Source organism: Leuciscus leuciscus, assembly GCF_965113295.1.
Source record: "Leuciscus leuciscus genome assembly, chromosome: 15".
Classification (NCBI taxonomy): domain Eukaryota; kingdom Metazoa; phylum Chordata; class Actinopteri; order Cypriniformes; family Leuciscidae; genus Leuciscus; species Leuciscus leuciscus.
The window spans coordinates 12,781,587-12,890,943 of record NC_138739.1 but is presented as its reverse complement, the minus strand read 5'-3'; the positions used below and the strand labels follow the sequence as shown (position 1 = coordinate 12,890,943).

At 38.1% G+C, this 109,357-nt stretch overlaps 3 protein-coding genes and 2 long non-coding RNA genes across 10 annotated transcripts; 3 read left to right on the top strand and 2 right to left on the bottom strand.

Moving 5' to 3' along the window:
• The first annotated feature begins 2,307 nt into the window (after nt 1-2,307).
• On the top strand, nt 2,308-106,900 carry LOC309476138 (uncharacterized protein). 5 transcript variants are annotated; one of them, XM_082139354.1, is made up of 6 exons: nt 2,308-2,391; nt 71,952-72,275; nt 76,437-76,763; nt 78,770-78,907; nt 80,637-80,767; nt 81,408-82,500. In XM_082139354.1, exons 1-5 carry the CDS (start codon nt 2,343-2,345, stop codon nt 80,741-80,743), a joined length of 945 nt encoding a protein of 314 aa, XP_081995480.1. In that variant the 5' UTR covers nt 2,308-2,342; the 3' UTR covers nt 80,744-80,767; nt 81,408-82,500. The 5 variants fall into 5 exon arrangements, 4 of the variants coding, with proteins under 4 accessions (XP_081995480.1, XP_081995482.1, XP_081995481.1 ...); XR_014197934.1 differs by lacking the exons at nt 2,308-2,391; nt 81,408-82,500 and adding exons at nt 59,561-59,801; nt 106,625-106,900 and having other exon boundaries at nt 80,637-80,846; XM_082139353.1 differs by lacking the exon at nt 2,308-2,391 and adding an exon at nt 59,571-59,801.
• On the bottom strand, nt 48,741-50,238 carry LOC309476436. Its single transcript, XR_014198148.1, has 3 exons — nt 50,034-50,238; nt 48,821-49,373; nt 48,741-48,790 (listed from the first exon to the last, which is right to left on the bottom strand). It is a non-coding gene; the product is annotated as an uncharacterized lncRNA (long non-coding RNA).
• Nucleotides 50,388-58,566, bottom strand: LOC309474897 (CD48 antigen-like; the record flags this gene model as incomplete). Its single annotated transcript, XM_082137516.1, has 6 exons — nt 53,886-58,566; nt 52,991-53,308; nt 51,829-52,110; nt 51,617-51,721; nt 50,702-50,769; nt 50,388-50,432 (listed from the first exon to the last, which is right to left on the bottom strand). Exons 1-6 carry the CDS (start codon nt 53,920-53,922, stop codon nt 50,388-50,390), a joined length of 855 nt encoding a protein of 284 aa, XP_081993642.1. The 5' UTR covers nt 53,923-58,566.
• Nucleotides 86,650-101,932, top strand: LOC309476039 (uncharacterized protein). Of its 2 annotated transcripts, XR_014197913.1 has the most exons (9): nt 86,650-87,599; nt 88,490-88,801; nt 89,048-89,359; nt 95,564-95,890; nt 96,148-96,471; nt 98,226-98,312; nt 98,457-98,527; nt 99,097-99,127; nt 101,490-101,932. XR_014197913.1 is itself a non-coding variant. In XM_082139160.1 (8 exons), exons 1-7 carry the CDS (start codon nt 87,557-87,559, stop codon nt 98,480-98,482), a joined length of 1,431 nt encoding a protein of 476 aa, XP_081995286.1. In that variant the 5' UTR covers nt 86,652-87,556; the 3' UTR covers nt 98,483-98,527; nt 101,490-101,932. The 2 variants fall into 2 exon arrangements, 1 of the variants encoding a protein (XP_081995286.1); XM_082139160.1 differs by lacking the exon at nt 99,097-99,127 and having other exon boundaries at nt 86,652-87,599.
• Nucleotides 102,892-105,266, top strand: LOC309474993. Its single transcript, XR_014197462.1, has 2 exons — nt 102,892-103,601; nt 104,726-105,266. It is a non-coding gene; the product is annotated as an uncharacterized lncRNA (long non-coding RNA).
• Nucleotides 106,901-109,357: the final 2,457 nt, after the last annotated feature.

Sequence of the window (109,357 nt, the reverse complement as noted above, 5' to 3'; positions counted from 1 at the left end):
AATACAAAGGAGTAAGGAAAATATTCAGGAGGAATGCAGCGGATGAAAAGAGCTCTTGCCGTAGATACTCTTGTTATATCATGTCACACATTAAAATACCAAACATTACATTATTCTCCTGATGTCTGTAAAAAGAACATGAAGGAAATTTTACAGCTCATTGAGTCAAATTGACTGATAGGGATTATTGGTAGCGCAACCTTATGATTTGAAATGATTTGTTTGAGTTTTTTTTTTTTTTTTTTTTTTTCCAAACATGAAGTGCCTCTCATAATTCAAAACGCAGTCGATCTCTACTCACCATAGACAGAAACACTGAATGTTTTTGATGATTTTTTCACTCCAGTTATATCTAGTTGATAATCTCCAGTATGTTCAGTTGTGGTGTTTGTGATGGTCAGAGATCCAGTTTGATCGTCCAGCTTCAGTCTGTCTCTGAATCTCCCATCAGGAGCATCATCATATGTGGAGAATTTTTGTTTATCACCGTTGATTTCAGCTATCAGAGAGTTTGCAGCTCCAAATTTCCACATTATGTCTTCAAATTCTTGTATTTTAGTAACATCAGAGTTTAGAGCAATAGAATCTCCCTCCATCACTGACAGTGAATACCCAAACACACCTGATGAACATGAAATGGTTTTGTCACAGATTAATGCCTCTGTTAGTCAGCCTGAAATAATTTTTAGTTTTTGTAAAGTTTAAATGTGAATCAAATACAAAGAGCAAATAAAAGTTGTGAAGTTACGTTTCACGTTGCAAGTTTAATTCAGCTGGATATTTTCAATACATTTTTTAAATATTAGAAAAAATGTGTATATGAGCTATTTAGATCGTTAGACAGGCTCACTGCATCTGAATAATTTAATATGCACTCGGGATTCCTCTGTTTTTTGCCACATTAATTTGAAAAGTATTTTTTAAGATCGTTGCTGGGTAAATCATGGAAGGAGGATTTCCATTTGTATGTCAATTTTTGAAACTGAGATTCAATGGTAGATTTCCTTTCTTAGCCTCCATTAGTTTAGTTTATATTAACAACAGACCCCCCCCAACCCAACATATATTCCATTTCCAAACTCCCTGATAATTTCAGGACCCTGTACACTCAAATAAAGACCATAAACAGAGACCTGAATATAAGCTAAAATACGCAATATAAATGTTTATAACTTACCACCACACAAACAGAACAAGACCAGCATGTGAAACATTTTCTTCAATAGCTCAGTGAAAGATCTGACCTAATAATGCTTTACAAAAAAATAATTCAAAATGTTTTATAACAAACACAATGAAACGGGTTACTGGTGCGAATCCTCCCCTTTGACGACCCTCCTAGTTCACACATACACACATATGCGCGCCCACACACACACACTGATGGCATGTTGTGTTTAGATATATGCATATATGCTCTTCTGTCTCATTAAGACTTTAAATGTTCTTAATATCTAATACATTATTTTTTATCATTTAACATTGACAGTTTTTAAAGGTCATTGTCTGACTAACCAGGGGAGAGTGTTATATTGTGTACATCTACCAAAATATCATGGTAAAATAAAGATTATTAGTTTTAAAATAGTTGTATATTCATTCAATTGTTGGGTATGACAAAAAAAATAAATAATTTAAAACAGTCTAGCATCTCACATACCATTTTTACTGAAGTGATAGTAGCTACACTAGTAGTTTCTCTTCTGAGTCAATCTGAAACTGTGGTCTGTTTTCTCCAGAAGTGAATGTGGTGTGACCTGTTGGATGGACACACGTCATATGTGTGAGAGGGGGTACGTGTTTAGTTTGAAGGTGAAGGTCTTCTTCCTGTCCTTTTTATGAACCTGATCCATGAACAGTTTAAAGTCAAATAAAAACTTTGTTTGGCAGAGGAAATATTTCCAAAATCTTCATCCTGTTACCTGGAAACCTATCAAAGTTAGACATCTTAAATGGTATCTGAATTCAGAGATGTAGGCTTGAGGAGAGTAGGCTAATCTTCCAGAGGAGTTATGAGCGAGAGATGATGCTCAGGTGTTTCCTATTCGGAAACCTGTCGAAAAGACACGAATAGCTATTCTCACACTTCACATCTGTCACGGATTTGAAACAAACACTTTGAATACCGGTAGGTTAACTGTGCAAATCTTACCACAACAGAGTCTTTCACACGCACTTGAATGTCGCGTGTGTGCGTGTTTTCTTATCCTATAAGCCTATTTGAGGTTAAAATATCAAATATCATTTCGTACGTGTTTTTACGTTTACATCGTTTCACTTTGTCAAATACGACACCAAAGCAGAGGACCAGAATAATCTTTTCATGAGGAAACGTGTGGGAAATGAACTTTTTTTTTATTTTGATCTCAGCGAGTATTTTGCTCGACCATGGTAAGAATTTTTTTGTTTTGTTTAAGGCATAATCTCTTTACTTGTCTACGATTTAAAAATATATATATATACAAAAAAACCTGAATTTTTTTTATTCAATTATTTGAATCAATTTGAGTTTCATTTAACTCGACATAAATACATTTGTTTATATTTTGTATTTCTCTTTTCCCCCTACAAGGAAAAAAAGCTTGACCAACTCAAGGTTGGAGTTGATCAAATAGACATATTAATTGGTAGTTTTATGTCGATGAAGAATTATGTGTTTGAAGAATTATGTGTTTCTGAGGGTGCGAAGTTCTACAGTGCTGTTATGAATGAAGAAAAAATATATTAAATATGGCCAAATGTATTGAAAATGGGTTCCTTATAAATCCTTAGGTCTAGTGACTTAATATAAAAACTTAATCTGAAAAGTTTAAATTTTATATGTATATGTGTGTGCGTGTGTGTGTTGCGCCCTTAAAAAAAGGGAAAAGTAACGGGAGAAGGTTAAAGAAATACGCACACGCAGCTCTCGCCTTCACTCGTCTGTATTGAATGAGTTTTTGAACAATGTGTACAAGAAAACATATTTCAATATTCATGCACTCATCAGATTCAGGACCACAGTCACAAATACCTTCTTAATGCATTCCAAATTATCTTTTTAACTAAATGACCATATGAAATGTGAATTGTTTTAAACAACGTTATCAAATGACATTTTAATACTTCTTTTTTTAAACGAGTTCTCACATAGGCCCTAACACTAAAATTAATTAGCTGTTATACTTTTAACAGTAGGCTACTCATTGTCTCAGCATGACATGAACTCACCCTTATAGTGAAATTACACAATAAACCTTACAGCAAAACATGTGGACATAGCAGCAGTAGCTAGCTGAAACACCAACGACAAAGTAAACACTCGTATATGAGACTCGGACACGACGGAGCCATGAGGTTTCCGGCTGCTAGCATAACGCTACACATCTCCTCAGTTAGCAAGAAACTCTTTAAAGTTTAAACAATATACACATGCAAAACATCTCTTTTACTCATATAAAACCACAGTAACATAACGAAATGTACTATCAACATGTGTTAAAAACAACATTACTTTGTGAATGGTAATTAATTACCTTAAAAAAGGGGAAAGTAACGGAAGAAGGTTAAAGAAACACGCACACGCAGCTTTCTTGTTCTTCTTCTTCTTCTTCTTCTTCTTCTTCTTCTTCTTCTTCTTGCTTTTTTACGGCGGATCGCAGACAAATATGTGCATTACCGCCACCTATCTCGGAAATGAACCATTGACACTTCCTATACTATAACCTCTCAACCGACATAAATTCCCTTTATTTACCCGCACAGAGGCTTCATAGTTTCATCCGGCGCTGCGTGTTTAGCTCCTCCGTCCACTCTCAGCCCCCATGACAAAAAAATAAAATAAAATAAAGAAACTATTTTAAATACGCTTATTTAACCCAGTATTTCCCAAATATTCTACCATTAATTTTATTAAACTCCTATCTGACTTTAATACATTTTGAATTGTAAACTTAACTCCTATATTATTTAATTCCTCCTTCAACTCTTTCCTTTCAACATTATATCTTCTACAGTGCATTACTTCATGCTCAACTGTTTCACTAACTTCACATGCCTCACATCAACCTGTTGGATTCTTACCTATTAAATGCAATGTACTATTCAATCTTGTATGCCCCAATCTTAATCTTGTAATCATATTCTCTTCACACCTACTCCTACCTGATATTCTTCCTTTACCCACTATTGACTGTATTTAATGCATATGTCTACCTTTTATTTCATTATCCCAATATTGCTGCCATATTTTCAGAATATTCTTTTTAATAATTGACTTAATTTCTGACATACTAAATCAAATCTGTATATCTACTATTTCTCGTTCTATTGCCTTTTTTGCTAATGCATCAGCCTCCTCATTACCTCTCAACCCAATATGAGCTGGAACCCACAAAAACTGTACCTCTAAACTAGCTTGTTTGATTGAATATAATTCTTGAATTATCTCTATTACCATATCCTGTCTTGTTTCTGACTTCATCTCCTTCAAACTTATTAGAGCTGAACTACAATCTGAACATATTACTGCCTTGGATATTTTAACTTCCCTAATCCACCTTATTGCCATAATTATTGCAAACATCTCTCCAGTATACACCGATAAACAATCTGATATCCTTTTATTCTTATACACTTTAACCTTTGAAATAATGAATGCAGAACCCACATGACCAGTTTTGAATCTTTTGATGCATCTGTAAAAATGTGCATATATTCCCCATATCTTGACCCAATATACTCCCTTACATTATATACTTCTGTTTCATATGAACCTTCCTTTTGTTTTTTTTCTAATAAACTTAAATCTACTTCTGGTTGGGGCATAACCCATAATGGTACTGGGGCCGGTTGCACCAGCTGTGCGTAAGTTATACTGTAACTTAGCCTAGTTTTGACGTAAATGGACACTAAGTTACGAATTACGCACTTCTAAATATTTTTGAGTTGCACCATTAAACTTAGTTGAAGCGTAACTCTACGTATAAACTAAATACTTATGGCAGCCTCCGATCAGGAGTAACGGATGGAATAAAATATCAGACAGATTGAACTGCATCAATAAGCTCTTCTTTTACCTGACAGACTTCAATTCTTTAGACATGTATGATTATGCTGACATTTACACTCGCTTACATTTTAAGAGAGAGAACATTATGTGAAAAGATTACTTTGTTAGCTGCTCTTTAACACGAACCCGTCCTAAACAGCACTCGTTGACTCTGTGCGCATCGGTCCATGTTGTGCATGTCAAATATCAGTCATAATCAATAAACGTAATTTCTTATGTTTTTTGTATCAATATTTATTTATTGATCCTTATTCATTTCATTTCAAATACAGTTTCTGGATGTTATTTACATATAAAAACACTTATGCTATTCATGATCAAGTCGCCTATTGTATTTAATGGAAACTTATTTTTACCGTTAGTAACGTGAGGCAAAAGAATAAAGGATAAACTGAAATTCACAGCATTTCAACACAACATCTGCTCAGGTATTTGAAGGCTGCTATTGGATCATCGAGGCTAAACATCATATTATGCGACTACGCATTACTTTACGGAGAGCTTACGACCTATTAGCTACATTCTGCCTTACGAACAAATGGTGCAACGGAATAAAGTTCAGAGTTAGTTACAAACTAGCTAGTAGTTACTAAGCATCTAGTGTGGACTTTACGTTCCAATTTAAGAAAGAACTTACGAACGGCTGGTGCAACCCTACCCTGGAGATAAAGGAATTATTGGAGCATATCCAACCTCCTCCAATCTCATATCTCTGACTAATTTCCCCACACTCCATCCAAAACTATTACATTCTCTCTTCTCATGTTCCCAACTAGGACTCATTACTTTTCTTGTTGGATGATCCTCTCTCTGTCCTCTCAAATTTGCCCAATAAGATGCCATTAATTGCTGTCTTCTTATCTGCAAAGGCATTTCACCCATACCTGAAGAGCCGAAACTGGAGAAGTTAGATATGCTCCGCAGCAAATTCTTAATGTTTGAGATTGAATTCTTTCTATTTTAATCAAATGTGATTTATTTGCAGAACCATATACAATACAACCATAATCCATTATAGATCTTATCATATATATATATATATATATATATATATATTTTATTTTTATTTTTTTTTAAGCCAATCTATCTGCTCCCCATTCCTGACCTGAAATACATCTCATTACATTCACAACTCGCTTACTTCCCACCATTTTTTCAATATGCTCTCTCCAATTTAATCTATTATCAAACCAAACTCCTAAAAACCTTACTGTACTTACACGCTCTAATTCTTTTTTGTATAATCCATATTCCTCCTCATTTTAGTAAAAACTATTATTTTTGTCTTTTCCACTGAAAACTTAAAGCAGCACTCAGTAGCTTCGGGATTTCTTCGCTGTATTCTCGCTTTTTGCTCGCAGGTTTCTCTCTAGAGCTCCCCCCACAGCTTCGGAATAGATATTTGACAACACTGTTGTAAAAACTCGTTGGTGATTCTCAGACACCAGAGGCTATAGATCAACGACATCAAAGCAGATGGAACATTCTTTAAAACGTCTTCTTCATTCGGGTTCGGACAGCGTGAGGGAGCGCAATAATGACAGCATTTTAGCAGATTTCTTTTGGCCGTAAAGCAATTGTTTACATCGCGAGACCTGATATCACGCGAGACTTCCTGACGCTGCGGCCGGCGGCCCGCCGGCTCAAAGTTGCAAGTGCGTATTTTCCGCTCACGGGCACCAGGGGGGTGCGAAACGACCACCATTCAACCCGAAATAAGTAATATAACCATTCCAATGACTCCGAAGCTGTTCAGTTAAGGTAAAAAAAGTTACTTAGTTCACCTTTAAAACCATTTCCCCCTGACCACTTTTCTACTTCATTTAGCGCACATTGCATTTTCTTTATGTTATACTCTATATTCTTTCCTCTAAACCAGATAGCCCCATCATCAGCAAACAATGATTTCCCCATACTTCTATCAATCCTTGAAAAAACATCATTAATCATGATAATAAATAAAAGTGGACTTATTACACTGCCCTGGGGTGTACCATTATCAATTATTCCACTTGAAGATATAGTTCCAACCACCTTTACTCTAATACTTCTTCCAATTAAAAACTCTTTAATCCAATTATACATTCTTCCTTTTATACTCATCTTCTGTAACTTTATTAGTAACCCCTCTTTCCACAACATATCATAGGCCTTTTCTATATCAAAGAAAACAGCAATGACACTTTCCTTATTTATAAATGCCTTTCTTATTTCATCTTCTAAAAATACTATTGGATCCATAATCCCTCTACCACACCTAAACCCACTTTGATAAGAAGAAAACCAGTTCACTTTTTCCAAATGATAAGTCAATCTATCAGTTAACATTCTCTCCATTACCTTACATAAATGAGAAGTTAAAGCTATTGGACGATAATTTATAGGATTACTTGGATCTTTCCCAGGCTTTTTAATAGGTATGATTAATGCTTCCTTCCAACTTTGGGGAATTATACCTTCCATCCATATTCTATAATAAAATGTTAAAATCACTTCCATAGAAATTTCACTAAAATGCTTAATCATACAGTAACTAATTCCATCCACTCCTGGAGTAGATTGTTTCATTCTTCTTACTACATTCTTTAACTCACTCATAGAAAATGATACATCTAACAAATTATCTTCAGCCTCTTTTTTCTTCTTTATTTCAGGATATACCTTCATCACACCCTCTCTCATTTTCTTACTCTGTTCAGTCAAATTTTCTGAGCTATTAACTTTAATAAATGCCTTTAAAAACATTTCCACTTTATCTCCATCTTCCACAGCTTTTTCTCCCTCCATACTTAAAACTGGATATCCATTACTCTTTTGAATCCCTTTCATTTTCTTAATCATGCCCCATACCTCCTCTACTGGTGTATTCTTCCCTATTTCATCACAATAAGCCATCCAATACTCTTTCTTAGCTTTCCTTACAATCTTCCTTACCTCAGCTTGTGCTTTTTTATACTCTATTAAATCTTGAAAATAATGTTTTTTCTTAACTATCCTAAATGCTTTCCTTTTCCTCCTTATTGCACTTGCACATTCTTCATTCCACCACGGAACTATCTTATTCTTCCTACCTCCTTTCCTCTTTGGTATATATTTATTTGCTGCTACTTGAATGGCATAAACAATATCATCACTTATCATTTCTACAGATCTATCTGATTCTGTTATAATATTCTTTAATCCCTCTTCACTCAGACTCATGAATTCTTCCCAATTCGCTTTATCAAACCTCCATCTACCAATATTTCCTTGACTCACCTTACTTCCTCTCACATTTACACTAACATATATCATTATTGGATAATGATCACTCCCAATAGTATCTTGTGGCAATATTTCCCACTCAGCACTCCCTGCAATTGAATCAGACACCATTGTTAGATCTAGCACAGACTCTTTACCTGTAGCCACATCTACTCTTGTACTACCCCCATCATTCAGACATACCAAATTCCTCCGATCTATCAAATCTTCCATCAGCATTCCATTACAATCTGTCACTAAACCTCCCCATAACATACTCTGTGCATTAAAATACCCACACCAAATCACCCTATCTTCATTAAGACCCTCTATTTGTTCTAACTCACTCAACACTAATTTCTTATTATAAAAGTTTATAGAAAGATTATAAAAGTTTATTATTACATACTTTATTCCATTCACCCATACCTCCACAACATACTCTTGTGTTACACCTTTGCCTAATGATCTATATTGCATGCCTTCCTTAATCAGAGTAATACACCCTCCACCATTACCCTCCTCTCGACCTCTTCTCTCACTCACATATCCTTTAATAACAAAATCAAATCTAGGTTTAAGCCATGACTCTTGTATAGCCTACATATCAGATCCGGTTTAACTTCCATCTCATTAATAACACTTTTAAACTCCATTCCATTAGCCACAAGACTTCTCGCATTCCATTGTAAAATTAAAATCCTCCTCCTACCATGCTTCCTGGCTTGACTGTGTCTCACTAATCAGCCCATCCCTAACCATTACCCATGATATGTCCTTTACTCCCAAGAATCTCTCTGCTGCCTTGACTAGCCTATAATTTGAATCTTAGCTGTCTTCTTTTCAGTTTGTGCAGTACAATTAATTACTTCAGCTATGAACAACAAGAAATTTACTTTACTTACAATCATTGTCTCTTCTATAATCCTACCTTCCATCTCTGATGTTTCCTCACTTCTCCTCTCTTTTTGCACATCCCTCTCTTTCTTTCTTTCTCTTTATTCCTTGTATCAACCACTTTAACAGCTTCTGCATATGTTATATTCCTCTTAGCTCTCTCATTCTGTACTTCAATTACTCTCTTCCTCACCTCACATCCTCCAAACGCAACACTATGATCCCCTCCACAGTTACAGCATTTTGGTCCTGCTCCTTCACATTTGCCATAATCATGCTCCCCCCCCACATCTTGCACATCGTTTCTTAGCCTTACACACCATAGCCACATGCCCGTATTTTTGACAATTATAACATCTTAAAGGAGGAGGCACAAAAGGCCTCACTGAGTAACTAATAAATCCAAGCTTGACCTTATCCGGCAAAATTACTCCATCAAACCTAAGATCAACTGAAAGACTCTCCATTCTATTCCCTTCTCTGTTCATAAACAGTCGCCTAGCACCAACTATTTTCCCTCCGTTGATGTTACTTTTAAGTTCTTCCATAGATACTCCTAATGGCACGCCAGATATTACTCCACTTACCCACTGCCTCTGTCCTACAATCTTACTACTCACCACTTCCTGCTTACACATTACTTTAATTTTCAACATTTTCTTCCTTTGCTCTTCACTATTACAAACTATCATCAAATCTCCGTTATTTAACACTTTTGCAATCTTAATTTCTCCAACTACTTTCCTCAACTCTTTCGTTAATACAATTGGACTTACCTTTTGTATTCCACCATCCTCTTTAAATTTCAATATTACCTTCAACTCATCCAAATTTACATTCCTCACCTCCTGTTCATTTCCACTCTCACCTGAACTTATTACCTCTATCTGATGTTTTTTCTTTCTTTTCTTTGTACCTACATCTTCCCTTATGTCTATATTCCTCTCTTCTCCTGTCTTTCCTAATTCCATTTGATCATCTTCCACATCCGTATCATCAACACTAACTAGTGTCTCTGCTGGTCCATTTCCATTATAATTTTTCTTATATTTTGACATAATCGATTTCGCTGCATTTGCCGCCATCCATCAAACAATAATCCGCGTTCAGTCGAAACACACTGACCAAGCGAGAGAGCTGAAGGGAGGAGAGCGCTTTAGAGACACGTCAACACACCAAATCCGCACACCAAAAAAAAACTCCACGCAGCTCTCGCCTTCACTCGTCTGTATTGAACCAAGCGGCAACCTCCCCGTTTCTCTCTCTTGAAACCAACACGGAAGTGAGTTAAACTGCAATTCATTGACTGGCCGCTTGAGGCTGGCTGCAGAAGTGAGTCAAATCTGTATCTCCCCCATGTTAAAATCACCAACTTTACAGCAGAAAAAAACGTGTTTACAGCCTGGATCTCTATGTGGCTTTGGTCTATACAGCTAATTTTGCCCTTCATAACAACTGTGAGGGGGGTGAATTTTTTTATAACTCATCCGTTTAGTTGATTAATATTTAAAGTTCTGCATAATTAAGGGTGTGTCCACCTTTGAGTGACAGGTGGATTCCCGCTGATGTCAATAGGCTTGTTTGAGATGCGACTTGCCTAGCCTGAAATGTATGCGAGAGTAGGCGGCTGCAGTTAGAGGAGGAGTGAAAAAAGAGCAGGCAAGCCGGACAGTTCGCTCTTCACGCAGTGGATCGGACACCTGTGAGATCAAAGATGGATATCGCGGGATTCACGCTCGTGCACAGTGTTGCTAATAAACTGGATGGAATTTAAGTTCTGTTGCTTTTATATGAAAATAAATATAATGAACAAGACACCCATAAGTAGCCTACTTATTTAATTCCATTCCAAATACATGTTTAACAATCTTTAGACATATGTGTTTTTATTATTATTATTTTTTAATAAAAATTACATTGCATAACCCATAGAGATCGCACTGTCAGATAGTTTGGGAATATTCACACATAACGTATAAAACATGATATCAGAGTTTTAAAATCAAACATTTTAAAAGAGAACAATACATCACGGTTGTTTAAACCAATGATCATTAAGCTGTGTCGTCAGTAAGTCGTTTCCCATCATGCTTTTGATCAGCGCAGTCGGTGGAGAGCAACTGCGCTGGACTGCAGAATCCGACACGTGCGGCTTGCGCTCGCGAGAGATTTTTGACATACGTCAGCATGACATCAGAGCAAGGCGGACCGCACTCGGACACATTTCTAACCGGCATGCATCTCGCGCTGATCACCGGTGATCGATTCTGCGCAGATTTTGCTCATCTCAAACAAGCCAAATGCTAGCCGTTTGTCTGCTGTTGTTACTAGCCGTCACTTCACCTCAGCAAATGTTAGCTGCTGAACTTGCCATCTCTGCAGTGTTTGTGCTTTTTTCGGGATTATTTCATACAATTTAATACACCCATTACTTCGCCCACGGCTTAGGATTCCGTCGTTGTCGTCGAGTATCGTTCGAGAGAACAACCAGCGCTGTATTTCAGTTGTTTTCCTCTGTGAACATGCACTAATGGATGTCTGACAATTTCGTTGGTTTTTGGAGTTTTCAGATTTAAAAACGTCTATAGATATAAAGGCTCGTTTGTTCTGCTCTCACGGAACAGATAGATTATAATATGTTTATGTACCGTCAGATGAAATCCTGCAGGTGTCGGTGCTTTCTCCGTCCATGCAATAAATGCACATCCTTGAATGAGCGCGGATTTTCTAGCGCATTTACTTGAACTTCATAGGTAATATATCTATGGTTTAACCCATTTGAGAGGCGGCCAAAATCAGAATTTAAAATGGACTGAATAATCTCTCTACGAACTTGACGAGCGATGCCGCGCTGACGGACCATAGACTATAAAACAAGAGTGACTGACATGTAACTGTTATGCACATAATCACTGTCACACACACTCTCTCAGAATAATAGTTAAGTTACAGCATAATACATTTTCAACTAGCAGAATAGTACAGAATCACGATACACAGTCTCACTTGTAGCCATGTCTTTTAATAATATTTCGAAGGGCAAAAACAGGAACTTTTCATTGGCTTTACATCATCAACTGTCACTTTAGCGCGAGGCCCTGTGCAGTCGCAGACTTGGTACTTTCCATAGGGTACTTTCAGTAGCATATAGCATTACCTCCCAAGCCTGAGCTAACTCGATCACATCGAGCGGTGAGCCGCAAGCGTGGTTTCATAGCCAGGCTCCTCCAGCTTCACCCACGCCCCGCCTCTTTGCCCATTTTCTGTTATCCGAGAGTGACGCAAGGTGACGCGAGGCCAAGATGGCTACGGCCGACTCCGCCCACTTTAGGCTTCAAAAATGCTCTTCAGAAACCTACGGGTGACGTCACGCACACTACGTCCATATTTTTTAACAGTCTATGGTATTGAATGAGGAAGAGAAGCGCAGCGATCCCCCTACTGAAACCCTGAGGCATTACAAACACATTGACGAATAATCAACCCATAGAGACAGGAATCAGCATTATGCATTCCACGTCTTAATATTACCCGTTGTCTAATTTTAACAGTGACAAAACTTAATATGCATTCTGATATGAACATTAATATAACAACTATTGTAAATGAAATAATGAATTAATGGAATATATTTTCACATACCACTTGTTAGATATGTATGTATGTATATATATATAGGCTATATATAATGTATATGTATGTATGTAGGCTAGCCTATATATTCATCAAATATACCTTGAATGTGTATTGTCACTGTGGATAAAAGCATCTGTAAATGCGTAAAAATGTTATGTACATGGGATATTTAAAGTGTAAACTGAAAATAATTTATATGATTAATAGCCTATGCATCAGAGGTCTATGACAATATGCTATTTCTCTACACACAATCTTTGTGATCTGTAGAATAAAACATATTCACAGCAAAATTGTTTAGTTTTGTTTGGCTTAAAATGCCATTTATAAAACTGTTGAATTATTTTCCAGGTATTGGTGTTGGATCAGATGAAGTGTCAGTGATGGAGGGAGATTCAGTCACTTTGTTCACTGGTGTTGACACAAACCAACGAGAAAAGATCAAATGGTATTTTAATGACACTCGTATAGCTCAAATCAACGGAGATCTCAGTTGTATCTGTACAGATGTTCAGTGTAATGAAGATACTGAGAGATTCAGAAACAGACTGAAGCTGGATCATCAGACTGGATCTCTGACCATCATGGACATCAGATCCACAGACTCTGGAGAATATGAACTAAAAATCATCAGCATCAATAACAATGATAGGACCTTTAATGTTTCTGTCCATGGTGAGTTGTTTACTGAATGTTTAAAATTGTGTTATACAGGTCCTTCTCAATAAATTAGCATATTGTGATAAAGTTAATTATTTTCCATAATGTAATGATAAAAATTAAACTTTCATATATTTTAGATTCATTGCACACCAACTGAAATATTTCAGGTCTTTTATTGTTTTAATACTGAATATTTTGGCATACAGCTCATGAAAACCCAAAATTCCTGTCTCAAAAAATTAGCATATCATGAAAAGGTTCTCTAAACGAGCTATTAACCTAATCATCTGAATTCACTAATTAACTCTAAACACCGGCAAAAGATTCCTGAGGCTTTTAAAAACTCCCAGCCTGGTTCATTACTCAAAATCGCAATCATGGGTAAGACTGCTGACCAGAATGCCATCATTGACACCCTCAAGCAAGAGGGTAAGACACAGAAAGAAATTTCTGAACGAATAGGCTGTTCCCAGAGTGCTGTATCAAGGCACCTCAGTGGGAAGTCTGTGGGAAGGAAAAAGTGTGGGAAGGAAAAAGTGTGGGAAGGAAAAAGTGTGGCAAAAAACGCTGCACAACGAGAAGAGGTGACCGGACCATGAGGAAGATTGTGGAGAAGGACCGATTCCAGACCTTGGGGGACCTGCGGAAGCAGTGGACTGAGTCTGGAGTAGAAACATCCAGAGCCACCATGCACAGGCGTGTGCAGGAAATGGGCTACAGGTGCCGCATTCCCCAGGTCAAGCCACTTTTGAACCAGAAACAGCGGCAGAAGCGCCTGACCTGGGCTACAGAGAAGCAGCACTGGACTGTTGCTCAGTGGTTGCTAAAATTTTGCATGTCATTCGGAAATCAAGGTGCCAGAGTCTGGAGGAAGACTGGGGAGAAGGAAATGCCAAAATGCCTGAAGTCCAGTGTCAAGTACCCACAGTCAGTGATGGTCTGGGGTGCCATGTCAGCTGCTGGTGTTGGTCCACTGTGTTTTATCAAGGGCAGGGTCAATGCAGCTAGCTATCAGGAGATTTTGGAGCACTCCATGCTTCCATCTGCTGAAAAGCTTTATGGAGATGAAGATTTCATTCTTCAGCATGATCTGGCACCTGCTCACAGTGCCAAAACCACTGGTAAATGGTTTACTGACCATGGTATTACTGTGCTCAATTGGCCTGCCAACTCTTCTGACCTGAACCCCATAGAGAATCTGTGGGATATTGTGAAGAGAAAGTTGAGAGACGCAAGACCCAACACTCTGGATGAGCTTAAGGCCGCTATCCAAGCATCCTGGGCCTCCATAACACCTCAGCAGTGCCACAGGCTGATTGCCTCCATGCCACGCCACATTGAAGCAGTCATTTCTGCAAAAAGGATTCCTGACCAAGTATTGAGTGCATAACTGAACATAATTATTTGAAGGTTGACTTTTTTTGTATTAAAAACACTTTTCTTTTATTGGTCGGAAGAAATATGCTAATTTATTGAGACAGGAATTTTGGGTTTTCATGAGCTGTATGCCAAAATCATCAGTATTAAAACAATAAAAGACCTGAAATATTTCAGTTGGTGTGCAATGAATCTAAAATATATGAAAGTTACATTTTTATCATTACATTAGGGAAAATAATGAACTTTATCACAATATGCTAATTTATTGAGAAGGACCTGTATATGTTCAGATCATTGCATTTATTAGCTGAAATATATTTATTTTTACATTTACTTGCATCATTAATCAGTTCAGTTTGAATAGAAATTGATTAAGTTAATGAATCCCTTTCTTATCATCTACATCCACTATTTCATACTCATTGTTCCCTTTTGAGGGAACTCGGCACTGTCATTAAATGCTGAGGATATGGGGAAGCGGCTCTTGTATCTGGCCCAGGTTGGATGGGATGCTGACTTTTGGTTCAGAGGAACTAGATGTGGAGTAATTAACAGACATTGCATCTAAGTCTGATACACTTCCCTCCTATCAAAGCCGTGCATATGATGATCTATGGGAGCTTATGATTCGTATGTTTGAATTTGAAACTATGTTTGAATTGGTCTGGCCCGAAGCACAACATTTTCTATGGCCACTTAGAAGGAAAATATCTGCCAGGTGTGGCGGGAGGAGCAGCGACAGACACAGTGGATGATGTGTCTGACCTCGGAGAGGTGTGTGGAAAGTGTCAAAGTGGAAAAAGTGTCCAATATAAATAGGGGATCTGGTGTCCTCGTTGTGCTGGGGCACATGCAGGGAAGGTAGTGTTCAGAAGGGTTGGTCCAGGTAAAGTGTACGTGATCCCGGTGGCTCCAGCGGCTCATCTTCCAAAGGGAAAGATGGGAAAGAAAGGCCATTCTTCAGCCTGATGGCAGTGACACGTAGTGTTGTCAAAATTGCAGACTTCGGTACCAAGTCGATACTGAAATTTAAAAATTGTGACACTTTGAGCGCTGTTGAGCGTAATCGTAAACACCTCTGAATGGCCGTTGTTCTCACACGTTCATCAAATATGTATGTGAGTGGCTACAAGGATTAGCTCTTCAAAAACATGTTTTAAATATACATCAATTACGATTTTCACTGAGCGCAACACAGATACACACGGGAGTGTTTGAAGGCAGGCGTCTATCAGTGGACCGGTCCGCTGATAGACGCCTGCTTGTGCTTTCAAAAGCTCCCGCTCCCATTAAAAAAAAAAAAAAAAAAAACCTTTTAAACACTTCCATTTGCTCTCTAACGCTCCCGTGCATTTATCATTGTAGCCAATCACAGACAAATCTGATGAATGCGTGAACACAATGGCCAATCAGAGGTGTTTACGATTCCCCTCAACAGCGCTCAAAGCGTCACATTTTTTCCACTTAGTACCAAAGTCGGTACTTTTGACAACACTAGTGACACGTGCATCCCTGCACGGACATGTGTCCTGCTTGGTATTTAAAGGATTAGTTCACTTTAAAAAAAAAATGTTGCTGATAATTTATTCACCCCGATGTCATCCAAAATATCCATATCTTTCTTTCTTCAGTCGAAAAGAAATTAAGGTTTTTGAGGAAAACATTCCAGGATTTTTCTACACAGAATGGACTTCAATGGCAACCAACTGTACCAATGTTCAAAGAAGGTTCAAATATCCGTCTCAATGCAGTTTCAAAGTCTCGACACAATCCCAGTCGAGAAATAAGGGTCTTATCTCACGAAACGATCGGTCATTTTCAAAAAAAAATAATATATATATTCACTTTTTGCCCATCTTGTACCGTTTCTTACGTCATCACGTTGGAAAGGTCACGAAAAAAAATAACAACGGACATTTTTGAAGTTGGAGGAGAAAATGAGATGGGATTTTTCGCCCTTCCCTACCTTTTTGAACCAGAGTACACAGACAAATAACTTAGATGACGTGATGCGTGACCTTTCCAACGTGATGACGCAATGCGTGGCACATCTCAGAGATGGTACACGACGAGCATTTGCAGTTAAAAATTATATAAATATATATATTCTTTTTAGAAAATGACTGATCGTTTCGCTAGATAAGACCCTTATTTCTCGACTGGGATCGTGTAGAGACTTTGAAGCTGCATTGAGACGGACATTTGAACCTTCAAACCGTTGGTTGCCACTAGTGAAGTCCATTAAATGGAGAAAAATCCTGGAATGTTTTCCTCCAAAACCTTAATTTCTTTTTGACTGAAGAAAGAAAGACATGGATATCTTGAATGACATTGGGGTGAGTAAATTATCAGCAAAATTTTTTTTGAAAGTGGATTAGTTACTTTAACAGTGACGGTGACACGGCTCCATTCGATTCAAGTGTGCCTCATCGCATTCCGCCAGTCCTGGTTGTTACAACGCCCCTTCTCTCTCTTACACCTACTCCAGTGGGGAACCTGACTAAGAGTGGCGATTTAAGGGTGACGGGGTGGTGATGATAATAAGGGGGACGCAGCCATTCCATCACACAGGTCATAAGTCCTCAGCTCCGGTGAGCCTTTCCTTTTTTTCCGGACCTGCACAATGAGGTGGTGGGTTCGTGGAAGCACCCTTAAGGCCTATTTATACTTCTGCGTCGAACTGCCGCCGTAGCTACGTCGCAGGCTGTGTGTAGCGCACGTACCCTACGGCGTACCCTGACGTGCACCTCTCCAAAAATTTAACAATGCGTCAATTCTACACGGACGCAAGCGCTGTGATTGGTCTGCCAGAACCCCTCCCTCTGGGTTTCACATGCTCCCTAGGTGCGCGTCAACGCGGACAACGACGCAGAAGAATAAATTAAAACCAACACGTTGCCTACGGCGTATATGCTCCGGCGTAGGTCCGACGCAGAAGTATAATGAGGCCTTAACTTTGCTCGCATAGTTCCTTTAAATTCATGTTACGCGATTATTGTGTGGATGTGTGCGCAGGGTTATGGACAAATGCCTCGGGTTAAAGAGAATTTAGCAAGCAATCTCCCCGAGGATATTTTTGTTACATCCAAACCATGCTAGATAACATCTAGGCTGGTTCGCAAACGTATGAATGAATGAACCAGGCTGACCTACTCAAAGGCCTGGACCAGGGTGAGGGTCTATCTAGGGCCATATGAAATCTGTTTTATTTTTTCTCAAATTCCGTTTTTTTGGATTTATTTTCAGTCCTTTCGGATTTTTCGGATTTGCTTGTTTTCTTTTCACTTCTAAGCAGCATTGACCTTTAAAAATCCAGTTACACAAAATCACAATTCAGCTTTTTTATTTAAACTGTTAATATATTCAGCAAAGCAAAATTTTCCAAAATTCAGCCAAACCTTCAACAAATCTCTGGCCAAAAATAACAGTAACATGAAGGTAACAGTTAAAAGGTAGGATTGATGAATATTAAATTAAAGATTAAATGCAGCCATGCTGCAGGGAGACAGAAACACTGAAACAACGATATGTGCCTGACAGAAAGCCAACACAATGACATATTACAGCCTAAAAGTACAGTGTTAACCCATCATCATCAGTGACCCCTCCATGTAAGCAAAAAAAGATAAATTACTGACATTTACAAAAACAATGCACATTAGCTTATCTTTTATTATTAATAGTAAAATTAGGTCCGATTTTCCCATGGCGTCTGTCGTTGCTATGCAACCGTGCGCTCTCCACAACGACAAAGAAGTTTTAGTAGCTAATGGATTTCCACCGGCGAGAAACGCTTGCTGTAGCTCTGCTACAAGAGTAATTTACGGAGAAGAGAAAAACACCCGTAGTGTTTGTGGTGCACCCCCATCCTTTATGTTGACTGAGCTTTCAATGTTGTTACGGAAAGGGTGAAGTTGATCTGCTGGTTCTTAAGTTGAGGTGTTTTCATCTCGCTGCGCCTGGAAAAAATGAGCGCGTCGCTTCAATTATGAGCACGCTTGCTGCGCGCCTACTTTTGAAATGACGAACTTGAGCGCGCGAAAGACACGACATGTGAACGGCCCCTTGACGAGCTCGCTTCGACATTTTTTTTCCTTACGCGGGAACATAAGGACATATGGTTACTAGGCAACATGTTTAACAATGCCATTTGGCCACGGTTTAGGTAGAGACCTTTCTACGTTTGTTGTTTTAAACTGAAAAAATGAGAAGTAAAAAAAAAAAAAAAATCGTTTATTTAATATGTCAACAAAATATATGCAAATTCCGTTTTCATGTGTAAATTCCGTGATTCCGTCCGCGTTTTCCGCATCACGGAAATCATAGGGCCCTATCTATCATCTGAGGCATCGAACAGTCCATGGTAGTGACGGAGAGGCATTTGTGGCTTAACCCCTAAGCCATTAAAGAGACGTTTTTGAAATATGCTGTTTGGATGTTAGTCGGACTGACACAACAACAAACATCAGAATTAGGGGGCGTATGACCGTGGATGAGAGAGAACGATTAAGAGGGAGATTTGAACTGAAGAAAGACTGCAGCAGAAATAGAGATTCTCATCACAGTACAAATGAGAAAAGTTCAGAAGAAATCACTGGAAAATGAAGGGTTATGTCTGGGCAAGAGCTTTAAGACCCGCATTAATATTAGGAAAGCTGTACAGCGCTGGAGAGAGAGTGAAGCAGGAAGGCCTGAAAACAGACGCGGATGTTGCTTTGATTCGCTCCACATGTGAGTAACACTGGTTGATTGTCATTGTGTGTCTGGAGCTGCGGTGCTGTTGGCAACTAAAAAGCAACTCTTTTTTGTAATTACTAATGTGTAGCCTACTGTATGTAATTTTTTTTGCTTCCTTGTCATTCGTTCATCATCTGCACTTTTTTTTTTCGTAAGCATTATTCTGATGATAAACAAACATCCTTCTGCTATGATAAACAAACATCCTCTCTTGTATTGCGTACGGAACGGAGGCCAGCTAGTGAGAGTCGCACTGACGACTGCTTGAGAATGTGATGTTTAGTGTCATTGTTAAAGGGTTAGTTCACCCAAAAATGAAAATTATGCCATTAATGACTCACCCTCATGTCGTTCCAAGCCCGTAAGACCTCCGTTCATCTTCGGAACACAGTTTAAGATATTTTAGATTTAGTCCGAGAGCTTTCTGTCCCTCCATTGAAAATGTATGTACGGTATACTGTCCATGTCCAGAAAGCTAATAAAGACATCATCAAAGTAGTCCATGAGACTACAGTGGCTCAATCTTAAGTTTATCAAGCGACGAGAATACTTTTTGTGCGCAAAAAGTAAACAAAAATAATGACTTTATTCCACTATTCATTTCCTTCTCTCTGGGCCTCGAGTGAGTTCACGTGGTGTTTTAGCGCAGCGCGTCTGTGTTGTACGTCACACGTAGGCTCACTATTGGCAGACACTGGTCATGTGTGTGATGCGTGTGACTTACAACCTATTTTTTACAGTCTATGCTTACAACACAGACGAGCTGCGCTAAAACACTACGTCAGATGTTTATTTGTGTTTCAGCTGTTCCTCATGCAGTGATGGATAAAATGAAGAGAAAGTCAGTGAAGGAGGGAGAATCTGTCACTTTCGATCCTGGTGAAATAAGAAAACCAAATGATGTGATGACGTGGTATTTTAATGGCACCTTTATAGCTAAAATCACTGGAGATTGTACAGATGTTCAGTGTGATGAAGATACTGAGAGATTCAGAGACAGACTGAAGCTGGATCATCAGACTGGATCTCTGACCATCACAAACATCACAAACACAGACTCTGGAGAATATGAACTACATATTATCAGCAACAGATGCAGCATCATAAGGAGCTTTGATGTTGCTCTTATTGGTTAGTATAATTTAGTCATTAATGTCTCACTTCTAGACCCATCAGGCCAGTGTCATATTCACAGACTATGATTTGTAGCAACATATTTTTGTGTTGGGGGAAAAAAGGTGGGCCTATATTTATTTTCCCTTAACTAAAATACAGTAACGGTCAAAAGTTTGGAAACATTACTATTTTTAATGTTTTTGAAAGAAGTCTGTTATGCTCATCAAATTCCTTTTTTTTTTAAATTTTTTTTTTTTACTCAGTTATCATCAATGTTGTGCTGCTTAAAGCTGCCGTCGGCAAGTCTGGCAGATTGGGTCGATTAGCCAAAATTTTGAATGTTTACAACTCTCATGCCCCTCCCCACTACCAGCGAGCACCCTCCCATCGAGGTCGTGCTCGACAGTGCGTCACTGTGCGTGTGTACCTGATTTTCTGTGAACGCGTCCATCTCTTCAGCATCTATCAACACCATGGACTCGGAGGTAGGCTGGCCTGGCTAATCTATCCATAGATAGCAGTAACTGAGGAATTGGAAGTTTGTTAGTAGATTTTCTCTCCGCCATCACGCGTCATGCAATCTCCAGGCGAACTTCAGGCGTGGCGTGTGCATGTGATATTAACGTGCGCGAGTGAGGGGGGATCTGTGGCGTGTGCACGACCTGTGATTGACAGTCAGATCTCACACCCCCCTGCGCTGATTGGACCTGATGAAGCGGGAGCGCTGGATTTTTGCAAAACAAATAACACGCTCCAGGTGGAGTTAGAAGCTCGGGTTTTTTTCTAAAACCACCTTATTTATGTTGTTCTGTCGGATTATAGTGTCGATTACACTGAATATGATAAAAAAAATGTTGCCGACGGCAGCTTTAATATTTTTTGGGGGAATCTGTGATACTTTTTTTTTCTGGATATATTGATGAGAAAAAAGTGAAAAAAGACAAGCATTTATTAAAAATTGAAATATTTTCTAACAATGTAAATCATTACTCTTACCTTTTATCAATTTAACATCTGCTGAACCTTGCTGAATAAAAGTATTACTTTGTTCAAATTTTTTTATAAAAACATTACTGACCCCAAACTTTTAAATTGTAGCGTGTATTGTTACAAAAAAGATTTCTATTTTAAATAAATTATGTCATGTATCAATAAAAAATATATTTAGCAGCTAAACTGTTTACAACATCGATAATAACAAATGATCAGAGTATCAAATCAGAATGATATTCAAATTATTTCTGAAGGATCATGTGACACTGAAGGCTGGAGTAATGATGTTTAAAATTCAGCTATGCATCACAGAAATAAATTATATTTTAAAGTATATTAAAATTGAAAAACATTATTTTAAATTTCAGAATATTACTGTGTTTTCGGTATTTATGATCAAATAAATGCAGCCTTCATGAGCATAAGATATTTCTTTCAAAAACATTAAAGTTAATATTTCCAAACCTTTGATCGGTACTGTATATCTCCATGATGTCATGAATTCATGATTTTGATTCATGACTCATTTTTAAATATTGTTTTGAAGTCACTGTGGAAATGAAAAAAAAAAAAAAGTTCTGTAGTTAATATAATTTTTTTTTTTTAGTTATGCCCATTCCTTATCTAACTGATTACAATTATATTAATTTGTTTGTGATTTCTATAAAATGATTTGGAAAAATGCTAAATACTTTGAGTATTTACAAGTCATGTAAATACTCAAATGATTTGGTCAGAAAGTGTGAAAACCCTGAATCTCTGAACAATCACATGATGAATGAGGTTTTCCTTCATGGAGGCCATTTGTGATGGATTTTTTAACTAATCATAACCAACATTTATTTTTCTTGCAGAAACAACATATGCTTTTGAATTTTAAATGTTTCCAAACCCTTTGGTCGAAAACTCATGACTTTGAGTGTGTGAGTGTAAAAATAACAAATAGGGGAAATGAAACTGGACAGACGTCTAGGTTTGAAAACTTGTGATTAACAATTAAGTAAACAAGAAAACAGAGTTTGCTTCTACTTAGTAACAGAAGGGTTTGCATATGAAGAACCAATCAAATTGTAGGGAAATTAAGTCATGTATGCATTAGGTAATGCCATGTTTGCCATGCTCCTATTCTATAAATACTGTTGTATTCTTTTTGCTGGTGGGATTCTCTCTGAAATCTGTCTGAGATCCCCTGGCCGTGATTAAAGCATATTCGAAGACATTGTTTGGAGTCTGTCTAGTTAATGCTGCGCAGCAAGATATAGCGGAGCAAGTTAGTTAGGGAAGCTTCCTAGACACTTTGAGAGAGTTATAGGGAAAGGGACGAGACGTCATCTGAACTCGAAGCCAGTTGTTGACTGTAGACGCAGAGCTACAGTATAAAGATTATTGGGTGTCGATTGGAGACGCCCCAGGTATAGATATTAAGTGTCGAGATGCTTGGGTGTCGATTGGAGACGCCCCAGGTAATTAGGAGTCAGGTGCGTAAGAAGAAAAATCTACCATACTATGTATTTTCAGACGGAGCGCTGTGCAGCATATTACTTATTGCACTGTATCACTTTATTTTTGTTTAACTATTTTATTTTATTTGAATACATTTTAAATTGGTTTACATTTTTTATTGCTTATCTTTTACAAGTATTACCATAGTGTATAAAATGTGCTACATAAATAACTTGCCTTCCCTTGATGTTTAAAATAGTTGTTAACAGGTCAGAGTTATGACTGTATGCCTCTATTCATTGCAGATTCAAATGCAGAAACTCCAGCACTGAATCAACCTTCAGGTGGTTTAGACCTAATTGAAATCATTGTTCTTATATACGTGTCGCTACTGGTCGTGGTCGTGGCCTCAATGATTTTCTGTCTCTACAGGAAGTGTAAACGAAAAAGACCAAAGTGTAAGTAACAATTTCATTTTCATAATAATTTTTTAAAGTTGCATGTTTGCAGCATTTTGTGTAAGTGATGTAAACACATTCCATCCAAAGTTGTGAATTTAGCCTAACTTGTGCGCAGAATTGGAATATCGCATAAAGCATTTGCAATTAAGCACCATTTCCATCCAACGAGTCGAAAAGAATAAAACCGTAACTTCATGATAAACTAGCGGCAATTATCTCTAAGAAAATGGAAGTAGCTGGAAACCACTAAAAGTGGCTTTTGACGAAAAGTGGAAGTTGTGGAAAAGTGGAAGTTGATGAAACACAACAAACATGGTCATGTTATCTTGCATTCGAAGTCGGATCCCTTTGACTATGACTGAGGCATTTCAGAATGACCAAACCAAGATTTCAGGTGCTGTGCAAAGAGATCAGTCCATTGGTTAGTCCAGTTATGCCATGCAATTGTGTTATTTTTTTTATTTTTTTTATTTTTTATTTATGCACACCTTGTTTCCATCCAACGTTTTTTATGCGATATCCCAAAATGTGCATTAACTTATGTGGATGGAAATATACAGGCAGCCTATATAGTGATTTACAAATAAATGTTATAGGCCTACTACACAAGATGACACTTATGTTGTTTTGCTGTAGAATCATGGATTATAAATAAACTTCTTTATTACAGAAGCTCTCTGCTCTCTGAAATGCTTGATTCTGATCCAGACAGCAACATACACTCTAAAAAAAATGCTGGGTTGTTTATACCAACTTTGGGTCAAATATGGAAAATGTAATTTAAAAATGTAACCCAACGGCTTTATTTGTCCATATTTGACCCAAAGTTGGGTTGAAAAAACCCAGCATTTTTTAAAGTGTAGTGTCGGCCCAGATCCGGCCCACATCTGATACATGTGGAATCCATGTGTACCAGATGCTGGCCGGATCTGGGTCAATACTATGTTGCTCTCTGGGGATTGGCCAGTCACAACATTCCCAGGTCAGCTTTTCTGTTAATGACCTTCATCAGGTCGTCATCATCAAACCATCGCTGTGCAGACTGATCGGCATATGACATCAAAGTACGGCAAGAGCGATTCGAAAGCATACGGCTCTCTAATCGCTCTCACGGTGCTTTGATGTCATACACTTATCTGCACACAGCTGCTTCACGTCGAATACGCCTAATAGCAACGCTGTATAATGACTCTTATCTGGGTATTTGAGGCCGGGGCATCTTTCACGTGTCTCAAATCACACACACTCTCGTTTCATTCAAACACAGCTGATGCCATCAGCTGTATCAACTGTGTTTACTTAAAATGAAACCTTAAGATTTCAGTATCAAAGTCGGCACAAAACAGGTTGACAGGTTGCCCCGCCTTCGCGCCGGTAAACACGTAATCAGATAAGAGATGCTATTTTGATTAAAGATTATGAGGCACATTAAGTTGAGTTTTAAACAAATAATGATGTGCACGGATAAATAATTTATAATAGGCCTACATACTTTGCATAAAACATCGGAATTGTTGAAATGTTTTATTTCATGGAGACTGTAGGGCTAGAGTAATATTATTGATTTGATAGTCTTGTTGCTTGAAGGATTGTAAATGATTATAAGATAATACATGAAGCATCAGATAATGTGTTTGTTCATGTTCTCTTGTGGTGTGAGTGTGAATGTGATTCAGTGTAATAAGGGTTTAAAGATAAATCAGAGAGCAGGTGACATATGGAGCAAACGATCAGTGTTGATTTAGTGTTATTGTTCTAATTTCTCTTTTTTCTTGATACTGATTTGGCAGTTGATGGAGAATCTGACAAACTTAAGACTGATACTGAAATACAGAGAGATGAACTCCAGAACCACACACTCTGGAATTCATCAGAATCAACAGAAATGGAAAAAACCGAATTGAAGTTATTCAGTGTTACTGTCTCTGGTGAGTAACTCGAATCTTTCAGTGCAACAGATTCTTAGATCAACGCCGTGTCTGTCACGTACTGCTCGGAAACACTAAGATTGAGGATCCAAATGCAGCATTTATTTAAGGGTAATCCAAAGAAGTAGTGTCAATCATTTAAATGAAGGACTATGAGTTTATACAAGGAGCCGATTAATCATGTGACTGTAGATTTGTGTGTCAGAAGAGAACATCCTGATTTCTGTGAATCAGACAATGTCATAGTGTGTATGATTGTATATAGATGATTGTGTTGCATCTGTCTTCAGAATTTGTCACTGTTGATCTAAAGTCTACATCCAGACAGACGTCTTTGAATGTGTCACTTTCTTGCTTTAGTTTCTCTTAGCATAAAACACAGAATTAAAAGTAATAATTTGCATTACGAAAAACAGAAGAACTTTAAATCATCTGTTCATTTCCAATAAACTTTCATTTCATTTATCTGATAAAACAATTAAACACATTGGGCCCTATCTTGCACCCAGCACAATTGACTTTGTATACCGACGCATGTATCATTCCTATTTTGCACCCGCGCACAGCAGACTTTTCCCTCCACAGACGCACGTCGGTAAACTATGAAATGCATTTGCGCTCCCGGGGGCGGTTCAGCGCAAAGAGGAGGCGTGTTCCGGCGCAACCGTTCTCTGATGCTATTTTGCAGGTTTAGAAAACAGTTTCCCAGTTCAAAAAAACCTAGTCTAAAGTCAGTGCATGTTGCACGTTGCGCATGTTATTCATATTCTATTTTAAGGGCGCATACTTGGCACAACGCGCATACACTTTGCTTATCTCATCTACACACAGAAGCAGCAGTTCTCATTTTTAGAAAACCATACATTATTACAAGGAAAAATATTAACACACGAGGGAAATCATTGTTGTGTCCATGAAGATGTGAAAAAATTGTGAAAAACCCACCCAAATTAATTTCGGTTAAACAGGCGCATACAAATTGGTGTAAATGTGTAAGCTAGATGTATGCCTATACATCTAGCTTACACATTTACCCAAATTTGTATACGCCTGTTTAACCAAAGCTAATTTGGGTGGGTTTCTCCCATCCCCATACAATGTCACTTCTCAGTGTTTTACGGCCCTGACGAGAACGTCGGTCTCCTCGGCTGTGAACCGCTCCTGGCGCGCGCCTGGCAAATCCGCCGTTATAATAGCAATCCGCTATGGAACAAGCGCGTCTGCTCTTAAAGGGAATGTGAGATGACGCTCTGATTAGTTTATTTCACGTTACGCCCAAACCACACCTATGAGTAATGAAGCTACTTCAGACCCACCCATTTTAGATTTGCGTCGGGCGCAAGAGTTATTATCCCGCCGGTATAATAGCAACAGCACCCGAGATCTGCCCACAAAGTTACTTGTGTTGCGGGCTTGATACTTGCGTTTCAGATCGTTAAAATAGGGCCCATTGACTTCAGATGGTTTATTATGTTTACATTGTATTAACTCATCATATATCCTAATTTCTTTGAGTAGATTCTTCATTGTTATTTGTGCAACACATTTTATTGGTGGAGAGTCTTTACTCATCACTGTACATGCAAAAACACTGGTCTCTATTTTACTGTCTTGTGTGTTTTATTTTAGGTTACACTGCAAACAGAAGAAATAATTCAGAGGAGACACACACTCCTTTACATGATAGCCTTTCATCAGCTTCAGCATAAAGAGACATAAACATAGTAAAAAAAAAAAAGAATTGACCATCCAGCATTAAATTCAACATTTCTCAATTTATTGGAGAAGTTATCTGCAAGTTTACATTATTTTAATGTATTTATTTTGCTTTTTGGTTTATTTGTATTTTCTATATTGGCTTTTGTAATGTATAAAATTATTGCTCTTACAGTGAGTAACAGTTATTTTTTTTTTATATATAGAAACCTGTTGATGCCTTTAGTTTGATCTGCCTTTTTTTGTTAAATTTTCTTCTCTTTGTCACTGTATAGACTCTCTAAGTCTTGGTTCAAATGACTTGTACATGTGTATAGGCGTCAGCTTCCTCTGGTATTTTTGTGAGCGGAGAGATGTCTTCTCTAACAGACAGACATGGATAGAATCACAGGTCAATTTCACACTGATTCATGATCTTCAGTTCCAGTCCTGACTATACCACATATCCGCGATTCACTTTCTACTACTGTATATCATTCTCTTATGGCATCTGAAATCACATACTTTGCTACTGTATGGCAGCCATGAATGAAAATGAGAATGTGCCCTAATTCACAGTACTCGGATGACCTACTTCTTCCAGCAATATTCTGAAGTGAGCTGGATGAACACTTTACTATCCCATGATTCCACGGAAGAGGATTTAGGCTTGCTGGACTTCATACAGTGCTGCACAGACCGATCGGCGGCTGACTTGAAGCAGTGCATGCTGGTTAGAAATTGTGTCCAACTTTTTATAACAGTAAAAGCTCTTTTCATGTTTTTCAAAATAAAATTGAAATAACGTAGACCCCACTTTATTGATAGTATAGACTTATGTTGAACTTTATTCTTGTGCAAACAACTGCATCACTACTCTTCATATGCATGAACAAAAGAAGGAGAAGTGGCCAACTGCAGCATTGAAGTAATGAAACTCCAAAGCTCCTCTATGTGTCTCGAGACCGGTGTGTCTCACAGGTATCTCTCATTAGCATTTACTCCAGTGGCCTCGTTCCGCTCCCACGGCTCTTGGCCCACTTTTTTTACGTCACAATATTGGAAATATTTCCGTTTAAAACCATGAAGCCGAGCCAATGGATATCAGACAAGCAGTGTGAATGCTATGCGCAGGAGTTATGCTGGTGAAGAAGTCTTTAATCTCATGTTGTTCTTTAGTCAATTCACTACAGAAAGTGAAAGTAAAAACAACTGGATTGCTCATGACATCATAGAAAGGGTATTCCCTCACATTCTATTGAATTAATAGGAAATCGTATGATTTTAATGGGAAACCATTACCTAACATATCAGCCTTTTTATATGTGAAGTCTCGGTGTACATTCTTACAACTCAAACACCCTAAACATTTACATGGTTATTTGTTTAAAGTCTGGAATTTCCCAGCTTATTAAAAGTTACATTCATCTTTATACAGTGGGGTCAAAATCATCATAAAGTGCCTGTGAGACTACACAATTTCCAAAATAAAAAGCTGATATTATCCATTTAAAGGGATACTCCACTTTTTTTGGAAATAGGCTCATTTTACAACTCCCCCAGAGTTAAACAGTTGAGTTTTACCGTTTTCGAATCCATTCAGCCGATCTCCGGGTCTGGGGGTCCCACTTTTAGCATAGCTTAGCATAATGAATTGAACCGGACAAGACCGTTAGCATCTCTCTCCAAAAAATTAACAAAGAGTTTCGATATTTTTCCTATTTAAAACTTGACTCTTCTGTAGTTACATCGTGTACTAAGACCGACGGAAAATGAAAAGTTGCAATTTTCTAGGCTGATATGGCTAGGAACTATACTCTCATTCCTGCGTAATAATCAAGAAACTTTGCTGCAGTACTATGAGTCCAGCAGGTAATGATATGACGCAGCGCCTGAAAATAGTCCCCAGCTCAGTAGCCTATTATCAGGCAGCATGCGCTGCGTCATATCATTACGCCTGCTTCACCCATAGTACTGCAGCAAAGTTTCTTGATTATTACGCAGGAATGAGAGTATAGTTCCTTGCCATATCAGCCTAGAAAATCGCAACTTTTCATTTTCCGTCGGTCTTAGTACACGATGTAACTACAGAAGAGTCAAGTTTTAAAAAGGAAAAATATCGAAACTCTTTGTTCATTTTTTTGAGAGAGATGCTAACGGTCTTGTCCGGTTCAATTCATTATGCTAAGCTATGCTAAAAGTGGGACCCCCAGACCCGGAGATCGGCTGAATGGATTCAAAAAATGGTAAAACTCAACTGTTTAACTCTGGGGGAGTTGTAAAATGAGCCTATTTCCAAAAAAAGTGGAGTATCCCTTTAATTTCATTTTTGTTTAATTAAGGAGACCTTATGCTGTTAGAAATGCATGTTGGTCAAGCACCACTTTTTATAAATTAACTGCAAGCAGGCAATGTACGGACAAACTACAAAATATGTCCTCCCTGTCATGGACAAATTCAAAGTAGAGCAAATAGATTTTCATTACATAGTGGTTATAAAATATAGATTTTCAAAAATATATTTAGTCCATTTCTCAACAATACATTTTAGTTCATCGTAAAAGCCTTTTTAGTCTCCATTTTTGCCCATTTACCTCCATTGCAACTTGCAGAATTAATATTGTTGCACTTTCTTTTCTAAATAGCATTTAAAAACAAAGATATCTGGTCAAACTTTCAAACAATACTTACAGGCCCTCATGTCTTTATAAAGAAATCACACAAAAGGTTTTACTAACTAGTTAAAATAATTTGCTTATTTTCATAGAAAGATAAATATGACAGGGTGGGCAACATGCCCGGGTGGACACAGGCTTTCATAGGTGAAGGGAACAAGAACATCAGAGAAACAACAGGAACAACATGAAACTCATAATTAAATATTCAACTAAAACTGCTCACTTGATTTGCGGATTCATTCAGTAACGAAACTCCTCTGTGTGTGGCTTTTGTTTAAAACTATTTTTGTTGGCAAAGTAGAGAAAATACAGACAATATTGACAATATTGTGTTTAAAATGTAACACAATTTTTACTTGTTTAAAATAAATATCTGCTGTATACTGTTGTATAAAATCAATATCACATTTGCAATCAAGCAGATATTCGGGAAACCGTGTTTAACTGTATCATATAATATAAATGTAACAATATGATTTACACACTAAATTCAGCATAAACAATCTGCATATTTTTAAACGCTCAAGACAGTACGCCACCAGAGAATGTCTAATAGGAAGAGAATTGGCACTCTCTGCTTACTTCCGGTTTCTGGACTGGCTGCAGTAACACGTCTCTGTCCATGCGGGGGCGCTCGCAGGCGAGTGCAGAATGAATGGAGGTCTATGGCGCTATACCCATCAAAATCCACTTTTCTCAGGATATAATTTTTTGTCTTGTAATTTGAATGTTGTATTCGAAAGGAGATGCAAAGAAATTACACATTGCTGGGTGTTAGATTTTTTAGAGTCACTTATTTGCTTTAAAAAGTCTTTTAAAATGTCAATGACGTCATACACATCGTACGACCAGAGATACTGCTTTACAGCAATCTATCAGTCACTTTGGTGCTTTCGCGCTCTACATTTTCTTTTCTCTCAAGGCATTGACAACACAGCTGACACAGGTAAATACACCTGCTAGAAGAGTTTTTGTTTTGTTTGTTTCTGGTCCCGCTTCGGATGCCACGATGCCATCAAGCGGTATCTCTGGTCGTAATCAGTCCTTCACTGACCAATCAGCGTTCATTAGCTGAATGCTAGCGTGTTACGGGCAACAACAACTCAGCCTGTAAGAAATCGAAAGGACATAAGTACACGTTCATTCAATTTTCGACCTATAACCCATGTTGAACTTGCAAAACCTACAATAAAATTTTAGATTTCTCAACGGCAATCGGGTGAAAGAGACACATTTAGCCGTCTAGCCCCATAGACTCCCATTCAGTCTGCACTCGCCCGCGATCACCTCCAGTGGAATTCTAATGGAACTGCAACCAAGATCGATACAATGGGGCTAATAGGAAGTGCCAAGGCTCTCCGTAGACGGGCTCTGACACCACTACCTGAACTTCATAGCAATTTGAGCACATTGCTAACATGGCAATAGTTTTATCGCAATACCAGATTTCAGTAGTCCATACAAGAATAGACATAATAGAACTGATTGTGTTTACACAAATATCTTGCCAAGATGCAAGCGCTCTTCAATGGAAATGTGCATAAATATGCAAAAGAGCGTTTGTATTGAAAAATAAAGACTCAAGTATTGAATTGAGTCTGCACTTACAAACGGTGTTATTACTGGTATTGTTACAGTTATTGGAAGAGACTGGTATTGTTGTGTAGCTACACCAAGTTTTTTTTATTTATTTTTTTTTACTAATTTACAACCATTTTTTATTTGCCGTTAATACTTCTGGTGATGTTTGTCAGCACACAAATGTGTGATGACTTGATAAAACAATGACCAATTTTTTACTGTTTTCATAGTGTTTTTATACAGCCTTCATGTATGTATCTGTGAACAAACATCTGTGATATGTATAGGGGTGAACAGTATTTCTAAATATTCTCCTCAACCATGATTAATTGATGTTAAAATTTTGCAGATAATTTAAATGCCTTGAAGCATTTTTCTACATAGAAAGAGCGTTTTCCACCCAATGTACATTCAATCATATAAAGCGATCAAGTCTCTTCAGAAAAGTTGGACTAAACTGCCTGATTCATATAGATTCGTTTTTATTAACTTTTTGAAGCGACAAATTGGTCATTCTGTTGGCCGTCAGTGGAGGGACAGAAATCTCTCAAAAGTGTTGTGGTTTTGGAACAACATGAGGTTGAGTAAATGATATCGGTTTCATTTTTGGTTTAACTATCCCTTTATCATAACCTAAGGTTAGGTTTAGAAAGAAAATGTCTGCATAACCTGCTGTCTGGACATTTTATCTAGGTATGTCAGCAAAACAAGCACAGACACAACTAGTAATAAACAACTTTCAGTTTGCATTTATACAGAAGAACACAATTTTACTTGTGCATTTACACAGACAAAAGCTTTTATTTCCACAGAATCAGGGCTGTGTGACTACTGTAAAATGAGGGTCTTTATTTTGCTCTTAGTGTGTGTGTTAGAGATAAGTGGTAAGTGCATTTATTTGTTACAATGTCTTTTTCGAATGATAATGAAACAAAAAGTGTGTAGTGTGAACATGACCCTGTGTAAATTTATTCTGGTGTAATCATTTTTAGCTATTGCTGTTGGGTTTAGGATAAAATTGTTATTTTATGAGGTTGCTGTAACAAATCTGCGTGTAAAATTGTGTCCTGGTCATTTATTCTGAATCACTATTAATATTTAAGAGGAATAGTCAAAATAGTTTGAATTGTTCTGTTAAATCAGTCTTAAACTTTTAATTGCTGATAAATCAGATTCTATAAATGCATTCGAAATAAAAGGGCATTGATACTGTACAATTAAAAAGAAATGAATAAAAAACATGAATTAATATGGTGTAAAATAGCAATAAACTAATTGACACTGGGGTCTAGGGGTTTGATAAAACAAGCAATGATCTCTGAACGGATTTGTATGAAGAGGTGTTCGTGAGTGATGTGTAAGAGCATAAATGTGTAAATAAATGATGTTCTTCTGCTGTTTGATTTCATGTGTTACATTATGAATTTGGTCTTTATCTCATTTCCTAAAGGCAATTTGGTTGCAGCATTTAGACATAATATGTTAATATTATTAACAATACATAAAAAGTACATGACACTGCATACACCATAAAGAATCTTATCTAATTTCTTCCCAACATTGGAAAATAAAATATTCGATTTAAGAGCTGTACAGATGATAAAAATAAAATAAAATAAAACTGTCCAAACTGATTTGTTCTAATGCTGGATATTCTAAAATCAATGCAAGAGCAGAGTTGAAACTTGTGGTGCTTCCCTTCCCTTCAAACAAAGCAAAAAATATTTTCACAGCACTTTCCTTTTCTAAAAATTGTGTTCAGCTTATAATTAACTTCATATCTTCTTCAGGTGTTCCTGTTGTTGGTAAACATATAGTGATTGTGAGAGAGGGCGACTCAGTCACTCTAAACACTGGTGTTACAACAGACCAACAAGAAGAGATTAAATGGTATTTTAAAAACACTCTCATTGCTGAAATCACTGGAGATCTCAGTTTTATAGATGTTCAGTGTAATGAAGGTACTGAGAGATTCAGAGACAGACTGAAGCTGGATCATCAGACTGGATCTCTGACCATCATGAACATCAGATACACAGACTCTGGAGTTTATCATATACAGTTTAACAGCAGCAGTGAGAGTGAAAAGATCTTCAAGGTTACTGTCCAGGGTAAGTTGAGTGAAAGGCAGGTTATATTAAATCACATAATAATTTTGATTTTAACAGTGATGTTCAGACATTCCTGTAGTAAATTTACAGTTGATATAATTTTGTGATCACAAGAAGCTATTTTATATTAGGCTATTAAAAAAAAATTATATTCTAATATGGTTGTTTATATTCTCATTTTAGTAATGCATTAAATTGTATGTTATACATGTGCATGTGTAAACTGAGTAGCGTGTGGGTCAAAAATGGCTCCTTCCAGCATCCATTGGTTTGTGTTTCAGGTATTTCTGTTGCAAAACAAAAGAAGATCGCGGAGGGAGGATCTGTCACTTTAGACGCTGGTGTAATGAAACAAAATTATATGGTAGCTTGGTATTTCAATGACTCTCTCATCGCTCTAGTCACTGGAGATCTCTGTTATATCTGTACAGATGTTAAGTGTAAGGATAGTAATGATAGATTCAGAGACAGACTGAGGCTGAGTTATCGGTTTTCATGGTCTCTGATCATCAGAGACATGAGTTCTACAGACTCTGGACTTTATACAGTAAAGATCATGAAGAGCAGTTTTAGCATCATGAGGAACTTCACTGTGACTGTTACTGGTGAGTTTCATTTAATCATTCAGGGCACTTGCAGTTTTAGAAAACAGTTAAATTGACTCAATAAATGTTTTTCTTTTTTTTTATGCTGATGTTTATTGAGGTCACAGTACGGTGACGCTGTTTCAGCTGCTGTTAAAAAACCCCACCAGATGGCGCTATTTATATAAACAGTCTCATTCAACAGATGACCAAAGTCGAAAGTATATCTGTAAAATCAGTTGCATTCCAGTAATGACTGTCTGTCTTTAAAAATTGCAGTTCAAAGTCTGATACCCGCTGCTTTTGCTACTGCTGTTCTGCTGGTGGCTGTTTGTTCCTGTTGCATGGACCTTCTAAGTCAGAACGGTGAATATTACAAACAGACAATTTAACACAATGGAAATATATTTATAGAGGGAAAATATTTTTTTAAAGAAAACAAAAATACGTATTTCCTAATTCACCAAGGAAATAATATTTTTAATTGAGTATGTTGTCATTGTTGAAACAGATGACAGGATGCAGCGCAACTATCGAGTCAGATTCTAGCTGCACTGAATCTGTCTCAGATCTCTGACATCTGTAAGTGGAATTTGTGTTTCCTCTATGTGTGGTCTCATTCATAAATCAGAAAGTGCACTTCTATTTTATGGTTTAAGTTCAAAATGAATTGATAAATGTATTATTATTATTATTATTATTAATAATAGTAGTAGTAGTATTAATTCTATAATTATTATGATGATCAGGGTCAGGTTGTAACAAATGTGAGAACAGTTTTCCTTTTTATTGTTGTTTATTATGACCAATGCAAATTAACAAATAAATGAAGTATAACAATATAAGCAAAGCAATATAACAGTCAATATAACAAGGGGTACATTACAATGTTTTGTATTTTTAATCATTTGAAAAATATTGTTTGTATTTTTGTATGTAGTCTGCTACTTATGTATGCAAATGTTAATGTACACATATGGGTTTTTAAACTATTGAGGAATATGCACTTTCAAATTATTTTTAACACTGAAGACTGGAGTAATGATACTGAAAGTTCAGCTTTGATCATAGGAATAAATTACATTTTACAATATATTCACATAGAAACCAGCTATAAACCCTTATACGTTATTCTTTTTTTAATGTACACCCAGGATGTACAGGATCTCCAGAAAACCCCAGAAAATAAAAAGTCATTTTATTACATAATAATGTTTTTTTTTTTTAAATAGTTTTTTTAAATATTTTTTAAAACTTTTTTTTAAATGTGAAATGTGTTTACTCCACAAGGGATGAGTTGTGACATCGGCCCTTCATTTTGTGTGTGTGTCTCCCATTGATTTCTACGAAAAAATATTTTCACATTTATCTATATAAAATACCTTGATTCTTTATCGAATTAAAGCAGGAGATGGGATAAAAAATGATATGTTGTCAATGCCTTGATATTTTTGTATGGGACATTTAGATCAGTAGATAAAACCGGGTTCCTGCATTTTTTGACTAATGAATTTATAATACTTCTGTTGTTGTTCATGGTTACTTCTGAGGTGTTTTAAAATTTCTTTTTAGATCATTTGCATTTATAACGTACCAGTCAGGCACCACCAGCACAAACAAAACAGGAAAATCATGTGAAACATCTTCTGATCTAAAAAGACTATCTGCTAAAAATACTTGAGTTGTTAATGTGGTGTGAGAATCCTCCCACACAGTGTATATGGGTCATTGTGGATGATAAATCCAGTGGCATGCACAGACCTCCGCTGGAGCAGGGGCGAAAGTGCGATCCACCCCCTCGCTTAAAAAAGTGCATTCCTTTCCCCTTGATTCAATCTCTTTCCGGGGGTCACCGCAATATTACCAAAAGGGCACTTTACTATTAGAGATTAAAGGGCCAGGGTCTCGATGTAGTGCACACCAACGCTATCTCACGACCAATTCGTACGAATTCGTACGAATGATAAAAAGTTGGCTAATTCGTACTAATTCGTACGACCTCACTCGTACGAATTTGTACGATTTGTCTAAACCCACGTGATGGGTAGGTTTAGGGGCGGGGTCAGGGGTAGGTCATTCGTATGAATTCATACGAATTGGCCAATTCGTCAAATATGTACGATTTTGCAAAAATCGTACTAATTCGTACGAGTCAGGTCGTATTAATTCGTACGAATAAGCCACTTTGTAGAATTTGTACGTTTTCCCGTGAGATCGGGCTGTGCACACCACTGGATATATGGTTAAGAATAAACATTCTTCATTCCATCTTTTAATACTGATTCTTTTTCAAAAAGTAGTTGCTCTTCAGACTGAGCACGACTAAGCAATGCATAGGTACGACACGATGAAGTCGATCATGAACGATTTGTTCATTTTGTGTACCGGAAAGAGAAATGATTAGTTCACCTCCTGAGTCTTTGGGTGGCTGTTGAGGCAAGTGCAATTTTTAGGAATGGAGTGAGGCTGTTGAGGCAAGTGCAATTTTTACAACATTTTTTATGGTGGAAGAATGGAGTCAGGCTGTTGAGGCAAGTGTCATTTTTACTGTATTTTTTATGGTGGAAGAATGGAGTGAGTCTGTTGAGGCAAGTGCAATTTTTACAGTATTTTTTATGGTGAAGGAACGGAGTGTAGCTGTTGAGGCAAGTGCAATTTTTACTGTATTTTTATGGTGAAGGAACGGAGTGAGGCTGTTGAGGCAAGTGCAGTTTTTACTGTATTTTTTATGGTGAAGGTACAGAGTGAGGCTGAGGCAAGTGCAAGTTTTACTGTATTTTTATGGTGGAGGAACTGAGTGAGGCTGAGGCAAGTGTAATTTTTACTGTATTTGTATGGTGGAAGTACGGAGTGAATTTGAGGTAAGTGCAATTTTTCCTGTATTTTTATGGTGAAGGAACTGAGTGAGGCTGTTGAGGCAAGTGCAGTTTTTACTGTATTTGTTATGGTGAAGGTACAGAGTGAGGCTGAGGCAAGTGCAAGGTTTACTGTATTTTTATGGTGGAGGAACTGAGTGAGGCTGAGGCAAGTGTAATTTTTACTGTATTTGTATGGTGGAGGTACGGAGTGAGTTTGAGGTAAGTGCAATTTTTCCTGTATTTTTATGGTGGAGGAACTGAGTGAGGTTGTTGAGGCAAGTGCAATTTTTACAGTATTTTTTTATGGTGGAGGACCGAACGGCAGTGCGATCTGGGAACCGGACTGGGCGGGGCCAAGAGACGGGGGAACGGAGCAAGGCAGGTGGTGTGAGTCGTCCCTCGTGGATGACTGCCGCTTTACTTTCATTTTGATTGTTTCCCTAACCTTGAACGTACTCGGTTACCTAACGTAACCTCGGTTCTCTCTAGAAGAGGGAACGAGTATTGCGTAAGTTGCTTACGCTACGGGTAAAGTAATCTTTTCTCAAGATCTGAAGCCAAAAAATTATCCTTAATTTTGTATATTGTCAACACAGTGCAGCAGCCAGCAGACCATAGCAGGCTGTATAAGCGTGGTCATTGGCTGACCTGCGGCAACTGCTGCTGCCTATCGGTGAGCCCTGCGTGACGTCACGCCCAATGAGGGCGGTTTTCATTGACTGAAGCGAATAAGCTCGTGGCGCGAGCACGGCAGGTTACGCAATACTTGTTCCCTCTTCTAGAGAGAACCGAGGTTACGTTAGGTAACCGAGTATGTTCTCTTACGAGAGGTTCTCTTGTATTTTGTAAGTTGCTTACGCTACAGGAACTCCTTGTCAACGCCGTGCACGCCGAGCATCACGCCAGGGAAGCCCGGGGGACACAACATGCGGGAACAGGCGGCCAGCAACGCGGGCCAGCACATGTAATAAGCACTTCATAGGAATACAGAGCGGCTCCGCCGGTCTATGTATAAAAGTGTAGGGAAAAAGGCTGCCAGCAACGCGGGCCAGCACAAGTACATAAGCACATCACAGGGAAAGAATAGAATGGCTCCGCCGGTCTATGTATAGAGAGTGTCAACCCTTTGTGCAGCTGTGTGGAGAAGAGGCGGCCAGCAACGCGGGCCAGCACAAATACACAAGCACATCATAGGGAAATACAGAGCGGCTCTGCCGGTCTATGTATATAGTCTCACCCATTTGTGCAGCTCAACCAGAAGAGCTCGTAGTGACATGAGAGTGGCCTGCACATGAATATCTGGGCAGAACATACACATCTCTTAGACTGATAAAAGTTTAGCCTGCAGGGCGGGAACTTCCAGGTTATAAAACCTCACAAATGTAGAGGGGGAGGCCCAGCCTGCCGCCATACAAATGTCGTGAATAGAAATCCCGCTGGACCAAGCCCACGATGAAGCCATGCCTCTAGTGGAATGGGCTCTGATGCCCATCGGGCACTGCAGGTGTTTGGACGCATAAGCTGCTGCGATAGCGTCCACTATCCATCTGGACAGGCTATGTTTCGAGGCGGCGAGACCCTTGGTGCGCCCACCAAACGAAACAAAGAGCTGCTCAGAACGCCTGAAGGCGGCGGAGCGCGTGATGTAAGCTCTCAGCGCCCTGACGGGGCTCTAAATGGAGTGCCAATCGCCTCGGGGATGTAACCATGTCTCGGTTTGAGGATGACTTTAGAGTCATTCTGTCCGAACTCGAGACATGTGGGGCTAACAGATAGCGTGTGTAGATCCCCCACTCGTTTTACTGATGACAGAGCTATCAGAAAAACGGTCTTGAGTGGGAGGTATTTTAGATCCACGGAATCTAACGGTTCAAAGGGAAAAGCTTTCAGGGCCTCCAGGACCAAAGAAAGATCCCAAACAGGAACAGAAGGAGGCCGTGGGGGGTCCATCCTCCTGGCTCCTCTAAGGAAGCGGATGATGAGCTTGTTACTTCCTATCGCACAGCTGCGCGTCGGCTCAGCGAACGCTGCAATAGCCGCAACATAAACTTTGAGCGTGGAAGGGGACCTGCCCTTGTCCAACAGTTCTTGAAGGAAGGAAAGCACCCACGAAACCCCACACGTGCGTGGGTCCAGGCTCTTAGTAGCGCACCATTTGGAGAACACTGACCATTTAGACGCGTAGAGCCTTCTCGTAGAAGGAGCTCTAGACTGTGTGATCGTGTTCACGACCCCTTCTGACAAAGCAACGGGTATCCGTTGATTTCCCACGCATGCAGAGACCAGCGCTCTGGATGGTGTCGTGGAAATTTTAAACTGTATATTAAACTAACCATGTTTCTAACATCTAACCTTATAACTTTAACATCTAACAATTTGAACAGGATGTACTGCGACAAAACCAATGGAAAACTTTTGACTGTGTGCATATGTATGTATGTAAAAATAACATAGTTTGGGAAATGAAACTAGACAGTCTGTTAGAATCTTGTGATTAACGAATGAAGTCATCATTAAAACAGTTTGCTTGTGCCAGTGACAGAGGAAAAAGGTTGGGGCTTTTGAACCAATTGAACCAATCATATTGAAGGTGACATGTTAGTCTTATTTGTTTTCTCGATTCTATAAAAACTGTTGTATATGTGTTTTACGGTGGGATTTCTCAATGGAATTTGGCCTTGATTCTTCCGGCCTTGATTCTTCTTGGGAGAGTTTCTCTGAGAACTGCTCGAAGACTCTCCCGGCCGTTATTAAAGCATTTAGAGGACATTTGCTAAGGTCTGTTTGTCAATTATTTCTGCTGCGCAGCAGGTCAGTTTAGGAAGGAAGCTAGTTTAGGACCAGGTGACTTGTTGAGTGGGGACGTCGATTTGTAGAGGAGACCCAGGGGACGTCGATTTGTAGACGAGACCCAGATAGACTAAACGTCGACAGTAGACGTTCGGGAACGTCGATTTGTAGATGAGACCCAGATAGTTAGGTTTAGGGGAAAAAAATCCACTACAATGGGGATGCCAAATTGATCCACCGGCCTGAGAGAGAAGATCTCCCCTCACCGGGATCGGCCATGGGGCTATGTGCGACAGCCTCACCAGCTCTGGGTACCAGGTTTGGTTCTCCCATCGCGGGGCTATGAGGAGCACTGAGTGATGCATTTCCTTGATCCTCTTGATTACCTGTGGTAACAGCAAGATCGGAGGGAAAGCATACAGCAGGCGGCTGGGCCAGGTTTGGGCCAGCACGTCCTCGCTCTTTGAGAGAAATCTCGGGCAATGAGCGTTGTCTTTCGACGCAAAAAGGTTGACTTCCACTTTGCCGAAGAGGCGCCATAGTAACTGGACTGTTTGAGGGTGCAGGGACCATTCTCCCGCGGAAAATGTTGTCCCTGGACAGTCTGTCTGGGCCGACATTCCTGTGGCCCGGTATATGCGAGGCTCTCAGCGAGCGCAATGAGTGATGGGCCCACACGAGAAGGCGTTCTGTCAGTTTGCAGAGGTTTCTGGATCTGACACCGCCCTGGTGATTCACGTAGGACACCACAGACATTTTGTCCGAGTGGACTAGAACACGGTGGCCCCGTATGTGTGGGAGGAAACGCTTCAGCGCGTTCTCGACCGCTATCATCTCCAGACAGTTTATATGAAGGCATTTCTCCTGGTCTGATCACAGGCCAAAAAACGGTTTGCCTTCGCAAAGAGTGCCCCAACCCAAGTTGGAGGCGTCTGTCGAGATAACTTTCCGGTGCGAGACGGCTCCCATTGTCACTTCCCGCTGGTACCAGTCGGCTGCTAACCAGGGTCTCAGTGCTGAAACGCAGCTTTGAGTCACTCTGATCCGGATGTAGCCGGACGCAAAGGCTCGGTGAGGCACTCGAGCGTTCAACCAGCGTTGCAGCGGGCGCATACGCAGTAGACCCAGCTGAAGCACTGCTGCAGCTGATGCCATACAACCCAGCATCCTCTGAAATGTTTTTAGAGGTGTGACGCTGCCTTTCTGGAAAGACGCGGCCAGGCGTTGAACACGGCGCGCGCGCTGTGTCGACAGCTGGGCCGTCATTGCCACAGAGTCCAGTTCTATACCCAGAAAAGAGGCTGACTGACTGGGCAGTAATGAGCTCTTGGTCCAGTTGACCGTGAGACCCAGGCTTTCCAGATTGCCGAGAAGCACTGTTCTGTGAGAAATAAGTTCTTCCTCTGACTGTGCTAGAATCAGCCAATCGTCCAAATAGTTCAAAATCCGCATGCCCTGAGTCCTCAGGGGAGCGAGAGCCATGTCCATGCACTTTGTGAATGTACGGGGTGCTAAAGACAGGCCGAACGGCAGGACGGTGTATTGATATACCTGACCGTCGAAGGCGAATCTCAAGAATGGCCTGTGACGGGGTATTATCTGAATCTGAAAGTAAGCGTCTTTCAGATCGAGGGAAATAAACCAGTCCCCCGGGCGAATTTGCACGAGGATCTGTCTGGTTGTGAGCATTTTGAACGGTCTTCTCATAAGAGCTTTGTTCAAATATCTCAGATGTAGAATCGGTCTGAGAGCTCCGTCCTTCTTGGGCACGAGGAAATAACGGCTGTAAAAGCCTGACTCGCTCAGAGAAGGCGGTACTGGTTCTATGGCCCCTTTGCACAGAAGTTTCGCTATTTCTGCACGAAGTAGGTGTGCTACTTCCCCATTCACTCTCGTCTCGGTTCATACCCGAAAGCGCGGGGGACGGCGAGCGAACTGCAACGAATAGCCCTGCTTTACTGTGCTCAGCACCCATTCTGACACGCCTGGAATAGCTTCCCATGCTTTTGCATGTGTGGCTAGGGGCAAAATGGTCTCCGGGTTCCGATCGCCGCATTCTACGGGCTCGAGAACCTGAATCGGAGGCGCGGGCGCAGTGTGCGCGCTCTTGTGCTCGAATACGGCGGCTCGCAGACAGTGATGGCTGGCCGTTTTACACACGATGTCCCGGTGGCTTTGGACGGGGAGCATATTGTGCGAGGAACGGGGAAAATGCTTGTCAGTAAGTGTGAGCGCTCGCGAGCGGGCACAGGGCTTACATCCGTGATGTGACCGCAGAGAGTGGCCGTGTGACAGAGCGAGCGGTGAATAGGTGTGGGCACGGGCTCATGGGCACATATCCTACATCTAACACTCAAGCGGCTTTATGAGAGTGGGCTCTGTGAGAGACACGGGGGATATAGTGCTTGTGTGCAGGGGTGAGCACTGAAATGTGGGCACATTTTCTGCATTTAAAACACATGCGGCGTGAGCCGGACAACCAGACATTATGCTCTTTTTGAGATTTCTCTGGGTCGCCGTGACAACGGCGGTTGTATGCAGGCGAGCGGGTTGTATCACCGGCTCGTTGGCTGCGTAATACACATCTGCAGTAGCCATGACTACGGGGACTGACAGAGCGGAAAGCTTTGACGATGGTCCGGCCGCGGCGGGACTTAACCGTCTTTTCCTCCTTTGAGCTGCTAGGAGGACTTTGCGGGCTCTGGTTTCAGCGCGATCTTGGGCCGGGGTCCCCGCGGGGGAGGCGGCCTGTTGCGGCTGGTCGAGCGCGATCTAGGGAGGCCGCCCTGTCGTCGCTGCGAAGACGGAGGCTGAGCTGGATGCTGGGTGGAGCTTCGCGCAGGCTGGTCCCGAGGGCGGCGTGCGGCTGAGCTCGAGCGTCGAGGCAGGAAAAGGTTCATAGCCTGCGTGGTCTTTTGTACCTCCGAGAATGTTTTTACTTTTCAAATTTGTTTTCCTTTCAAGTAGGCTATAGCCAGGACAAGTAATCCTGCTTTTTGCCATGGCTTGCCATACTGAGAACAAACAATATGTTCTCCACACAAGATGTTTAAAAACCCTGCATGTAGTTTTCGTGAAGACGAGCGCATATCTTACAAAGGTTCCAGTTCTGTTTAGGCTGTAAGAATTGATAAATTAGGAAATTCCAGACAGTCTGTTTTGGGGCTGACCAGACCCTGAGAGGACAAAAGGACCTCTCTGGAGATTAGCATTTGAACTGGCTCTCATGCGCCATCGAGACAAAGTCTCACCCCCGAGTCATGTAATCTACATCGTTTTCCTTTTCCCCTCACCCCTCTCTCTTATGCTCAGATCATCACCTGAAATCACCCAAGAAAATGTATAGTTTAATGTGTATGATTATCACAGAGTATTTTCAAGTTTGGTATCATTTAAAATGTCACAGTGCGACTGGTACAGATATCTCATATCCAGACAGATAAAATAAAAGGTAGTAAGGTCTTTAAGAGTTTATGGATAACTGACTTACAAGGGAAGGTGATCTCTCAAGCAAATGGTCACCCACCCCCATGAAGATGCGACCACTGCATGCAAATTTCTATTGTTACATGTTTCCAGGTAAAAGGTTTGTCTATTTAAGGAATTGCAGTAGGGAGATCGAGGCTTTTCTGTACTTCAGATGGCCCGTGAGGCTGAGAGACCGAGATCTCTCAGCCTCATGTATTTCTTAATGTTGGGTTTGCATCTTTTCTTTATTCTGAAGAATTTGATGTTTTGTATCGATTATCTTTGAATTGATTATGAAATTGGCATGATACATTTACCTGACATAATAAATTGTTACGTGATTATTCTAACTGATTGTGACATTGTTCATTTAATGGTTAAAAGGAATAGTCAAACATTTGCTCACTTTTAGTGAGGCACAGATATTATTAAAACCTTTCATTTATGGAGTCAGATGAAATTACGAGAGAATACATGATTAATGTATTACAAATTTAACCAACCAATACTCCGCATGAGAAAAGGACAGGAACACGTGATAACCTTCCGCGCTGGTCGGACGCCGGACTTTGGGCCGATTTAGCGCGAGTTTACAAGGCCATTGTAGTTTGTAATGCTTGTTATGTTCCTAAATTTATATAGGCCTAACACATTTGAACTTCTATCTATCTATCTATCTATCTATCTATCTATCTATCTATCTATCTATCTATCTATCTATCTATCTATCTATCTATCTATCTATCTATCTATCTATCTATCTATCTGTCTGTCTGTCTATCTATCTATCTATCTGTCTGTCTGTCTGTCTGTCTGACTGACTGACTGACTGACTGAGCTTCCTTTGAGAAAAATAGCAGACCACCTTTTTAAAACTGTTATTTAAAATGGTGGTCTGCTATATTTCACAAAGGAAGCCCCTTTGTGCAGTCGTTGGCATTATATGAGAAGGACATTTTTAATATGGGCCTACTGTAAAATTAGCTGGCTTAAAAATGCGGATTGATCAATGCAGAGTTATTCCATGCAGACGCCTCCCGGTGCTATTCGTATTGGAATTGTGCAATCACAGATTATGAACAGATGTTTTCAGAGGTGGACAAAGTACACAACTTCCTTACTTGAGTGAAAGTACAGATACTTCTGGTCAAATATTACTCCGTTACAAGTAAAAGTTGTAAAGACTGATTTTTACTTAAGTAAAGTACAGAAGTACTCGTTTTTAAAAGTACTTAAGTATCAAAAGTAAATGTCAATGCATTGTTTTATTATTGTTGCATTGTTGTGTGTAATACTTACAGTACCTTATGCCTCTGAATCTATGCCTGCCTTCCCTCATATCAATATCATATGTATTTCTACAACACAGTTCCAGTGGTGGGATTGAATGTGAGATTGAATAAGTCACTCAATAACGTCCACAATGGCTTAGGACACCCAAATGGCTGTTCCCTCAAATAGTGCCATATTTAAAGTTTTTTGGCTTTTAGTATGAATGTGTTAGCCTTACTGTTATCTATAAGCTAGTGTGCACAAAAACAATGACAAAATTTGCATTTAGAAGACCAAACCCAACGTTGAAAAATGTAAAAAAACGCCCACAAAACCTCTCACAATACAACTTTAACATCATAGGATGTCCTGTTACTTTATCCTCTACAGTAAAAGACCTGGGTGTTATACTCGATTGCAACCTGTCTTTTGAAAATCATATTTCATGTTACAAAAACAGCCTTTTTCCACCTTAGAAACATTGCTAAGCTACGTAATATGCTATCAGTTTCTGATGAAAAGTTAGTTCATGCATTCATGACCTCGAGACTGGATTACTGTAATGCTTTATTAGCTGGTTGTCCTGCATCCTCAATAAACAAGCTACAGTTAGTCCAAAATGCCGCCGCTAGAGTTCTTACGAGATCAAGAAAATATGATAATATAACACCGATTTTATCATCACTGCATTGGTTACCTATAAAGCTCTGAATTAATTACAAGGTATTGCTACTGACTTATAAAGCCCTAAACGGCTTAGCTCCAGTCTATTTAACGGATATTCTATCGCCCTATAATCCATCGCGCTCTTTAAGATCACTAAATTCAAGGCTTTTGGTCATAGGATATCCAGAACCACCAAAGGAGGGAGAGCGTTTTCACATTTGGCTCCAAAACTCTGGAATAGTCTTCCTGATACTGTTCGTTGCTCAGACTCGCTCTCCCAGTTTAAAACTAGATTAAAGTCGCATCTCTTCAGCCAGGCATTCATATAATCTTACAGTTCAAACTACAATCCGGCCTCTAGCTCATAAATGCCAGAGGAGAACTGGCCCCCGACTGAGCCTGGGTTCTCCAAAGGTTTTTTTTCTCCATTAGGTCACCTGATGGAGTTTTAGGACACCATTAGGTCACTTGATGGAGTTTTTCGGTTCCTTGCCACTGTTGCCATTGGCTTGCTCAGTTGGGGATATTTTGGGGATATTTAATTTAATTTGATCAATCAATAAATTCCTCTTGAAACAAACTTTGTTGTATTATTTTAATTTAATACTGTGAAGCTGCTTTGATACAATCTGTATTGTGAAAAGCGCTATACAAATAAACTTGACTTGACTTGACTTAATGCCAATACCATTAAACATTTTAAATGGCTGTAATATAAGTAATATTTTATTAAATTGAAGGGCTTGTTTTGCTTGTTTTATGGAGAGCTTGGTTAATCAAAACAAGAGACCATGAACTACAACTCTTCATTTTTATTATAAGAATGTGTAATCAAATGCCAACAATATAAAAAAAATGATATAGAGACACTCATGGGTTCACAGAGATCATCGCCCCCTAGCGGCGAACCATTTAAAGCTCTGACGTAACGAAGCCTAGTTCACTGAAATCACGTGACTTTGGCAGTTTGATTATTCGTTCCGAACCACTGAATATCACAAAAGGTGCTGTTCACAAGAATAATGTTATTAACACATTAGTCCGTTTTCCTGTGAACATTGTTTCCTGTTGAGTTCACAGTGCTCTGATGCATTTCCTTAAAAAAAAACCCAGATAGAGATATTTATCAATTAAATCAATATCATAAAATGAACAAAAAAAAAAAAAAAAAAAAAAAAAGGTGTAAATTTCAGTCAAGGATACTGATAGAGTTGATTATCTGTTGCTCTCTAATAATACGTCTTACAGGTGTGGATTGGAACGACATGAGGGTGAGTGAATTATGACCATTTAAATTTTTAGGTGAGAGAACCTTTTAATATTTAGTCATATCACTGACTGACTGACATCGCTAAACCCACCTGTCTGAGAACTGTCTTATAGCAACAACACAATTTTGACAAAATGTGCAGTAACAAAATCTGTAATTATTTTTATTTTTATTTTATTTTATTTTTTGCCTTGGAATGAATTTTATGTTTAGTCATTCAGAAACAAAGAAACAAAGCCTTTTAAAGCGATGAAAGTTTCGGGAAAACTTTCAAAGCATCAGGAGTGTCTAAAACAGCGCCATCATGTGGCAGGTGTGTGTGTGTGTGTGTGTGTTTTACAGTTTTTCTCAGTCGCTTTGGTGCATTTCTCACATCATTATTTACATTTGCACAACAGTTAGTTCAACCTCCACAACATTTAGTCATTTGTGCACATCATAGTAGCAGTTTCTCATTCCTTCCAACAAATTGCAAATGCTTTTGGACATGCATCAATTGCTTTCATACAACTCTCTGCTGTTTTATAACATTATCATTTGCTTATGTCATGTCAGTCAAAATTAAAGGACAAATCCAGTGAAAAATGAACCTAGGGGTAATTAACACATGGTTACCGAGTCGATCGTTCCCTGGGGTGCGTTTTCATGATAATCGAATATAAAGAGTTTTATTTATAAAAACAGATTAGCTCATAACACTAGTATATTGGGCACAGAGTAAGTAAAAACAAATCGCAAGTTAATACCACTAACAAGGCTCAAAATAGCCTCACACTAACACGGTAGCATAATGAGGGTCCATACATGCAAACCGAAGCATTGAGAACTTTGTAAGTGTAACGTTACAGACAGTTTAATAAGAAGATACTTTATAAAGACAGTACATTACGCGTTTACATGCAGGAGCCATCTTGGAAAACAGTCTCGACTAGTCGAGCAACGAACGCCGCGCTAAGTGAGCTGGTCGATAGGAATTACGCATAGTGAAATCTAACGTAGCGCGGCGTTCGTGACTCGATTAGTCGAGACTGTTTTCCAAAATGGCTCCTGCATGTAAACGCGTAATGTACTGTCTTTATAAAGTATCTTCTTATTAAACTGTCTGTACACTTACAAAGTTCTCAATGCTTCGGTTTGCATGTAAGGACCCTCATCATGATATCGTGTTAGTGTGAGGCTATTTTGAGCCTTGTTAGTGGTATTAACTTGCGATTTGTTTTTACTTACTCTGTGCCCAATATACTAGTGTTATGAGCTAATCTGTTTTTATAAATAAAACTCTTTACATTCGATTATCATGAAAACGCACCCCAGGGAACGATCGACTCGGTAACCATGTGTTAATTACCCCTAGGTTCATTTTTCACTGGATTTGTCCTTTAACTATAGCCTACTTGTGAATGCTGAATAGTCATTCCATATAAAACTAATAGTCCTCATTTCATTGCTTGAGTCATTACATACATAAATGTTGAACTAGTTGTCAAAATCTGTCAAGCAAATTTTACACATTTTTTGAAAATCTTTTTTTTTTTTTTTTTGTGCAAATGTCTCCTAAATTTAACAATTTCTCTCAGGTGAATCTCAGCTTTCACTGATGAGAAAGGGTGTGTGAAGCATTAGTTGCAACCAATGTTCAGTTCTAATATGTACTGCAATATTGTTTCCAGTTGTGCACAGCTCTACCCAAAGGGAGTTTATGTTTGTTGTAAATAAGGGTGTATTTTTTCTTTTGCACAATGCTGTGAACAAATTAGAATAGCAAAGAGCATATGCAGTAAAAATGTGAAACATACATATTCAGTGTCTTGTACTCAGATACCTCACTAAATACAGTAATGTGTAACTTTACTGTATTTTTCAAATGGCTGTGCAAATAGTATATAGTGCTGTCTTGAGCATTTTCAGGTAGTGTCACCAAGATCTGACTTTTTTGCATTGGAAAACATTTACAGAGTAAACTGTCATAATGAAAACATGACAAAGCCATTTGACTATCTTGTTCATAAACAATGGTGTCAGGACTTTTCATCTTGATGACACTGACACTTTCATTGACATGAAAACTTGCTTTTGAGGAATGATCTATCCATTTTGAGCAAGTGACACGCTTTTGCAGATTATCAACTAGGTTTTGCAGTTTGTACTAATTGTTTTGAGAACTGCATTAACTGTTGTGCAAATGTAAATAGTGACGTGAGAAATGCACCAAAGCGACTGAGAAAAACTGTAAATTAGACTTGAACGTCCATAACCCGTCGTCACACATCCTTACAGGAAAAGTGAAGTAGTCACGTGACTGCAAAGAAAGTGTGGTGTTTAGGAAAATCAATACGTGGAGTTCTGAAGCTTCCTGTTTGAAACAATAGGCTACTAACTTACAGTAATGCCACGTGATATTTGTCCACCCATCAGGTCAAACCACATTTCTGTGGTGTAAAGAGAGAGAGAGAAAGAGAAAAGGGAGATGTACACACTACACAGTCGAATTTTGAGGCTTTAAGAGTCGGACTTTAAAATGCTTAATTGATTCATACAGTTTTGATGCTTGGTATTATTTAGCCCTTCATGAATCAATCTCTGAATATCTCTCTTCAAACCCCTCAGAGTGATCCTGCTGTGTGTCTGCTGGGATTTCCAAATAATACTCAAAGTTAAACCAGTCCAAAATTGTTAAATGCCTGCTGAGAATAAAAATCTGAAGTTTGATTATAATGTCATCAATAGATTTTAATGTGTGCTACATGTGGTGTCGCTCAGCAGTCTCTATAGACTCAGATAAGGTTAAAAAGCTGGATCTTATCTTCTCATGGCGACAGGTGCGTACTCTGTGTGATCCTCTTCTTTAACATTCTGTAAAAAAAACATCATCAATATCGGTGGTTTTTACACTGGACATCAAATAATGACGTCACATAGTAAACCTGTGTATCTTTCATGGGTAAGGGAGTTTTATTCAAATCAATTGTTGACATAGTAATATTAGCATGAACTGCACGTTTATATTATGATGCATGTTACATTACTAATAATGCAAGCTAAATATAACAACACGAGTGCTATTTAAAGCAACCTGGGACCCAGTATTATATTACCTCTAGCCAAGTGAAGTGTTTCATGAATGAATGAAAAGAAAAACAAAGGTGTTCTAGAGAATTCAGGGTATTTGGAAGATGATTGAATTTCATTCTAATGCGGCAAATCCACTCTTTGAATGAACATCCATTAGCACATTTAGACGGATACAGCTGACTGACTGACTGACTGACTGACTGAAATCAATAGAAATAATTCACCGAATACAGTGAAATCTAAACATGGGTCTAACCTTGCTGTAATAAAACAAAAACAAAAAAACATTAGTTTTCATAAAAATGTATGAGATACAATTTAGAAGAGGCAATATCTGTGCTTGATTTAGCCCAGACTGCGGCTGTTTGTGACACTCTGCCAGAGTTAGATTGGCCACTGCCTTTTGACATCAACAACAAAAGATATGGAAAACATCCTTACCTTTTAGAGGTTGATGAGTCTATTTATAGTCCAATATTTTGCACAATTGGTTAGTTGTTTTTTTTATTAGTTTTGCCCTGCTGTCTGCAACCCTCTCACAACAGATCTGTGACACATTTATTTGGCCTTGACGCGTGTGACTTCCTGCTTTCACACAAATGATTTCACTGAAGTGCAAGTAATGTGGTCAATGTTCACAGCATCAGTGAGATGCTCCAGCTGGAGAGTAAATGTTCAAATGAACTTGTATTTCATGTGTTTGTTAGTAAATGAAAATATTTGAGTGTTTAATGTTCAGCTACGTTCGAGAATTAGAAGAGTTTCTGTTGTTTTTGTGTTTAGCTGCTAACAGCGCTAAAGAATGGAGCTTGTGCTCAGGATGTCAGTGAAACAGATCAGCTGTCGGCCAGAGATTGACAGATAAACCACACACTCTTATTTCAGTTTTGTTATGAATGGAAGTTATGAATGGAACCCTGATTCCGTTAAAACATTCTTACTTTATCTTCTTCTCAAACACCGTGACAGTTACATGAAGTATGTTCACAGGAAAAATGACATCAGTGGAAATATTTCATAATATCCTGTGTATTGAGTATGTGATGTGAGTCAGTGTTTAAATCTGCTGAAGTGATAGAGACCCCGAACGTAAACTAGTATGATCTTACCGGTTTCTGTGCTTTTCGTTCGTGGAACGTTGGCTCTGTGTAAATGATCTCATCTTCACAAGTCTGATCTGTTTGAACAACAACAATTATATTATTAAATTTAGAAAGACATTCTTTAACCATTCTTAAATCTTTGACTGGATCTATGACTTGGTTTGGACAGTAGTTGCTTTTTAGGCAAAGTAATGAATGATGCAATCTGAAGCTGGTATTGCATCATACATAATATGAATGAATTGCATCTTGTTATTTCAAAAAGTTAATCATGCAATCATAATCACTCTGCTGAACAAAATAAGTATATATATATATATATGTAACCCTTTAGCTGATTACATAAACATGACAGGTATCTACACAATATACAGATGTAAAACGTAACAACTTAAATATCTTGGAAACAATAGCCAATCACTTGTTCTCACTGTCATATTTGAATTCAGCACATCAACATACATAATTAATAGCACATTTTATCTCTGAAGCAGAGGACTTCTAATAAAGTGTTATTTGGATTCACTGAGATGGCATTTCTGTTTGTACTTCCAGTGTGTTGTGATGCACTTTTGGTGCGAGTGAGATGAGTAACGTGTGCTGTACAGTGTCATTATATACATAACTCAATAACGTCACATGTTATGTTTCACAGACAAAGCTTAAGCCTAGTCCCAGACTAAAATGCATGTTTGAGTTTTAAATGAAAGCAACTTGCACTGTCATATCTTAAAATGTGTCAGTGCCATTGCTTTGTCTCAAGATGCACACCAGTGATGTTTCTTTCTAAGGCATGATTATGAAAGCAACTTAAATGTCCTAATTGAACTAAGGCCTAATCCTTGCGTAATCTAAGCCTGTGAAACAGGCCGGAGGGTATATTTAAAACTTGTTTAAAAGCAGTATGTCTTTTAAACTTGCCTTTTGGGTCTTTTTTTCTGTGTTCCCTGCAGATGCAGAAGATCACGACTACAGCAACAATTATCAGAGATCCAGTAGAGATCAACACTATCAGAGACACTGAGACTGGAGGAGGTGGTGAACAGTCATTAGTGTGAGTGTGAGTCTGATCTACAGCAGAAGCCAGAGATCAGGTCAGTAAATACACACATATATCATCAATGCTGTGGTACCTGCACATGTGTGACAGAGTGTGTTGATGTCCAGATGTGTGGTCTGGTTGCTGATGGGATTGTTCAGCACACAGCTGTAGGTGTTTTTATCCTGATATTCCACCTCCAGAGGTAGAGAGAGACTGATGCTGAGATCACACACACTGATGCTGGACAATACACTGATTCCTTTGTACCAGGAGAGAGTCACATCACTCACATTCAACACTGATGAACACACCAATGAACATGATGATGATGATGATGAACAGTCTCTGCTGATGACAGGAACAGGCAGACGAGCTGAAAAATAAATGGAAATCTCAGAATTCAGTTTGATCAGAGACCACTGAACATTGTGATGAAAGTGAAAGTGTCTGTGATCTCAAACAATAAAACGATTACGGGATGCCTAAACCTGTTCCTGGAGGTCCACTGTCCTGCAGAGTTCGGCTCCAACCCTATTAAACACTCCTGAACCAGCTAACAAAGGCCTTCAGACTTATGAGAAACTTCCAAGGGTTTTGGAGCTATGCTTTGCAGGACAGTGAACAGGATTGGACACCCAATTTGAATAAAATAAGAATATCCACCTTTTTTCACTGCCCCATGAGGCTTTGCATGAATTATTGTAGTAACTTCCATTAAACAAATCAGCGAAAGCTTCACTCTATGAAAGCAATAAGCATTTTCAAAAACTGGATACAATTAGATGTTATGGTTCTCACCCTTCAAACACTGAACATTAAAAGCAAATTTAAAAAGTGCAAAAGCATTCGAACAGACCATGACTGACACCAAAAGCTTGACGTGTTAAATATCACTGTAGTTATACCGTATATGTCTGTATTATGGAACATAGGTTGCCTTAATCAAAATGATCATTAACTGGAAAAAAGACGTAAGGAAAATATTCAGGAGGAATGCAGCGGATGAAAAGAGCTCTTGCCGTAGATACTCTTGTTATATCATGTCACACATTAAAATACCAAACATTACATTATTCTCCTGATGTCTGTAAAAAGAACATGAAGGAAATTTTACAGCTCATTGAGTCAAACTGACGGATATGGATTATTGGTAGCGCAACCTTATGATTTGAAATGATTTGTTTGAGTCTTTTTGAGTTGAATTTCCACAAACATGAAGTGTCTCTCATAATTCACAAAGCAGTTCGACTCACCATAGACTGAAACGCTGAATGATTTTGATGTCAGTTTCTGTCCAGTTATATCTAGTTGATAAACTCCAGCATGTTCAGTTCTGGTGTTTGTGATGGTCAGAGATCCAGTTTGATCGTCCAGCTTCAGTCTGTCTCTGAATCTCCCATCAGGAATAAAATATGTGGAGAAGTTTTGTTTCTCTCTTTTGATTTTAGCTATCAGAGAGTTTTCAGCTCCATATTTCCACCTTACGTCTTTATCTTCATGTATTTCAGTAAGATCAGAGTTTAGAGTGACAGAATCTCCCTCCATCACTGACAGTGAATACCCAAACACACCTGGAGAACATGAAATGGTTTTGTCACAGATTAATGCCTCTGTTAGTCAGCCTGAAATCATTTTTAGTTTGTAAAGTTTAAATGTGAATCAAATGCAAAGAGCAAATAAAAAGTGTGAAGTTACGTTTCACGTTGCAAGTTTAATTCAGCTGGATGTTTTCAATACATTTTTTAAATAATAGAAAAAATATGTATATGAGCTATTTAGATCGTTAGACAGGCTCACTGCATCTGAATAATTTAATATGCACTCCTCTGTTTTCTGCCACATTAATTTGAAAAGTATTTTTTAAGATCATTGCTGGGTAAATCATGGAAGGAGGATTTCCATTTGTATATAAATTCTTAAAACTGAGATTCAAGAAAATGGCCTGTGATTTAAAAGCAGCGCAATGGTAGATTTCCTTTCCTAGCCTCCATTAGTTTAGTTTATATTAACAACAGAACCCCCTCAACCCAACATATATTACATTTCCAAACTCCCTGATAATTTCAGGACCCTGTACACTCAAATAAAGACCATAAACAGAGACCTGAATAGAAGCTAAAATACGCAATATAAATGTTTATAACTTACCACCACACAAACAGAACAAGACCAGCATGTGAAACATTTTCTTCAATAGCTCAGTGAAAGATCTGACCTAATAATGCTTTACAAAAAAATAATTAAAAATGTTTTATAACAAACACAATGGAACGGGTTACTGGTGTGAATCCTCCCCTAACAGTTTGACGACCCTCCTAGTTCACACATACACACATATGCGCGCCCACACACACACACTGATGGCATGTTGTGTTTAGATTTATGCATATATATGCTCTTCTGTCTTTAAATGTTCTTAATATCTAATACATTCATTTTTATCATTTCATATTGACAGTTTTTAAAGGTCATTGTCTGACTAACCAGGGGAGAGTGTTATATTGTGTACATCTACCAAAATGTCATGGTAAAATAAAGATTATTAGATTTAAAATAGTTGTATATTCATTCAATTGTTGGGTATGACAAAAAATTTAATAAAAAATAATAATAATTAAAACAGTCTTGCATCTCACATTACCATTTTTACTGAAGTGAAAGTAGCTACACTAGTTTCTCTTCTGAGTAAATCTGAAACGGTTCTGTTTTCTCCAGAAGAGAATGTGGTTTGAACTGTTGGGTGGACAAACGTCATTTGCGTGAAAGGGTGTATGGTGTGTTTAGTTTGAAGGTGAAGGGCTTCTTCCTGTCCTTTTTATGAACCTGATCCAATACACAGAACAGTTTAAAGTCAAATAAAAACTTTGTTTGACAGAGGTAATATTTCTAACTAACTAGTTTAGTTTAATAATGCAGCAGTCTGTCTTATCACTACTATGAATGCTTAATAATGTAGGCTAATAGGCTATGCCTCTTGCAGTTTTTCTCCATATATTTTACGGGAACTTACTTTTAACCAGAAACAGGTTTTTACTGTCGCATTTTTACAATCTTTAACATAAATATGTTTTTATCCTTGTTCCGTTGCGGAAAATGGGCTACTTTTGCATAAACCACGCTGTTACGTTCCACGTGTCTTTGTGTATGTTTCTGTTGCTCTGTCTCTTCATTCATTGCTTTCAAGTGGAGATTGCTCATTCGCTGCGTGTAGTCATTACGGGCACGCGTCATCAGCTGTTCCACCAATCCACTACTGCGCTGCTGGGTTTAAAAACCCCATTCACAAGAAGAGAGGAAGATCGATTTAGAGTTAGAGTGGGATCAGGAATTTCTGAGGAATTTGAAATTGTTAATGGAATTCCACAAGGTAGTGTTATTAGTCCAGTTTTATTTAATGTTATGATCAATGATATTTTTATGAATCTGGACAGAAGGATTGGATCAGCTTTGTATGCAGATGATGGGGCCATCTGGGCAAGAGGACGAGATCCTATAAGGGTAAGAAATAAAATCAAGGAAGCAATAGGAAAGGTAGAACAATGGTCGTATAGCTGGGGCTTTAAGCTTTCTCCAAGTAAGTCTTGCCATATGGTATTTACAAGGAAGAAAGGGATAGAAAAACAGAACCTACAGTTATATGGACATAATATGGAAACAGTAGATCATTTTAAATATCTTGGTATGTGGTTAGACCAAGAGGGGACATGGAAAATACACATTGAAAAGGTGGAATCAAAATGCAAGAAAGTCATCAATTTAATGAGAACAGTAGTGGGGAAAGACTGGGGAGCAAATAAACAATCACTAATATATATTTACAGGGCTTTAATGAGGTCAACAATAGATTATGGATGTTATGTATATGGAGCAGCAGCTAAAACACATTTACTGAAGCTGGATAGAATTAGTAACAAAGCATTGAGGATATGTGCAGGTGTAATGAGATCAACACCAATTAAAGCAATCCAGGTTGAGTTAGGAGAAGTGCCTTCAGATCTGAGAAGAGATAAGCTCATGCTTACATATTGGAGTCGCTTAAGTGGATGTGGATATGAAAATCATGCAAAGAGTATTATTCAAGAATGTTGGGAGTATAGGTCTTTAAAAGGTAATGGCTTTGGATGGGTAACAAAAACAAAATCAGAGGAATATAGAGTGAAAAATATATGGTTTAATTCACCTACACCTATTAGTAATATACCTATATGGTTATTTACTAAAACTGAGATAGACTTAAACATTTTGGAACTAAAAAATGAATGGGAAGAGAGTGGGAAAGGACACCTGGCAACTCAATATATAAGGAACAAATATTATAGTTACTTAGAAATGTATACAGATGGATCTAAGGATGAGAAGGACAATGTAGGAATAGGAATATACCAACAATGAACATAAGTATTGGAAAAAGATTACCTGATCAGGCTTCAGTGTATACGGCAGAGATGATGGCGATCATTGTAGGACTGCAGTGGGTTGAGGAAGTAAAACCAGACAGAGTGGTGTGTTGTGTTGATTCTGTAGCAGCTCTATTCAAAATATGAAATCTAATAGAGAAGATCTAATGCTAGAAATCCAACAAAGTTTATTTAGATTACAGAGACTACAGATAGATGTGAGATTCTGTTGGGTACCTGCTCATAAAGGAATAAAAGGGAATGAGGGAGCAGATAAAATAGCAAAATAATCAACCAGGACGAATGATACAATAAATATACCCCTTGGAAAAGGAGAGGCTAAGGCAATAATCAAAAAAGAAATGATGAAAAAATGGCAGGACAGGTGGGATGTGGATAAAAGTGGAAGGAAATATTACAGATTGCAAAAATCTATTAATGCACAGGGGGTGAATAGAAGTAACAGAAGAGAGGAGAGTGTTTTAACCAGGCTAAGGTTTGATCACACGGGATTAAATAAAACATTGTTTTTAATGGGTAAAAGTCAATCTGATGAATGTATAGAATGTAGGTCCAAGGAAGATGTAGAACATGTATTATTGCATTGTAAGAAATAAAGGGATGAGAGGATGAGACTAAATCAAAAGATAAGTCAGGTTGGAAGAAAGTGGAATATTGAAGGTTTGTTAGGCACAACAGGAGATGGGGTAAATGATGCACAGAAAGCAGTTGTACAATATTTGAAAAATATAGGAATATATAATAGGATTTAGGTAGTATATAATGTTTTTTTGTTTGTTTTTTTTTGTTTGTTTTTTTCTCTTTTGATGATATAGTCATAATAATATGTTCTCATGTTACATACTCCTATACAGTAGGTGGCGGTATGCACCTTTATAGTCATGGTTGCAATCTGCCATAAAACGAAAAGAAGAAGAAGAAGAAGAAGAAGAAGAAGAAGAGGAGAGAAAGATCTCCGCCAGATCTCACTTAGCTTGCCCTCACAGAGATGCCTTGTTTAAACGTAACCACTGTTTGGAATGTCTTCGAGTTTAATACCATTAGAGACCTGAGTAACACTCCCTTGAGTTTTGTTGTTAGTTTGATAGCATATGCCTAGCATGCGATTTGAGAACGCGCACGCCCAGTAACAACGTGAGGTAGGCTTTGTTATTGTTAACTAGGCGTGGAGTGTTCGCCAGTATTGTACTTTCGTTTTTCAGTTAGTGTAGTTTATTTAAGGCGGCGTACCCGCTGAAGATTTCGGTTTTGTTTCTACATTTTTCTTTGACAGTTAGTTTAGAGGTACGATTAAAATTAGATATTATAGTTATGTTTTGATTATTTCATTGATTTGGCGACACTCCTGTTTTTCCTTTATTTTGTATTTATTTTTGGATCTTGTTGTGCACCTAATCTTTCATTCTGTATGAATAAACCTTTTAAACGTTTGTAACGTTTCTTGTTGGTTTTTCCTGTCTTCACACACAGCAACTGTGCCTCACATAAATGTTATGTTATCATCCCCTTTTCCAACTTTAAACACGTAACACACGCCCTGTCATTTCCATAAGGGCTTTCCTCATAACTCTTCATGGCGTTTCCTCCGCGCTATAACGCTCTCTAAAGACGTGCACCAAAATCTTCATCCTGTTACCTGGAAACCTATCAAAGTTAGACATCTTAAATGATATCTGAATTCAGAGATGTAGGGGAGAGCGGGGCACAAAGTAACGCTTTTTGACTTTCTCAGTTTGTGTAAATCTACTTATGGTTCAGAGTATTTATTTTTTCCCACATTAATTTCCCACATGTCTAATACAATGATGTGGTTTTGTTTTATTAATACAGTAGCCTACATACTTTTTTCTGGATATACCCCGAAAGAATGGAAGTGAAATGTGACAACATGCCCCATAGGTGGGGTACATTGTAACATGTGTGGGGCACATTGTAACATAACATATGACAGCTTAAAATGTTATCTGATATAATAAATACACAAGACAAACTAAAATATTTTCTAAATAAAATACAATTAAAAAACTTTTTCATATAAAATAATGGCAATTTTTAATAATTAAATATAAACTCATTTTTGAGTTTTGACTACAAACACAAGAAAACACAGCTATACAACATAGTTCAAAACAAATATATAATTAGTAATTTCTGAACATTGACTCTCAGTCTTTATTCACCTTTTTCTCACGTTTTCTCAATAAAATTAATAAAACTATAGAATATAATAGCATATTTCTAATAGGGGCACATTGTAATGCAGTGTTACAACATGCCCCCGCCTGCACAACTGGGATTTAAACCCAGCTAGTGTCTTCTGCTAGTTAGCGAAGCATTAAATAACTATCTCAACTGTTAAATAACATATTGGAGATTAAAATAATATCAGATTTGTTTAATTTTAAATAAACACAAAAATAGAGATGAAAAATTAACTTAAGAAATTTACTTTTGCTATGGTTTAATAAATGTCTATGGATATCTTCCAAAAAAAAAAAAAAAAATTATATATATATATATATATATATATATATATATATATATATATATATATATATATATATATAGTGTGCTATATAGTGTTGATATGGCAACTAGTAAACACACCAAGTTTCGTCATCCTAGCATGTGTGGAAGTACTATTTAAAACAAGCGTGTTACAACTAGCCCCGCGTTAGGTTGTGCCCTGCGCTCCCCTAGGCATGATGAGAGGAATCTTCCAGAAGAGTTGAGAGAGCGATAATGCCGATGCGCAAGTGTTTCCTATTCGGAAGCCTGTCGAAAAGACACGAATATCCACCCAGTTCACATCTGTCATAATTGTAACACGTTTTTCCTCTGCAGTTTAAAAAAAACGCACATCTCAAATAGCCTATTTCAACGGGGCATCTTGCTTTATTATTATGTATTATGAATTTCTTAAATAACCAAATTTAGCAACATAAAGGAATGCAGCTCGACGCTTTGAAGTGACGCTCGAGTGATAAAGAATATTCCAATATAGGCTAAGATGTCCTTTTATTCCTCCGTCCTCGTTTTCTTTCCTTGCTGCATCCTTCCCTCGCATACGGGATTGATCTGAGACACGAGGAATGGTAGCGATGATGAACAAATAAGAAATGAGAAGCGCCCAAAATGTCAAAAACAATAAAACAGATTTTAAAAAGACCCAGACAGAGCTCCGTGTCCCATTAGCTGTAGGCTATATGCGTATCTACATTTGTATAGGCTACACATAATCCCCTAGCTCGAGATATAGGCTAATATCCTACATTTTCTTACAATTTCTATATTTAAGTCGGATCTAATAATACTATCTGAAAAATAATTTAAACAGATTTGAAACAAACACTTTTAATCGGTTAACTGTGCGAATCTTACCACAACAGACCGTGGTCGTGTTTTCTTATCCCATATAAACCTATTTGACATTAAAATATCAAACATCACTTCACGTGTGTTCTTAACATGTCACGATTTAATCTCGAGGACGCCCATTATTAAGAACAGAACTAAACTCTTTCGTTTTTGTTTCACTTTGCAAAATACGACACCAGGAAAGCAGGAATAATCTTTTCACGAGGAAATATGTGGGAAATTAACTTTATTTTCATTTTGATCTCAGCGAGTGTTTTGCTCGACCATGGTAAGATTTTTTTTGTTAAATAATCTCTTTACTGGATTAGCCTACGATTTAAAAAAAAGAAGAAAAAAAGAAAAATGTAGCCTATCATTAATAAATTGAATCAATTTAAGTTTAATTCAACTCGACATAAATACATAGATATATTTATTGTTTATATTTTGTATTTCTCTTTTCCCCCTACAAGAAAAAAAGCTTGACCAACTCAAACTTGGTTGGAGTTGATCAAATAGGCATATTAATTGGTAGTTTTATGTCGATGAAGAATTATGTATTTGAGAACAATGTGTTTCTGAGGGTGCGGAGTCACACACACACACACACACACATAAAGGTGCATTGCGCAAGTCTCTCTCTCTCTCTCTGTGTGTGTGTGTGTGTGTGTGTGTGTGTGTGTGTGTGTGTGTGTGTGTGTGTGTGTGTGTGTGTGTGTGTGTGTGTGTGTGTGTGTGTGTGTGTGTGTGTGTGTGTGTGTGTGTGTGTGTGTGTGTGTGTGACTCAGAGACTTGCGCAATGCACCTTTAAAGTGTAAACTGAAAATAATTTATATGAGTAATATGCATCAGAGGTAGGCTATATGTTAGGGAGGTGCAGGGACAACAGGAACCCAAAAGCAGATCAATTGAGAATAAGATTTATTGTCCAAAAGGTTGAAGGAAAACAATACAAAACACAAAATAATTGGTAGCCGAGCCACCAAGTAAGAGGGCGAGACAGAGGCGAAATCCAATGGACAGGCTGGGGTCAAAACCAGTAGCGGACCAACAGTTTCAAGGAAGAAGCCAAGGCAATAGTCCAAGACGAAAGCAGGGGGGGGGTCAAAAACCGGGTGAGCAAGCAGGGTCGAGATAGGGAACAGGAACTAAGGATGGCTGACGTGAAACAGTCGTTCCGAAGCTTTGCGAGATCCCGAAGCGCAGATGTTTCGAAACACTGATCCGAAGCGTGATTCAAAACACCCATGTCACGTGACTATGGCCAAACGAAGCCTCGAAGTGTTTCACTAGTGTTTCATCAGGGTCCGTGTACTTGGCGGCCAACGGATTTTCGTTTTGAAAGGAAAAAAACAAAAACGAAAAACGGCCGGTTTCCCAATTACCATTAGTAAATAGGAAAACGAAAAACGAAAAACAACCCATTATTCGTTTTTTGTTTTGATATTAAAAAACGGAAAACGAAAAACAATCTCGTTATCCGATTGTCCTTGATGTGTTTATAGATGGAAATCGGAAATCAAAATACGTATGTATAAAGTCGTAATCCTTAATTCTGCATTGGTATTTTTCGTGACCCGGAAGCGATCTTAAGCAGTAAGCAGTTGTCATAGATACTCCTATGAGCGGTTGTATGCTAGATGTCGCCTTGGCTACGGCAGTTCATTGGAACGAATGCACATATATATAGGCTATATATATATATAGGCTATATATATATATAGGCTATATATATATATATATATATATAGGCTATATATATATATAGGCTATATATATATATAGGCTATATATATATATAGGCTATATATATATATATAGGCTATATATATATATATATATAGGCTATATATATATATAGGCTATATATATATATATAGGCTATATATATATATATAGGCTATATATATATAGGCTATATATATAGGCTATATATATATAGGCTATATATATATAGGCTATATATATATAGGCTATATATATATATGCTATATATATATAGGCTATATATATATATAAAAATGAGAAAAACTTGGCCACTAAATATTTTATATTCAATTATTTTAATGATCACAATTAAAGTTTTAATTTTATTAAATTGAACAAGTAAACGTTGCATTCATATTCTGGGCTCATCTGATTTTTTTGTACATAGCATAGCCTACTTTGTTATGATTTAAGTATCATAATGATTAATAAATGCACGCACAATTATCCGTGAACTTGATTTGAACAAATGCCTTTCAACTTGTGTGTGCAAAATTCAGAATTAAATGAATGTGCAGCAATTTGTACAAATAGATAGTCTGTAGGCCAATACTGTTGTAGCCATTAAATAAGCGCATTTAGTTTCATATTTGTTCAAATATTATAATGTTATTGTTTTCCATTTATGCTTGCAGTGAACAGCACGAGTAAGATGCGCAATACATCGAGAGACATGGAACGGGTCAGACATGATTTTGACCACTTCATTAAGTTTTGTTTTGTAGAAAACCTTTCTTTAAAGTGTATTTCGTTTTGTATAAATTGTATCTTAATTTTAATACATTTGTCATCAACATAATTGCCTGGATTGAATAAATAAGAAGCATAACAGACAATATAATCATGGAGGCGCTCGCGCGGTCACTTGCATTGCACGTTAACTGGAGCTCATATCATCCTAACTTAACGAAACTCAGTGTATGCCTCACACAGACATGAGAAATACATCAAATACACAAAGCTTGAAATGTCTTTAAACGAAATAATTCAAAACGAAAAGAAAAAGGCTACTCTCTGATTATGTAATCCATTATGTGCATTTCTCTCTAGCCTATATGCGCGTTAACTACGGATACGGCGATCGTCAACTTCATCTTTGCAGTCGACACTGTCAGAAAACACTAGTTTATTAATAAAAATCAATGCATGCGTCACCGGATTTACAAATGCACATCTTACTTGTTGCACGCACACATATTATACGCATTCGTTCCAATGAACTGCCGTAGCCAAGGCGACATCTAGCATACAACCGCTCATAGGTGTATCTATGACAACTGCTTACTACTTAAGATCGCTTCCGGGTCACGAAAAAAATACCAATGCAGAATTAAGGATTACGACTTTATGGTCCGTGTACTTGGCGGCCAACGGATTTTCGTTTTGAAAAGGAAAAAAAAAAAAAACGAAAAACGGCCGGTTTCCCAATTACCATTAGTAAATAGGAAAACGAAAAACGGAAAACAACCCATTATTCGTTTTTATATTAAAAAACGGAAAACGAAAAACAATCTCGTTATCCGATTGTCCTTTATAGGTTGGATGTGTTTATAGATGGAATATAGGATGTGTTTATAGATGGAAATCGGAAATCAAAATACGTATGTATATGTAATACATTGGTATTTTTTCGTGACCCGGAAGCGATCCTAAGTAGTAAGCAGTTGTCATAGATACACCTATGAGCGGTTGTATGCTAGATGTCGCCTTGGCTACGGCAGTTCATTGGAACGAATGCGTATATTTTAATGATCACAATTAAAGTTTTAATTTTATTAAATTGAACAAGCACAACATTCAGCATTCAATCAAATATTCTAAAAGATGTATTATTAATAATAATAATGTTATTTCAACATAATATCTCGTTATTTCGACATAATATGTGTGTGTGCAACAAGCAAGATGTGCATTTGTAAATCCGGTGACGCATGCATTGATTTTTATTAATAAACTAGCCTAGTGTTTTCTGACAGTGTCGACTGCAAAGATGAAGTTGACGATCGCCATATCGTAATGAACGTGCATATAGAGAGAAATGCACATCATGGATTACATAATCAGAGAGTAGCCTTTTTCTTTTCGTTTTGAATTATTTCATTTTTAAGACATTTCAAGCTTTGTGTATTTGATGTATTTCTCATGTCTCTGTGAGGCATACGCTGAGTTTCGTTAAGTTAGGATGAGATGAGCTCCAGTTAACGTGCAATGCAAGTGACCGCGCGAGCGCCTCCATGATTATATTGGCTGTTATATTTCCTTCTTATTTATTCAATCCAGGCAATTATGTTGATGAAAAATTGATTAAAATTAAGATACAATTTATACAAAACGAAATACACTTTAAAGAACGGCTTTCTACAAAACAAAACTTAATGAAGTGGTCAAAATCATGTCTGACCCGCTCCATGTCTCTCGATATATTGCGCATCTCTTACTCGTGCTGTTCACTGCAAGCATAAATGGAAAAAAATAACATTATAATATTTGAACAAATATGAAACTAAAAGCGCTTATTTAATGGCTACAACAGTATAATAGGCCTACAGACTCTCTATTTGTACAAATTGCTGCACATTCATTTAATTCTGAATTTTGCACACACAAGTTGAAAGGCATTTGTTCAAATCAAGTTCACGGATAATTGTGCGTGCATTTATTAATCATTATGATACTAAAATCATAACAAAGTAGGCTATGCTATGTACAAAAAAATCAGATGAGCCCAGAATATGAATGCAACGTTTACTTGTTCAATTTAATAAAATTAAAACTTTAATTGTGATCATTAAAATAATTTAATATTAAATATTTAGTGGCCAAGTTTTTCTCATTTATATATAAATATGCATTCGTTCCAATGAACTGCCGACATCTAGCATACAACTGCTCATAGGTGTATCTATGACAACTGCTTACTACTTAAGATCGCTTCCGGGTCACGAAAAAATACCAATGCAGAATTAAGGATTACGACTTTATACATACGTATTTTGATTTCCGATTTCCATCTATAAACACATCAAGGACAATCGGATAACGAGATTGTTTTTCGTTTTCCGTTTTTTAATATCAAAACAAAAAACGAATAATGGGTTGTTTTCCGTTTTCCTATTTACTAATGGTAATTGGGAAACCGGCCGTTTTTCGTTTTTGTTTTTTTCCTTTCAAAACGAAAATCCGTTGGCCGCCAAGTACACGGACCCATCAGGTGTGGTCCGCCGAATCAGCGTTTGATTGACACATTCGGGAACAGACCACACAATCGCACATCTGTATAAAAGTGAAATCAACGCATATTGACCTCGTGGGTTTTTGTGAGAGGAGTTTGATTTTGAGATAGCGGATTTTTGGTGATATAGTGACATAGTGCGATTTGATTAGTTATAGGCTATTTAGGCTTACATTCAAATTTACACAACACATTGACTGATAGGCTAGAGACAGACAGAGTGTACATATAGTGACACATTAATAGATATGTAACCCAGGTCCCATGTAGTTAGAAAATAAAGCTGGAGTGGTTAATACAATGAGACTGGGACTGGGCTCGTTGTAGGGAAATACAACTTGTTTTGTTTGTTACTTAATAAATGTATATTTGTAATACTCTTGGCTATTCTTATAAAGACCACCACAACTGTATTTTAGTTGCAAAAATATTCACAAGTATTTATTTACATCATAAAAATAGAAGATAAATGTATCTTAGAATAAAATAAAAAAACAAATCACATAGGCATGAAAAGAGATGGAAGAAAAAAAATAAAACTTAAAAGGAAAAACTTCACTTTCCCAAAAGGAAAACCTTTTCTGTGGTTATATTGAAGTTAAACAATTATTTATTCCCTCTGAGAAATGTCCAAACTCGTTGCAGGCCTGTTTGACGACACTTTGTGTGCGGTGGGGCCTAAAAACTGGAATGACCGCTTCACTCAGAACTGAGCATAAACAAAAAAAGCACGTGCATGTGAATGTTAGTACTCACGAATCCAGGTTAAGTCAGTACAGCAAAGGCAATGGTAATGGCGATGGTAATGGCAAAGGTAGAAGCACAGCACAGAAAGTCACGGCACAGCAGCAGGCAGAGCCGCCTTAACCTAATGTTAGGCCCCGGGGCTGAGAGGTTTTGTAGGCCCCCCATCCCCTCAATTTAAAGAGTCTCATTTAAAAAAAAGTGTAATAGCCTATCTATAGGTAATCTACATCACAAAATGCATTAGTTTCTTTCGAGACCTACAACAGTGATTTTTTTAAATATTGTTTTTCATTTTAATATTGTTATTAACATATCACTGAGCACATAAACACAAGACACTTTATTTAACAACCACACACAGCAACTAAATTTCAACTTTATGCAAATGAGAAGCGATTTTCGCGAGCGACGACCAATAGGAAAGAAGCCTTTCAGTGGAGCTCAGCTCCCGTCACCGTCTCGAGTGAAATTGCATGTGAATCGGCAAGACCGAAGAGTTCAAGGGCGATTTCACTGTTTTATATGATTTGACTGTAACTAACCACAAACATGGATATAATAAAATGATGCATGGAAAAGAAACTGTCGACAGTCTCAGTGAGTTTAATTCATACATTTATAGTTCGAGTGTTGTAGTTTTATGATGCAAGTTTAGCACTGCTGCAGTTCATTTTACAGTGCATTATGTTGACTATTAGGGACAAGAAAATGTATTAGCCTATTTGTCAAATTCGGATGACGTTTTAGTAATTGATGACAGTATGAGTGAGTTTAATTTGTAGATTGATCGATCGTTAATCTAGTTAATAATAAACTATATTAATCTGTAATATAAAAACACTCTCCCAACAGCATACTGTTTCTTTTGAGCCTAATTCCTAGTCAAATTAAAATGATATAGTTGTATAATATCACTTGTGGTGGTGTTTTGTATAGATGTGGCCAGACGAGCAGTCTCGCCTCATTCGCGCCGCGGGACCTCTAGACGCGCGTAAACGCGTCTTTACAACACTGAAATCACTCGCGCCAGACGCTCTATTCGCGTTTGGTGTGAACGCACCTTAACAATAACATTAGAGCGACAGCACTACCAGCACCCACAAGCGACTAGCGACATACAGCGACAAAAATCTGACAAGTTAAAACAATATGACCTTTTCAGCTCATCATGAACCTGAACATGGGAGGCCCCTGAACTTGGGAGGCCCCTGGGCTTCAGCCCAGGTAAGCCCGTGCATTAAGGCGGCCTTGGCAGCAGGGCACGCAGAACAGCAGGGTAGAAACATCAGGGCATTCGGTTGGAAACCCGTCTCTCTCTCTTTCTCTCTCTCACCAACGTCCGTCTCCTCTTGCAGGTCACACCAAAGTTTTTTTTGTCAGGACCACGAGTAGTCGACCTTCATAACAAAACATTAATGCTTCCCACACCACGATGCCTCCTTCATTAGCTCTCTCATTATAGCGTCTGTCCTTTTTCCTCTGCGTGCTCGCTACTCCTCACACAAACCTGTCCCACTAGTCCCGCCCCTTACACAGTGATGTTACTCTGATTGGCTCAAGTACTAACACAACCAAAAGCAAAACAGGAATTAAATGATTGATATGTGACAGGTAACAGGTTAGGTTACACAGATAAACACAGCTCTTCTTCTTCTCTACTTTTCTCTCAGATGAAACTTAAAGACTTTTATATGAATTTAACTTTGACTGTAAATAGTCTTATTTATTAAACTCTACATATTATATTTATACTTTTAACCAGCACACCTTTTAACCAATTTTAACTAACATGAACTCTATTTATGAACTTTTCTTCTTTTGTGTGTGTGTGTTACACTGTTAATGATCTTTTATACTCTGTAACTTATAGGAATTTTGTACAGGGCTACAGATAGATAGATAGATAGATATAACTATATATAGACAGCTAGATTAATAGATAGATACATATAAAGATAGATTATAGATACATATATAAATACATAGATTATAGATAGATACATATATATACATAGATAGATTATATCTAGATACATATCTAGACACATAGATAGATTCATATATATAGATACATAGATAGATAAAATGGATCGAGGCTCACCAGGGGCCTATACCATGAAGCCGGTTTAGGTGGCTATCCAGCTATGTTTCAGTTTAGTTTCCGCCAACCCTGGGTTTTAGGTACTATGAAAGTAGCTCAGCTTTAATCGGTGTTCGTTGCCATGGTATCTTACGCTGCACGGCTAACCTGCTCCGGGGCAGGTTATGTTCTGGATTCAAGATCTCAGACTGAAGTTTGACCAATCAGCTGAGAGCAAAGAAACATATAGGTGACGTAACTTATTCCCAGTGTCTGTTACAATGACTTCACCTTTTCTTCCAAATCCTGTGACATCTCAGCGCAAATTGTTTGACGAGCACTTCGTAGAGAAAGAGTTTTTAGCCAGACAAAATCCCCTTGCCTTTCCTGATAGTTACTTGTATGAAAGATACAGATTTTCCGCGGAAGCAATGTCTTATTTTTGCGAACTTCTTGAGCCGCACATAAAGAATTTAACACGTCGAATTCATGCACTTACTGTACCGCAAATATTGCGTTGCGTTTTTTTTGTTGCAAGTGGTACATTCTTGCACCGCACGGTGGGTGACGCACAGAAGCTAGGGGAAAACACGGTTTATCAAACCATTCGTAAGGTGGTCCTCGCTCTGCAGGAGTACATGAATAGTTTCATTAATAGTGTTCCCCGGACATTTATCGGCCATGTCCATAAAAGAGGGCTTTTATAAAATTGCCGGTAAGATATATTGATAGGGTGACATCACATGAACACAAGGTTTTTTTTTTTTTTTTTTTTAAATTGCACAAATGTACTATACAATATAATACTGTTAAGAATTATTTTAAATCTTTATTATTATTCTGTTAATCTTATGATAGGATTCCCTAGCTTTCTTAGTAGTACAAATACGTTCTATATTTATGTAAAATTATGTATATATGTATGTGTAGCCTATGTGTAATATAGCCTATTATAATATATAAAAAATGTGCATGTATCATTTTTTATATATTATAAAAATAGGCTATAGGCTATATTACACATATAGGCTACACATACATACATAATTTTACATAAATATAGAACGTATTTGTTTAACTTACACATTAACAATCAGCAATCTTTCTCCAACAGTCTTCTCTTGCTTTGGCAGCAGAGACCGTATTGTTTCGAGCTTGAAATACATATTTAAATTCATCGTAATTCTGAATGATTATCTCTTGCTCCTCCGCGGGAAAATATATCGCTCTCGCTCTACCCGCGATTGGTTGTTCAGTGTCGACGTCACTCTTTTATGTGCACGCGCGCGTGGAGTAATCATAGCTTGAGGATCAAAGCCTGAGTTGACAGAGAAAGTTGATGAGCTGCATCATGGTACCAATAAAGCCTGATTGCATCGGTTTGGTTTTGTCGACTCAAAACTAATCCTGTAACCTCGAGTTTGTTCAGCTACCTTCATGGTACAGGCCCCAGAAGAGATGCGTAGGCGGCTACATCTGTGGTGTGGGAGCATTTCCGTTTAGAAACCCCAAATAAAGTGAGATGTGTGTATTGTGATCGGCAGCTAGCCTACTGCAACAATACATCATCCATGATGCACCATTTGAGGAGAATTTGAAATTTGCGTATTTGCCCAGATCCACTAACTTACTGGAAAGAGAGAGCAGTAATCTTTCCTCATTTGTATGTCCTAGCTAAAAAATATCTTTGCATGCCAGCAACAAGTGTCCCCTGTGAGAGGATTTTTTCAAAGGCTGGAGAAATTATCTGTAAAAAAAGAAGTAGGCTAAGTCCTTCCACAGCAGAGAAGTTAATATTTTTGAATAAAAATCTCTAAAAAAGTGAGACATTGTGGCTTGATTTCTTTTATTAATATTCATTTTCCAGGACCAAAATAACATTATGCACATTGAGGAGCCTATAGGTTACAAGCTTCACATATTAGAAAAATACAATAATAAAAAAACATTTTTTTTTTTAAAGCAGCACTCAGTAGCTTCGGGACTTCTTCGCTGTATTCTCGCTTTTTGCTCTCAGGTTTCTCTCTAGATCTCCCCCACAGCTTCGGAACAGATATTTGACAACACTGTTGTAAAAACTCGTTGGTGATTCTCAGACACCAGAGGCTATAGATCAACGACATCAAAGCAGATGGGACGTTCTTTAAAACGTCTTCTTCATTCGGGTTCGGACAGCGTGAGGGAGCGCAATAATGACAGCATTTTAGCAGATTTCTTTTGGCCGTAAAGCAATTGTTTACATCGTGAGACCTGATATCACGCGAGACTTCCTGACGCAGCGGCCGGCGGCCCGCCGGCTCAAAGTTGCAAGTGCGTATTTTCCGCTCACGGGCACCAGGGGGGTGCGAAACGACCACCATTCAACCCGAAATAAGTAATATAACCATTCCAATGACTCCGAAGCTGTTCAGTTAAGGTAAAAAAAGTTACTTAGTTCACCTTTAATAGCTCGTCAAAGTTGTTTCAGATCAACACCTGCAAGTGACCACTAGGTGTCACCGTTGAGACGGGTGTCGGATTGATTCGAAGCCTCAAAACAATATGGCCCATTTGGTTCAACTGTTTCATTGCTTCACGAAGCCTTGATCTGCCCACCACTACAGAGAACCAAAGAAAGAGAGAAGCATAAGTAGTGGAGAAAATCAGTGCAGAAAATGGGAAACAGGTGTGTGAGTAATGAGAGTGAGAGCACTGATTAGGATGGGATTCAGCTGTGATGGTAGAGTGAGGTGAACTGACTATCAAGACACAAGACAAAGCTCTGAGAATATGCTGTGGAGCATTTAAAACAACTCCTGTAGCAGCCATACAAGTAGAAATGGGAGAATTACCACTAGAGTTAAGGAGGAAACAGTTAATGGCAAATTATTGGGCTGGTCTACAAGGGCATAATAATACTCATCTTACAAAAGCAGTACTACAGGAAAGTTGGGAGTATGGAAAAAAATTAAAGGAAAATTTTGGACAAATTGGAAATGATATAGCCAAAGAATTAGAAGTGTATAATTTGAGGATAAGTCCCACGATAGTCAATCCAGAGATTGCTCCATGGAAGATAGTTTGTCCTGAGATAGACTGGTTTGTGTTACAGGAAAAAAGGAAGGATCAGGAGGATATTCATTTAGAAAGAGTGTTCAAAAATCGGTTATTGGAAAAATATAATGCATATATCCAGATTCATACAGATGGAGCAAAGAATCCAGAGACAGAAGCGACAGGATTGGGGGTGGTGATACCAGATAAAGGAACAGGAATCAATAGGAGAACATCTAATAAATTAGGGGTATATACAGTGGAAATGCTGGCAATATTAATTGCATTATGATGGGTAGAAAGAACGGGACAGAACAAAGTTTTGGTATGCTCAGATTCATCATCAGTTCTAACAAGCTTAAGGTCATTCAAATCCAAAAGTCATCAAGATATTCTGTTTGAAGTACTCCAGTCAGTAACAAGAATAGTAAATCAAGGTAGACAAGTAAAGTTGATATGGGTACCAGGACATGTAGGGATAAGGGGGAATGAAATGGCAGATAAATTTGCAAAAAGGGCATTAACAAAAGGAAACATAGTATTAGTAAAGCAGAGGTTAAAAGTGTGATATGGGAGAAAATAAATCAAAAGTGGCAAGAAAGGTGGGATAGAGAGGGGAAAGGGAGACACTTATATCAAATTCAAAGGGAAGTTAAAGATACAAGGGTTGGAAGTGGAAATAGGAGAGAAGAAATGGTGATATCTAGGTTAAGATTGGGACTTTGTTTATTAAATAAAACACTTAAGTTGATAGGGAAACATAATACTGGACTATGTGATGGGTGCCAGGAAGAGGAGTCTGTAGAGCATATTGTTTTGAGATGCAGTAGATATGGAGCTCAGAGAGAGATGATGAGGAATAAGCTGAGGGAGATGGGAGTTCAGAACATTACATTAAAAGGGTTATTGAGCAGTGATCGGGTTCAGACTAGAATTCTTATGACTTTCTTAAGAGAAATAGGGTTTTTTAATAGGATATGAAGAAATGTAGTATTGAGGAGGGTTAAAAGTATAAATATTGCTGTTGTCATGATTATAATAATAATAATAGTTATTATTATTGTGCAGAATGACTGGGATGAGGTGTGTGTGTGTGAGTGGGGGAGGGGGATTTAGTCTGTAAACCTATTTTCTGGTTCACACTCCGGAGCAGAAGGTGGCGGAAATGCACAAATAAGCTGGATGCCAATCGCCGTAAAATAGCAACAAGAAGAAGAAGACACAAGACAAACACAGCAGAAAGGCTGAAGATCAAACCAGAGTCCTGACAGTATATGACAATATGCTATGATCACTACTTGGTTGAATGAATGCTGGGCTGTATATGTGTGAGGATGGGGAATCAGGATGTGTGTTATGTACAAGATCGCCCATATGTTTGTCTGATGAGTGAATGTGTAAATCAATGATGTTCTTCTGCTGTTTGATGATGATGTTACATAATGTGTTACATTATGAAAACAGTCAGATTTCTCTACACACCATCTGTGTGATCTGTAGAATAAAACATCTTCACAGCACTATTGTTTAGTTTCGTTCGGCTTATAATGCCATTTATAAACTGTTCATTTCTTCTCCAGGTGTTGGTGTTGGATCAGATGAAGTGTCAGTGATGGAGGGAGATTCAGTCACTCTATACACTGGTGTTGACACAAACCAACAAGAAAAGATTAAATGGTATTTTAATGACACTCGTATTGCTCAAATCAATGGAGATCTGAGTTGTATCTGTACAGATGTTCAGTGTAATGAAGGTACTGAGAGATTCAGAGACAGACTGAAGCTGGATCATCAGACTGGATCTCTGACCATCACAAACATCAGATCCACAGACTCTGGAGAATATGAACTAAAGATTATCAGCATCAATAACAATGATAGGACCTTTAATGTTTCTGTCCATGGTGAGTTGTTTACTGAATGTTTAAAATCATGTTATATATGTTCAGATTTGTGTTTATTAGCTGAAATATATTTTTCTTTACAATTACCTGCACCATTAATCAGTTCAGTTTGAATAGAAATTGATTAAATGAATGAATCCCTTTCTTATCATCTGCATCTACTATTTCATACTCATTGTTCCCTTTTGAGGGAACTCGGCACGGTCATTTGCTGAGGATATGGGGTAGCGGCTCTTGTATCTGGCCCAGGTTGGATGGGATGCTGACTTTTGGTTCAGAGGAACTAGATGTGGAGTAATTAACAGACATTGCATCTAAGTCTGATACACTTCCCTCCTATCAAAGCTGTGCATGAGCTATGGGAGCTTATGACTCGTTCCACGGGCCGACTATGTTTGAATTGGTCTGGCCCAAAGCACGACATTTTCTATGGCCACTTAGAAGGAAAATATCTGCCAGGTGTGGAGGGAGGAGCAGCGACAGACACAGTGGATAAGATGTCCGGCCAAAATTTCAAAAATGGGAATAAAGTGTCAAAGTGGAAAAAGTGTCCAATATAAATAGGGGATCTGGTGTCCTCGTTGTGCTGGGGCACATGCAGGGAAGTAGTGCTCAGATGGGTTGGTCCAGGTAAAGTGTGCGTGGTCCCGGTGGCTCCAGCAGCTCATCTTCCAAAGGGAAAGATGGGAAAGAAAGGGCATTCTTCAGCCTGATGGCAGTGACACGTAGTGTTGTCAGAATTGCAGACTTCGGTTCCAAGTCGATACTGAAATTTTAAAAATGTGACACTTTGAGCGCTGTTGAGCGGAATCGTAAACACCTCTGAATGGCCGTTGTACTCACATGCTCTGTGATTGGCTACAAGGATTAGCTCTTCAAAAACATGTTATAAATATACATCAATGACGATCTTCACTGAGCGCAACACAGATACACACGGGAGCATTTGAAGACAGGCGTCTATCACTATCAGTGGACCGGTCCGCTGATAGACGCCTGCTTGTGCTTTCGAAAGCTCCCACTCCCATTTAAAAAAACAAACAAACTTTTAAACATTTCCATGTGTTCTCAAACGCTCCCGTGCATTGATCATTGTAGCCAATCACAGACAAATCTGATGAACGCGTGAACACAGTGGCCAATCAGAGGTGTTTACGATTCCCCTCAACAGCGCTCAAAGCGTCACATTTTTACCACTTGATACCAAAGTCGGTACTTTTGACAACACTAGTGACACGTGCATCCCTGCACGGACATACATGTCCTGTAACTCATGGCTTGGAGCGGGGGAATACCTCTCCTCTCGCCTCCTTTACCTGCAAGGACACCAGCATACATGCACAGGAAAAAGAAACCGATCTCTTGAGGAGAAGCGCGCTTGGTATTTAAAGGATTAGTTCACTTTCAAAAAACTATTTGCTGATAATTTACTCACCCTGATGTCATTCAAGATATCCATGTATTTCTTTCTTCAGTCGAAAATAAATTAAGGTTTTTGAGGAAAACATTACAGGATTTTTCTACACAGAATGGACTTCAATGGCAACCAACTATTACAATGTTCAAAGAAGGTTCAAATGTCCGTCTCAATGCAGCTTCAAAGTCTCGACACGATCCCAGTCGAGAAATAAGGGTCTTATCTAGCGAAACGATCTGTCATTTAAAAAAAAAACAAAAAAAAAACGGTTATATACTTTTTAACCACAAATGCCCATCTTGTACCATCTCTGAAATGTGCCACGTATTACGTCATCATGTTGGAAAGGTCACGAAAAAATTAAATTAAAATAATAATAAAAAAAGTAAAACAAAGATGTCGGCCGATTTTGAAGTTGCCTACCTTCCCTACCTTTTTGAACCAGAGTACACAGACAAATAACTTAGATGATGTGATGCGTGACCTTTCCAATGTGATGACGCAATGCGCAATGGTACAAGACGAGCATTTGCGGTTAAAAAGTATATAGTATATATATATATATATATATATATATATTCTTTTTAGAAAATGACCGATCGTTTCCCTAGATAAGACCCTTATTTCTCGACTGGGATCGTGTCGAGACTTTGAAGCTGCATTGAGACGGACATTTGAACCTTCAAACCGTTGGTTGCCATTGAAGTCCATTATATGGAGAAAAATCCTGGAATGTTTTCCCCCAAAACCTTAATTTCTTTTCGACTGAAGAAAGAAAGACATGGATATCTTGGATGACATTGGGGTGAGTAAATTATCAGCAAAATTTTTCTGAAAGTGAACTAATCCTTTAACAGTGACGGTGACAAGGCTCCATTCGATTCAAGTGTGCCTCATCGCATGCCGCCAGTCCTGGTTGTTACAACGCCCCTTCTCTCTCTTACACCTACTCCAGTCGGGAACCTGACTAAGAGTGGTGATTTAAGGGTGACGGGGTGGTGATGATAATAAGGGGGATGCAGCCATTCCGTCACACAGGTCATAAGTCCCCAGCTCCAGTGAGCCTTTCCTTTCTTCCAGACCTGCACAATGAGGTGGTGGGTTCGTGGAAGCACCCTTACTTTGCTCGCATAGTTCCTTTAAATTCATGTTACGCGATTATTGTGTGGATGTGTGTGCAGGGTTATGGACAAATGCCTCGGGTTAAAGATAATTTAGCAAGCAATCTCCCCGAGGATATTTTTGTTACATCCAAGCTATGCTAGATAACATCTAGGCTGGTTCGCAAACGTATGAATGAATTAATGAGTTAATGAGTTAATGAATGAATGAATGAATTAATGAATGAATGAATGAATGAATGAATGAATGAATGAATTAATGAATTAATGAATTAATTAATTAATGAACCAGGCTGACCTACTCAAAGGCCTGGACCAGGGTGAGGGTCTATCCTCTGAGGCATCGAACAATCCATGGTAGTGACTGAGAGGCATTTGTGGCTTAACCCCTCAGCCATTAAAGGTGGGATGAGACGTTTTTGAAATATGCTGTTTGGATGTTAGTCGGACTGACACAACAACAAACGTGTAGCCAATCAGAATTAGGGGGCATATGACCGTGGATGAGAGAGAACGATCAAGAGGGAGATTTGAACTGAAGAAAGACTGCAGAAATAGAGATGAAGAGAAAAGTTCAGAAGAAATCACTGGAAAATGAAGGGTTATGTCTGGGAAAGAGCTTTAGGACCTGCATTAATATTAGGAAAGCTGTCCAGCGCTGGAGAGAGCGAAGCTGGAAGGCCTGAGAACAGACACGGCTGTTGCTTTGATTCGCTCCACACGTGAGTAACACTGATTGAGTGTCATTGTGTGTATGGAGCTGCTGTGCTGTTGGCAACTAACAACCAACTCTTTTTTTGTAATTACTGATGTGTACTGTATGTACATTTTTTGTGCTTCCTTGTCATTCGTTCATCATCTGCACTTTATTTTTCCTAAGCATTATTCTGATGCGCTTCTGCTATAATAAACAAACATCCTCTCTTGTATTGCGTGCGTAACGAAGGCCAGCTAGTGAGAGTCGCACTGACGGCTGCTTGAGAATGTGATGTTTACTGTCATTGTTAATGCGCTCACCTCGCATACAGGAGGATCTTTGTGTTTGAGGAGCGACTCGGAGCAGAGCTGTTAGGATTGGAGTGTGAGTTTTGGAGGCGGAGCAATGATGAAGGGGTGTGTTTGTTTGGATTGATTTCAAATGTCAATGTTGGCCAACAGCATATTTCAAAAATGACTTACCCTACCTTTAAGGAGAGTGAAAAGACCTTCCTCCTTGATGCCCTAGTCTTGCCTTCCCGACTTTTCAGCGCTGCCCTTGAGACAGTGGTGGAGATCTCTCACCATGTCCAGGCTCCTCCAAAGAACGAGAGAACGAGTTGCTCCTGGCTGCTCGAGGAGTAGGGGGAAGATGTGCCGCATTGGGAGAAAGCCGTTATCAGAACTGAGGGCTTTGATTTCAGCTTGAAGGACGAGAAAGACGGGCGATTGAGCAAGATCAAATTTGGGTTCTGAAATTGGGTTGAAATTATCTTTAACCACAGTTCACTTTTTATTTAGCAATCGAATGAATGTTTGATTGAATTTTTCAAAATCCAGAATATTAATATGCAAATTCATGTTCCTTTTTTGTTGTTGAGTTTTCCCCAAGAAGATCCTTCAGTCAGATGTTTATTTGTGTTTCAGCTGTTCCTGATGCAGTGATGGATAAAATGAAGACAAAGTCAGTGAAGGAGGGAGAATCTGTCACTTTCGATCCTGGTGAAATAAGAAAACCAAATGATGTGATGACGTGGTATTTTAATGGCACTTTTATTGCTAAAATCACTGGAGATTGTATAGATGTTCAGTGTGATGAAGGTAATGAGAGATTCAGAGACAGACTGAAGCTGGATCATCAGACTGGATCTCTGACCATCACAAACATCACAAACACAGACTCTGGAGAATATGAACTACATATTATCAGCAACAGATGCAGCATCATAAAGAGCTTTGATGTTGCTCTTATTGGTTAGTATAATTTAGTCATTAATGTCTCACTTCTAGACCCATCAGGCCAGTGTCATATTCACAGACTATGATTTGTTGCAACATATTTTTGTGTTGGGGGAAAAAAGGTGGGCCTATATTTATTTTCCCCTAACTAAAATACAGTAACGGTCAAAAGTTTGGAAACATTACTATTTTTAATGTTTTTGAAAGAAATCTGTTATGCTCATCAAATTCCTGCATTTTTTTTAACTTTTTTTTTTCGATGTTGTGCTGCTTAATATTTTTTGGGGGGATCCTGTGATACTTTTTTTCTGGATTTATTGATGAATAAAAAGTGAAAAAAGACCAGCATTTATTCAAAATTGAAATATTTTTTAACAGTTAAAATCTTTACTATCACCTTTTATCAATTTAACATCTGCTGAACCTTGCTGAATAAAAGTATTACTTTTTTTCAAAAAATTAAATAAAAACATTACTGACTCCAAACTTTTAAATTTTAGTGTGTATTTTAAATAAATGCTGTAATGTATCAATAAAAAATATATTAAGCAAAACTGTTTACAACATCGATAATAACAAATTATCAGAGTATCAAATAAGAATGATATTCAAATTATTTCTGAAGGATCATGTGACACTGAAGACTGGAGTAATGATGTTTAAAATTAAGCTATGCATCAAATAAATAAATTATATTTAAGTATATTAATTGAAAACCGTTCTTTTAAATTTCATAATATTACTGTGTTTTTGGTATTTCTGATCAAATAAATGCAGCCTTCATGAGCTTAAGATATTTCTTTCAAAAACATTAAAGTTAATGTTTCCAAACCTTTGAACCTCATTGTACTGTATATCTCCATGATGTGATGAATTCATGATGAAATGTATAACTCATTTTTAAATATTGTTTTGCTAATTTGTTTGTGATTTCTATAAAATGATTTTGAAAAATGCTAAATACTTTGAGTATTTACAAGTCATGTAAATACTCAAATGATTTGGTCAGAAAGTGTGAAAACCCTGAATCTCTGAACAATCACATGATGAATGAGAATTCCTTCATGGAGGCCATTATGTATCTATTGTGATGGATTTTTTTAACTAATCATAACCAACATTTATTTTTCTTGCAGGAACAACATACGCTTTTGAATTTTAAATGTTTCCAAACCCTTTGGTCAAAAACTCATGACTTTGAGTGTGTGAGTGTAAAAATAACAAATAGGGGAAATGAAACTGGACAGACGTCTAGGTTTGAAAACTTGTGATTAACAATGAAGTAAACAAGAAAACAGAGTTTGCTTCTACTTAGTAACAAGGTTTTGCATATGAAGAACCAATCAAATTGTAGGGAAATTAGGTAATGTATGCATTAGGTAATGCCATTTTTGCCATGCTCCAATTCTATAAATACTGTTGTATTCTTTTTGCTGGTGGGATTCTCTCTGAAATCTGTCTGAGATCCCCCGGCCGTGATTAAAGCATATTCGAAGGCATTGTTTGGAGTCTGTCTTGCTGCGCAGCAAGATAGTTAGTGGAGCAAGTTAGTTAGGGAAGCTTCCTAGACACTTTGAGAGAGTTATAGGGAAAGGGACGAGACGTCTTCTGAACTCGAAGCCAGTTGTTGACTGTAGACGCAGAGCTACAGTATAAAGATTATTGGGTGTCGATTGGAGACGCCCCAGGTATAGATATTAAGTGTCGAGATGCTTGGGTGTCGATTGGAGACGCCCCAGGTAATTAGGAGTCAGGTGCGTAAGAAGAAAAATCTACCATACTATGCATTTTCAGACTGAGCGCTGTGCAGCATATTACTAATTGCACTGTATCACTTTATTTTTATTTAACTATTTTATTTTATTTGAATACATTTTAAATTGGTTGTTAATTTTTATTGCTTATCTTTTACAAGTATTACCATTGTGTATAAAATGTACATAAATAACTTGCCTTCCCTTGATGTTTAAAATGGTTGTTAACAGGTCGGAGTTATGACTGTATGCCTCTATTCATTACAGATTCAAATGCAGAAACTCCAGCACTGAATGAACCTTCAGGTGGTTTAGTATATATATTTCTTATATACGTGTCGCTACCGGTCGTGGCCTCAATGATTTACTGTCTCTACAGGAAGTGTAAACGAAGAAGACCAAAGAGTAAGTAACAATTTCATTTTCATAATCATTTTTCAAAGTTGTATGTTTGCAGCATTTTGTGTTAGTGAAGTAAACACATTCCATCCAAAGTTGTGAATTTAGCCTAACTTGTGCTCAGCATTGGAATATCGCATATAACATTTGCAATTAAGCACCATTTCCATCCAACGAGTCAAAAACACAAAACCGCAACTTCATGATAAACTAGCGGCAATTATCTCTAAGAAAATGGAAGTAGCTGGAAACTACTAAAAGTGGCTTTTGACGAAAAGTGGAAGTTGTGGAAAAGTGGAAGCTGACATGCATGTTATCTTGCATTCAGAGTCGGATCCCTTTGACTATGACTGAGGCATTTCAGAATGACCAAACCAAGATTTCAGGTGCTGTGCAAAGAGATCAGTCCATTGGTTAGTCCAGTTATGCCATGCAATTGTGTTAATTTTTTTTTTAAATTTTTTTATTTATGCACACCTTGTTTCCATCCAATGTTTTTTATGCGATATCCCAAAATGTGCATTAACTTATGTGGATGGAAATATACAGATAGCCTATATAGTGATTTACAAATAAATGTTATAGGCCTACACGTTTTGCTGTAGAATCATGGATTATAAATAAACTTCTTTATTGCATGGCTCTTTGAAATGCTTGATTCTGATCCAGACAGCAACATACACTCTAAAAAATGCTGGGTTGTTTATACCAACTTTGGGTCAAATATGGACAAACCCAAACGTTGGGTTAGAAAATGTAATTTAAAAATGTAACCCAACGGCTTTATTTGTCCATATTTGACCCAAAAGTTGGGTTGAAAAAACCCAGCATTTTTTAAAGTGTAGTGTCGGCCCAGATCCGGCCCACATCTGATACATGTGGAATCCATGTGTACCAGATGCTGGCCGGATCTGGGTCAATACTATGTTGCTCTCTGGGGATTGGCCAGTCACAACATTCCCAGGTCAGCTTTTCTGTTAATGACCTTCATCAGGTCATCATCAGACCATCGCTGTGCAGACTGATCGGCATATGACATCAAAGTATGGCAAGAGCGATTCGAAAGCATACTGCTCTCTAATCGCTCTCACGGTGCTTTGATGTCATACACTTATCGGTCTGCACACAGCCGCTTCAAGTCGAATACGCCTAATAGCAACGCTATAATGACTCTTATCTGGGTATTTGAGGCCGGGGCATCTTTCACGTGTCTCAAATCACACACACTCTCGTTTCATTCAAACACAGCTGATGCCATCAGCTGTATCAACTGTGTTTACTTAAAATGAAACCTGAAGATTTCAGTATCAAAGTCGGCACAAAACAGGTTGACAGGTTGCCCCGCCTTCGCGCCAGTAAACACGTAATCAGAGAAGAGATGCTATTTTGATTAAAGATTATGAGGCACATTAAGTTGAGTTTTAAACAAATAATGATGTGCACGGATAAATAATTTATAATAGGCCTACATACTTTGCATAAAACATCGGAATTGTTGAAATGTTTTAAAAATGTTGTCTTGTTGCTTGAAGGATTGTAAATGATTATAAGATAATTCATGAAGCTTCAGATAATGTGTTTGTTCATGTTCTCTTGTGGTGTGAGTGTGAATGTGATTCAGTGTAATAAGGGTTTAAAGATAAATCAGAGAGCAGGTGACATATGGAGCAAATGATCAGTGTTGATTTAGTATTATTGTTCTAATTTCTCTTATTTATTGGTACTGATTTGGCAGTTAAAGGAGAATCTGACAAACTTAAGACTGATCCTGAAATACAGAGAGATGAACTCCAGAACCACAGACTTCATCAGAATCAACAGAAATGGAAAAAACCTAATTAGTGTTATTCAGTGTTACTGTCTCTGGTGAGTAACTCGAATCTTTCAGTGCAACAGATTCTTAGATCAACGCCGTGCCTGTCACGTACTGCTCGGAGACACTAAGGTTGAGGATCCAAATGCAGCATTTATTAAAGGGTAATCCAAAGAAGTAGTGTCAATCATTTAAATGAAGGACTATGAGTTTATACAAGTAGCCGATTAATCATGTGACTGTAGATGTGTGTGTCAGAAGAGAACATCCTGATTTCTGTGAATCAGACAATGTCATAGTGTGTATGATTGTAAATAGATGATTGTGTACACCTGTCTTCAGAATTTGTCATTGTTGATCTCTAGTCTACATCCAGACAGACGTCTTTGACTGTGTCACTTCTTGCTTTAGTTTCTCTTAGCATAAAACACAGAATAAAAAGCAATAATTTGAAGTACGAAAAACATAAGGACTTTAAATCATCTGTTCATTTCCAATAATCTTTCATTTCAATTATCTGATTAAACAATTAAACACACTGACTTCAGATGGTTTTATTATATTTACATTGTATTAACTCCTCATATATCCTGTAATTTCTTTGAGTAGATTCTTCGTTGTTATTTGTGCAGTCTTTACTCATCACTGTACATCACTGGTTTCTATTTTACTGTCTTGTGTGTTTTCTTTTAGGTTACACTGCAAACAGAAGAAATAATTCAGAGGAGAGACACTCCTTTACATTATAGCTGTTCATCAGCTTCAGCATTAAAAAAATGTAGAGACTTAAAAATTTTTACCATCCAGCGTCAAATTCAACATTTCTCCATTTATTGGAAAAGTTATCTGCAAGTTTATATTATTTTATTGTAGGCTATTTATTTTGCTCTTTGGTTTATTTATATTTTCTATATTGGCTTTTATGATGTATAAAATGATTGCTCTTACAGTAAGTGTAATAACATTTGATAATTTAGTTTTCTAAAGGCCTTCTGTTAATCTACCTCTCTGATCTGATATTTACTGATTTCTTTTTTAACTTCAGTTTAAATCATTTGTGTTGGTGTGTTGGGCATAACTGCAGCACTTACTGAAAAAAATCATAGAGAATAAAATGTGACTACAACTGTGTTTGTTTATACTAACCCAGACTTTAGTAACTGTGGTCATGTGTGTGTGTTTTTAATTTTATTTTGTTTTTTGTTTTTTAGAAATCTGTTGATGCCTTTAGTTTGATCTGGCATTTTTTTTTTTTTTTACATTTTCTTCTCTTTGTCACTGTATAGACTATCTAGATCTTGGTTCAAATGACTTGTACGTGTGTAGGCTTCAGCTTCCTCTGGTATTTTTGTGAGCGGAGAGATGTCTTCTGTAACAGAGAGACATGGATAGAATCACAGGTCAAATTCAGACTGATTCATGATCTTCAGTTCCAGTCCTGACTATACCACATATCTGCGATTCACTTTCTACTGTATATCATTCTCTTATGGCGTCTGAAATCACATACTTTACTACTGTATAGCAGCCAAAAATGAGAATGTTCCCTAATTCACAGTACTCGGATGTCCTATGAACACTTTACTATCCCATGAGGCCACGGGAGATGATTTAGGCTTGCTGGACTTCATACAGCGCTGCACAGACCGATCAGCGGCTGACTTGAAGCAGTGCATGCTGGTTAGAAATTGTGTCCAACTTTTTGTAACAGTAAAAGCTTTTTTCATGTAGTCACGATGATATATATTTGTCATGTTTATCAAAATAAAACTGATAAAATAAAGTATTTTGATAGTATTAACTATTTATTGATAGTATAGACTTATGTTGAACTTTATTCTTGTGCAAACAACTGCATCACTACTCTTCATATGCATGAACAAAAGAAGGAGAAGTGGCCAACTGCAGCATTGAAGTAATGAAACTCCAAAGCTCCTCTATGTGTCTCGAGACCGGTGTGTCTCACAGGTAGGCCTATCTCTCATTAGCATTTACTTCAGTGGCCTCGTTCCGCTCCCACGGCTCTTGGCCCACTTTTTTTACATCACAATATTGGAAATATTTCCGTTTAAAACCATGAAGCCGAGCCAATGGATATCAGACAAGCAGTGTGCAAGCATGCTATGCGCAAGAGTTATGCTGGTGAAGAAGTCTTTAATTTGTCAATTCACTGCAGAAAGTGAAAGTAAAAACAGTTTACTTCTGGGAATCTGTATAAATGACTGGATTGCTCATGACCTCATAGAAAGGGTATTCCCTCACATTCTATTGAATTAATAGGAAATTGTATGATTTTAATGGGAAAGTCTGGAATTTCCCTTGCTTATTAAAAGTTATGTTCATCTTTATTACAGTAGTGTCACCATAAAGTGCCTGTGAGACTTCACAATTTCCAAAATAAAAAGCTGATATTATCCATTTAATTTCATATTTGTTTTATTAAGGAGACCTTAGGCTGTTAGAACTGCATGTTGGTCAAGCGCCACTTTTTATAAATGAACAAGCAGACAATGTACAGGCAAACCACACAATATGTCCACCCTGTCATGGAGAAATTCAAAGTAGAGCAAATAGATTTTCATTGCATAGTGGTTATAAAATATAGATTTTCAAAAAGATATATAGTCCCTTTCTCAACAACACATTTTATTTAATCGGAAAAGTCTTTTTTAACCCTCTGGGCTTCTTCGTCTGAAAATGACCGAAAACTTTTACATTTTTAATTTTTTTTTTTTTTGCTTCATCGGAATGGGATGACACTTGGTAATGATTCGGATATGTTAAAGGGTCGTAAAAATAGTCACACTTAGCTTCCTCCCGGTCAAAAATGACCGACATAGGAAATGAATGGAAAATGCGAAAAAATACGAAAACTCAGAGAAACTTTTGGTGGTACAAACTACAAATCAGCCACTGTGCAGAAAAAAAGTGCACAGCAATAAAGGGGTGACACTCTAAAACATCAAGAGTGCAAATATGACACCCCCCCCCCCACACACACACACACCCACACCCACACGCACAAACACACAACAAATTATGCTCCAAACTATATAAAAACTATATAATCATAACTCCAAAACTGTAGCAAGAAGAGTCAAAATGTAGGTATCATTTGAAAGAACTCTTTTTAAATTTTTTGAAAATATAAATTAGATTACATTTGGACATTGTCCTGCCGAGAAACGGCTGATAAAAGACAAATATATATATATAATTTTTATTATGATTTTGCATATCTTTCTTATTTGTCATGGAATAACTCAGGAAGGTACGGAAGCCCTGAACCGCAACGTAAAAAAAAAAAAAAAAAAAACGTAAAAAAAAAAAAAAAAATGTAAAAAAAAAAAAAATGTAAAAAAAAAAAAAAAAATGCTATCATTTCGAGATTAAAGTCGAAATGTTTCGAGATTAAAGTCGAAATGTTTCGAGATTAAAGTCCAAATGTTTCGAGATTAAAGTCGAAATGTTTCGAGATTAAAGTCGAAATCTTTCGAGATTAAAGTCGAAATGTTTCGAAATTAAAGTCGAAATGTTTCGAGAATAAAGTCTTCCGTAGAAGTTGTGTGTGTGCTTGCCGTTATTTCACATTGCCGCACAGGCATTCATGCGTGTGCGTGTGTGTAAATACATGCGCTTGTGAAGTCGAACTGCCGTCTATAATAGACAGACACCGTACGTTCTGGATACATTTTAAGTGCATCATTCTGTATCCAATCATTTGGCCGGATCCCGTGATTTCCTCAAATATAATAACCACTGGTGGTTGAGGAAAGATTCCCTGAAATGATTGTAAAGCGCTTTTAAGTGTAGGCCTACAGTAGACATATGAAAGCGCTATATAAATGCCTCATTCATGCATTTATTCATTCATTCATAAAGCTGGATATCTTGATCCAGTCTGACAGTATATTTTATAAAGTCCTATAGCCTAATGTCATGTTGTAGAATATCCCTTTGTTGAAAGCCCAGATAAAAGTAAAAAGCTATTATTTTGTATAGATCCAGTTTACACACACACACACACACGCACACGCACACGCATGAATGCCTGTGCGGCAATGTGAAATAACGGCAAGCACACACACAACTTCTACGGAAGACTTTATTCTCGAAAGATTTCGACTTTAATCTCGAAACATTTCGACTTTAATCTCGAAACATTTCGACTTTAATCTCGAAACATTTCGACTTTAATGTCGAAATGATAGATTACATAATTTTTTTTTTTTTTTTTTTTTTTTTTTTTTTTACGGATTTTATTTTATTTTTTACGTTGCGGTTCAGGGCTTCCGTACTATTTTGATGTGAAATGTTGCATTTATTGAAAACAAATAAAAATAAAAATAAAATAAAAATATATATATTAATTCTAATGGAAAAAATAGCTCATAAAAATTATATAATTAATGCAAAGTATCATAAAAAACTTTAGAAAAAATTCTAAATAATAATCAGAAAATATTATAGAACAAAAATATATTTGATTGGTTATCCTGGGAAAAAATTAAGTTAAATTTTAAGGCTTCGTCCGTTTTTGACCGGGAGGAAGCTAAGTGTGACCCATTTACGAAGAAGCCCAGAGGGTTAAGCTCCATTTTTGCTTATTTCAGATAAACAACAGGAACAACAAAAAACTCATAATTAAATCTGAACAACACACCTCTGTGTGTGGCTTTTTAAAAACAATTTTTGTTGGCAAAATAGAGAAAAAACAGACAATATTGACAATATTGTGTTTACAATTGTGTTTAAAACACAATATTAACTTGTTTAAAATCAGTATCTGCTGTATACTGTTGTATAAAATCAATATCACATTTGCAATTAAGCAGATATTCGGGAAAACGTGTTTAACTATAATAATATAATATACATTTAAGACAAGGGTGGACATTTGTTACCACTCTTCGGCGCTCCTTGTTTTAGTTGACTTTGTTTGTACGGTTTGTTGTATTTTTTCTTTTCTGCACTTACACTGGAGCCACACACAGTACATCACAGACCATGTCTACACTTACTCTACATTACTGATTTTGCTGACGTCACATTAGCACTCGTTTGTTTTACTTTCTATTTTGTTAATAAACTTTGGGTTAAATTCGACGACAGTGTCCCTTCCTTTGTTGCATCCTTTTGGAGTCACAGGTCATAACAGAAAGCATCAACTGCAAAGTGTCCAATGTGTAAAACATGATTTACGCACTAAATTCAGCATGAACTCAATCTGCATATTTTTAAACGGTCAAGACAGTACGCCACTACCTGAACTTTATAGCAATTTGAGCACATTGCTAACATGGCAATAGTTTTGTCATAATACCAGATTTCAGTAGTCCATACAAGAAAACTTAGTATTGATTGTGTTTACACAAATGTCTTGCCAAGATGCGAGCGCTCTTCAAAGGACATGTGCATAAATATGCAAAAGAGCGTTTGAAGGCAGCTGCCTATCAAATAACACACAAGTACTGAATTGAGTCTGCACTTAGTTCAAACACTGTAGTTGTTATTACTGGTATTGGTACAGTTATTGGAAAAGTATTGCTGTGTAGCTAATGTAGTCACAAGGTTTTTTTTTTTTTTTTTTACATTTGTTATTTTGGCGTTAATACTTCTGATGTTTGTCAGGTGAAATGTTACAGCACACAAATGTGTGATAAAACAATGACCAATTTTTTACTGTTTTCATGGTGTTTTTATACAGCCTTCATGGATTTGTTCTATTATCATCTGTGAACAAACATCTGTGATATGTATAGGGGTGAACAATATCCTTAAAAGTCTTTGCTTATACTCTCCTCAACCATGATTAACTGATGCTTAGATGCATTTATCAGATCATTTAAATGCTGTGAAGTATTTTTGCTACATAGAAAGAGTGTTTTCCACCCATTGTACATTTTATAATATAGGAATAAAAGACTAAATTCAATCTGTTCAATCCTATAAAGTGATCAAGTCTCTTCAGAAAATTTGGACTAAACTGCTTGATTCATATAGATTCGTTTTTTATTAACTTTTGAAGCGACAGATTGGATAGTTCTGTGGGCCATCAATGGAGGGAAAGAAATCTCTCAGATTTAATTTAAAATATCTTCATCTGTGTTCTAAAGATGAACAAAAGTGTTGTGGTTTTGGAACAACATGAGGTTGAGTAAATGATATCGGTTTCATTTTTGGTTTAACTATCCGTTTATCATAACTTTAGGTTAGAAAGAAAATGGCTGTTTCTAGTAAAAATACCCATGTTGCATAACCTGCTGTCTGGACATTTTATCTGGGAATGTCAGCAAAACAAGCACAGACACAACTAGTCATAAACAACTTTCGGTTTGCATTCATACAGAAGAACACAATTTTACTTGTGCATTTACACAGACAAAAGCTTTTATTTCCACAGAATCAGGGCTTGTCAGAGTTCTGTCACTTCTGTTTGGGATACATCTTGGGTTGGTGACAGAGCTCTGGCATTCCCGGTCTGTCATGCATTGGGTATAGTCTGGTTTGTTGTGAGCACATGGATTGTCATGATTTTCCTTGTGCCATGTGCTCTCTTGTCAATTGTCTATCCCCTCCCATCTTGTTACTTGATTATTGATTCATTTGCCCCACCTGCTTTCCTCGTTACCCTCTTTTGTTTGCTTCCCTATTTAGTCTCCCTGTGTTTGCAGTTCTGTGCTTGTTTGTCGTCTATGTTCCCTTGTGTTTCCAGTTTTGCCAGATGCCTGGCTTGTTTTCCCCCACGGGGAGTTTTTGTTTTGTCTATTTTTATTACTTAATAAAGATCCTTATTTTTCTGTACCTGAATCCTCGCTTTACCATTGTGTGACTACTGTAAAATGAGGGTCTTTATTTTGCTCTTAGTGTGTGTGTTAGAGAGTGGTAAGTGTATTTATTTATTACAACGTCTTTTTCGAATGATAATAAAAGAAAGTGTATAGTGTGAACATGACGCTGTATTTATTCAGGTGTAATCATTTTTAGCTATTGCTGTTTTAAATATCTATGGGTTTAGGATAAAATTATTTTATGAGGTTGCTGTAATAAATTTGCGTGTAAAATTGTATCCTGGTCATTTATTCTGAATCACTATTAATAAGAGGAATAGTCAAAATAATTTGAATTGTTCTGTTAAATAGTCTTAAACTTTCAATTGCTGATAAATCGGATTCTATAGTCGAAATAAAAAGGCACTGATACTGTTCAATTAAAAAGAACTTAATAAAAAACATAACTTAATATGGTGGAAAATAGCAGTAAGCTAATTTACACCGGGGTCCAGGGATTGATAAAACGAGTAATGATCTCTGTGTGGGGAAGGTATTTGTATGAAGAGGTGTTTGTGAGTGATGTGTAAGATCATAAATGTGTAAATAAAAATGTTCTTCTGCTGTTTGATTTCATGTTAGGCTACATTACGAATTTGGTCTTTATCTCATTTCCTGAAGGCAAAAGGTTGCAGCATTTAGACATAAACAATACAGAAGTACATGACAATGCATACACCCTTAAGAATCTTATCTCATTTCTTGCCATCATTGGAAAATGAAATATTCAATTTAAGAGCTCTACAGATGATTAAAAAAAAACTGTCCAAACAGATTTGTTCTAATGCTGGATGTTCTAAGACGAATACAAGAGTTGAAATGTGTAGTCCTTCCCTTCAAACAAAGCAAAACATTTTCATATGTTTAAAAATATAAAACATTTTTCACAGCACTTTCCTTTTCTAAAAATTGTGTTCAGCTTATAATTAACTTTGTCTTCTTCAGGTGTTTCTGGTGTTAGTGAACATGAAGTGATTCTGACAAAGGGAGACTCAGTCACTCTAAACACTGGTGTTTACCAACAAGAAGAGATTAGATGGTATTTTAATGACATTCTCATCGCTGAAATCACTGGAGATCAGAGTAAGATCTGTACAGATGATCAGTGTAAAGAGAGATTCAGAGACAAACTGGAGCTGGAAGATGAGACTGGATCTCTGACCATCATGAACATCACAAACACAGACTCTGGAAATTATAATTTACAGTTTAACAGCAGCAGCAACAGGGAAAAGATCTTCAAGGTTATTGTCTGGGGTAAGTTGAGTGAAAGGCAGGTTATATATTTAAATCACAATTTTTATTTTAATAGTAATGTTCAGACATTCCTAGTACATTTACAGTTTATATAATTTTGTGATCACAAGAAGCTATTTTATATAATTTTTTTTTAAAAATCTAATTTTAGTAATGCATTAAATTGTATGGTACAGCACATTTGTAAACTGAGTAGTGTGTGGGGCAAAAATGGCTCCTTCCAGCATCTGTTGGTTTGTGTTTCAGGTATTTCTGTTGCAAAACGAAAGATCACGGAGGGAGGATCTGTCACATTAAATGCTATAATGAAAGAAAATGAAATGGTAATTTGGTATTTCGATGACATTCTCATCGCTCTAGTCAGTGGAGATAGATTTATCTGTACAGATGTTAAGTGTATGGATAGTAATGAGAGATTCAGAGACAGACTGAAGCTGGATCATCAGACTGGATCTCTGACCATCATGAACACCAGAAACACAGACTCTGGAGTTTATACACTAAAGATCATCAACAGCAGTTTCAGCATCATGAGGAGCGTCACTGTGACTGTTAATGGTGAGTGTCATTTAATCATTCAGGGCACTTGCAGTTTTAGAAAACAGTTGTTAAATCGACCCAATGAATGTTTTTATTTTTGTATTTGTAAAACTTTTCGTGAAGTGAATATCATACCACCTTCGCATGCATGCCAAAGTGACAATTTTCACCTTGTTACTCTCACAATCACGTGATGTTTACCAATGTTATTAAAATGATAGTTCATTAGTGATGTTACGTAGCCTCTGACACTGAAGCTTCGATGCGCGTATCACACAAGCGATACAATAGGCTTGTTCGACTTCATGCTGCTCTGCGCAGACCGATCGGCGGCTGACTTGAAGCAGTGCATGCCGGTTAGAAATTCTGTCCGACTTGATACAGCGCCGACGCCACGTGACTGTGACGTGTGCCATCAAAGTACCGTGAGAGCGATTCGAGAATAGCCAGAGAACTCAGCCAGCGCAGCTTCTCAAGAGCGGCTGCACTGGGCTGCAGGAACTCTGATGACGACACAGCTGTTCCACGATTGGCCGGATTCACCGCATGACAACGATCACGTGTGTTTCGTGTTTATTCGACCACCTTTAGTTCCTCTAAAGCTCACAAATCAGTTTTTTATAACAGTAAACACTCTTTTCATGTCGTTGTCATGTTATTGTGTCATGTTTGTCAAATTAAAACTGATTAAAAAACGTAGACTCCACTTCATTGATAGTAGCTTATGTTGAACTTCATTCTTGTTCAAACAGACACTGTATGAAGCAGTACATAAAGTATTGAATGAAAATGTCTCAGAAACATCTGTGTATTATTTGTCAAATATTGCATTTATTTCACTTCAGCTGTGACAAAGTATGCAAACACCACGTGAGCGGTCACTACGGGAACCAGAAAGTGTAAAACCAGAAAGATCGGCTACTCTCGCTGATCGGTTACATCGGCTGCGGCTGGATGTAACCGATCGTTGAGAGTAGCCGCGTGCAGGCGGGGGGGAGCTGCAAACGGAGACGTGAAGTCGGACACTTTCTGGTTCCCGTAGTGACCGCTCACGTGGTGTTTGCATACTTTACCACAGCTGAAGTGAAATAAATGCAATATTTGCCTAATAATACACAGATGTTTCAGAGACATTTTCATTCAATACTTTATGTAGGCGACTGCTTCACACAGCGTCTGTTTGAACAAGAATAAAGTTCAACATAGCTACTATCAATGAAGTGGAGTCTACGTTTTTAATCAGTTTTAATTTGATAAACATGACACAATATAACGTCACAAAGACATGAAAAGAGTGTTTACTGTTATAAAAAACTGATTTGTGAACTTTAGAGGAACTAAGGTGTATGATTAAACCAAGCGGCAACCTCGCCTTCTCTCTCTTGAAACCAACATTCACGGAAGTGAGTTAAACTGCAATTCATTGACTGGCCGCTTGAGGCTGGCTGCAGAAGTGAGTCAAATCTGTATCTCCCCCATGTTAAAATTACCAACTTTACAGCAGAAAAAAACATGTTTACAGCCTGGATCTCTATGTGGCTTTGGTCTATACAGCTAATTTTTCCCTTCATAACAACTGTGAGGGGGGGGGGGGTGAATTTTTTTATAACTCATCCGTTTAGTTGATTAATATTTACATTTCTGCATTTAAGGGTGTGGCCACTTGAGTGACAGGTGGGTTGTCACTGATGTCAATGATAGCCGTTTGTTTGCTGTTACTAGCCGTCACTTCACCTCAGGCTCAGCAAATGTTGCTGCTGAACTTGCTTTCTCTGCAGTGTTTGTGCTTTTTTTCGGGATTATTTCATACAATTTAATACACCCATTGGGTACAAAGCCCACGGGTTTGGATTCCGTCGTTGTCGTCGAGTATCGTTCGAGAGAACAACCAGCGCTGTATTTCAGTTGTTTTCCTCTGTGAACATGCACTAATGGATGTCTGACAATTTCTTTGCTTTTTGGAGTTTTCAAATTTAAAAACGTCAATAAAGGCTCGTTCGTTCTGCTCTCACGGAACAGATAGATTATAATATGCTTATGTACAGTCAGATGAAATCATGTAGGCGTCTGCGCTTTCTCCGTCCATGCTATAAATGCACGGATTTTCTAGCGCATTTACTTGAACTTCATAGGCAGTATATCTATGGTTTAACCCATTTGAGAGGCGGCCAAAATCAGAATTTAAAATGGACTGAATAAGCTCTCTATGAACTTGACGAGCAATGCCGCGCTGACGGACCATAGACTATAAAAAATTGACTGACATGTATGCACATAAATCACTGTCACACACACTCTCAGAGTAATATTAAGTTACTGCATAATACATTTTCAACTAGCAGAATAGTACAGAATCACGATACACAGTCTCACTTGTAGCCATGTCTTTTAACTATTATAATATTTCGAAGGGCAAAAACAAGAACTTTTAATTGGCTTTACATCATCAAGTGTCACTTTAGTGCGAGGCACTGTGCAGTCGCAGACTTGGTACTGTCAGTAGCATAACCTTACCCAGAGCCGTTAACAGCCTGAGCTAACTCGATCACGTCGAGCTATTTGGGCGTGATTTCTCAGCCTCTTTGCCCATTTTCTGTTATCCGGGAGTGACGCAAGGCCAAGATGGCGACGGCCGGCTCCGCCCACTTTAGGCTTCAAAAAAGCTCTTCGGAAACCTACGGGTGACGTCATGGACACTACGTCCATATTTTTTTTACAGTCTATGGATTAAACACGAAACACACGTGATCGTTGTCATGCGGTGAATTCGGCCAATGGTGGAACAGCTGTGTCGTCATCAGCCCTCGTGCAGCCCAGTGCAGCCGCTCTTGAGAAGCTGCATTGCACTGGCTGAGTTCTCCGCTCCCTTCACAGGCTGCCGTTCAACATGCTCACGGCCAAACGCATTTTCAAATGTGTGTGGCCGCAGGATTGGTTCGCAGCGATCGACCTGAAGGACGCCTACTTCCATGTCTCCATTCTTCCTCGACACAGACCATTTCTACGGTTTGCTTTCGAGGGGCAGGCATACCAGTACGCTGTTCTCCCATTTCGGGCTAGCCCTGTCTCCTCGCGTCTTCACGTCCTCTACGGGAACACGGGGTTCGCATCCTGAACTATCTAGACGACTGGCTGATCCTAGCTCACTCTCGAGACCAGGTTTGCGAACACAGGGACCTAGTGCTCCGGCACCTAGCTCGTCTGGGCCTTCGGGTCAACTGGGAGAAGAGCAAACTCTGCCCAGTGCAGAGGGTCTCTATTCTCGGTATGGAAATCGACTCGGTCGCCATGTGCACGCAGCTTACAAGTGAGCGCGCGCAGTCACTGCTGTCTTGCCTTCGTCAATTCGAGGGCAAGAGTGCGGTTCCACTGAAATTGTTTCAGAGGCTCCTGGAGCATATGGCAGCCGCAGCAACGCCGCTCAGATTGCTTCATATGAGACCGCTTCAGCACTGGCTTCGCGATCGAGTCCCGAGGTGGGCATGGGAACACGGCACGCTCCGAGTCCCAGTGACTCCAGCCTGCCATCAGACCTTCACTCCGTGGACGAACCTCAGTTTTCTACGGGCCGGTGTGCCCTTAGAACGAGTTTCCAGGCATGTTGTTGTATCGACAGATGCCTCCACCATGGGCTGGGGCGCCATGTGCAATGGACATGCTGCCGCAGGCTCCTGGACAGGACCCCAGCGCCTTTGGCATGTCAATTGCCTCGAGTTTCTGGCTGTACATCTCGCCCTGCACCGCTTCCATGCGTTGCTCAGGGGTCAGCACGTACTAGTTCGATCAGACAATACCGCGACAGTAGCGTACATCAACAGACAAGGTGGTCTATGCTCCCGCCGTATGTCGCAACTTGCCCGCCACCCCAGTGTGGGGTCTTCTTGCACAGACCCTGTGCAAGATCAGGGAGGACGAGGAGCAGGTCATTTTGGTCGCGCCACACTGGCCCACCCGGACCTGGTTCTCCAAAGTTGTACTCCTCGCGACAGCACCTCCCTGGCCAATCCCTCTGTGGAAGGACCTTTTTTCTCAGGGACGGGGCACCCTATGGCACCCTCGTCCCGATCTTTGGAACCTCCACGTGTGGCAGGTTTGAGTACCCTACCACCAGCGGTGGTGGCTACCATCACTTCCGCTAGAGCATCGTCCGCGAGACATGCCTATGCGTTGAAGTGGAACCTCTTCGTCAAGTGGTGTTCTTCTAAACAACAAGACCCCCGATCAGTGTCGTGCTTTCCTTCCTGCAAGAAGGGTTGGAGCGAAGGCTGTCTCCCTCCACACTGAATGTGTATGTTGCCGCCATTGCCGCACATCACAATGCAGTTGAAGGTAAGTCAGTTGGAAAGCACGACCTGGTCATCAGGTTCCTGAGAGGAGCGAGGAGACTGAATCCTCCTTGCCCTCCTCTCGTACCCTCTTGGGACCTCTCTGTGGTGCTAACTGCCCTGCAGAGTGCTCCCTTTGAGCCTCTGCAATCAGTGGAGCTTAAGTTCCTGTCAATGAAGACAGCACTCCTGGTTGCATTGGCCTCCATCAAGAGGGTAGGGGACCTGCAGGCATTTTCGGTTGATGAAGCGTGCCTTGAATTCTGGCCAGCTAACTCTCACGTGATCCTGAGACCCCGGCCTGGCCTTCGAGACCAGGTGGTGAACCTGCAAGCGCTGCCATCGGAGGAGGCAGACCCAGCCTTGGCACTGCTCTGTCCAGTACATGCCCTTTTATGCTTACGTAGACAGAACGCAGTGTTTCAGGACCTCGGACCAGCTCTTTGTCTGTCATGGTGGGAAGCTGAAGGGAAAGGTTCTCTCCAAGCAAAGGTTGTCTCACTGGATAGTGGACGCCATTGCTTTGGCATACCAGCAGCAAGGTCGACCGTGCCCCCTTGGTGTGACGGCCCACTCCACTCGGAGCGTGGCCTCCTCTTGGGCTCTAGCGCATGGTGCCTCGCTGGCAGACATCTGCAGAGCTGCAGGCTGGGCGACACCTAACACATTCGCCAGGTTCTATAACCTCAGAGTGGAGCCAGTTTCTTCTCATGTACTCACTTCAACCAGCCGGTACTAGATTCTGCTTGTTCCCCATTCCTCTCCACGGACGGGATATATGCGATATTCTCCTCAGGTGAGCCTAATAAACCCTGAGTTTCCTCCAGCACTGCTGACGCCAACGCCAGAGTTATGCCACCGGCAGCTTTCGCGCTTGGCTAGGTGCCTCCATGTGCATGGATCCCCCTCTGGGTGACCCCCACATGTGTATTTCCACTGTAAGCCTCTCTGGGCATGTGTCTTTCCCTCGGCAAGCCACCTTGCCACCTCTGGGGTTGAAATATTCCACCTGCAGCTGGACACCCCAGTGATTCTCCATATGCAGCCCCTCCGGGTCTTATGTGTATTCCAAGTCCCCCCCTTTGGGCTGGGCATGATTGCATATTTCCGCTGAGATATGCTTCCCAGTGCACCTTGGTATTCCTGTGTTAAGTAGGAGTCCTTCGTCCGTGCCAGTCTCATGGCAGGGATCTCAGACTTACGCAGGGCACTGGAAGACAGACGAGAGGTGGCGTGATTAGACTGGGAACCCCCATTTCGTCGTCACTGACGTAACTTGCAGTGACCACGAAAGGGAACGTCTCGGTTACGTATGTAACCCTCATTCCCTGAGTGGGAACGGAGACGTTACGTCTCCCTGCCACTTCCGCTGTACTGCTGGAAACGAGTTCAGTCTCAGCTCCTCACCGAGAAAACATACTGAGCTATGCCAGCGTACTTCCTTATATACCCACGAGGTAGAGCGGAGGTTCGTTTTCTTTATCTTGAAGATGATAGGCTTTCTATGCGAAACCCCCATTTCGTTGTAACAGACGTAACGTCTCCATTCCCACTCAGGTTTGGTTTTATGTGTTACATAATTAAAGGCAAATTCGTTGCAGCATTTAGACATATAAACAATACATAAAAAGTACATGACAATGCATACACCCTTAAGAATCTTATCTAATTTCTTCCCAACATTGGAAAATGAAATATTATGAAATATATATGAGCTCTACAGATGATTAAAACTGTCCACACTGATTTGTTCTAATGCGGGATATTCTATAACGAATGCAAGAGCAGAGTTGAAACTCGAGGTGCTTCCCTTCCCTTCAAACAAAGCAAAGAATATTTTCACAGCACTTTCCTTTTCTAAAAATTGTTCAGCTTATAATTAACTTTGTGTCTTCAGGTGTTCCTGTTGTTGGTAAACATATAGTGATTGTGACAAAGGGAGATTCAGTCACTTTAAACACTGGTGTTACAACAGACCAACAAGAAGAGATTAGATGGTATTTTAAAAACACTCTCATCGCTGAAATCACTGGAGATCTCAGTTTTATCTGTACAGATGTTCAGTGTAATGAAGACACTGAGAGATTCAGAGACAGACTGAAGCTGGATCATCAGACTGGATCTCTGACCATCACAAACACCAGAAACACAGACTCTGGAGTTTATTATATACAGTTTAACAGCAGCAGCGACAGTGAAAAGATCTTCAAGATTATTGTCCAGGGTAAGTTGAATGAAAGGCAGGTTATACATGTTTAACTCACTTAATAATTTTGATTTTAACAGTAATGTTCAGACATTTCTGTAGTAAATTTACAGTTATAGTAATTTCTGTGATCACAAGAAGCTATTTTATGTTATTTAAAAAATAATATTCTATGGTCGTTTATATTCTCATTTTAGTAATGCATTAAATTGTATGTTATACATGTGCATGTGTAAAATGAGTCTCCTTCCAGCATCCGTTGGTTTGTGTTTCAGATTTTTCTGTTGCAAAACAAAAGAACATCGTGGAGGGATCGTCTATCATTTTAGACGCTGGAGAAATGAAACAAAATGATATGATAACTTGGTATTTTAATGACAATCTCATCGCTCTAGTCACTGGAGATCTCAGTAAGATCTGTACAGATGTTCAGTGTAATGATAGTAATGAGAGATTCAGAGACAGACTGAAGCTGGATTATTGGTTTTCATGGTCTTTGATCATCAAAGACGCGAGTTCCACAGACTCTGGACTTTATACACTAAAGATCAACAAGAGCAGTTTCAGCATCATGAGGAGCATCACTGTGACTGTTAATGGTGAGTGTCATTTAATCATTCAGAGCACATGCAGTTTTAGAAAACAGTTGTTAAATCGACCCAATAAATGTTTTTATTTTTGTATTTGTAAAACTTTTTGTCAAGTGAATATCATGTCACCTTCGCATGCATGTCAAAGTGACAAATTTCACCTTGTTACTCTCACAATCACCTGATGTTTACCGATGTTATTAAAATGATAGTTCACCCAAAATTAAGATTATCCCATGATTTACTCCCCCTCAAGCCATATTACAAGAATATTAAAGAACTAATTATAAAACTAATAATTCAACTAATAATTAAAGCCATATTAAAGAACTATCTTCTTTCAAATTAATACATTCAGAATTATATATACCCTGGCTTTTCCAAGCTTTATAATGGTAGTAAATGTGACCCATAGACTCTGAAGCCCAAATAAGTTTATCCATCCATCATAAAAGTAATACGGTTCAAGGTAAATAAAGGCCTTCTGAAGTAAAGCGATAGGTTTAGTAAGAAAAAAACATCCATGTTTAAAACTTTATAAACCATAATAACCAGCTTCCGTCAAGTGTAAATTCTTACGAACACGGAATCACAGAGGATACAGCAAAAACCACAAGTCACAATTTTTTTACAACGAGCATGTTTATTAAAGGGGTGGTTGATTATGATTTCGCTTTACTAACTTTAGTTAGTGTGTAATGTTGAGCAAAGTTACAGCGCTCAAAGTTCAAAGCAAATGGAGATATTTTCTTTTAAAGAAATTCCTTTTTAAGGACTACAACAAACAGCTGGTAGGGACTATACTACATTCCTCCCGGGTTAGTGACATCACAAACCCTAAAATTTACATAATCCCTGCTTCCAGGAACGAAATGTATAGATTATCATGACAGAAAATGCTAATCAATGACTAGAAGATAACTACACATAAGCTACATAAATTCACCAACTAGCCATTCAGAAATGTTGACTACATGTTGTCACTTCTTCTTGAGTCTCTCCATCTTTGTCTGACTCCGGTTTGAACATAGAAGGCTAAAAGTTCTTGATTTTCTGTTGAAGCTCTTCCCCCTGTGCTGCGAGCAGCAGCTCATTTGCATTTAAAGGGACAGACACAAAAATGGTGCGTTGCTCACCCTCAAAAACTGACAATTTTAACCAGATATATAAAAATATATGTGGGGTATTTTGAGCTGAAACTTCACATACACACTCTGGGGACATCAGAGACTTATTTTACAACTTGTGAAAAGGCCATTATACCACCCCTTTAAAGATAAATAGTGGAGGATTTTGATATAAGAGAAGATGAGCTTGAGTTTGTTACCTAGTTCTATTTTTTTGAGCCAGAAGAAATGTCTATTCTCACCTACTCCAACGTCATACTCACGCAAGAAGGGCTGTATTGGGCTGTAACTAACCCTTTAATGTATTATATATATATGAGCAGCAGCTCATTTGCATTTAAAGGGACAGACACAAAAATGGTGCGTTGCTCACCCAAAAAAAAAAAAAGAATATATATATATATATATATATATTTTTTTTTTTTCTTTTTTTTTTTTTTTTTCTGGGCTAATATTTATCATTGAGGTCACAGTACTTTGATGCTGTTTGAGCTTCTGTTAATGAAAAAACCACCACCCACCAGATAGCGCTATTTATGTAAACAGTCTCATTCAACGGATGACCAAAGTCGAAAGTATATCTGTAAAATCAGTAGCATTCCAGTAATGATGACTGTCTGTCTTTAAAAATTCCAGTACCAAGTCTGATACCCGCTGCTGTTGCTACTTCTCTTCTGCTGGTGGCTGTTTGTTCCTGTTGCATGGACCTTCTAAGTCAGAACGGTGAATATTACAAACAGACAATTTAACACAATGGAAATAGATTTATAAAGGGAAAATATTATTTAAAGAAAACAAAAATATGTATTTCCTAATTCACTAAGAAAATAATATTTTTAATTGAGTATGCTGTCATTGATGAAACAGGTGACAGGATGCAGCGCAACAATTGAGTGAGATTCCATCTGCACTGAATCTGTCTCAGATCTCTGACATCTGTAAGTGGAATTTGTGTTTCCTCTATGTGTGGTCTCATTCAGATATCAAAAAGTGCACTTCTATTGATACATTTATTACTATTATTTATTATTATTATTATTATTATTATTAGTAGTAGTAGTAGTAGTAGTATTAATTCTATAATTATTATTATCCTGCTTTAGGGTCAGGTTGTAACAAATTTGAGAACAGTTTTCCTTTTTATTGTTGTTTATTATGACCAATGCAAATGAACAAATAAATGAAGTATAACAATATAATCAAAGCAATATAACAGTCAATATAACAGGGGGTATATTACAATGTTTTGTATTTTTAATAATTTGAAAAATAATTGTTTGTATTTTTGTATGTAGTCTGCTACTTATGTATGTAAATGTTAATGTACACATATGGGTTTTTAAACTATTGATGAATATGTACTTTCAAATGATTTTTAACACTGAAGACTGGAGTAATGATGCTGAAAATTCAGCTTTGATCATAGGAATAAATTACATTTTACAATATATTCACATAGAAACAGCTATTAACCCCTATACGTTATTCTTTTTTAATGTACACCCAGGATGATCAGGGTCTCCAGAAAACTCCAGAAAGTAAAAAGTCATTTTATAACTTAATATTGTATATTTTTTAATATAGGTTTTTATTAAAAAAATACTTTTTTTTAATGTGAAATGTGTTTACTCCACAAGGGATGTGTTGTGACATTGGCCCTTCATTTTGTGTGTGTGTCTCCCATTGATTTCTATGAAAAAATATTTTTACATTTATCTATATACAATTTTAAAATACCTTGATTCTTTATCGAATTAAAAGCAGGAGATGGGTTGACAATGCCTTGATATTTTTGTATGGGACATTTAGATCAGTAGATAAAACCGGGTTCCTGCATTTTTTTGACTCATGGATTTATAATACTTCTGTTGTTGTTCATGGTTACTTCTGAAGTGTTTTAAAAAATATTTTTAGATCATTTGCATTTATAACTTACCAGTCAGGCACCACCAGCACAAACAAAACAGAACAATCATGTGAAACATCTTCTGATCTAAAAAGACTATCTGCTAAAAATACTTGAGCTGTTAATGTGGTGTGTGAATCCTCCCACACATATGTATGTATATGTATATGTATATGTATATGTATATGTATATGTATATGTATATGTATATGCACAGGGCCATTATGAATGATAAATGCAGTGGCGTGCACAGACCTCCGCTGGAGCAGGGGCGAAAGTGCGTTCCACCCCCTCGCTTAAAAAAGTGCATTCCTTTCCCCTTGATTCAAATGTCTTTCTGGGGGTCACCGCAATATTAACAAAAGGTCACTTTACTATTAGAGATTAAAGGGCCAGGGTTTCGATGTAGTGCACATAACTGGATGTATGGTTAAGAATAAACATTCTTCATTCCATCGTTTAATACTGATTATTTTTCAAAAAGTAGTTGCTCTTCAGACTGAGCCCAATTAAGCAATGCATAGGTACGATAAGATGAAGATTAGTGATGGGTCGATCATGAACGATTTGTTCATTTTACTGTCTGTACTGGAAAGAGAAATGGTTAGTTCACCTCCTGAGTCTTTGGGTGGCTGTTGAGGCAAGTGCAATTTTTAATATATTTTTATGGTGGAGGAACAGAGTGAGGCTGTTGAGGCAAGTGCAATTTTTTCTGTATTTTTATGGTGGGGGAACGGAGTGAGGCTGTTGAGGCAAGTGCAATTTTTACTGTATTTTTATGATGGTGGAACAGAGTGAGGCTGTTGAGGTAAGTGACATTTTTTTACTGTATGTTTTATGGTGGAGGAAAGGAGTGAGGCTGCTGAGGCAAGTGCAAATTTTTATGTTTTTTTATGGTGGAGGAACAGAGTGAGGCTGTTGAGGCAAGTGCAATTTTTACTGTATTTTTATGATGGCGGAACAGAGTGAGGCTGTTGAGGCAAGTGCAATTTTTATGTATTTTTATGGTGGAGGAACAGAGTGAGGCTGTTGAGGCAAGCATTTTTTTTACTGTATTTTTATGGTGGAGGAAGTGAGTGAGGCTGTTAAGGTAAGTGCAATTTTTACTGTATTTTTATGGTGGAGGAACATAGTGAGGCTGTTGAGGCAAGTGTATTTTTTACTGTATTTTTATGGTGGAGGAACTGAGTGAGGCTGTTGAGGCAAGTGTATTTTTTACTGTATTTTTATGGTGGAGGAACATAGTGAGGCTGTTGAGGCAAATGTATTTTTACTGTATTTTTATGGTGGAGGAGCGGAGTGAGGCTGTTGAGGCAAGTGTATTTTTTACTGTATTTTTATGGTGGAGGAATGGAGTGAGGCTGTTGAGGCAAGTCCAATTTTTATGTATTTTTATGGTGGAGGAACAGAGTGAGGCTGTTGAGGCAAGCGTTTTTTTTACTGTATTTTTATGGCGGAGGAGCGGAGTGAGGCTGTTGAGGCAAGTGTATTTTTATGGTGGAGGAATGGAGTGAGGCTGTTGAGGCAAGTCCAATTTGTACTGTATTTTTATGGTGGAGGAACTGAGTGAGGCTGTTGATCGAAGTGCAATTTTTATGTATTTTCTTTATGGTGGAGGAATGAGTGAGGCTGTTGAGGCAAGTGTAAGATTTCAAATGATCCAATGAGTTTTCCCAGATTAAAAACAAAACAAAAAAACCCCGATATGGGGAAAACCTTTCACAAGTGAGTATGTGTTGTTTGTGTGTTTGTATGACCTCAACATTGCAGGTTTTTAAACTATGGTAACTTTTTAATGTCACGTAATCTAATGCCTTTGTCTTTTTGTATTGTGTTAATTGTCAACTAAATCCTATGAAGATCTACAGATATTCATTCATATGTATGAATATCTATGGTTGCAGATGTAGTCCATTTGCTGTGTTCATGAACTGGCTTCTACCTCCCTCATTTGCATTTTCTCTTGTTTTTGTGTTCTCTTTCTCTGTTTGCAGGGTGGAGTCAAGCGATTCAGATTCCGTGGGTTACCTGTGATGAATCAAATAAAAAATGTGGTTGTTGCTTGAGGCTTGTCCAACACCTTTTTTTGTGTATCAATTTGTTATTTTTTTCTCTTTCATTTCCTGTTTTGATGTTGTTTGCTTAATTCATTTATGTATTACCTTAATAAATAAATATCTACTTTTGGGTTCATTTAATTTCCGTGTGTCGCCTTTGTTTTTTATAGATACATTCGCATAGCTGAAATCAATGGAGACCTCAGTAAGATCTGTAAAGATGTTCAGTGTAATGAAGATACTGAGATTTGTTTTTTATGCTCCCCTGAGCCATGGGGTTTGTAATGGTACTCAAAGCCATCTTTACTCCACGTGAAGATAGAAATGAGTTCAAGGGGTGAAGTAATTGTAATGCTTCTCATTGGAACACTATCATGGGATACATGCTGTTTTGCTTTTATCTTTCAGTAACAGAACCAACTGACCAACAACAACCTCTTTCTGTCATTTACTGGGACCTTTAAAATGTTATAATTTTATATATAAAGTAATTTTAATATGTTGTAAAATTACAAGACAAAGCGTGCTGGGAACCAACAATGGTGTCTCTAAATAAAACCACATAATTTAACTAATTTTCTTAAAATAAATAGGTAGCCTAAGCTTTTTATCAGCTTAATGGGTTCCTCAATTCAAGCCTCAAAACTGCTTCATTAAAAAAAATGGTTTTATTGGTGAAATGTTCTACACAACACTGAGCCACAATTTTCTTAATAAAATATACACACTGTTTTTAATTATCATCTTAATTCTTAAATGAAAATAACAATTGCAATATTTTTTATTGCAGTCAGAGTGTAGTCACTCCATCTCAAGCAGGTGTTTATGGGACAAAAAAAGATGCTCTGTCTCTTTTAGACTCTTTTAGAGTTTTTCCTCTTCCAAGTTCTGCCTTCCTGAACAACTGGGTTAATAAGGCCTGATCTGTACAGATGTTCAGTGTAAAGAGAGATTCAGAGACAGACTGAAGCTGGATCATCAGACTGGATCTCTGAACATCACAAACACCAGAAACACAGACTCTGGAGAATATAAACTACTGATCATCATCAACATCAGCAGCTTCAGTATCAGCAGAGTGAAGAGACTCAGTGTTTCTGCCACTGGTGAGTGTATAATTCAGCCATTAAATGCATTTTCCTTTGAGGAATATTTAAAAACAGTCCAATATTTTAAAATCAACTCAAAATATGTTTGGTTGTGGGCTGCTAAAAAGCAAACTTTGATTAATTTTATCAACATGAAAACTGCATAATATTAGTTGTCCTGATGTTTTGTGTTGAGCTTACAGTGTTGATGCTGTTTTATCTGCTCTTGTTAAAAAAAAGACCAACTTTATCAGTTAAATCAGTATCACATGACTGATGACCAAAGTGGTGTAAATATCAGTCAGATATATTAGTAAACATTGGATGGATAATCATTCACTCTCTAGTAATAATGATGGTCTGTCACGGTTGTTGAATGCATTGTTTTCTTCTTGTCTCGTGTCATTGTTGTTTATGTGTGAGTGGGCGTTGTCCCGCTCACGTGTCCGTCAGCGCTCCAGCTGATCATCATCATCATCAATCACTGTTCACAGCTGCGATTCATTTCCGTTCCTATATATACTCCCACCATTCTCTGTTCCAGTGTCGGATTGTTTGTTGATGTCCTGTGACCTGCCGTGTCTGTTTCCCCGTGGAGTTGCCGTGTCTGTGTTCGCCTTGCCTTGTCTTCCTGCCGTTGTGTTCGTCATCCTTGGGTTCACCGCACTCCAGCACCGGGATTGGGATTCACCACTATCACCGCACCAGCGCACCACAGACCATCAAGTCCCTGCCTGAGTCTGAATCGCCGCCTTCCTGTTCTTTCTGTTGTGTGTACTTTGGAGAATAAATATCACTTTGAGTATCTGCGATTGCTTCCTGTTTATTCTATCATGACATGGTCTGTCTTCTGTCAGGTTTGTCTTCAAGAGCTATAGCAGGAATATCTCTTGTTCTCATGGTTTCTGCTGCTGTGATTTACTTATGTTGCCGCAAGAGCCATGCACGAGCACCACAGAATGTAAGTATTACAACAGTAAAGAAGCAGATATTCACCGGTGAGGCAGTCAAAACAAACAAAAACACTAATAACTCCCAGATAACATAAAGTGCACATTTTTAGAGAGCAAGTGTCTTATTATAAAACACCAATACAACAGTTGAAGCAATTTAGATATAGTCTACTGAACTACTGTTGATGGTAATAATAATAACTTTATGTCAAGTGTTAGACTACTTTATAATAATAAAGTAGCCTACCACGTTTGCTGGCTTATAACATTTTTACATGATTGTGGCTAAATCACAAGTAAACACAATTTCAAGTAAAGTTCAGTCGGGAAGTTCACTGTTAGTCAGCTAAATTTTGTATAAGCACAGTCTGAAGTTTAAAATCATTGGTTACCCGTAAGCCAATCACATAATGTTTGGTTATGGCGTGTGTTATGCGCAGGTTCAGCCGCATCTAACTTCCACTGTAAACACATGTATGATGCGAAAACAAAACCATCGAGCGAAATACCGGAGTGAACATGGCTGTGAACGACTTTTGCAGATTATGTGAAGTAAATCTACGCATCCACGGTACAATCATCTACGTCACGGCTCTCAGCCCGCCCTCTGTTCGTTGATTGGCCGGCTGTTTTGAGGCCGGAGGAAACCGGTCGCTATCTCAGACTGAGTACAGAAGCGAACTGAAATTGAGCGGAAGTACGAAGTCTGACGTAGTCAGGCTACAAGTGAAAGCCTGACTGAGTGGGACTCTTGTCCGGTTCCTCACGCGGTCCGATGATCTTTTCCTTTTCCTACACTCTTCCGACCGCGCTTTCTTTGTTATTTCCATCGTCGAGTCTTTCAAGAATCACGTCTGAAATGCACGCAAGTTCTCTTCGTGCTTCATATGTTGTTGATGTGTGTGATGTTGTTGCCGTAAAGCAAGTCGTGATTCTTGCGAGATTTGTCGGGATCGCTCCTCTCAAACTTGCATTGCTGTTTTTTCAGGCGGCGCCTATTGTTCTAAAAGCATTTTAAAACAAAGATATCTGGTCAAACTTTCACACAATACTTACTGGCCTTCATGTCTTTATAAAGAAATCACACAAAATGTTTTACTAACTAGTTAAAATAATTTGCTTATTTTCATAGAAAGATAAATATGACAGGGTGGGCAACATGCACGAGTGGACCTTGGCATGATGGTGGACAAAGGCTTTCATAGGTGAAGGGAACAAGAACATCAGAGAAACAACAGGAACAACATGAAACTAATAATGAAATATTAAACTAAAACTGCTCACTTGATTTGTTTTGATTTGCGGATTCATTCAGTAACGAAACTCCTCTGTGTGTGGCTTTTGTTTAAAACTATTTTTGTTGGTAAAGTAGAGAAAAAAACAGACAATATTGTGTTTAAAATTTAACACAATTTTAACTTGTTTAACTATATTATTATAATATAAATGTAAGGACATTTGGACATTATTGGACATTTGTTACCCCTCTTCGGCGCTCCTTGTTTTTGTTGACTTTGTTTGTTGTATTTTTTTCTTTTCTGCACTTAAACTGGAGCCACAGTACATTACAGACCATGCCTACACTTACTCTACATTACTGATTTTGCTGACATTACATTAGCACTCGTTTGTTTTACTTTCTATTTTGTTAATAAACCTTGGGTTAAATTCAACGACAGTGTGTGTCCCTTCCTTTGTTGCATCCTTTTGGAGTCACGGGTCGTAACAGAAAGCATCAACTGCAAAACGTCCAATGTGTAAACAATATGATTTACGCACTAAATTTTGCATAAACTCTGGCACAATCTGCATATTTTTAAACGCTCAAGACAGTACGCCACTACCTGAACTTCACTGCAATTTGAGCACATTGCTAACATGGCAATAGTTTTGTCACAATACCAGATTTCAGTAGTCCATGCAAGAATACACATAATAGAACTGATTGTGTTTACACAAATATCTTGCCAAGATGCGAGCGCTCTTCAAAGGACATGTGCATAAATATGCAAAAGAGCATTTTTGAAGGCAGCTGCCTATCAAATAACACACAAGTACTGAATTGAGTCTGCACTTAGTTCAAACACTGTAGTTGTTATTACTGGTATTGGTACAGTTATTGGAAGAGTATTGCTGTGTAGCTAATATATTTACCAGGGGTTTTTATTTATTTTATTTTTTATTTATCACCATTTGTTATTTTGGCATTAATACTTCTGGTGATGTTTGTCAGGTGAAATGTTACAACACACAAATGTGTGTTGACTTGATAAATCAATGACCAATTTTGTACTGTTTTCATGGTGTTTTTATACAGCCTTCATGTATTTGTTCTATTATCATCTGTGAACAAACATTTGTGATAGGGGTGAACGGTATCCTTAAAACTCTTTGCTTATACTCTCCTCAACCATTATTAACTGATGCTTAAATGCATTTAGCAGATCATTTAAATGCTATGAAGTATTTTTGCTACATAGAAAGAGCATTTTCCACCCACTGTACCTTTTATCATATGGGAATAAAATACTACATTCAATCTGTTCAATCATATAGAGTGATCAAGTCTCTTCAGAAAATCTGGACTAAACTGCCTGATTCATATAGATTCGTTTTCTTAAACTTTTTGAAGCGACAAATTGGTCGTTGTGTGGGCCGTCAATGGAGGGACAGAAATCTCTCAGATTTAATTTAAAATATCTTCATCTGTGTTCTAAAGATGAACAAAAGTGTTGTGGTTTTGGAACAACATGAGGTTGAGTAAATGATATCGGTTTCATTTTTGGTTTAACTATCCGTTTATCATAACTTTAGGTTTAGAAAGAAAATGGCTGTTTCTAGTAAAAATACCCATGTTGCATAACCTGCTGTCTGGACATTTTATCTGGGAATGTCAGCAAAACAAGCACAGACACAACTAGTGTGCTGCCCTTGCAATGCGATCTCTTGTGCAAAGCTAGACAACCAGTGAACATTCAAAAGTCCTCCAATAAACACACAAGGCTTGACTTTTCTTGTATTTTTATGAAAGTAAAATAATGTCAAATGTTTTTGAAATAAAAAGCCTGTTGAATTGCACTACTTGAAAAAAAATAGGCATTGCATTAACCATGCTTGCATTTTAATGCATTGTATTTTTAGGGCTTGCATTTTTATGGGCTGAAATTCAACATGGTTGAATATTTAAGCTGTGAATATTTCAATTAAAAACATTTCAAACACCTTTTCATTATTAAAAATTCAATAATCCATATTCACCTTTCATATTTCACTTCCAAAATATTCAAACTGTTTAAAAATACCACCAATACAACCAATAATATTCAACAGGCAATTTTCGGTCCATTTTATTTCGCTTTGCAAATTCGCTTCCACAAATTCAGTGGTTCAAATTCGACAGTAAATTCAACATTGACGTCCAGGAACTGCAGGAAAAGCAGTAGATTGGCGAGCATACGCTCCATCTGCTGTTAGTCGACCTCACCAGCAGGTGGTGCAAAAGCGCGTGTTGTTGACGAAGACCAGCGAAATTAGAGCAAGTCATTCATTCATAAAATGAATCCCCCAGAAATGTTTTTATTTCATAGTTGTGATTTCCTGCATTCTGGTGCATTTTAGGCCACCCATGTCCCTTGCTTATACCAATAAAATAACTCAAACCAGTCAATACCAATGGTCTAAAAAGACAATATTAATTGAACTGCCATGTAGAAATCAACAGTTGCACAGGTAATGATAATGAACAAGTTGCAAGTTTATTATGCTCCGTGTCCAGAATAGAAAAAGTGCAAACGCATAACAATAAATTATAATAGGGAATACAACAATCTAGTTCTTTAATCAATCCCCAGCTGTAGACTAAATATATTTTAAAAGTTCACTGTAGACAAATTGGATAATGGATAACAGTGTGTTGATACAAGAGAAAGAGAGAAGGCTCTCAAAGAAAGGGTGGGACAACATTCTTGAAGAACACCAAGTATGAGAAGAAAGATGATTTTAACATTTTAACTAGTATGGAAACACAGTAATCCAGCTCAGAACTTCAAAACAACAAAAAAAAAGCAAAGCAAACATACTGTTACATTCCTATTGAGATCACTATTTTAATGGCAAATGTGTGTGAAACATTGTGTGTGTGACTGAGTGAGAGAGAGAGAGACTGAGTGAGTAAGAGAATGACAGCATAAAAATGAATACGCTATATTTACAAAAAATTGTGGCAACAGATTACAAGCAATATTATTGATTAAATTTAAAAAATTTGAATTGAGTATTAATCTAATTAATTCCTAAAAAGTTAACCATTAACAAGCAGTTAACAAGCAGAATCACTGAAGGAGAAAACCATATATTCACCTCTGGCTTGTCTGGTCCGAGTTCTTTTACAATTAGTTTTTCAGCTAATGTTCTTCTTTCGAATGGATACAGGTGTAGAGATTTAACTGAATTTGGGGCTAGCAACTCCCACGACTACATTAATGCTACTCGACGTCGCCGGCGCTGCCATACTGCACTCGCACTCCTCTGAGGTAAATGTCCCGCGCAGGCGCAGAAGGTGCACTGCTCTAATCTTGGTACGACGGGCGATATTTTCAGAGCCCCGAAACCATAAAATTCGACGACGATGATTGGCAAAATATAAAAAAATTGCGTAGCAACAGGGGAACCATTGGCTTAAATTCCAGCACTGTAGGGCTGAGCGAACTGGAGCCCAGGGAAGACAGCCTATTGGCTACTACTACACCAACATGAAGTGAATGCAAATATCATTCTGGAGAGTTCTAAACACATTCTAAAGTAAAACCATTAATAGCATGTCATTAACACAGATTATTTTTCAAAATGAGAGATTATTAAAAACGTATTATTATTAAATAAAAAAATAAATAAAAATAAAAAACTGGCAGGGAGGTCGGCGCCCCAGCGCCCTCTATGGGCGAGCCGCTGCTGCAGCACTGACTTTCTTGCCTGACAGAGTTCTACTGTAGAGAGTGCTTCACTGAATTATTAAAGACAGCACAACTAGTCATAAACAACTTTCGGTTTGCATTTATACAGAAGAAAACAATTTTACTTGTACATTTACACAGACAAAAGCTTTTATTTCCACAGAATCAGGGCTGTGTGACTACTGTAAAACGAGGGTCTTTATTGTGCTCTTAGTGTGTGTGTTAGAGATAAGTGGTAAGTGCATTTATTTGTTTCACCGTCTTTTTCGAATGATAATGAAACAAAAAGTGTGTAGTGTGAACATGACCCTGTGTAAATTTATTCAAGTTTAATCATTTTTAGCTATTGCTGTTTTAAATATCTATGGGTTTAGGATAAAATTGTTATTTTATGAGGTTGCTGTAACACATTTACATGTAAAATTTTGTCCTGGTCATTTATTCCGAGTCACTATTAATAAGAGGAATAGTCCGAATTATTTTAATTGTTCTGTAAAATCAGTCAATTCAAATCAGAAAACTTTAAATTGCTGATAAATCAGATTCTGTAAATGCATTTGAAATTAAAAATGTTTTTTTACTGTATAATTAAAAATAAATTAATACAAAACATGAATTAAGATGAATTAATATTGCATTAACGAATGCAAGAGCAGAGTTGAAACTCATAGTGCTTCCCTTCCCTTATTCTAATATTTCCACAGCACTTTCCTTTTCTAAAAATTGTGTTTAGCTTATAATTAACTCTGTGTCTTCTTCAGGGGCCTATACCATGAAGCCGGTTTAGGTGGCTATCCAGCTATGTTTCAGTT

Excerpts from the sequence above, each read along its gene's own strand:
- LOC309476039 (XM_082139160.1), top strand. The coding sequence starts at position 87,557 with ATGAGGGTCTTTATTTTGCTCTTAGTGTGTGTGTTAGAGAGTG. Across the intron at positions 89,360-95,563 it reads CGTCACTGTGACTGTTAATG|GTGTTCCTGTTGTTGGTAAA; the intron begins GTGAGTGTCATT and ends TTGTGTCTTCAG. Across the intron at positions 98,313-98,456 it reads GGACCTTCTAAGTCAGAACG|GTGACAGGATGCAGCGCAAC; the intron begins GTGAATATTACA and ends TTGATGAAACAG.
- LOC309476138 (XM_082139353.1), top strand. The coding sequence starts at position 59,744 with ATGTGGGAAATTAACTTTATTTTCATTTTGATCTCAGCGAGTGTTTTG. Across the intron at positions 59,802-71,951 it reads GAGTGTTTTGCTCGACCATG|GTGTTGGTGTTGGATCAGAT; the intron begins GTAAGATTTTTT and ends TTTCTTCTCCAG. Across the intron at positions 76,764-78,769 it reads CTTTGATGTTGCTCTTATTG|ATTCAAATGCAGAAACTCCA; the intron begins GTTAGTATAATT and ends TATTCATTACAG.